Raw genomic sequence first — 144,179 nt, 5'->3', positions numbered from 1 at the left:
TGGACTATATACATTAAACGCTCAATAATGTTTTATTTACCAATACATAGTTGTAGATATTCTCTATGCAGTGATATATACGGACTACGCTACCAAAATAAGTACAAACATCCCCATCCACCCCAACCCCATCGTAGGACAAGGGTTAAGGAACAAAATTATACCAACGTCCTAGATCCTAACAATGATGCCATAGAGATTGCATTGCAACAGACAGAAATATACATTAATATGAAATTGTATTTTGTCACGTTCAGGCCACCAGAAGCACCGTACTGATGATTTCTTTTAATGCTCGATCTCAAATGTTAAGTATCATTAACCAAAGCGTCTAGAAAAACGAGTTGTGCCACTTCAGATATTTCCGCGCATAAACGAGTTGTGCCACTTTAGCCATTTCCGCGCATATTGACCTTGGTGTATACAGCGTAATAATTGATTGTTATGTTTACAGACAGTCTCAAGCACGTCAAGGGGAATGCGTGCCGAGGAGGCTTTGAGATGGAGAAACCTCGATTTGTTTATTATGATTTAATGTGAATCCCACCATATTTTCCTAAAGATGCTTACATTTAGCATGTTTAGTGGCGTAGCTAGAGGTTTTGGCGCCCAGGGCAAGGATGTTTTTGCCCAGAGCGCTCAAGAATCTACAAAATAGGGAGGGTGTCTGTAGAGCTACACACAATTTAAATAGATGGCGGTCAGTTAACCTCACACGACATCGCCGCCGACGCCACGTGCAATTGATACACTATACAATAACGACGATTTTTTTTTTCATGTTGAGTTCTATTTGTCGTCGACATTTTTTTCGGCGCCCACCCCTAAATGTGGCGCCCAGTGCATGTGCCCCCTTAATTTCCATTCTTTCTTTTACTCTCCAATCCTACTCGTTTTGATAACTCTGACATGCTTGGAACGCCGTAGATGATGTCTTTCAGATTCAAAGCCATTCCACCGCCTGATTACTTCTTTAACTTTTTAACTTTAGCACCTGAAAGAGTTCGCGGTCTCATTTATGTACTTAAATTTATTTCTAAAGCTGCAAAATAGACTTCACTTAATTTCCCCTGTGTAAATGATATAGACTGAGCAGTAATCAAAAGAATAAAGTATACCTGCTATGCCTTTGGGCTTTTTACCATCTGCATGTAAGTATAATGGAACAGGTTTTCCGTGGGAATATCACTTGTGGATTGAGGCTAAACATGGTGAATTCAATTTCCTGCAGTAAGCTATAAGATGCTGCTAATACTAGAGTATTGCCTTATGCCAACAGCTCTATTTGCCACTCTAATTCTACAGTATAAGCTTTTAAAGCAGTGTTTTTAGCTCGCCATATGGCCGTTTTCTATTCAAACTCTAAATCTAGGCTCAGTGCAATGTCTGAAATTGTATGTCAAGATTGCTGTATTAAAGGTACGTATGTGTAATCTTAATAAATCGGTCTGTATAGTTTGAAACAAATTATAGAAAAAGAGCAAACTTTATTGTTTTACCTCGGAGTTACAAAACAACAGCAGTAGCAGCCATGCAACAAACGACGAGAGCAACAACCAAATGGAATGATATGAGAAGACAAAAAAACCAAAAAAAACAAAACCAAAAAACATAAACAAAGACAAACAAAAGTACAGCCCTTTAGTCACGGAGAGTTACACAAATTAAACTAAACTAATTCAGTTGGTACAATAAAAACTTGCGCCCGGAAAGTGGAATACTTTGTCTAAAATAGTTCATATCCACCGGACATCATATATTGTTAAAACCGAGCTACAACCAAGAGCGGATTCAGAGGAGGGACAGGGTTTACAATTGACGGAATTTTCAGTGCATTATGGCCAATAGAGTCTCATTTGTCATAAATTTTCGCCCGACGGCAAATGCTATATAAGTGCCCCTGCGCTTTCAAAAACATGAAACCGCCCCTGAGCTAAACAATACGATTTTTTTCGTAGCATGGTCAATGTAATCTGGAAGGTTGCTCAATCTCAAAACAAATTGAGTTTGTACCTACCTTGACCGGTCAAATCTGTTACACTCCAAAAGACACTTCAACAAGTCAATCTGTCCGTACCGTCCATTCAATCATGCGACTCAACAAATGAGTGATAATCTTTCAGGGATAGTACTAGACAGCACACTGCATGCCTTTCTTGTTTTTTCATCAATTTCCGATCAATATTAACCTCTTTTGACAGAATCACAACATACGACGAACTCAACTTTTCCAGTTTTAAGTTTAATAATTAAAATAAACTGACAATATTTTAAGGATGTTGGTAACGTTTGCTTTCTTTCTAACACAGTTTCAAGTATGTACACCTAGAAAGCTATGTAACGGAAAACTTGGGGTTCAAATACCCTAGTATGGAAAAATCACAACTTACATGCAGGAAGGAACGCATCTCTGTCTTATACAATCAACTCCTATAAATCATTCCGGTAACTCAACCACAAACCCATAGCACCGTAAATCATTTCTTCCAGATTCAAAGACATCCCACTGCCTTGTTACTGCTTTCACATTTTCATCTTTAGCACCTAAAAGAGTTCGTGATCTCATTTATGTACATTATTTTCTCTGCAAAAACTGCAAAATAGGCATTGATTAATTTCTAATGTGTAAATGAAATAGATTGAGCAAGATTTAAAAGAATATAAAGTGCCAGGTGTGCCTTTGGGCTTTTTTACCATCTGCCTGTAAGTATAATGGAACAGGTTTTCCGTGGGAATAACACTTGTGGATTGAGGCTAAACACGGTGAATTCAATTTCCTGCAGTAAGCGATAAGATGCTGCTAATACTAGAGCATTGCCTTATGCCAACAGCTCTATTTGCCACTCGAATTTTACAGTATAAGCTTTTAAAGCAGTGTTTGTAGCTCGCCATATGGCCGTTTTCTATTCAAACTCTAAATCTAGGCTCAGTGCAATGTCTGAAATTGTATGTCAAGATAGCTGTATTAAAGGTACGTACGTGTAATCTTAATAAATCGGTATGTATATATAGTTTTAAACAAATTATAGAAAAAGAGCAAACTTTATTGTTTTACCTCGGAGTTACATAACAACAACAGTAGTAGCCATGCAACAAACGACGAGAGCAACAACCAAATGCAATGATATGAGAAGACAAAAAAACCAAAAAAAACAACCCCAAAACAAACAAAAGTACAGCCCTTTAGTCACGGAGATTTACACAAATTAAACTAAACTAATTTAGTTGGTACAATAAAAATTTGCGCACCGGAAAGTGGAATACTTTGTCTAAAAATAGTTCATATCCACCGGACATCATATATTGTTAAAACCGAGCTACAACCAAGAGCGGATTCAGAGGAGGGACAGGGTTTACAATTGACGGAATTTTCAGTGCATTATGGCCAATAGAGTCTCATTTGCCATAAAAAAAAAAACTCTGACATGCTTGGAACGCCGTAGATGATGTCTGTAAGTATAATGGAACAGGTTTTCCGTGGGAATAACACTTGTGGATTGAGGCTAAACACGGTGAATTCAATTTCCTGCAGTAAGCTATAAGATACTGCAAATACTAGTATTGCCTTGTGCCAACAGCTCTATTCGCCATTCAAATTCTATTGCAGAGGTTTCTAAGTGCGCTACGCACAGGCACAACGGCTATACGTTGATCCACAAGCCTCAGCACACTTTACAGGTTGTCGCTGACCACTACGGCCCACATCATTCCATAAACCATGAAAAAACAATTCATTCCACAATAACCTTCGCAACCAGCTCCCCGAGTTTCGTACTGGTTACAACGAGACAAATTAGCAATAAGTTCCTTGTCCAGGGGAATTTCAAATTAACTCAATTGTCCACGAGAGCGTATTATGCATCGCCCGGGTTCGAACTCGCAACCTCTCGAACCATTATGATAGTCGAACGCCTGAGTGTTTTTAGCTCGCATTTAATATATGTTTCTAAATTACTGTTTTCAATTCAAATTCTAAATCTAGGCTCAGTGCAATACATTTTGTAGTGTTTTGTTTTCTGTAAAGTTAAGTACTGTTTTGAATTATTTTCAACAGCGTTGTTCACAACTTCACCAAATATCAGCCAACATGTCGTATACATAGTTACAATAAGTATTTAAGCTCAAGATTCCCACCCCCTCACAAGAGTTTTTGAATGTTGCACAATATCACAACGATAAACACAATCACGAATGCACATTTTGGACAAGACATGTACAACCATGTCTACAACTTTATATTTACTTATTTTTTTATTTATTTTAATTTCATTTAGGTCATGTAGCACTTTATTTTCAAACCATTGATTTCCAATTAAGTAGGCTTATGCTATATATACAATTGTTATATATATAATTCATGTAAACTGTTCCCTCAAAAGGTCCCTTTAGAATCACTGGCGTTCTCTTCTCACCTTTGCCAGCTTAACAGGTGTGTTTTAGTGAACTTTTGAGAAATATCCATCAACGTGTTTTCATAAGAACAAAAGTAGTCCGTAGGAAAAAGGACACTCATGGATTTGACTGCTTACAGTCTCGGTGCAGAAAAACAGACATAGACAGGTTAACACATGATTTATGCCTGCATAAGACATTTGATATCATTGTTTTTACTTAAAAGCTATGAATAATAAAAATGTCAACAAAACGCACATTAAACGTTGTGTAACTCCTACAAATACCGTCACTTATCATTTTCAGACAAGATGATAAAATACAATATTCATCTTATTTCTTACAGCATTAGATTTGGATTTTAAAATATCTTTGAAAAGCTATAAGAATGATATGTACTTCATGTATTTCACATCAACTGCATAGAAATAATCTATAAGTGACATTACCGATTCATAGCTAGACAACGCTGTAATCCATGAATGAGCAAATTTCTTAAGATGGACTTGAGATTAAATTATGCAAGAGGATCTGTCATCAATATGCTCAAAATAAAATATAAATGTATAACTTCATATAAATATATGAATAATTTGTGACGGTGAAATTCCAGTTATAGAAGCATTATTCAATAACAATATGAACGAACCTTTACTTTTCCGGGTACAATATTAAAGATAATAGAGAGGTTGCGATTTTCCAAACGTAGACGTAGGACGTACGTTTTTACGTACGTTAACACGTACGTTTTTACGTAGCTATGTATTGCAGTGAGGCCACATACTTTACCAACGCTCGTGTTGTGGCGCTATGTCCTATAGTCAGTCATCTGGTGATTTGTTTTGCATGAAATCAACCCGGGGTAGGGATCTTAATCCTCTCTACGTCATACATAAATTCGCCCAGTCTCATTTCCTAATATTAAATTAGCAGTGGCGTAACCAGCGGGGGGCAGGGGGCTGGAGCCCCCCCATTTTGAACCCTTGCCCCCTGTTTGCCCCCCCCCCAAATGAAAAAGTTAAAGTAGGCCTACTTCTGAGAGTTATTAATTAACCTCATATCTGGTCATTTTAACCTTAAAAAACACAAATTTTTGCGCGCTTCGCGCGCATTTATTCCACTTTTTTACCATATGTCACCAGTTTAGCTTCGCGCGCATTTGTACCATACACTTCTTTTGTCGCCAAAAGGTGCTGGATTCCTGCCCCCTCATTTATTATGTTTGCCCCGCTTGCCCCCCCAAATGAAAATGTCTAGTTACGCCACTGTAAATTAGACCACATGACAGTTCGGTAGCCATATTGAATTTTAAACATATAGGCTATAGGCAACTCCAACATTGATCGGGTATAGACCACTTGACATGTGACGTCATTGCCCGGCAGTATGCGCGCGAATTATGACAATTTCCATTGTTCTTTGCCCTGCAGTGTGCGTACGCATCGTAGTTTGGTCAGGGCACGTGCATTTCAAATCGCCCACCATATTTCATATAGTACAAGAAAGCCATTGAACAGTGTAGCGGTTTGTTTGAGCATATCGACAGACGAGTCCCTCGCCTTTGTTGATAAACAATGATTTCATATTAGCATAATGACAGTGCTCATCAGTTAATAGCCACTTGGTGAATAGATGGGCATTATCAGCTATCAAAGAGATGTCTTATGCAGCTGCCAATCACGATAGAGGCTTGAAAACATTTTGTTATAAACCCAAAAGTGATATAAGGACAAAACTGTGCATGTTGGTACTTGATTGTTTGGATTCTTATATGTTGAAAATCCCTTGTAGTAATATTTTGTATGTGTAGTGTATATTGTTTATAAATTATACAGCTTTTCAATTTTGGGCATTAATGCTCTGTTGCACTGTTTTCATCAACCTATTTTATCGTAGTGCATTTCTTATGTGTGTGAGCCGAAATGTCGTGGTTGATTGCAATCATGCTTTTGTTGAACTGCACTCCGCCATAACTACGGTGAAGGACACAGGTTCAAATCCTTTGTTTGGAGCCCATCGATAAAAGAATGCAGGGCCTCTATAAGTTAAGAAGTGACGTAATAATCGCAATAGATGAATACAATGTTTGAATAGATCGCCCAACCATGCCAACACAAGCAGATTGCACTAATTACCTGTGTATGTCTGCAAACATAGATTGAATACAATACAGCTCTTTTCAAAAATACCAATCTTAATAGGTGCAAGTGAACATCCTTTCTTTGACATCTATGGTTCAATGAATAAATAAATAAATAAATAAATAAATAAATAAATAAATAAATAAATAAATAAATAAATAAATAAATAAATAAATAAATAAATAAATAAATAAATAAATAAATATATATATATAAATAAATAAATAAATTTCCTTGCCCTCCCCACCCAACTTTCGACCTGCAAAAAAATGCTTGCCCCCCCTTTTGACCTGCCAACCAATCTTTGCCCCCCACCCCTATAATACTTCACCACCTCGGGGATACACAAAGTTATTGCACCACCCTCAGCTGTACAAAAACACATGATATTTTGATTATAACATTCGTAGAAAACACTCGTTCTCTACGTTTCCTTTACCTAGACTCGAGGTAAAATCAGCCTATTTTCACGTGGAACCATGGTGGAACGTACGTTTTAATGCTACGTTGAGTCCAAAATGTCAAATCGCAAGCTATCTTTTTATACGCAAGGTATCACACACATTTCAATAGACAATCTCTGCGTATGAATATTGCGTTTGAATTTAGTCCATTTTTAACACATCGCTGTACCTTTATTATAATGATTTGTTACAAACAAAAGGATCATAATAATAATTAGACTTTCCTTCGTATGTTCATTATCTTTGACTGTCTTTAACATATTGTGAAATGGACAAATTTTATGCATTTTCAACGATGTATCTACGTCGATTTCGCACGTGGAATATCTTCAAAAATAGCTAAATACGTGACCTCGCTTCGATACAGGAGAGTGGTTTTGAATAGATCAACGTACGTCCGATGTCTACGTTTGGAAATCGCAAGCTCTCTAATACAAAAACAGATACCTGGCAGGTGTCTTCGTAAAAGTGAGCATTTTACGAATTGAACTCTGTTCCGCAGATTGAAAATACCAGTTTTGTTTTCGATAAAATTATATTGATATGTTAACTATGTGCATATTGTAATTGTGCACGTGTGCAATTATGTCTTTTGAGTTTAACATATGTTTGTTTGGGTTTTATTTGCACCACATGTCTGGTTTTCAATTCAAGAAACATTTATTTCACAACTTCAAAAAAACATATGAAATTTTTTTCATTGTGAAATAAAGGTAATAAACTAAAACAAAACTTTCCGTGTAGTAATAACTCAAAATGTCCTAATATGTAACGTCGTCCGTGATGTTTACACAATTGGTTTTACGTTGCAGGTATACATAACATACTTTAGATAACACCTTGTCCTCCAACAAATGTTCAGTGATGCTTCTCTGTTGTCCTTAAAATGCATTTGCAGGTTTACTCCATTTTACAAACCTGGATTTGCGCGTGATGTATAAACTATAGGGTTAAATCGATTTTCGGCTACGTTTACCACGAACAGATCTTTCAGCTTAATGTGAAAGGAAATGTCAGTAACAAGGTTAAAGTCCACGCCATAGAATGAATTCTCAAGACCAAAATAAAAATCAGATGGTGGGGTTTATCAAACCCGCTGACGGTCAACTTTGTTGGTCGGTCTTGCCTCCACTACCTAAAATGAACGTAAAAGGAAGGATCAACGATTAGCTAAAGTTATTTGGGTGTAATGTTGGTACATCCACTTCGTTGGATTATGCATGATAATGAACTTTCTATAACTTTCTCTTATGTCATAAAAATGGAAATAGTTGCTTTGCTGGTAAAGGTTATTGTTTAAAGTAGACAAGGAAAAAAGAATCTTAATGAAAGCTGGCTATAGCACGGTAGACTGTTCGTCGCTTCTTCTTAACTCGTTGGGATAAGATGTTAGTTTCATAAACAAAACGGGTTCAAAATTAAATTATCACCGTCACAGAATACTGATGATTCAAAACGCTCAAGTTAAGTAAATTCGTTACGCTAGATAGTTATAATGTATAATGTGCAGCTCCACATGATCATATCTTTATGTTGTATCACATCTTTAGTTTCTATATTTACAAATAATTTTGACCCAGTTTACTCACGAACAGAAAATTTATCTAAATTAAACCCGTAAGGCTTATATTTGCTCTCATTTCTTGTGCATTTGTATTGTCAGACATTCACCAGAGAGCTTTCATTCATTAATATGTGGAAATGCTTCCATCTGGTAAAAAAAACCTCACAGGGGGAAATATTTATCATTTATATTCCGTCACTTCTCAATAAAGAAGTGTAAATTCATTTTCTGCCGTTAGGGATTTGTCGCAGTTGAACAAAGCTTATCTAAACTGTTCGCTATAGGGAATACGTAAAGTGTGATTATTCGAAGATGCTCTAAATAATTGAAAACAGATTTGACAAACAAAGCAATATTACAAATAACTGGAGAGGAAACAAACGACAATAATGACGATTTTACACCAAGCAAAGATATCAACTACGACTTATTTGGTTTATAAACAATTGCACATTGAATATAATGACATGCAGTTTCTAATTTTTCTCATTGTTTGTTTATAGTCACATGAGTAGCATCACTAGCAATTTGATCATGTTGATATGATAAGAATAAATACTCTATGCTTCTATACTTTTGTTAATAATTTTTGTACTTTTTCTTTGTAAGATCTAAGAATATTACCAAGCTAGTATCAACACCGTTTATCTTCTGTTATTTCATCATTAAACAAGGTTATCTTGACAACAGTACATGGAGCGATGGCGCTTTGTTGTAATATTTTAGTTTGCATTTTGTCTTTCTCCATTACCGGAACCAATGTTTTTTTGGTATCCGTGCACCTCAAATTGTATGCGTGATGTGTCGTCCATTACTCTGGCCTTAAAATGCACCATCACAACTTAATTGTCTCAAATTACTCCTCTCGGCAAACGAAATAGGAAAATAATTTGTTTGAGAAATGTAACCTCAGAATCGGATGAAATCATGGGTCAAAGGTTATGCATGTACATGTTTCTATTTGAGTACATTAACTCTGAAGGTGGACATGACAATACAAATTGCACCACAGTTGTGAATTAAGTATATGTTTGAGATTTATTATGTTAAGGGGAGTAATTTGAGACCAATGTCGATGAAATCGGGCCATTTTAAAAATTTGACATCTGTGTATGAAATTTTAGATATACTTATGACCTACTCGACGTTATAACCTCTGAACTATAATGAAAGACAGAGATAAAAAGATCTTACCGCGTCTGATGTCACTGACAATTACGATTCTTTTTCACATTAACTTGTACCACGACGTATCATGACATTTATAAGATAAGAAGAGAGATGCATCATATTTTACTCTCCATAGAATTAACAAAATACGAATGGATTATTATATGGAATAGCCACACGAATGTCGTTTTGATAAGCCATTTGATTAACAATCCATGCTTCTTCTTAAAACATTGTCATGTTTGTATTATAATTGCCTTCAGATAATGGTAACATTGAAATCAAATAAATTGCAAAATATGCTATTGTATTAAGCCAAAAGGTATCAGTCTGGTCTTTCTGAAACCTTTGTCTTTGATGTTTATTCTAATAACGTTTGCCTGGATGAATAACATAGATATATATTACCTTTGATGCTATAAAACATTAATATTGCTATTCTGAATTCTTATTTATTCTAATAATGAATAATAAAAGGCACACATATAGAAGCAAATAACGTTCTAGGCGATACAGATATAATAATAATGCATCATAACACAAAGTCAAACAACAATATCAATCCTCCCAGAGTAAAAGCAATATAGATTAAACGAAATAGAGAAATGAATTATTTCTTAACCATCATCATTCTAAATTTAGAATTTCGAAACATAGACTTAATAAGCATTTTGAAAGTCTATCTTCTAAAAATATAGTGTTATAACTAATACCTTTTTGTGGCACACCCACTCACCTCAGGAGTATGGATTCTGAACATATTCTATAATCTGTTTTTGATGATATAATCTGGATCAAGCTCCATTGATACCATCGATACGCTCCTCATTATACACTCCTGACATATATAGATATAGGCCATTAATGTAAAAATAAATATGCAATATTTATCAAAAGTTTTGTTTTAATGGATTTTTTTTATTTAAATTTCTTCTACAAATAACATGTTGGAAATGTATCAGTTAGAACATCTGTATTAGAATAAAGAGCACCTGGTGAAGTTGCAATACTTCTGAACGTCCTCCGGGGAGTTAAACTGTTTTCCTCATGAATATCTTCTTGCTCAAATAAATTAAAGGGAACGAAACTTAGAGAAATGGGTTAAGCCGTTATATCTTATTTCTAATCAATATGATTGCTTACTTCACAAGGTAAAAGATAAAATAACTTATATGATATATAACTTTAATGGATCATTGTACTATATTTGAGGCTTTTGTGGAGTTCGTATTATGCATTACCACTCGGTATTTACAGTCTCTGAATATCTTCGTAATCACGCAGGTTAGATAGAAAGATAGATTTATTATTATCTTTTCACTCATTACATGATACAAGAATAATACATAAGAATATAATACATTATAAAGATATAAAGAATAATACATATGGTCAATTCCAGCCAAAGCGGGCCAAAATTCTCTCTGGGGGCCATTTTGAAAATGTTTTCCTTTTCAATTCTAGACTTATCAAATGAGACGATCATGTCTAGTGAATCATCAGGTGGAAGTGCCATCGGATTGAAAGATAACTTTTCTTGCTAGACCAAATAAAGTGTTAAATGCGCACATGCATGTTACCCACGAATTCAAGCATTTTTCACCTGTTGTATGCCATAAAATTTCACTTTCTTTAATATCTTTCAATATTTTATGTGTGACTCATATACACTAGAAATCGGTGAAGACTTTGAACGTAAAATAGAATTTTATTACATATATCTATACAGAAATATTTTGGTTATTACAAATTTTAAGAAAGAACCAGGTGTACAGTTAAGATTGTGTCAATTCTTCGAACTCTTTCCAAAGTGGCTGTCATTTAACATTACTGTATTATTTCGAAAGATTAGAATAAATGCTTCATATAAATATAAAGTTAGATTTTGTATCTCGTCGCAGGATGAGGATCTCGGATGGATTCGTGGGTAACAGCGTCTGGAAAATAGCAATTCCTATTAATTTTTTTAAATAAAAAAAATACTTTTCCGTATGTCAATAATTCAGGCTGCAATGGCACTAAAATGAATTTTGATCAAAATACAGACCACATGGAATATTTAGAATGGATCATTATGGCATTTTGGGTGTAAAAATTTTAAGAATAATGAAGTTGTCAAATTCAAATAGACAGAGCAAACAGTTTTATATTATTATTTTAGTAAAATCATTCCATATTTTCATGCAGCAATATTCTATTAACTCGTGTTTGACAGTTCCTATGAACTAAAACACTATCAATACATTGTTAACTATAATTTAAGTAGGGATTCGTGGGTAACCAAAATGTTCGTGGGTAACATATATTTGAAGGTATGTATTGGTAAGCGGCAAAATAGAAAATATTACAGAAGGTTGGAAACCACCATGCGGTTATTCCTCCATTGTGTTTCAATGATTCCCGTTTCTCTAACCAATTGCATTTACCCAAAAAATGGTAATTTAGGATAATCAATCAAAACTTCATGATGCAGCTTCAGTATACCTTCAAGAGGACGCTATTAAACAGGACTGTTTTGAAACCTATTTCGCATGTTTTCAAAATGTTAAGATGCATAAGAAACATATAATTTACGAGTAAATCCTTGGATTCGTGGGTAACGCCGAATTCGTGGGTAAAGCTATAAGTACTATAGTACCGTTTGGGGTTTGCGTTTCTTAGGTGTATAAACTGTAAGTACTGTCAAAATTATAGCATACCCATGGCTTGAATATGTGCTGATTTAAACTTAAAATAAACAATCTCCTTATTTTTCAAGGTTAGCATCTATTCGGGATTCGTGGGTAACACAAGTTTAAACCGTCGTAGATTATTTTTTAAAGCGGTGAACGTATTTTTACGATTTACAATTTTAAGCGCTTGTCAAACTAAATTCAGTGTCCAAAGTCATTAAATGTTAATTTAAGTTATGGCAATTATATTTGCTGGACTCGTGGGTAACAGTTGATACGTGGGTAACGTCAAATTTGATTTTATGGAATTTTATGGGTAAAACGTATTTGCATAAAATAATCACTTGGACCTCAGAATTATAGAACGAAACTTCGTTTCATGATATAGTCATTTATGGCATATTCACTTAACATTTTTCAGAACGATCATTTTATTTTTGATACGCGGGTAACAAAATTATTAGCCAAATTGACTTAATAGCCTCTAGAGTCCACAAACTTTGGTGGAATTCAATCGTTTTGCATATGATGAGAGATCATGCAAACGTCTTTCTAACGGTAATAATTTCATTTTGATTGAAGGACATTCAATGACATATATGGTGCTTTATCTTTGAATTCGTGGGTAACGCCAATTCATTTAAGCTATCATAACTTGTCCCCTGGTATGACTTGCTAGTAAAGGCCTATATGCACAAAGAGAGCACATTGGACGTGACATGATATGCTCCATCAATAACGTGATTTCCTTTATTAATGACATTTTAAAGTGGAAAGTTAACATAGAGAGAATTTTGTCCCGCTTTCGCTGGAATTGACCATATATAATAAACTATGGAAATGCATAATACAACGATGAGTGAAGGAATTACAGTTGAGGCCCAGAGGCCTGTAGCTCTGTAACCTCTTGATACAGGTATATGGCATTTATTTGACATGGCAGCAGGTTGGTAGACAACAAAAATGCTGAGTCCAACCAACCAGCTGTCATGTCCATCAATGACATATCATATGTTAACATTTGAGGAAAAAACAAAGAAAAAAAATGCACATATCAAAAATTAATTATTGAAAGTAATGGGTGTGAATGCAATGAAGCAAATAAGCCTGCAATCAATACGGCATTAATTTGCTAAGAATTGAAAAGGGCACCTGTCTCAGCAAATTACTCTAACATCTGTTTGCAAGTGACAGAGGTGTCATCGAAGTTGGATCAGATAAGAATTATGATAAACGTATTATTAAAAATTAAGTTTTTTTTAAGATGCTTATCATAATTAACGTATTCAATTAATAGTCACAAAAAGGTTTACATAACTAGTTTGTAACCTAATTATAATGAGGGATCGCCTATTGAACAATTTTAATTTTGGGATCTTCAAAGATCTGATGTGGAAAATCTACGAAGAAGTCTACACGTACTAATCAAGGGTTTACATGGCATGTATTATATCTCATTACAAGATAGAGTGAATTTCCGTGGCACTGGATCCATTTCTTTAAGATCTTCTGACTCGCCTACAATTATCCCAAATAAGTGCAATACCAATATTTTCAAGCAGACATTTTTTAATCGTGTATACAACTCCTGGAACAACCTCCCTGCTGACGTTAGGAACGTTCACATTTTCAAATATTTCAAATCCGAGCTCCTTAATCACTACATCTCAAATTAACCTGTCAGTATTCATAAATAACTTCATCGGGATTGTTCATAACTCACAATTTCCAAATGTTTCTTCTGTGCATGTCCAGGAATACTTCGGTATGGAGGTCTTAGGCGCATGCCTCAGTGGCGTTTCGTGCTGCACCGTGGTACTTTCTCAAATTGACGCCACCAATATCAAGTTCCGCCAGGAATCGGATGAGGAGTGTGAGAGTTGATCAGTCAATTTGATATGGTGCTACGGTGTGGTGCGGAGCGTCATTGGGGTGTGTAGGGGATCTTTGTGCCGATGTGTTCTTGGATTTGTACGGGGGAACATTTGCAAATTGCAAAATCAGTTTACCTACTTTGTGCAATTTCACTATTGATTATTGAATTATGCGATGTCTTTACCCTATACTTGGCAACTCAAATTTTAGTATTATATTGTATTTTTAATGTTTTTTATAGTGTTTTTTAAAAATGTGTTTATAATTATGTATGTAATTTTATTTCTATTATTTTGGTGTGTGTATAAGGGACCCCATACAGTGGGCCTGCGTGCCTGTTCGGGGATGCCCTTTTGCACCACACACCGCTTTTTGATATTTTGTGCAATAAAGATATTAAACTACTTACGGTTACCGTTTTAAATTTTCAATTGCGAGCGTTTGAGCAATGATATTATAAAAGCCATCCCGCCTACCCCTAACGACAAAAAATTCAAGCAATGTCATAATATATTTCAGTTAATGACATTACTTGCTATTTTCTTCCAATTAAAATATCTTCTTTCCTTTTAGAAAATGCTCTGCCGCAACTGTATAAATTACTACCGTACTTCTAACTCAAGAAGATTGAGACATTTTGTTGACACATCGTAATTGACCTTTTCGGTAAATCCCATAAGCCTTTGCGAGTACACCTTTCGTTATTTGACGTCACGCCGACTTGCAATGCGCAGTAACGATGTTCGATGAACGATGTGCGCATCGACGCAGATCCGTGTGACGTCAAATGACGACATCTCAGGTGTACTCGCAAAGGCTTATGGGATTTGCTGAAAAGGTCTATCAATGTAAATAGGACACTTCTGAGACAGTCCGTCATTGAAATATCTATGGTATAAAAACAAACATATTTATAATCTTTTAATGTAAACTTTTGACGGGAGCGTATTTTATGCGTACATCGCGTATTTACTGCGTTAAAACACACTTGTCTCAGACTGTTGCCGAGTTTCATTTTTTCTTTTAATTTACAAACATCTGTATAATATTTGTAAATTAAAATTTTAAAAAAATGAAAAAGTTCAACAAACTACCCTAAAAATTTGTTCTTGTCCGAGCAACTCGTTGATAGACACATCTTCTTCTTCTTGCGTATGTCAGGAAGAAACAAGATATAAAAGCCAAAACATAAATTTCATTAAATTTCAAGCCCAGTACGCATCAACCAGTCCCTGGTGGCTTCATCGACTTCAATCAGGCCGGAGATACCATTCGGTGGTCTATGGAGGTGACAGGATGAGATGATGTGGTCGGCTGTTTGTTCCTCACTACCGCACTCGCAAGCTGGGCTTTCCTTTAAGCCCCATTGGAACAGGTTGGCATTGAAGCGTCCAACTCCACTTCTCAGGCGGTTTAATTTTGTCCAAGCAGACCTGGGTAGATTGAAGCCTGGGATGGTGTCTGTTGGGTCTGTGACAAAGCGCTGGAGTGGTGAGGAAGACTGAAGCCATTGGTCTTTCCATGCCTTAGCTGTCCAGTCCTTGGCTGTCTGGTTAGGCTGTGTCGTCTTCATCAAGACTATTGCTTGCTGAGCAAACGGCTTCCTGGATACCAATCTCCTGCTTTCCCCTCACTGTTCCTAGCTCTTGACAGGGTGTCATGAAGGAGGTGTCCTGGTTCTTCAGATCGGAGTGCTATAGCTACGGAGGCTGCTTTCCTTCTGATGTCCGGCGGAGGGATTCCTGCTAAAACCGGAAGCTGTTCGGTTGGAGTTGGTCGCAGACATCCTGACACAGTGGGCATTGCTTCAATTAGAACAGTGTCTACCTGGTGGGTGTGGTGGCTCCTGCTCCATACTGGTGCACAGTATTCTGCTGGTGCGTATACCAAGGCCAGGGTTGATGTTCTGAGGGTCTTGGCGCTTGCTCCCCAGATAGACACATAATATATGCTTATTAACGAATTTTTACCGTAATTGACTGGCTCACAGGTACCTTTTTATTCTTCAAATACATCTATTGCATGATTGTCAGGGTAGTTTCAATTATTTGATATTCTCCAAAGAAGTTCGTCGAATATGTTTACCACTAATTATGTCTCTGCCAATAATTTAACAAATCATATCATTACGATACCTCAAAATGAATTGCAGAATACTAAGACGACCTTAAGAAAGGAATAAAGGACACCGAATGCGCTACGAGTTACTTAAATTCTGTGATTTCAGTGTGCACTTTTTAGTGTTCAAGTTTTTTCTGATATCATTTTAGTAATACTAATGAAAAGCGGTATTCTCAGATATAACTGAATAATTGCGCGTGATGAAAATATTTTTTAAGTTCCACCCACGTCAGAACATAGGCAAAATATGTTGTTACGAGTCGTACTGACTCAAGGCCAAAATCACCTTTTACCCAAATTCACATGAATGCACAACACAAATACACTGATTGATTAAGCTAACAAAATCTATGTCTTAAGTAAAATATGATTGATACAATATATGACAACAAATGATACAAATAATCAAATAATCACAATAATATTTTAACTACTCAGTACCGACCAGTAGTCTTCTTCTTGATGACTATCTTGTTCATTTACAATGTTCTTGACGGCTGATATATATCCTGTTGTTCACTTGTCCTGCGAAAATCAGCGAAATCAATTGTACACTTGCATTTATATATCCTTGCGTATAAAAGCCTCACGTGTTGCTTTCTCCAAACACTTATCTCCTTGCGATGCTTTCTCCTAACTTTTATCCCCTTTGCGTTGCGTTTTCCACAAATGGTGCTTCTTTCACCAATTACTCTTTCTCCAGGATACAGGCTTCTTTCGACACTGCTCCACTGAATTTGACAGATGTGGTGTTTTATATTAAACCAGACTCCAGCAATTCGACAGAAGAACTTTAATCCTTAGGAGTACTTTCGTGTACTCATAAATCTCCTTCGTTGCTGTATTAAAAATAGCACATTATTGGCTATGTAAACTGGTTAAAATGTATTTTTATAAGCACGAAGACGACCAACACAATCATGTAGAGTTTACAATCCCTCATGACATTCTGTAAAGTCCAAACTCAAGCTTCCAGCTTTTATACACAGAAAACCAAAAATCTATTAATAGACCATTCTGTCATACATTGCATTACAACACTTCCTTTGGGTGATTCCCAAATCTTATCCATTTCACAATCCAAGGGATTTTCCCAAGATTATTAATAAAGAGAATCTACTAGAGATGAAGAGGGGTTTTCCCCCAAACAGTCTAAAATTAGATATGATTCAATTTGTTTTGATCACTTGATGAATGAAAGGGAATTCCCCTAAAACATGCCATAACGCACAAACTCTTGCATGATTACTTCCAAGGTGTTTCCCCTTGTCTCATATTTCTCATGACATACTTTCAGCTTGTAAACAAAGTTGAATAATTAAATTAAATTACTCAGGGCACATCACAATATTAAATGAACTTGTAAAACAAAGTTGTACTAGCATAGTATTTTTCGGTTCTCTTAAATATCGAGCATACTGTCAAGCATCAAATACACTACCGCCTCGCAACTCACAATTTGAAGCATATTTCATGACTACACCGAGGTTAGATTAGAATTAAAAAATGTGGATGGTCTAACATTTTCACATATCTTAAAACTTAAAAATGATAATGATAACATGATCACCTATAAGCACTTTGGAACTTGTTTTAAAACACATTACTATAACAAGCATTATTTGAATGCTTATAAAAGCAAAAATAACAACCCGTGTTAGCAACAAACAAGCAAAATGTCACCGATGTTTGCATGAGACTATTCTTTCTATTTTTAATAAAGATTGTGTAAATGTCGCCGCCGGACAATATCACAACATTGCCGCAAACTTTAATTGGAAAAGTGTATGAGACTATGAGTTATTTATAGCATTACATATGTTTCGTTGTTTGTATATCTATCGACGAACAAGTCGTGTTACTAAACTGGAACATTAGAGAAAGCACCTATTCGCCCGAAGTGCCATCAATAATGGACATTAATTAAATTAAAGATCCATCGGGACTATTGAAACAACCTTTAGAGCGGCCCACCTTATGTAATTGTTGCTTGGTTAGACCTCTTGTTCTTACAATTATTGAATTATGCGAATTTTGAGGAATGAATCAACTAGATGTCTTTTCCACACTGTCTTTCTGTGAAGTCTATTATTTCTCAACACACGCTCTTGTGATTCCGCTCTGGAGATGTTATCTTGAAATGCTAGAACGGAACAACTTGTTCTGATTCCCATGCGAAAGTTCACTTGAAATGGGATTTTGGAACAACCTTTGGCGCTTACAAAAGCATAAGAACTTGTCAAAATGATGGATATTTAGTATGTTCTGAATGTGCACAACACTCTTTACTGTCACTCAGAAACCTATCACCTCGGCTTATAACATTCCTATATCATCCCAACCTTCAAGTGAAATGCTACACTCACATGTCACTTTTGATCAACTTTTGTACAATGAGGTCTCATGCTATGTTGTTGCTACAATCTGGAGAGCCAAAACGTGGGCAGTTACGTTTAGCATTCAATAGGCTCGTGTCATTTAACTTTTAAGTTGAATCTTTCAGACTGACATATCTGCTCGGGTAATGTTCAAATATGCGTACATGGGCATCCAGCTTGTCTAATTCATGACTATAAGTAGCTACAACATGTTATTTAATAAACGTTTATATGCAATAATATACATATCGCATACACATCACACACTGGCATGTAGTTTAACATTTGTTACAGTAACTTTAAAAACACCACTTAAAAGATCCATTATCTCTATATCCTGCGAGTATGAAACCTTGATCGGATGCTACCCACAAGGAATAAAAAACGTGCGGATGCAATCTGACAAGAATATTGAAACAATTGCAACTGAACTTATATTTGTCTATAGCTCAAAGTATGCATCTTCACGACGTAATAGGCCTACCATGCGGTAAAACGACAATAAATGGTACAGGAAACGGTTCATGAGGTCCAGGAAACGGTTGCACAATTATAGAGGGGAAAACTATTGCTAGAGTTCCGAATTCCCGTAACAAATCCAGGTACTCACAATTAATAGTGATGTTTCACAACCTTACTGGCTTTAAGGTTGTAACCTTACTGGTTGGTTGCTTCTCCTTGACTGAGCTGTATCCAGTACTAGCACTTGCTGTCTTAGCTGTAGCCACTCTAATATCGTTCAAACTAAATTATTTTTAAAATCTATTTTCTTTCTGTAATTTCAAGATCGTGTCCATTCTTTCAATTTTTGGGGAAAAATAGATTAAGGAGGTGCAAAACTGCGCGCACAGTATATCTTTTCAAAATCCAAGATGGCCGCCGTTGCCATAGCAATCAACATGTGCGAACCAATTTGCTGTGTTTTTCGGAAGTCGATTACCTAAGGTAGTATACTGACCAAATCTAAAAGCCTTGGGAAGTCGTATCTATGCAGATACGACTTTCTTGCACCATATATCATGAATTAACTAAATACAAGAAAGTCGTATCTGCGTAAATAAGATTTTATTGCAAAAAAGATGTATCTGCGCAGATACGACTTCCTTGCATTTAACGAGAAATCATATCCAGATTCGACCCCTAAATGTATTAATTTCACCTTAATTATATTGTTTTAAGAAATAAGTAAGCTTTGTAATGTGTATACAAATTAGCACTTTCATCCGGCATAGTTGGCTTTTTCATTAAAATTTCTGCTATTGAAAAAACGCCGTTCGAAACACAAACATGTCTCTTCTGCAAAATGATGAAAATGCAGATACGACCTTCTTCCATTCACATGAAGCATTATTCTAACCAACAAAGCGACTGAACATCAATCGATCTATCCAAATATGTTCCTTCACCTTATGCATTTGAATTTAGCAATGCACATAACTCTAATGGTCCCTGATGTTACTAAAAACTCGAGAGCATTACTAAAAGGTGGACTTTCCTGCACAAAGGGAAATCGTTTGCATCGTGACCACGCAACTATTCTTTTACCGCCACCTACTTAAGCCATCACAAATTACATGTTTCAGCACGCACTACGATTTAGATTCCTCTGATTTTTAACTTGGTAGAGCAGAGGTACATCAGAAAGTCTAATCTTATCATTTGGTATTCAAATAACGTTTCCAGCCCGCAAGCGATTCTGTATCTGATAAACATTCTGTCGATGTCTCCCTTTCTGTGTGAAACACCTGTCGAACAAATGGTGCAATCTTTTCCCTTTATGTAATACGCTGTACCTGCCCCATTCCATAGTGAGATATTCGCTTGTGCACCCTGAGTTAAAAACACATGGACAGGTGGACTTTAAGATTGTCAGTACTGATACAAAGGTCATATCATGAGCTTTCAAAAGATGTTTGTTTTAATTTGGGTAAAGCAACGGAAAGATAACCAATACCCTAACCCTCAATCTAATATAACACTAACCATCAAACATTACCAACCCTTATCCTATAAGCTGCGTACTGAGCATTAAAATGCTCTGAAAGGTATATCTGTACCAATTTCGTAAATCCCACATATCGCAAGCGTTATATTGTTCAATACTTTTAATCACTACCTGTTCGCCAAAATATCCACTCTCGTATCGCATCGTTGGCATCATGTTGTCAAAAACACAATTGTTCTTGAGTACGTCTTGAAGTCTATAATCATTTTTTTTATTCGCACCCGTATGTCTATTCTGTTACTAATTTTACATATGCATGTCATGTCACGATTACTAAATGACGGGCTTGTCTAACAGCAGTTATTGAAAAACTTTAACACCCACGTGTTGAAAGTAATAAATAAATCTATTGTTACAATCTATAAAGACCAAAATACATTGATCTACAATTCAAAACAAAAGAATAGTTATTTATTGAAAGATTAATTTAAAATGTAAAACACAAAATAATGATAATAATCACTACTTTTGATTTTAATTACTACAGTAGATAATTATTTTACTTATCCGGCAGTCTTCGTCTTGTTGCTGATCAGTATAATTAAGTTCAAGACAACTCTCTGAAGTATTATCCAAACCCATGTCCAATGAAGGCCACTGAAGACTTGGAAATAATGACAGCCTTTCTTCACTGAGAACAGTTTATTTCAGCATGTCGAGAGAAGAGCAATATAAATCCCATTTTAGGGAAAGATGTGCACTTTTGGCGTTATAATCTCCTACCAATAGTGTAAATTTTATGGTTCTTGAGTTCATGGAGTTATGGTGAGTCAAACAAAATAAGTTATATACATGACATTGAGATTGTTAAGCTGCAAGTTAGGTATTTGAATTTCCTTTGAACTACTAAAATTCGAAGAACAAGTGCAAACAAATGCCTTTACGATGCCTGTATAGTCTATGATTCTGAAAACAATGCCGGTTGTTTATATAAAGTTAAGGGCAAAATCTAACAAAATACACTTGACACAGTAAAAACAAATGTAGAATTTGTGGTTACTGCCAATGATCTGTCAAAGTAAACTTGCATGTATTACGAAACTAACTGATGAATTCATGAACTGTATTGATTTAGCAAAAAAGTAATATTCAATTAATAGAATATGCAAATAATTACACTTCTGGAAAAAAAACACGCGATCAGATTAGGACAATTTTAAAAGGTTGCCACCATGAAAAATTTAAACATGGCACAATTTTTAAGAACCGTACGAATACAGTCTCTGACTCACCCTGTATGTAAGAATCTCGACAGTGTTGCATATTTGGTACATTTACACTTCAAACGTAGCCATCTATCAATACATAGATGGACAAAACTTTGGCCTGAAGATGTTTTTATACAAAACCGTGATGATTGGATGTTTACATTGATTGAGCTTTGGATAACAATCTAGCAGACATAGAAACCTAAACTTTCAAAAACTGCCTTAGAGGATTTTGGTGATGATGAGTATTGTTAAAGATTTCTCACACAGATGAGGTCAACTGGGGGGACTGAAATTAAATCAGATCGAAGGGTTTGCATGGTAGTTTGTTTAAAATGTGACGTGACCATGGTGACATCGGTCTGGGTCGATGGTCCGCAAGGCAATATCTGGAGTGTTTGTTTCTTACGGGGAAGATTAATGGAAGGAGAGATAGAGGGCGCCAGAGGACAACATATCTTCAGGGTATCGCAGCCTGGACAGGTGTGGATAACATCAAGTTGTTGAGATTGGCAAAGAACAGGATGGATTGGCATTCCATGGTCGCCCACGTCACTGGATATGACACATATCCGCTGAGTGCACCAAATCCGCGTAACTTACTAGTTTAGTAGCTTACTTCTTTAGTAACTACTCCGCAACTGCCGCGTATCTTACTAAACTAGTATTTTTGGGACTGGCTCTGAAGCGCAACTGGTGAGTAACTACTTCTTTAGTATCTTCGTCAATAGAGCAGTAAATCCCAATCAGCACCTTTAATATCACGTTTTTAACCACGCGGTCAATTATTATTCAATTTTAACAATAGGCAGTGTTATGTCACTAAATACCCCGGTACAAACAAAATACACTATCACTCACGGTGTATTTAGCGTGCTTTGTACATGTAGTAGGCCTAATACTATAGGTTTATGATTGTGATATCTATTTTGTCCCACCATGACAGAAGGGGTAACCCGCCGGGGGTGGGGGACTCCGCCGTGTAGGTTTTGTAAAAATTATTTCGGGGTCAAAGTAGTTTACATGTTCAGTCGCGTATCAGGGTCATTTGTAGGAGGGGGAAAAGACAACAAAAAATGGTGGGCATCATTTTGGTCCTGTGTTATTGTGATAATTGCTAATTTCAATGTATTGTACACCATTTTAGCCCAAAATTGAGGTGATATTTTTTGTTTTCTATGCCAATATTTACTTATTTTTGCCCAAATAAGGGTAAAATTGTGTGTTTACCGGGCCATTCTAAATTTTACTCTGGAGGTCAGGGGTTGAAATTTTTAGGGGGTTGGTTTTAGGGTGTTGGCATTTTCTTTGTGAGATTGGTTTTAGGGGGTTGGAATTTTCTTGGAGGGGGGTAAGTCAGCATTCCCCCAAGAACACCTTGGTACTCAGTTCAAATGACCGTACGTCATAATAAGCCGCAAATATGGGTCTAATTTTGGGGCCTCTTGTATAATAATGGTCCCCATTTATGTTCAATTTTAGTATAAAGGTTTGTATTTTTCTAAAATGATAGTAACAATGTCGCAAAATTGTTTTCAATTTGGGCCAAATATCTGACAATCGTGGGCCTACTCTATTCAAACATTAACCGGATGGTGTGCCCCAGGGGTGGGATGGGGGTATATAGCGATGATCACCCCCTTCCAACATGCCTTGTTCTCCCTTCCAGAATAAATGACATCACCGGCATTTCGGGTGATAATAAGTTTTTTCGTAGTGCCAAATTAATGTTCTTATATATAGGCCTACAATTATGTTTTAGCAACTATGAGGTTTCCATAGTTTCAGGGTTAAGGCCAACCTTAACTTAAAATGTTCCGTCAGTAGGCCTACTCGTAAGGTTTGCGGTGCCGCATATGAGACGATCCACACGCATAAAGCGAAATATCTTATTTTTACTTTCAAAATCTCATCAATATCAATGATATTCTCCTCTATCTATGAATCGATTTGCTTACTCGCCAACTTACTCCTCCAACGATGAAGAGTACGTTGCCGAGTAAATAACAATAGCTGCGGCGTAACTTTACTAGTCTAGTGATTTACGCACATTTGGAAGTCACAAAATTCTGAGATACTCGCCAACTTACTCCGCAAAAGATGAAGAGTAAGTTGCCGAGTATGACAACAATTGAACTTACTAGTCTATTAACTTACGCCGATTTGGAAGTCTCAAAATGTGAGATACTCGCCAATTTACTAAACTAGTAGCTTACTCCGAAGTTACGCGGATTTGGTGCACTCAGCGGTATGAGAGATAGAATATGCAAATAATTACACTTCTGGAAAAAAAACACGCGATCAGATTAGGACAATTTTAAAAGTTGCCACCAACATGGCGCTAATTATGTGGTTTATAGGAACACGAATTCGTCATTGTCCACTTTATAAAACACTATGTTTAACCTCTGTGGATCAATTGAATCATAGCAGGTTCTTGGCATTGATTGACATCAGGTTATGCTGGTTTCATACTTTCTGCCGCTTGCACTTGTCTGCAAGCGGAACGGCACATCGCTGAGCGGCAGCGGCATGACTCTGAAAGCCACTCTTGCCGCTCATCACCGCTCCAAAATCGTATTTTGTTCTCAAGAGCAGCACCGCTCCGAGTTGATTTGAATTCAACCCCCAGCGGTGCTGCCGCGGCGGCAAAGCGGTTAGGTGATCGATATATCTGCTTGCCGCGGTCATCGCTAGCATTTGTCAAAAATCATCTTCAGAGCGGCAAGCGGCAGGAAAGTATGAAACCAGCATTATACTTACTCTTTCAAATCCTAGAAATTGCCTTAATGTGGCCCTTACCAACCCATATACTATGTCCATGATGTGACTCGAATAAAAGCTCACAAAGAGTTTCCGTGATACAATCAGGCCATTCACAATTAGGCAGAAGTATATCCCACTCCAATGCTGTAGGTAAGGAATTCTCGTCTCAATCATCAGCCAAAAAACGCTGCGAGGAAGCATAATCGTGACACGTGACGGAGCACGAACACATTTTATTTTTTCAATTCTAAGAAATCATGATCCTTTTAAACAAAAATCGACAAATGAAACATGACTAAATGCTTCACATACAGGGTGTCCCAGAAAAAATTACCGGGGGAATGAATTTGGACGTAAATCGAGAAATATACATAAGAATTCAAAAATCTAAAGATCAGCGTGTATCCCATCTATTCTCCATCATATACGTTAATTGTACAGGAATCAGTTAATTGATTGCGAAGAAATGAGCGATTACATAACGCATACGTCAATTCACTTCATTCCAAGTTTAAAAGAAAGATCATTCAACACAATGCGCACTATAGTGGTTAATTGTCAATGGGCTTCATGTTTTGTTCTGTGAAATCCTTTTCATTCTTTTTAAACAATCTGTTTCTTGCAAAACATTTAATAAAGTTTGTTCATATTTGAAAACCTGCACGACATTGAAAATGAAAGCTTGCATGTAAGATGATGCTCGGTACTTGTAAATATCTTTTTTGTTGCATGAAGAATTATTGCATAAAAGAATTCCAGCTGGTTTAAAAAAAATTCTCACACACATTAAAGTTTTTGGAATATTTCGTAGAAATTGTAATGTAAAGTTTAAATCTTTTAAAACTTCAAGAGTAATGTTGCATGGTATCAAAAATCACACGTAAACTGTAAGTCATTCTTGGCTCAAATGTTCTTTGGAAAGTTAAAATATAACATATTTGCACAACCTAAACAATTAAAGTTAGAAAGCTTCAAATTGCAGAAATCGAAGTTGTCTCGGACAAACTGTTATTCATCTTCAGTAAAAGCATGCATAACATAACAGTGTCGTATTATAAAATAGATAATGTGGACTAAATTGAATGAGATACACAAACTTTAGGAAGCGGTGAGCGAGTAAGAAAAAAGCGCCTGTGATCAAACTTGGAATGAACTGCATTGATGCGCGCATTATGTAATCGTTAATTTCTTCGCAACCAGACAACCGAATCAAATAAAATTGTCGTACGTGATGCACAATATAATAGGCTATGCGCTACATTTTAAATTGTTTGATTCTGATGTCTACTTCTCGATTTACGTTCAATTGGCTTTCTGTCAAAAAAGAGATAAAAACAAAACTTTCTCCAAGGAATAAACACACATTTATCATTCGTACTTATATCACGTGCTGTTGTTTAAGTATGCACTTATTGAGTTCATTGTAGTTCGCTCTATAAATTTTGTTTCTCGTGGTGTCACTGGAGAATCCCGAGATGTTAGCTTACAGATTTTGTTCGTCGCTATCTAGAGATACTACTTGAGACGGTTGATGCAAGCATAGCAACTCTTGAACGTGGTATTTAATTTTTTTTAATGATCTCAACAACTTTCCTCCGATGCAGTTTGGTTTTGTGATAAAAAAAAATCTATAACAGTCACCCCGTTAATGATAGGAGGAAAGGGCGCGAAATTAAGAGAGGAATACCGTTACCATAATTAAGCATACTCGCCATGTAATTCTAATACACAAATTAGGGAGGCTTTAATATAAAATGTGCACACATGTAAGACCAAACACACCCCCACACCACTATATACATACACCCCTACATCCCTGCCTTCACCAACATCCATACCCCTACACACGCCATTCACACACACCCCCACATCTACTTCTCTAGTTGCGTTAGGGTAAGGTTTGGGTTAATATGTTAGGTAAGAATAAGGGGTATAGGTATTAAAGATGTCAAAGGTGTTAAAGACTCCAATGCCTATACATTCAACATTCATCGCAATACCCGAATGCGACTGAAATTACCCAAGTATACATAATGTATCTTTCACGACTCAAATGAGTTTAGGTAATAAAATGTAGCTAATGCTTAAGCAAAAGCTATATTGACTATCAAATTAGTAATCTTTCAAGCCATTTCACAATTTCACTGTGAAGCCATTTCACAAAGTAATCTAATTGATAAATATACATCAGTAAAAAGATGTTTGATCATTTACCTTAACAAGTATAATTAAATCCCGTATTCCTTAATTTTATGCAAACCAGGTCGCGATGCCAATTCATGTTTAGTGTAATTTAATTATCCAACCCAAATTAGATTCTAAAAAGCCCACATTTTCAGACGTTGACAAAGATCATGGGGAAACATTCATGTCTACCTTGGTATGTCTAATAGCAACCTCAGGTTAAATTAACATCTTTAAAGAACATATCTTTGCTGCTGGATTCAGCATATTAAATTAACCATAACTTTGTCCTTCGCTAGGCAAATACTAAGTAAAGATAAAATACGATTATGGGGTCAAAACCGATAAAGCGGCACTACTTGGAATTGGAAAATCGGCAAAAATAAAGTATCTCTAAACTACTGTTCATACATACACGCTATATAGCAGCGCGCGTGATTGGTCGAGAGCCGCAAGCGGCCCCTCGGGCATAAACAACCGTTTAGTCATGAAAATATATGGATGAACCCCTAATTTTGCATGTGTTTTCTATGGGTAACTTACGTTACTAAGTGAAACATACGTTACCAATAGATTGAAAGGAGTACTGCAAGCTCTTTTGTTCACAATGCAAATTAAAGCTAATTGTTTTGGCAGAAACAATGCAATGTCATCTTTTAGTTCAAAAAGAAGGTTTTGTTAAAAGGAAATTGATTGCCTCAAAAAACAGTTGAATAAGAATTGAAAATTTAGATGAAACTTGCAATTAGGATACTTTTCATTGAGCCTATTTTCTGTAATGCCCCTTTCCTAAGTACTTATAATGCATGGTGGCGTTATAAGAAAACAATACACGGGTGCGGTTTTAGTAAATTTTAATAGTGATTTAAAATTAATGGTAACGTATGTTTCTGTCACGTATGTTATATACATTATAACTTCAAAATGCCCGACAAGTATGTTTGAAATGCGTTAATCATGTTAATGAAATGATACTAATAAAGTTCATCAAGTGCATGCACCTGCGGCTATCATTTGCTGAACAGTTTATAGTCACTTTTTTGTTTTAAATCTGTACTTTATGGTAACGTATGTTACATTTCTTAAAAATACGGTCTGAATTTTTGAATTTCCTAGGATTTCTGCAATTTCAATAATTTCTTCAGTACTTCTTCAACAGAAACTGAAATTGTATTCAGAGTTTCTCCCTGGTGTCTGGTCTCATGTTCTGGTATATTACTGGCATCCTCTTTAGTAAATACACTTGAAAAGAAAGAATTCAACTCTTCTGCTTTGTCTGAATCTGTATGCGCTGTGGACCCATCTACTCTAGTTATTCACCGATGCCGTGCTTCACCTTTGTCTTAGAACGAACATACTTCCAAAAATATTTTGGGTTTTCTTTAATGTCCTCCGCAATCTTTCTCTCATACTTTCTCTTAGCTTTTCGAACTTCTTTGGTGGCAGCATTTCTGATACTACAGTAAGCTTCATAGTCCCTGTACTGATGGGTGTTGGCGTATCTTTTCCATGCATGGTACTTTTTCTTAACTTTCTGTAATGCCTCCTTACACATCCCTCTCTTGTCTAAATTCTTGTCTTGGCTTAGATTTTGGTATGTGTCTTTCCATAGCTTCATTTAACTTGTTGGCAAAAAGATCCCATGATTTACTTGTATCCATATTCTTCACCCCCCCAATCTACATCAGCCATCTCATTTCTCAGTGCCGTGTAATCTCCCTTATCATAAAGAAATCTTTCAGGGGTATTATCGGCAGTTTCATCCATGTAGCAGAACATCTCTATAACAATCACAACATGGTCATTTTTACCAAATGGGTTCCTGCCTTCTATAGCGCCGACCATTCCTTCTTCATTTGTGATAACAAGACCTAGTAGACTGGGCTTCTGTCCTTCTCGGAATCGTGTGTTGAAGTCTACCATTTGGAAAAGAAAGTTGTCTTGCAAGTAGTCTAATAGTGTCCAGCTGGGGTTTCAATTTCAGGATAATTAAAATCACCAAGGATCATAAGATGGGAATTATTCCTGCTGCTGGCTTTGTTAATTAATTGACACAAATTAGCATTATTGTCCATAGTTGAGTTTGGGCTCCTGTATATACAGCCAACCAATAGCTTGTCATTCTCCTTCAATTTTATTTCACACCAGATACTTTCATGAAATGCGTCATTGGTCAGCTCATCAACTGGTGTCGCCTTCATGCATGCTCTTCTTGGTATAAATACAGCATCCTCGTCCACCATCTTTTAGGAAACAATCAAAACTTTCAATCTCGAGTTCGGGTTTCTGAACTTCAACATCACGGTTCTTGGGGAAAACTTCTGTGATGGCTATAACGTCAGGAATTAGTACATTCAATACTGGCCTCTAACTCATTACACTTGTTTAGTAATATGCTATCAGCATTTGTATACATCTGCAGTTTCACCTTATCATCAGAAGAACTGCTATCATCAGGAACTTCACTACTGGTTGACTTGTCAGAAGTCTCTCTCTTGTCCTCTCGACATGAATCACCGTCATCGTTGCTGCTTCTACTGGAGGATGACTTATTTCTCCCACCATTCTAAACTTCTGCACTACTTACTCCTGAAGACTTATGTTTCTCATTACTATTAACGTCCACTGTGCCTCCTGCACTACTTCTTACCGAAGACTTATTCCTCCCTTCCTTATCCATGGCATATGTGCCTCCTGCACAAACTCTCTTGGTGGATAACTTTCTCCTCCCTTCACATCTAACAACATCATCAACTTGTGCATCAACTTGGTTGGTGCCCTTTGCACCAGACTTATTCCTCCCCTCTTTCTCCACGTCGTGTGTGCCTCCTGCACAATCTCTCTTAGGTGACACCTTACTTCTTTCGTAACTAACATCACTATCTTCATCAGCTTTTCCCTTTATTTCTTATATCGTTACTTACTAATTTACTTACTGTGCTCCTTGCACATTGAGTACTTGAGGGTATAGCTTGCTCCTCAATCTTTCATTCTTCTTATTCTGTGCTGACTTGTCAACGATGGTGCTTTCCTGACCATTCTTGTCAACGTCGTCCTCAAAATTATCATCATCATCACCACACTGGTGTAACAGATCAGCTAAGGGGGTGAACTTATTGCTAAGTGGCAGTGCTGTGTCTGGTGCTGCGTATAGTTGGTGCAAATCCCCGTAGCCGACTATCATCTTGTTACATGTACTAACGAAAAGTCTGACTGGAGTGAGGGCTGGTGTCGGTGTCGCGTTCCTCAGGCTCAAGTGGAACTATCCTACCCCTTCTTATTACCAATCTTTCTTCTCCTTGTTCAGTTCTTTCTTTCAGTTTTTCTCTAAGTATCTTATTAGCTTCTCTTTCTTTTGGTGCAAGTCTGGTGTGATATACACTTGCTCCCATGACTGTGTTTTCTTGAGCTCCTTAGCATTGTAACGTAGCATGCCTCTTTTCGAGCCAACAGAGTCTACTACTACCTTAAGTAACCTCTTCTTCAGTCCTTCCTTCTTACCAAGTCTCACTGTTGTCTGTATTACCACTTCTTCAAGGCCTAGGCCTTCAGATAGCAACTCCTTGCAACTCTTGCATTCTATCTTTGGATTCTATACGGTCAGATTCAGGAAGATTGTGTATGATAACATTACATTTCCTACTTTCTCTTTCCCTGTACTCATCAATTGCTTCTTTAACTTTGGTGTCTATTGAGTCTTCCAACTTATCAACCTTTTTGTTGAGATGTTCTATTTTTGAATTACATGTAACTTGCTCATTCGTCATTCCTTGCAATGTTCTCCCAATATTCTTGATTGTAGGGAGTGCAGCAATGCATGGGTCACAAGTCCATAAGAAATTAGGTAACTCCTTTTCAAGCATCATGTCATACACTCTCTCAGGGAGTCCCGTGCAGTGGAGGCACATCCATGATGCACAAAACTCACATTTAATTGCCTTAATACCATCATTTACTATGCCATTACATTTACTACACGGTTGATTTTGTGCATTACTCTCTTCTGGATCATGGCCTGATACTTGTTGGTCAACAACACTTTCATCTGAGCTATCAGTAGTGGACTTATAATGAGGAAGTGGTTGGGAGCTGAATTTGGAAGACTTGTTCCTAACACTTCTAGTACTTTTCTCACCAGGAAGATCATCAATAGCAGAAAAACTCTTAGCTACTCTTCTACTTCTTTTCTGGGTTGGGTCTATACTACTACTATTGATTGTGGTATTACCTTTCTTGGTATCAGTCTTGGGTTTGGGCGCCATCTTGGTAAGCTTATGGACAGCTGAACATCCAGTCACAATGAAAATTTTATCTCCAAAAATCACCTCTATAGATACTACATCCAACTTGCTTACTTACAATGAGTGTCAAATAATAGTTACTAAGCACCATGCAGTGAATATTAGGAGTAAATATGAGTGATAAAGTGACAAGATAAATTGCACTTAACTTGAAATGTTTTGCTATACTACTCTTAAAAGTGATTGCGAAAATAACGGCTTGTGTCGTGTACTTTTAAGAATCTACATCTTTTAGTCACGAGCTCAATGTATGATAGACAGATCACGTTTTACTTCTTTAAAATATAATCTGCTGTTAAAATTCAGCCGCGTTCCATAATCGCTTTTATATAATATTCACACGATTTTACTCAGGGAAATTGATTAAATGAAAGTTTAATAATTCATCTCAGTAAGGACTTGCAAAAACAAACTATCATCAAATTTCAATAACAGGAATAAACATATAAACCAGTATGCAGTACATGGCGCTATTGGGAGATTTAGCATCTAGTTTTCCCACATTAAAGTGGAACCAATGTTTTTTGGCATCCTTAGACTTCAAAGGATAAAACTAGAATTGGTTCCATTTTTTTCTATACTCCCTATAAAGGTCAAAATTCGGCCAGAAGTTAATATCTGTTCTATAAAAAAAAGTATAATGCTGTAATATACCTCAAATTGTTCCTCTCATTGCTAGGAATAAAAAAAAAGTCATTTGTCATATTGCACAGTACGGTGCTTAGTTTAATAAGGAGTTATAAAGTAAATAAGGTCAAATGTCAATTATCTGATGCACAGAAGTCAAATTTTCAAAATTCACCGATTCAATCGAAATTTTGAGCCAGTCTTCCTTATTATGTACCCTAATAAGGGGGGTTGTGATACCAAAAAAAATTATTTAAAAATGATATTGGTACATATTGACACCAACAACTCACATGTACAATATGAGCGTGCACAGCGCCCTCGTTTGGCTGAAAAAAAAATCTTGAAATTTCAGCCTCTCTGAGCCTAGTTTACAAATGAAAAATTTTGGAGGGGCACTATATCTTGCGCCATCATCATCCCAACCTGCAGTTTGTATTTTTGAAGTACCAAATAAACATCACAAAAAACAAGAAGAAAAGTTGGGATCTTGATAGCGCATAAAAACAGCAAATCTAATGTTTTGATGAAAAGCGCCCTCATGCAAACTTCAAAGCATCATAACAAGCTGCGCCATCAAGATCCCAAGCCCCAACAAATTTGAAATTAAAGACCTCCATGGTAAGTTTCATTTTCTAACATTAACAAAAACTTTTTGTGATTTAGATTTTTTCAAAATGAACTTGTTTTTTATTTGGCCTTACGCTACACTGTAGAGGGTTACGTAAGTTACATGGAGGACCACTTATTGGCGCGGCAACAATGAAGAGTTGGATAGCAAAATTATTGATGGTGTAATTGTGCGTTCAAGAATTAGATGGGCAGAAAAAGGTGAAAAGAGCAATAAATATTTTTTGGGCCTAGAAAAGAGGAACTGTAGAAAGAAACAATGTAAGAAATTGATTCTTGATGATGGTACTGAAATTGTAAATCCAAATGTAATTTTGAAAAAACAGAGTGATTTTTACAAAGATTTGTATGATTCGAAGGTTGACGCTGATGTTTCAAGAAATAATGCATTTTTGCATGGTAACAATGTAACCACCCTAGACGAAGTCTAAATGTGAAGGAAGCTTACAAAGGTGGAATGTTTTAATGTGCTTAACAAAATGTCAAAAACAAAAAAGCCCAGGTAATGATGCGTTGTCATGTGAGTGGTATCTTCAGTTCTGGAACAAAATTGGTTCATACCTAGTGGATGTTTTGAACAGAGGTTTAAATAAAGGTGAAATGTCATCCTCCCAAAGGCAGGCTGTTATTACATTGATTGAAAAAGAGGGTAAAGATAGATGTCAATTAAAAAACTGGAGACCCATATCTTTACTTAACGTGGATTATAAAATAGCATCTAAAGTCCTTGCAATGAGGGTGGAAAGTGTCATGCCTAAGTTAGTGCACATCGACCAAAGCGGTTTTGTTAAAGGGAGAAATATAAGCGAATCTTTTCGTACTATACAAGATATTATGGATTATACTATGTATAAAAATGCTCCTGGATTATAGCTATTTTTAGATTTTGAAAAAGCCTATGATTCACTTGAGTGGAATTTTTTATTTGAAGCCTTAAAAAGTAGGAACTTTGGTCCAGATTTTGTAAAGTATGTGAAAACATTGTACACAAATATTAGTAGTTGTATTTTAAATAATGGGCTTACATCGCAATACTTCTCTGTAAAAAGAGGTGTTCGTCAAGGGGACCCTTTGAGTTCTTACTTATTTATTTTGGCTCTGGAATTGCTATCATGCATATTCGGGAAAATCCGTCTATATCTGGTATTTTTTGTTAATGATATAGAACTCAAATTGGTTCAATATGCTGATGACACAACATGTATTTTAGATGGGGAGCAATCTGCAAAAAATGTTTTGAAAGTTCTGGCTTCTTTTTCTGAAGTGTCTGGTTTAAAGCTAAATGTTAATAAATCTCGGGGTCTATGGATTGGTGCAAAAAGACATTGTAATGAAAAGCCTTTTAATATAGACTGGCCAACAGATCCAATTAAAGCTTTAGGTGTATACTTCTCATATGATGAGAGTGCTGCTGAGAATATGAACTTTACCTTAAAGATTAAGCAGATCAAAATTCTCCTAAATATTTGGAAGTCAAGAAGACTTACATTGTCTGGTAAAATTCTTTAATAAAAACTTTTGCTTTGTCTAAGTTCATTTTTTTAGCATCGGTAATTCATATTCCGGACTATGTTATTAATCAGATTGATAAAGTCATTTATAATTTCCTTTGGAATGGTGGTAAAGGTTTTATTAAGAAAACTTCTATTATTGGTGACATTGATGAAGGAGGATTGAAGATGGTGGATGTTAAATCAATTTTTCGAGCACAAAAAATCAAGTGGGCAAATAAATATAACACTTCCCTATCAGGTTGGAAGATTCTTTTTGATGATTTTATCTCTCCTTTTGGTAGAAATTTGATTTTCTATTGTAATATTACTCCAAAACAAATTCAAAGTTGGAAAAAAGTGCCCATCTTCTATAAAGACATGCTAAAATCATACTTTAACTTTATTAATCCAGATAATGTAAATCCCTTTCATCAATGTATTTGGAATAATCAGCACATCAGTATTAATAAAAGGCCATGTTATTATAAACATTTCTTTAACAGTGGTTTAAAATTAGTTAGTGATTTATTTTATACCAATGGAAATATTGTCCCTTTTGATATTTGGTGTGAGAGAGGGATTCCGCGCAAGTTTTTTATGCAGTGGAGGAGTTTGGTTGATGCAGTTCCACTTCCTTGGAAAAGAATTTTGAAGCAGGGTTTCGAAAGAGAAATGTGTAATGAATAATGGTGTTGAAACTCCTATGAAGAACATGACATCTAAAATTATTTACCGTATTTTGATTCAAAGGATTCAAAAAAAACCAACATCGCAGAAAAGGTTCAGGGATGAATTAGATGTCAATGACGATGAATGGAGGGACATATACCTCATGCCTTTTAAGTCATCATACGACATTACGTTTGGGTTTTGGAAAGAACCTTCTGTTAAATCATGCATGACTCAATTACAAATCTCTAAATCCCTTTCGTCTTATCTATTGATATTTTGAATAGTGTTTATCTTTCCCTAATAGATTATGATACTAAATGAACAATCAGCTTGGACAGTTCGCACTAGGCCCTACATCTCATAGGACAATAAAGCAAGCGCCCTGATCGATTCTTCCTGCATATCAATATGCTTCATTTACATTACATTACAGAGATCTGACACTAATCCCAACCATAACAAACCATGTAAACAATGATCACATATATTACAGGTGATATTACAGGTCTATATAATACAGGATTAGATTAGTAAACTATGATCTATTTGCAAGTATTATTTTGATTGAGCAGGAAAGATGTGATACTATTTTTTTTTTTATAGTAGTCTAGTTGCCGGCGTCAGTTATACATAGAATGGGGTTTTTTTATGATGATGACATGGACGCACTGATCATTATGCATGATACAAAAAGGTGTTGTGCGTTTGGCAATTTGGGAGGGTGGGGGTTCAAAATGACCCCATAGGATTATAAAATCAAAATTTCGAATTGTTCAAATACCTCTTTCAAATATATCAAATTATTTACATCAATAAACAAAAATAAATAAATGAATAAATAAATAAATAAATAAATAAATAAATAAATAAATAAATAAATAAATAAATAAACGAAAAAAATAGAACAAATTTTAGCGTAGCATTAAAATCATAAATATAACCATTGCTGGCAGGAGGACTCGAACCAACGATATTGATATCAGCAGTCTGATGCTCTACCAATGAGCTATGACAGCATCCAGTGATGAGGGTCGAGTTTTTAGCTTATACAGTGTTTGTCTGTGATAATGCCGCCTCGTGAAAGAAATAAATATAAAATCTCAATTTGTAATTTAAATTTATTTGATAATTTTCTAACCTATATTTTCTTTAGAGCAGGGACAAATATTTCCCCTTTTATCTAATTTGACCGCTATATAAGAATCTACTTCTTTTATTACTGATTTAATTCCGCGATTTGTTCCATTAAGCAATATCAAAGATTAATGTCACACATCTCACAACAGATATTTAGTTGGCTTAGTGGTTTTGCACAGTGCTGTTTAACCGGGAGGTACCGAGATCGATTCCCACCTCTGCCTGCAATTTTTTTTAAAGACTGAGAAATAATAACCTGACATTCGCCGCTGACATTCGTACTGCAGAAGCGGAGTTATAACTTGTTAAACTTTGCTCCTTCCGTAAAAGGGTACATTATTTTGGCACTACATTATTTCTTTTTTTTCACATTGCTGGTATTAAATATCAAATGGTCATAATAGAGAGTTCCCGTGTTTTGGGTTACCCGCCATCTTGGAGGGAAACCTAAACTCCGTTACAATTTTCAGAATACCAACACTCGCGCAATAATTAGCAAATGTTATTTTGTAGAATGTAGCACCAATAGGGTCATTGACCAAATCAAAGGAATGAGGAATACGGCGGTGCGAATCACGTTATAAACACTATTGTAGTCCGTTCCGCTTGAAAACACGGGAACTCTCTATTGGCGGTCACTTCAAATCATCTCCAACTGAACGAGGTTCAGGAATGTCCTCTCATTGTTAATTGTTGGTTAACCCACCACTTGAGAATAAAGGACTATGAATAGGTGCAACAGGATTACCTACTGGATTATCTCAAGGATATAATTCTGTTCTCCTTCCTTTTCTTAGCTCTTCTCTGATATGTGCTAGTGTCAATGGTTATTGTTAAAAGGCAATAAGGTGTGTAATTGCAATATTTCCTCTGAATAGGAAAGACTCTCTACATCGAATTATGTATGCTGGTGGTTCGCAATACTGTTATTTAAGAAAAGGTATCTTCCAAATCCAAATCGAAATGATGTGAGAACAAGAATGTTTCAGTATAAAATCAATTTAAACTGTTTGATGACAAATAGTAGATTGTTTAAGATGAATATTGTGGATAGTGAAATTTGTACACATTGTAAAAAATTTCCTGAGACTTATAGGCATCTTTTCTGGAATTGTAACCATGCTGTAAAGATGTGGGATGATTTTAAAGTATGGTATGGGGTAAATTTTCAAAATAATGTTGAAAATTTGGATTATAGCTAAATTCTGTTTGGTGTTGGTCTTAAAGAGCCTGACAGGTTGATTAATTTATGTCTTATTTTGATGAAAAAAGTTATCTATGACAGCAGATTCAGGAACCAAACTCCTTCTATAATCTCCTTTAAGAACTTGATAAAATTTCATTATAATTTAGAAAAGCAGATTGCTAGGAGTAAAAATAACATGTCAAACTTTATAAACAAGTGGGGTGTCTTGGAAACCTTTTGTACCGAATAGTACATAGTATATGTTAACATGTATAATGTAAACTATACCTTTTTGTATGTCATCAATATATTTACTTGATCAATGTAATGTAAAACAATTTCATGTGATGTATGGTTTTGTCTTTGTTGTATTATATGTATGTTTTTTTTCCTCTTTGAGCACAGGGAAATAAAAGCCCCGTTTGGGGCATGAAAGATAAAAAAAACAAAAAACAATGAAGCCAGCATATCACATGTCTGTAACATATTGAGGAAATAGTATAAAACAGGTCTTCATCCTGCACGTGCAGTTGCTATTGTTTCCGCTATTAGCTTTGAATGACAACCATCCACGCCATACATAAATTCTCCCAGTCACATTTCCCCAATATGAAATGTAAAAAAGGTTAACGTTTAGCAAAGGCGGGGTTCGAACTCACGGCGCACCACGCCGCTTTGGATATGCTCTATGAGCCTAGCGCCTTAGACCACTCGACCACTTGGAATCCATTTGAAACTTATTTGAAGATATAATCGCAACTTCAATATAGGCCTACCACGTGACAAGCAAAAGCAGAAAACGTACCATATTTTGGAATTTTATTTGCCTAAAAACATTAATGTGTATTAATAGCGCTCAATTGTTGTTAATCCGACAATAAACATGATAAATGCCCGTCTATATGGACAATACATTACATCGATTTTGACACGTGCTCGCACGGTGTCAGTACATTTCCATGGTCAGTAAAATACTATAGAGGAACCTACCATTTTCCTTGTATACACGTTCGATGTTTTTATCAATTACATAAAAAATCCATTTAAGACCCCAAATGTTTTTTCGGGAAATAAAGATTAGATTACCATAAAAACAAAACAGTAATCTTTTGCCGGGTCTAATGTTATTTATACATAGATTTTTCAACGTTTTTTCTATCCTTATTCTAGAAAAAATAAAAAATATTTTGGCGTATATAAAATTGAAATAAAATTCTCTGTCTCATAAACGACATCAAATGTGCCACAATTGGGTATCACGAATCGTTATATATGATGTGCAATTAATATTCATATTTTCTTTTATACAGAGGATGCTTCAGTTTTGACAGGAAAAATATTTTCTTGAAAACCCTCTCACTCGGTTATTTCAAAACGGTAACCACGCTTTCCTAGAATGTGCAATAATTTAGCATTAAAATTTTTCTTATTCTAACAGCAAGCGTTTCTAGAATGCAGTATGGCGAAATGTGGTGTAAATGACAACGTTGCTTATATCGCTCTCGTTTGTAGCTCTATTACGAGTGTTTTGTAAACTTAAATCTAAACACATTAATCATGATGTTAATCCGGACATTTGTGGCTTTACTCGCACCAATAATGATTTATCTTGTGGTATTTTTATGATATTTTGTTCTTAGCATTAGAAAGGCAATGATTATACATCAAATTATGGAGCAGAAAGCTTTTGTACGATGTTGGCCCGATAATACGGTCCATGACCATAAATTATGGTATATACAGGAGCATATTTGAATTTATAGATATTTCAATTGAAGTACATGCTCCAGGAGCATGTTTGACTACCTATAAATATTTTCAATTCAAGTACATGCTACAGGAGCATGTTTGACTTAGTTTGCTCCAGGAGCATGTTCCTGGAGCATGTTTCTAATTCAAACATGCTACTGGAGCATGTACTTAAATTGAAAATATTCATAAGTCAAACATGCTCCTGGAGCATGTACTTAAATTGAAAATATTTATAAGTCAAACATGCTCCTGTACCATATGGTGAAGGGCCATATGAGCTCATATGGTCATTATGGTCCTGTCCAGGACCATATGGTCCTGACCCATATTATCGTGCCAAAATTGCACAAAAGCGAGCAGAAAGTCCTTGTCCCAAAATAGTGTGGTTGAACTGTTGAGTCGGCATTGATATTTGTTTTGCTTGTCATAGCTCATTTTGGTTACGTACGTAAGATGATGAGGCATTATGGACAGGAAATGTCATATTTTGTTTTGGTTTAATTTGTGTTTAGTTGATACAAGCACAGTGTACGTTGTTAATATATTTGATTACTGTAAGAAAAACAAGCATCATGTAAATTGAGAGTATATGACTGTTAAGAATAAGTCGACATTTTGATATTATAATACCTACGATTGAAACAATTTTAGTATTTCCATTGAATGTATATTGATAGTATATAGAAAAAGAAACACGCACAGCACAAGTATATAATGTAATGCTGTGAAGGAACTTTAATACACATATTTTTTAGCTATACTCATCATCAGGTCATGACAGTTATGTACACTGTAAGGTAAAACCCCTTAGAATACATCAAAATGTCCAAGGAAATAGCTGAAAATAAATAAGGTGCCGTAGATTTTGTTTTAATTGCGATGTTCCATACGTCCTGCGTGGACCGTGCGTTTATACGGCTTCCAGTTGTTGCGTCATGATGCAGTCATGTCTACAGTCGAATTCACCTCGACCTTTGCAGGACTTAAACCCCATTAAAAGCTATTAAACCAAGATAACATTCATTGAAAACAGCTCAACTGATTAAATCACATCTTCTCTGGTTAAATACACACAACATATGTTTCTGCTTTACACGTACAATGGAGCAATGAACTGGGATTATAGTTTCAGTTGGGTGAACGATTATAAAGCGAGCGCTAGAGAACAATTCTGTGCGGTCTTTGTTTACGAAATGAGACAATACGTGCTAATTGTTAACCAGCGTTCTTGAAAATGAGAAGCATGGTGGTTTGCAGAAACACGGTTTGGAAATAATTTCTTCATATTTTTGGTGTTATCTGTCGTTTACATATCCTTCCTAAAACACCAAAGTACGCATATTTCCAAACATCTAAATTAGCTAAAAATTTAGGACATGTTAAAAACTATATTTTCTAGAATTTTAGAAGAGTACTTTTAATATTGGCCGGTTATTTTTCACACAGCGACGTTAACTAGGCAATGTACTATTACCTATAACATACACTAAAACACCAAAGTACGCATATTTCCAAACATCTAAATTAGCTAAAAATTTAGGACATGTTACAAAACTATATTTTCTAGAACTTTAGAAGAGTACTTTTAATATTGGCCGGTTATTTTTTTTTTTTGTTAACTAGGCAAATCCCCATACTTTTAACGTAGGCTATTTGTAGAGGTCACGCGTCAATGGTAAGAGCACTGTATATTGTGTATAGGAAAACGGACAGTAACTGCAGTATGTATATTATCGCTAGTCTCGGTTCCAAGCTGGATTGTGCTCCTCAGTCACGAATGAGCACATGGCGACTGGAACTGAGACCAACATCTGATCTAGTCACTAGAGGGTAACACATTTAAAATTTAGTGGTCTCCGGGACTACTTCAATACAGCATGCTTTTGATTATGACCAAGGTCCCGGGCCAAGGTCCTGGTTCTAGATGAGTGGACTTCTGACGTCATTGTAGGTATCCCATACTTAATAATAACATGTCAAAATGAAAACCAGTTACGTTATGATTATGTTTGCTATTGTAAGTTATGATCCACATCATTTGGAACACTTAGATTTAGGGGTGAAGTAAAGATCCAAGAGTACACCCGATGGAGAAGATGTGTAGAGTACACCAAGGAAACACTGTGTCATGCAATAAAGCAAGCGAATAAATAAGATGTATGGGCTTATACTTTAGTTCTTATAACCACATGGACCTCCGATTATCATGCTTAAAGGGGCATTTCGTGATCCACAGCCTCATCCCCCACTTTTCCCAAAAAAGTTGAGATTTTTACACCACTGGATACCTCTGGCTACATAATGTTTATGTACCAAATATTTTTGCAGATTAATTCGTTTAGCAAAAATATCGTTAAATTTGAATTTCGTTCTGGTGCACCAGAACGAAATTACAACACATTGTCTATGGAGCAGTGTAATACACATAATCATGCATAACTCGCAAACGCAAAATCGGAATCAACTGAAATTTTAGAAATAAGCTTTTTTCGTGGATATCTACTGAAAAATGTCATAAAAAGAGGATGCTGGGATCACGAAATCCTCCTTTAATACTCGGGGAGCTAGGACCACTTTCTGTGCACCCCCCACAGGACTAAACCAAACCAATTTTTTTAGGTTCCTAAGATGACCCTAAAACATAATCAGGATGTTCCCGAAAATATAAACTGGCCCCAAGGGGGGTAAAAGGTCATCGAACTTTGCATAGGGTCAAAATTTTAAAAATTAGGTGCACAGCAAAATAGGTCAAGGTCAATAGGCCTCAATGGTAGGGCCTACTTGACCTATTTTGCTGTGTTACCTAGGTAACGAAGCATCCAAGATATTACAATCCTATCCTTAATTATTTGATTTGTTTAACCCAAACGAACAATTTGACACCTCTTTTGGCAAAATTGGAGCACTTTGTTGTTTTCGACCCCTATAGAGGCAAAAACGTGACCGTTGACCTTTTTAGTTATAACTCAAGAACAATACGTCCTAAATAGGTCAAACTATCCTTGTTACTAGGGGAATACATTGGAATGGGTTTTAACACAATTTGAGCAAGTTTAAAATTTTGACCCTATGCAAAGTTCGATTACCTTTTACCCCCGTTGGGGCCAGTTTATATTTTTGGGAACATCCTGATTATGTTTTGAGGTCATCTAAGGAACCTAAAAAGGTTGGTTTGGTTTGGTCCTGTGGGGGTGCACAGAAAGTGGTCCTAGCTCCCCGAGTAACAGTATGGGCAACATAATCTCTCATTTGGTTTTTGAAGCCTTCTTTTAGATAAATCGATCATCATACCAAATTCAATACATGGTGACAGTGACTGTTTAGTCTTGGAAAAATAATGGTCGTTAACGTTGTCTGAAACAACATCTGCCGTGTTCTTGCTATCTATACAATACAAATCCTAGTTAACTTGAGGCACAACATTATAACAACTTTCGCGAAATTCAGAAGTCTACACCAACCAATATTTTTGTAATCGTTAGAAACTATTTGTCATGTAGATTCCAAATAAAGATTTTACTTCGTTTACAGGCGAAAAAAATTTAGTTTTAAAACACGTCGATCGTGGCTTGGCTAGAATTTCAGGAAACAATTCGATCTATAGAAAGCTTCACTATTTGATAAATCATAGCTTGTTTCCGTCACTCGAAAGGATGTGTGTAGAATGCGTGCCACAGGTAAACAACACGCACATACAGGGTGTCCCAGAAAAAAATAAAATTGAACGTAAGTCGAGAAATAGACATTCGAATCAAACATCTTAAAATGTAGCACATAGCCTATTTTATTGTGCATCACATACGAAAAATGTATTTGATTCGGTTGACTGGTTGTGAAGAAATTAACGATTACATAATGTGCGCATCAATGCAGTTCATTTCAAGTTTGGCAAAAAATATCATGGATATTCCCAAAATTCGCTAATGGTTGCTATGCAAATCATGGGAGGCATTTGTTAGGTGCGTCATCGCATCAGTGACATGGTGAGTATAATTATGGAGATTGTTAAAAACCCCAAGCATAACCCTATTACCCTAACACGTACCCTAGTCCTGACCCGGGGCCTAACTCCATCCCATTAACATTTTGCTTGTAAACCAATTGTTTTTCGTTCATAACTAAGGAATCTTTTTGATATAACATTCAAATCGGCTTTACAATCAACCAAACATATTTTCAAAACATGTTCAAAACAGCTGATGACATGATTTTGGCAACAAACAAAATCTCTAAAACGCAAATTCTGGGTTGATCGGGCCGTTTTTCATCTTTCATCGCCTTAGCTACAACTACCCATACATAAGGCCAAAAAAGAAGGTATAATGTTTGGTCTCACTTGGTTTGGAAAAAAGGTCGGTATTACCTTCTTGTGTTTGTTTTTTTGTATACTATAATAAAGTCAAATCTCTAACTGATTAAATATGCCTCCACTAAAACGCGTTTATATTAATTATTCTAGGAGGCGTTGCATACGATTAACACTATAACACGTTTATAGAAGGATTTATTGATGATTAGTAACACTTTAACATATTTATATTGGTGATATCAACGTGTGGGAGTGTTTATATTTTTAACGTGTTTATCGTGTAGAATATAAAAATAAACGTGTTTTAATATATATTAAGGGGAATATATCGTTGAATATGTATACAAATGACAAAATGAGCTTTTTTGATTTAAAACAATCCTTAAATTGTAATATTCTTTTGCTTTAAAGTTGATTCAAATCGGAATTTCCTTAAAAAAGTAACTTTCTTATGTATTTCCTATATAATTTTGAATTCTTTTGTATTGTTTGTTTGTTTTATCTTATGTATTGCGCCAATTTTATTTGTTTCAATTTTTGCAATTAAAATTCACATTTTCCCATCAAAACAACAATATTTACATTGTACCTATGTGTATTCATCCGTTTGCAATCAGCTTAAATGTAAAAAGTGCTATTAGTTAATGCTAATTAACATACTTATTTTTACTAATTAAACATAAATGGCGATACCTCGGAAACACAGTTTTGACCATGTGACACCGCTGCAACGTCCTATCTGGACAAATATATGGGCTACCACCTTTAGATTTGGCCCAGATGTGATATCACTGATAGCTATACAATGAACTAAAAGAATTAAGTTCCACCCATGAACTTTATTCTAGTTCATTGCATTATATGGGGTTGATAAATTTTGTTTAAAAACATGCATCTTTATAGGCTAGAGTAGCAAAAAAAGGGTTTCCGGATTTTCAGAAATTAGGGTCAGTATTCGTTTGTACTGTAAAAACGTTTTTTCCCATTTTTCAAAATTGGGATCAGTCGATTGAGGCCAAACATACACTTTTTTATTACCTAATTATGCGCCCAAAATTCGGCCTCGCGTCGCGTAACGTAAAGTCCTTATTTACTGACCATTGCTAAATATTGCTGAATAACTTTCCCTTTATTTGCATACATGCCAAATTACCAGTGCAATCTACTACTATTCACACGGAAATATATGTAGGTGTATTATTGTATACGATGTCAAGGGTCAGTGATTATTTTGTGTATTACTCAAATAGAAAGTTTGTATTGGTATACACAGTGACTCTCTACTGACGTGATTTATGTACGTAATACAATATATATCTACTTCTATACCATGACTTAGCGATATAGTTGTACTCGGAAGTAAGTTGAATAATGATGTTTCTACGGTCCAACTTCACTGGTTGCTGTAAATAAAATTGTGTTAACTACATTTATGCGACAGACTGGCTAATAATAGTGATAATTAATAGCCAGAGTGAACTGAGAAAATGAATTTTCTTCCAGGTAAGCTTAACGATGTAATGATATGTACATTGTACATAGGCGTATGGTTTATAGACTGGTAGCGAGTGTAGATATGTCCGAATGAATGGTAATTCAAATGATGTTAGTGACCTGAGAGCACGTCACCAAACTGCATTCCGAATACGAGGAATGTCCTTCTAAGTTCTAGTGATATTATATAAAATAATTTAAATTGTTTAGAATTCATATAAAATACAAATGACATTTTTGACAACAGTCCTTGAAGTAAATTCTATAAGCTTAAATATAATGTACTTAAAGTGTTTAGCTAGGATGAAAAGCCAAGTGCCATCATATCAAAATATTGACCTTTCGTATTGAAGATATGAATTTTTTCCCAAAACAAGGTCTTTAAAAAAATTGTGATAATAATATTTGACATTTAACAGTCCTCGAAGTAAACTCTATAGGCTTAAATCTATTAATGATATGTACTCAAAGTGTGTAGCTGGAATGAAAAGCCGAGTGTCCATCATTATGAAACTTGTGATCTTTCGTATTTAAGATAATACCGGTACATTTTCCCAAAAAAACAAGGTTTTTTTATCCAACAATCAAAATAATTTGATATCAGAAGGACATTCCCCATAATCAGAATGCAATTTGATGTGTCTGATGTATTATCAGGTCCCACAAAAATACTGTGCAAAGGTAACCGATCCCTTAAGCTTATATTTTATCAAACATCATAAACAGTTTGAAGCGGCAATGTCAACATAATAGAACATTATTATTATAAAAGTAGCGCATCATGCACAGAACCAATACACCTTCAAGCGGTTTTAATCGTATAGGCCTATGTAAGACCTCTTGATAAAAAATATCAGATCCAATATTTTTTACAAAATGCGCTTTGTCAAAATAAAGATGTTTTTGCATCTTTGATTTTGATGATTCATGTTAAACAAGCATATACCACATCATGAAATAAATATTAAAGGACATTTCGGTCAACTATACCAACACAATCTGTGAATGTGCTAAAAAGACGTTATTTAAGAGTCCCGTAAAAAGAGAAGGATATTTTTCTCTGCTCCTGATGCCTGTGGCACTGGCTAAAATAACAACATTTGACATGGTTCACGACCGAACCGTCATGAAACAAGCACGTAAACCCGCATGTAGGAACTCATTCCTGACCCAATGATCTCTAGTACTAGGCTCACTATGTACTCTAAACATTAATCTATATGGTGAATATAAAATAATGGTAACCATAATAAATGAATAAATGTACCATAAAACATTTAACACGACATTCAAAATAATAAACTGAGTGCTATGCATTATATAGTCCCGGGGGGGGCGGACTTCAATTTGAAATGGATATAGGTGAAGGGCTGGCACTTTTGCACTAAGGGGCATTCGGTGAGAGCAAAATGTAAAAAAATATGGGGTCATTGGGTGAGAGCATTATTTTTGGCATTCGGTGAGAGCAAAATGTAAAAAATATGGGGTCATTGGGTGAGAACATGACCTTTTTTTTAATGGAATCTTTGGGTGAGAACCGAAACAGCGCCACAGAAACCTCGAAAATCGAATTTCTAGTTCTAAATGGCTTCAAATTTCTTTGGTTTTTTTTTCATTATATGTAACAAAATCAGTGATAAATGAAAGTTGCTGTTCAAATTGAACTTGTATAGGGTCTTTGGGTGACAGATCAAATGGAAAAATAGGGGTCTTCGGGTGACAGAGCATGTGTTCGTAAAAAATATGGGGTCTTTGGGTGACAGCGATGCTGAAAAGGGGGTCTTAACAGCCCTACATACGCGTCACCTCCAAAGTTGGAGTGCCTCCCCCCCTGGGTATAATAGTCAAGATATTCATGCGCCGTAGATTTATTGCATTTAGGGGCTCAGAACCTTGTTACATATTGTCCCGGGACATAGGTCAAGTGCCCACGGGGCTCAAGACCTAAACCCCATGTCAAGTCTTTGCGATTATCTTGACGAACTTCATTATACTTCTGAGTGCATAAGTGCATAAAACATCATCATCAGTCGGCTGCGGAGCAGGCGACTACAAGCTTTCTCCAACTAATGCGATCTTGGGCAAGCGAAACAATTTTGTTTGGCTGCAGCATCCTTCGGTATCTCCCAGGAGGTGCTGGACATACTGTAAGTACAGTGTGCGCGGCCGTCCCGGTTTCCTCTTCCCATGTGGTGGAATATAAAGCGCATATTCTTTCACAGGCTCGCCATCTTCAAGACGCAGTATATGGCCGAGAAATTTGAGTTGATGAATCTTGACTCTGGCAACCAGTGGAGTGGTGTTGGTCAGGTTGTAGATGGTTTCATTTGGAATCCGATCCACACGCTTGATGTTTAACATGACTCTGTAGCAAGATGTTGCAAATGCATTGATCTTGTTTTCCATGTCCTTGGTAATTACCCATGACTCGCACTCGTACAGAAAGACAGTAACACACGTCGTCTGAAACAGCTTGATTTTTGTTTCGATTGGCAGAGACGGGCTTCTCCAAAGGCGTTCCAGTTTCCAGAAAGCTGCCCAGGCTAGTGCTTTTCTTCTTTTTAGGTCTCCAACACTAGAGCCCATCTTGGAACCCAAATACTTGAAGTCTGTGACATGGTTGATGGTACTACCATAGACTTCAAGTGCTGGTTGGGCGTTGCGGTTTGCAGTCATATATTCTGTCTTAGGTGCATAGAACAATAGTATTGTTGCATTGATTATTCCAGTTTGAACATGTAGGACAAATACATGAAGGCCGAAAAAATTAATGTTTAGGTTCTCGTCTACTCCCTCTTCAATTTCTGGGATTTGTCAGATTGATTTCTTTTTAGATTTTTTCCAAAATATTTAGACTTTGGATTACTTTAGGAAACCTTCATAAAATAATCAATTTATATTTAGAGAACAAAGATCACTTGTGGTACTCTATGGGCTTTATCCCCCGGGGGGGGGGGGTGGCACTCATTTGAAATGGATATAGGTGTAGGGCTGGCACTTTCGCACTAAGGGTGAGAGCATGATTTTTGGCATTCGGTGAGAGCAAAATGTAAAAAATATGGGGTCATTGGGTGAGAACATGACCTTTTTTTAAATGGAATCTTTGGGTGAGAACCGAAACAGCGCCACAGTAACCTCGAAAATCGAATTTCGAGTTCTAAATGGCTTCAAATTTCTTTGGGTTGTTTTTTTCAAAATAAGTAACAAAATAAATGATAAATGAAAATTGCTGTTCAATTTGAACTTGTAAGGGTCTTTGGGTGACAGATCAATGGACAAATAGGGGGTCTTCGGGTGACAGAGCATGTGTGCCGTAAAAATATATGGGGTCTTTGGGTGACAGCGATGCTGAAAAGGGGGGTCTTAACAGCCCTACGCGTCACCTCCAAAGTTGGAGTGCCCCCGGGCTTTATCCTTTACAATCTCACAGTCCTGCAATCACTACACCTAAGTTAAGTTTTGTCATTTAATTTCTGCTTCAAAATATAAGTATGATGTTGGAACATTGTGTGTGTTTATGTACAGTATACATGGTATATTTGAAAATTTGTAAAATGATGAAAATTTTGTAATGATGTCCTGGGATTTGCAAATATTGTCACCCCATGTCTATACTAGCAATATCCTGAACTTTTTAAACCGACATGCACATGCTCTGTCACCCAAAGACCCCTTATTTTTCCTTTCGATCTGTCACCCAAAGACCCTTATTTTTCTATTTGAAAAGTCATGTCAAGTTTGTACCGCGTTATAAACTCTCATGCTTATCGTCAAACATTTTTTCTTCTTTGCTTCCCTTTCCAATAATTAACGTTAGTAATGAATAATACATTGTGTATATTCTCAGTCATCCAGGTTTATAAAATATCAAATTGAAAATTAATATTATGTTCAACTGGACTTACTATTTTAACCAGCGACGTTTCACATCCTATTAAAATAGCGATTCAAATACCCATTATTTAACCCTAGAAGTACGAGGGGGGTGGTATCACCCCCCCTCCAAAGATTTTTTATCAGTCACAAAAAAAACCGCACGCGCACGCGCTTACGCCCAACGACCTAAGCTAATCGTAGATCCATCCTTTGCGATCCTTTTACTGATACATTTTTACCCCAGCATTGGTTTCTACAGTAAAATCAATGATTTTCATTTCGTTCTTGTAAAATTATTAACAGACTTTTTACTTGTTAGTTAGGTTGAAATAGTCATTTTCTTTTTATTTATATTAAGGAGAAACTTCGGTTAAAATCGCATTTTTGTAGAATTTTTAGCCGAAAATCAATTTTGTCTATACTTTTGTACATAGCCAGAATTTCCCAAAATTGTGTGGGCGCCCTCACATTATGACGTCATAGTGACATTATGTGAGGAATGTTTGTACTTATTTTGGTATCACTGCATAGAGGAGACCCATTGCTATATATTAGTACCAATAATAACGGTATGACGGTGATAATTGTAAATTAGGGGCCCCTTCGTAGTCCGTATTACAAAATATGGCTCAGTAGTGCTAGTCACCAGATGGTTCATGAGTCAACTCAATTTAGTCACTTTTGCTACACAAACACAAAAAAGTGGCCCAAGGTTTTTAGGGCTACTTTACACAATCTTGCAGATTGTTTAGAAGCAAAGATTATGTATAGTAGCTTTTACCTTGACGACAAAGTACAAATCATTACAATCAATAAGTGACTTGTTTGCCTATTTTAAATAATATATCCAAAACTGTACATGTATGTTTGTTTGTTTTGGGTTACAACCTGTACAACGCCCGGGGGGCACTCAACTTAAATTTTGGTAGGGGTGTGCGGCGCGAAGCGCCGAACTTTGGGAACTAAGAACTGATTTTCGGGCTAAATAGGGGCTTGAAGAACTGAAATTAGGGCCAAATTATGGGCTGTTGAGCTAAAAATTTCTAAATTATTTCCAAATTTGAGCTTAAAGAGCTACAATTGTCAGTATTTGAGGCTCAAAGAACTGGAGCAGATCCAAATGTGGGGCTTAAGGAACTGCCAGAGAGCCTGAAACAGGGACCCTTGACCGCCGCACATACCCGTACCATCTTAACATGTGAGTGCCCCCCCCCCCGGGTACAACGACTTCAACGAATACTAATAAATGAAACTTTCAAAACGCTACACACTGCCCTCTTAATGGTTGCTACAAAATGTCATTTATATCCAAAAAAGTACTGTGGGTGGCGCTAACACACATACCAAAATGGACTGATCGTGGGATTTAGATTATCATATTCACCGAGTCATTTCCTAGTTCATTGAGGTTGTAGATTGGTGGGTCTTGTTGGTAATAGGCCTGATGTGAATAGGTAAAGACCGGGGGAAAAGAATTACATTTCTATTGAGAATATAAAATCGCAAGTAACGAAGTTATGATGATATTTGCACTTCTTTTTTTGTTCTTAGATCCGTACAAAGGTGACGACACCGTTAATTTTGAAATCCATTTTGAGGGCAACAAAGGAGGTATGTATAATGGGCATATTCAAATGTTTGATTTTGGTTTTGCTTTAAGGTTACAATATCGTTAACATCGTAATAGGCACACTTCATCTTGAGAATTTTCTACTCTAGTGATTCATGACTTTGTAGGCGTTAAAAGCATGCAAACAATTGACAGAAATTTTATCAGCTACCTTCGACTATATTTATAAATACGTATTTGTAAATACGCAATTGACAATGGCACGTGCAAAGACCAGCAAGCGTGACCAATTTCTCATGCCATTGAAAAGGATAGGAACTATTTAGATAAATATCATCAAGCAGAATGTCAATTCGAGACTCACTCTCTACAAGCTGACATGGCACCGTGGAGGTGGTCACGTGCGTATTTATAAATACGTATTTATAAATATAGTCAAAGCATAATGATTATGTTATGACACTAGCTTCGTAAAACAGATAAATACAGCTCCTGCAAAACATAATAATTATGAACTTACGATGGTCTTGGAACTACCACCGTTTGTTTCGTTCGAAGCCTATTTGTACATAATTGGCACAAATTAAGCGAAAATATTCTTATTTAGATAGAGGAATTTTATCAAATTTGCATAATTATGAAGTAAAGGGTAATGTAGTAAACTTTACATTCAAATAATGTGCCGTAGGCAGTACAAACTCTTAGCAAATTAACTTTATTTTGTTGGACTGGCGAGAATTACATAACGATGTACATTTTGGCAGATAAGACTATTTTCAGGAGTTAGTAGTGGTCTTTCTATCATGAAGTTGAATTGCGCATCTCCTCAATTATTTGTTTACATTTCTTTTATTATCATATAGAACAAAATCGGAACTCTGAAGAGGATGGCAATTCCACGATATATGTTGCAGCAATAGGTGTTTTCATCATAGCATTATTCCTATTCTTTTTCTGCGTGTGTATCAAACAATACTGTGATCGAAGACGTCAATTGAGAATTCCACGACAAATCACCATTAATGCAAGAGGAGGAGTCGTTGCAATAGCACCGGGGACACCGCCACCTCACTATGATGAACTGGAGTTCACTAGCAGACCTCAAATATCTATAACAATCAATAATATCGATGGTAGTACTCATGTTGGTGATGGGGGCTCAAGTCCACCAGTGCATTCACCACCACCTTCCTACGATGCACTGTTTGAAAGCATTAATATACAGGAACGTGGTTCTAGGGAAGAACCCAATGAGGGGCATACTATAGAATCAACTTCAAATGGTGATGAACATGTTGTGTTAAGTACAGGTGGTCACGACAACAATGGTGATGAACAAAGGTCCGTTGAGGACGAACAACATAATGACGTTGATGCGGGCGTTGATAACATAAGCATTAGTGCGGGAGAACAGTCCGTATCTGATGGAAATGAAACAGAGAGGCCAGATCATGCGAACAACGTTTAAGAGAGTAAAGAACTAAACTGCTCATTTGAGCTATCTGGGCACACATACACACGAACAGCACTTGACAGGGAACAATTATTACTATTACACTATGTGCCAGCACAGGTTTTACTGAAGAAGATTGTAGTTCAGAGACATCTTTAAATAACCGTCCAAACTATATAGGCGTAAAATCGCAGGGAATGGAGGACGTATCCCCCTTTATTGACGATGAAGGATATAGTCAGTGTTACCCCACTGTTGCACATATATGCGTTTACAAATAGGTGCGGTGTTCCTTTCAGTCATTATTTTGTGTGAAAAATTTTGTCAAATATGTCCTCCTCACAGTGCATGTGTTAGCAAAGACGTTCAAGCCTGATACGCCGTAAGACGCTCGCTTCACATCACGTATTGTACACCAATGTCAGAAACAAATCTACACTACTGACGCAAACATTGATACTGAAAATCGCAATACCTAAATGGTAGTGTAGCAAATCCAAGATGCTCCATTTGAACACACTTACGACCAAAATCATAAAGTTGAAGCAATCCTGGCACGCACCACTTATCAGTCAGGTGTTGTAGAGAGACGCCACTGCCTCAGAAAATGTAAATTTAAAATCAAACGAAAATTATTATTTAGAAATTCCAGCCCATCAATAATTTTGGTGGCTATGGTAAAGTACCATTGGGTCCCAATAATTTGGGCCAGACACCACTGCCCCCACCAATATTTAATATATTCCGAAGCCTCTGAAAAATTCTGCCGACGAAGTTTATTATGCAAACACAAAAATGTGGTAATAATAAATATTTTTATAGATAAATTAAGTGACAATAATAATGAATGTGTCAATAATGCCAAAGAATAATCAAAATCATGATAAGTACAAAATCGTTATGTTTCCTTTTCTTTTGTTCTTTTCGTGGTTTTTTTTTGGGGGGGTTGGGTTTTTCTTTTTTGCTACCCCTTCTGAACCTCACTTTTCGTCGCTGGACAGGGACAACTTACATTAATTTTGGCCTTTAAAGTCAAACTCTCGTATGTGATGTATTTAGTAAAAAATGTCCAATGACGAAAATCTCATATGCAACGATTTTGTCATTTTAAGTGAGACACAGAAAACGATTAATAGAATATGGCGTTGATTATTTACAGATATTTCCCTAAAAAAAACAAGGTTGTCTCCAGTAGCTCTTGCGCATTGCTTTCTGGCGGCCGTTTTTTGCGCGTTACTTTTTTATATATAAATATTTGTGTTCACAAAATTATTAACACCAGAAAAACTGAAAGAAAAGAATAAAGCTTGAAATAATTTACGACCAGCAGTTCAACCAAATGTACGTCTTTAATAAATTACTGGCGTAAACAAGTCTGACAGTAACAAACAAACGAATTGGGATAGTTCCCGGTAGTGGTTACACTACCACAGGAGCGCAATTTATGACAATGAATTTATAAACCAACGGCATATGGGGAATTCAAAATCACGTGTGTACAACTTGTTAACATTTTGTGGATGAGGCTTTTACGACGGGTGCTCATAACTATTCGTAAGTTTTCATCTGGTTCACCGTCGGGTAAATTTGGAACTGAAGCTTTCAAGTGTCGTTCTGACTTCCTCAGGTCAAATTACCTAAGAACGGCACATATAGGCTGCCCCTTGCCTTCCGATGGCCCTGAAAAGAGCCGTTTACTCACGACTGCCCCTTGTCAACAGAAAACAAGCAGGCCTCGCCTATCTGCTAATGTAAATGTTTTGATGGCCCCGAAAAGAAACGACCCCTTGTCAACGGAGAACAAGCAGACCTCGCCTGTAGAGGTTGTGTGTGAAATTATTGATTGGCCTCCAAACAAGGATTTGAACCGGTTTCCTTCACCGTCCCCGCGTAATCATGGCGCAGTGCAGTCCATTCAATCAAATGTTGTCATCAATCTATTTGATTGTGGTGCATTTGTTATGTGTGTGAGATGAACTGTCGTGGTAGATTGCAATCATGCTTTTGTGGAGGGACCGACACCCTCCCCCCCCCCCCAACCCACCCACCGGCTACGCCACGGTGCAACAGCAAACAACGCTCAGAACGTCGAATTATATAAACTGATTTTTCTTTTTCTTTGGTCATGAATGTGTAGGCTGCATTAGAGTCCCATCCCCGTGCTCGCCAGCTAAAACCGGAAGGAAAAACAGCTAGCATTAGGAAATATCCGATCAGTACAAATTAAGAAATAAAATCAGGCAATCTTTTATAAAATACAGTTAATAATAATGCACAATTAGAGTACCGAAGTGTAACGTCGTAAAATTTTCTTTTTTTTGCATTTCAGCATTTTCATGACCATATTTCAGTAGAACATGATGAAAAACATTCACAGTAAATTTGGTGGGAATCGGATCACGAAATGCCGAGATATGGCGGCATGAATACCTGATTTCCCCACTGAAATCAGTGTAAATTGGCCTGGTTCATGCGGTTTCTCGGAACCATGATCCGATTCACCAAATTTGACTGTGGATGTTTTTCATCATGTTCTACTGAAATATGGTCATGAAAATGGATGTTTTCATCATGCTCCACCGATACATGGTATTCAAAACGCTGAAATGCAAAAAAAGTTTTCTGTGACGTCATCACTTCTGTACTCTATACAGACATAGTACCAACAGAAGACTGTTACTTCAACCATGCATCCCTATATCATGGGGTGTCAATTCCTATGATATATTCCGTCTCAAGCCTAACGTACGTGCGCACGCTAATACATACACCAACTTTCATATTAATGATTAGGTTGCACTGAAACCTGTTTGCGTACTTTTGGTCCGTCAACAGTTTTTTCTCAACGTAGTATTTGGCCTAATATGTTTCTTTTATGCATAAATTATAGCAGGTTTTCTCTTGGCCAAAGATATATGGGACAAGTAAGGTTAGGGCCAAACTAAAGGGGGACAAACTATTGGACGAAAGTCCGAGGAGCATTTTTTTTTAAAGAAGTGTTGTTTTCTCCTATTATTGAGTCTGTCTTGCTGATTTTGGTGACAAAAAATCACATGCTTTGCGGGCACGGCTGGTACCGAACAGCTCCGAACCGTTAGGAACACAACGATTTTTGCGGATCTTTAGTGGCCCGAGGGCCCGCCTTATTTAGAGCACTGCAGAGACCATGTTAATACGAGCAAAGGATACTGCGTCCAATTACACCAATAACACTCAGACCAAATTGAACCAATCATACAAGCTCCTATACCTGTTTGTGTAAAGTTTTGACAAAAACTTGCGTCCATTCAAAATGTTCGGATTCTCCCCATTTTCTCCATTTAAAACATAACATCGCCCTCATGGTTTAAAGACAACAATTTGGACCCCTCCCCCCTTAAAATTGGATTCTAAAAATAAAGCCACTGGGACAACTTCAATAATACTTAAATTTGTCATCATACAGAAATACCAGAAGATCTTTTTTGGTCCGTTGTTTAAATGTGTACAGATGCAGTCCAAAAAAACCCAAAATGAGTCATACAGATAATACGTTGCCAATGTTGCAATTTTCCCACTATATTGTTTATTGATTTCCAACGAACAATTTCAATGTATGACGTTATTAAACAAGACTAAGGGAGTGTTCAGAAATAAATGTCTTGGGGTGTCAAAGAGCAGGGGGTCAAAACGATTTGTTTTTGCAGGGGGGTGTTTCTACTTCGCAGGAAATTGTACACCGTATACCGCTTATGGTGTGTAAAAATCTCCTTTAAATTATATGTGATACAATACCTACCCGCGCTTTGCGATGAAAAACCCCTCCTACGGGCAACCCCAAACCGTGCCACTACAACCGTGTCAGTGACAAAACTCATTTTGGGTGTAGCAAAAAAGTAATATTTTCGAGTTTTATCAATTTTTAATTGCAATTAAGAATGAGCCGTAGAATGAGCCGAACAATGGTCAAAAGTTCACCATTTTGTCTCTAAAATTGACCAGAAATGGCCTCAGCAGAGCGCACCTAAAATTACAAATTCACTGTGAGGATAGTGATTTGAGCAGAACCCCCCTGACTAGATGTCCTGGCTACGGGATGGGTAAGACATGACGCCTGGGAAGAGGATCTGGCTCGGTGGCTCCCCTCCCCACCAAAGTTTTTCTAAACACTCCCTAAGGAACTTTGTCAACATTGCAACAGATACTGAACTTTAAATAATAGAACAATTAAGTTGATATGATTTGTTTGGAATTTGTACTTCAAGATAATACTTCGTTAAGCATTTTACATTATTATGACAGTTTAAAAGTTTCTAACAGTTGAAAGACTTCTTCCAGACACTGTTCGTGGTGTGATTCTACAGACTATGGACTAACTTTTATTTATTGCACCCAAGCCAAGGTAGGATATTTTTTGTAATTTTGAAAACAAAGTACAAAATGTGGTTCAAATATGCATCAGTTACGTAATCACCCTAATTATTTCTGATTATTCCCTTTAAATTGTCATATTATCATTTGTTAATCTTGTGCAAAGATTGGTGAATAAATATGTTGAAGGTTAGCAACTATTTTAAACTGTTGTGATTTGGTAGTTCACAGCATCTTGCGAATGGTAGTGAGCTTTGGCAAAAATTGCATTGATCGTTTCATAGCTATTGTGTAGAAGAATTTAAATATCACAGATATACTTTTGTAGGTCCTGTGGTTCTTGAGTTAAGTTGTAAAGAGGGCTGAAACAACAACACTTTTGTAAAAAGTACATAACTTATTAACAACAATAAGGGTCGGTTCATAGTGCATATTCGAAGACGAATATTCGGCTTCGAATACTTTTTGTGATGTCAAAATATATACGGCAACGAATAAAATATGAGTTGAACCGGATTAAATATCGCGCAACTGATAGCGAGATACTATTGATTTATATGAAAGGCTCGAGGTCACCTGAATATCGTTCGACGAACGATGATTTCAAAAATCCCCAATGAAAATTAAAGGATCTGGAATGAGCGTTTTGAGCGTTTCGACAGTATTTTTGTGGGACATGAGAGCACATCAGACATATCGAATTACATTATGAATACGAAGAATGTCTTTCTGATATCAAATAATTTTCATTTTTTGAAATTCACGATATAATACAAATTTTATGACAAATTATTAGAATGTGATATTTTTCACATATTGATATATAACAGTCCTCGAAGTAAATATCACTGTTTTTGACATGCTCTCAGTCTCAAGACTGCAAACCCGATTCTGCCATTTTTTAATTCGCGGACCTATTTTCTCAATAATTATAAAAATGCTACTTTTTTGGTGACTCAAATTTATGTATAGGCTTTCCACTTTTATTTAAGCTATAATTCGCCACTCTTTTTGATTAATAAGTCTAAAGACCAGCCCAAAATACCTCAAATAGTTTCTGTATTTTACCGGAACTCATTAGGGTTACACAAATGGCGCATTGATTTAGTGGTGTGCCCCCCTTATTAGTGCGGTATAAGAGTACCCATTTTTATATGATTAGTAATGTTTTATGCAAATAATATGATATTTAGGCTTACAAACATAACCTAAATGTACAAGTGAATGTTTCCATATTAACGTAGCTCTATTTAAATCGACTGATGCAGAAAAAAGTCTAACTCCAAATTCAGATTTATGCCTCCACCCCGGTTTTACATAAATAATGTTTGGCCCCAGTTCTAGGTCCCCATATGCATCTGCCCCTGGCAGAGGGACGTGTGAGGTCCGGGGTGGTAAATCATTGGTTATTGATATAAAATGCGTTTGCCATGGAAGTTCACCCATTTTTGTTATTTTGGGCCGAATAAAGATGTAATGCGTTGTTATCAGTCAAATTCATAATTATAATTAATAATTAAGAGGGCAAAATAAGTACTATGTAGGAATGGATATGTAGCGCTTTGCAATGAATCTCTTCATAAACTATGCAGAACAACCAAAACCACGAGGGTTGGTACCCTATCATTGCGTGTTCTTTTAAAATAAGTTCTTGTTTATTTCTATAATTTGTGAATCAGGCATTAAAACACACTTAGGCCCTAGCAATGTAGGCCTACACAAGTTCGGAACGAGACTTTTTATCTTTTGACGCGTATTTCGGTCGAATGCCAAAATTGATTGCTCAATGAATCATGAAATGAGAGCAATACTACTTTGATGATACCGATCTCAAGTGGATATCAGCCAATGAAAAAAGTATTCACCGGAAATATATTTGTGGGAGTTGAATTTTGTTGAACTCGACAGATATATATTTGGTGGGTCACCGTGGGTGGTCTCATATATAACACTTGTGAGGGCTGTCATATTTGTCGTCGCTTCAATCATATCTTATGATATTTATTTATTTATTTATTTATTTATTATTATTACATTTTTTAATTATTTATTTATTGACTTATTTATTGACTTATTTATTTATTTTTTATTTATTTATTTATTTATTTATTTTATTTATTTATTTATCTATCATTTCTTGATTTGCTTTGCAGTTGAAACCTACAAGAAGGTATGGGTCAACCTCCGCGCCTGTTACAGGCAGGTCGTAAATGCCCCGAAAAGCAAATCTTTTTGACTCCTATTCAGGTCAGGGGCGTAACCAGACCTGACCTTCCGGGGGGGGCAAGATTGAAAAATTTCCCAATTTCTGATCAAAAGTTTTAGTATTTATATTCGAGAAAACGCTCGCTTGCCACGAAGCGTTAAACGGGTGGAGTCGGTGGGGTCCAGGGGCAAAGCCCAGGCGGGGGTCAAGGGGGCTGAGCGCCATGAAGCTCCTGGTTTTTTGCATATTAGAAAATATCAGTGTTTCAGAGTACCAAATTTCACAATGAAAGTAGTAGGCCTATAGATCTGCTTCTCTCTTTCTTTCCCTTTTCTCTTCTCCCTTGAGTCCCTTCCCCTTTTCTCTTCCCCCTTTTCTCTTCCCCCTTTTCTTCCCTCTTTTTTCTTTTCTTCTTTCCCCTTTCTCTTCCCTCTTTTTTCTTCCCTCTTTTTTTTTTTTTTTCTCTCTTCCCAATTTTTGACTCTTCTTCCAGGTTTTTGTGTCCGGGGCAGCTTGCACCCGGCCCCCACTGGTTACGCCACTGCTCCTATTTAAACCCATTTATCATGTTTATACAGACATTAAATCATGACAATAGTTCAATGGAGTTTACCTATTATGATTTTATTAACTTCGTTAAAGAAATTCTCTAAATTTTGCTTACCTTGGTCAACGGGCAATACTTGTTAACAGTCGGGCAACGCTATGAACTGTAGAAATATATCTTTCTCCGGTTCATAGTTTTATATTCGAAGCCGCATATATTTTGACGCCCAAAACGTATTCGAAGCCGAATATTCGCCTTCGAATATTCACTTTGAACCAGCCTTAAATCAAGCAAGTTTTCAAAGTATATGATTTGAAGAATGAACTTTTTCAAAACATCAAAGTGTTATTTTTCAATAATGTATTGATTTAGAAAATGAAAATCGATTTTATTTGTTGGCTGCTTCGACCAACTTGATGCAAAAATATAATGTTATTAAGTACATGATCACAAAATATTTGGCAAAACTTGTTTTGAAATGTTGTTGAAGTGTTTTTCATATAAAACGTTTTAAAATTAAATTCATTGCCTTTATATAACCCGTCATTTAAATGTTATTAAAACGTTATGACTAAACCCAAAACGTGTTTAAAACATGTTTATAACGTTTTAAAAACGTGTTTGTGTTTGCTGGGTTAGCAGAGTAACGCCATTTTCATTATTGACTTGGGGTCAAAGGTCATTACTGGGTGTTTTCCCGTCCGAGATCAAATACATGCAAACTGTATCATCTGCCACAAATAACATGGCAAAGTGACGCAACGTATAAAGTGCCCATGTGCATTGACAGTAACCAGTGGCTATGGGGTCAAATGTCACAGAAGGGTCACCACTTGCACCTGTAATGTAATGTCTACCTTCTTTATTTCTGCAGAATGTGACGACCAAAGACGCGATAAAACAGAACATTCAATTGGAATTGGTTGGAATCTAGCTACTGCAAGCTTTTTTACATATTATATTGGACTTATGTGACCATTATCATTATGGATATGATAACGGAAGTGATAAAATGGGCATTGTCCGAAGAGGAAGAGACTGTAGTGCAAATCTTGGACGAAGTGATGCCGATGATTGCTCTTTTGATAACTGTAGCATCAATGGTGATATTGATACTGATGATAACATGGATACTCACAGGATCGACGACGATCTTGGGAATAGCAAGAATATTGTGGAATTGTGTACTGTATCTGCTGTACCTGACAATACTAATATTATCGTTTATGGCGGAAGTTGTACTGGATATTACTATAAAACCATTTTGTGGAAAAATTCTACAAATCCTAAAGAAACTATTCGGTCATGGTGAAGACTCTGAACATTAAGAAACGTTAATTTGCACAAACTAAAAGAAGGAACAATAATTATTAATTAACGTTTTTACATGCAGCGGCAACAAACGTCTATGCAATAGAAATGATAAAGTTTCCACTGTGAATGACAGAATTGTCAACAATCATTAGTGTATTGCAATTTGATTGTTTTTATCTGAGATTAAAACAAGGTAATATTAACCATTATCCTACAAGAGGAGTAAAGTGTGCTGAAGCTTGTGGATCAACATCTAGGCATTGTGCCTGTGCGTAGCGCACTATAAATCACTGCGTGGTGGTTTTTTTATTTTGTTTTGGGTTTTTGGTTGCCGGTGTGTTGTACTGTATTTTTCTATATTAAACGTCATTTCTTATCAATGTATAGTAATGGTTCTACTTAATCCAGTGATAGGCCTACCAAAAAAATACAAACTTTCCCCAATTAATGCCAATAATCATATTGAATGAAATATCAGTATACCCATAGGTCAATGTGATCGTTGTTGAAGAGCTTTACGGAGCAAAGACAAACAGGTAGAAAGCGCCGAAATGATATTGCACAAAAAGCGCTTATAGGAGCAGTAAACTGTAAATCATTAGGCGGAGGCGCCCTATTTAACGTTAGTTTTGGACATTATTTTTTTTTCCTTTATACCAATGCAATCTACAATTCACTCGGAAATACATGTAGTGGTATATGCGCTGGCTACCATAGCAATAGGTGAAAACAGTTTTTGAATATAGACGAATCCAATTTCAAGCATTCCTACACCTCAATAGCCGCCATAGATGGGTCCCCCCTTTGGTCTATTCCACCTAAAATGTGAAATGGTGTGGCCTTGACGGTGATATTAAACTGCATTCTATCACCAGTGTTACACGTAGACAAAAGAATGATGAAATGTCAATAAGTGATCAAATACCCAATTTGGCAGCAACAACACCAGTTTTGTGCAGACGGGACACAGTAATGGCCGACTAAATTCTGACCATCACTTGGCTCGTTGGATTCGTCTATACCGCGCTGCACTGATACGTTCACGCGGTACCTCTGCATTCAATTCAATAGAGGTTGTACATATGACGTATCATACCGTAAATATGGCGGACTACTCAAATGCATTCAATAAAAGCATGATTGCATTACGATCAAAAAGGTTGATGACAACATTTGATTGAATGGACTGCACTGCGCCAGACAGGGTCTAATTCTGCATAAAACCGGGCAACGTTATTTCTATAGATCTGCTGCGCATTCAAATTGCATTGTATTGCATCGTAATTTCATTTGTGTCTATGCTAATTATGTTTACACAACATGAACTCACGTGTTTTCAAGCAAATTCGCCGATAATAGGTGATCAAAAGCGATCGGAATGTTACAAAAGTACAGATCGCATTCATCTTACTTCATATGAGATGATCTTTGGAAAAATACGGCATAATTTGTCTTGGTGTTTGCGGAATGCCATGAAATAAAATATTAATACGTTGCGGCAATTCATGATTGACAACTAACAATCGGCGTGTCCTTCGTATCCTCCACTGTCAATTTCTTATCCACTCACTAATCCTCACAAAAGCTTTGTGTTGATTACGTAATGTGTGGAGGCAAATTGCAATAAGTACAATGAAATAATGAGTAGGGCGGGCTCGAAGGTGGGTTTCTTCTTCATCTTACGTAACAGTATTGTTCTCCAAAAAAACCCGGAAGCTTGTCGTTTGGAGCTCTAGCTGAAATACAGCAAGATAATGTAAGATAGTAAATGTAAACCTGTATTTTAGCTAGAGTATCTCGAGCTACACTGCGCCATGATTACGATGAAGGACACTGGTTCAAATCCTTTGTTCGGAGCCAATCAATAATTTCACGCACATTCAATATATTCAATTGTATTCATACCAGCATCAATCAATATGCATAGAACCATATCATGCTGATCACTCGCACCTGTAAGATTAGGTTCTTTGAAAAGAACGGTATTGTATTCAATCTATGATTTCAGACATGCACAGGTGACTGAGTGCAACCTGCTTGTAGTGCAGCGCGATATATTCAAAATTGTTTTCACCTATTGCTATGGTAGTTAATCTGATTTATTACGTCACTTCGCCAGCGTATTGTATATGATGTCAAAGGTCAGTGATTTGCATATTACTCAAATAGAAAGTGACTTCACACTCACGTGATTTATGTACATAATGCAATATAGGCCTATATCGTAATACTACCTTGACTTTAAACGATATAGATATACTCTGTAGTATATTGAATATGTTTCTACTCTCTTATTTCACTGTTAGCTGTAAATAGAACTGTGTTAACTACATTTATGCGATAGACTGGCTAATTAATAGCCAGAGTGAACTGAGACAATGAATTTTCTTCCAGGTAAGCTTGCGATGTAATGATATGTACATACTATAGATAACATTAGTATAGTGTATAGACTGGTAGCGAGTCTAGATTTGTCCGAATGAATGATAATTCAAATGATGTTGATTAGTTGTCAGTTGCATTTGTGTGTGCCTGAGATAACGTCAGACACACCAAATTGCATTCCGAATACGAGGAATGTCCTACTAGTGATATCACATGTATATCAAAATATCAAATAATTTAAATTTTCTGAAATTCGCAATATATTAAATACAAATTTTATGACATTTTTGACAATTAACAGTCCTCGAAGTAAATTCTATATTCTTAATGTACTTAAAGTGTGTAGCTAGGATGATATATTAAACTTTCGTATTGAAGATAATTATAGATTTGTTTCCCAAAAAGAGCAGGGTATTTTTTTATGTTCCTGATGCCTGTGGCACTGGCTAAAAATAACTACATTTGACCTTCAGGACTGCACCGTCATGAAACAAGAACAGGAAACCCGCATGTAGAAACTCATTCTTGAACTAATGATCTTTTGTACTAGTTGCATTCTAAACATTAATCTATTTCAGTATTTGGGGAATATAAATGATGACCATAACAAATGAATTAATGTTCTAGGGGGTTATCTCTCAGAATCTCAAGAGCCCGCAGGGCTCAAGACCAAAATACAATAACCCTATGTCAAGTCAGGTGCGATTATCTTGACGACTGTATTTGCACGAACTTCATTATCCATCATAATACTTCTGAGTGCATAAGTCATAATAAAACAATTAAACTGATTAATTCTGCATTAAGGCCGAAATTAATTGTTTAGGTTCTCGTCCCCACCCACCATTTCTGAGATTTGTCTTTTTTGTGGTACTCTGTAGGGTTTATCCCTTAGAATCTCACGTTTAAAAAAAAGAAAGAAAAGTGGGATGCAATCACTGCATCGAAGTTAAGTTCTGTAATTTAATTCTTACCTTAAAATCGACTTGTATTACATGACACAACAGTGGGTGGACTCTTAAATAATAAGCATGATGCTCTGTGCCAACATTGTTTATGTGTTTATGTATATTAATTTTCTTTGTAAAATTATGTATATTTTGTGATGATGTCCTGTGATTTGTAAATATGGTTACCCCATGTCTATCCTAGCAATATTTTGGACTTTTTAACTGGCGTTTCCCATCCTATGTCCCATTATTTAGAACTACCCATCTTAAGGGGGGTACTACACCCCTGCCCAATTTTGTGCCTATTTTTTTTTTTTTCTCAAAAATTATAGAGCATTGGTGACAAGTAAGATATGTATATTATAGGGGCAAGGACTACAACTGCTACACTGGAAATGTTATTTCAGCACAGACAACAGTTGTGGAGTTACAGTCAAAAATGAGGGAAAACCAATATTTGATCAATAAATCAATAACTACTTGCCTTGAGTTGCTGAATTTTCAGTGCAGTAGTTGTAGTCCTTGCCCTATAATATACATATCTTACTTGTCACCAATGCGCTATAATTTTTTGAGAAAAACGCAAAAATAAGCAAAAAATTGGCTAGGGGTGTAGTACCCCCTTAAGAGCACCGATTCATGATTCAACTCATTTCTGTCACTTTTGCTACACAAACACAAAAAAGTGGCCAAGCTTTCAAGGCTACTTTACACAATCTTCGCTTGTAGACCACAGATTGTTTTGAAACAAAGGTTTATGTATGTACAATCAATAAGTGACTTGTTTGCCTAATAATATTTCCAAAACTGTATAATATTTTTTTAAACCTTTACATTGACTTCAACGGATAAACTTTATCTTAGAAGTTTGAAACTGTCAAAACGCTACGCACTGCCCTCCTAATGATGTAAGTACAAATAATGCCATTTACATCCAAAGATAGTACTGCGGTGGCGCTAACACACATACCAAAATGGACAGATCATGTTATTGTGACTGTGATTACATGAGGAATTCCCATCTCTCGTGAAATAAGGAAATGGTCAGATTAAATTACTCAATCTACACCATAAAGAAGAAATTAATGGTCTTATGAATATCTGTGACCGTTCACCACAAACCAGCCGTAAAGTCCGAGTCGGCTCCGGTCAATTTTGTTTTTATTTCGTGTTTAGAAAATATATATCATAAGCTTTAAAATGGTATATCATTTGACTTCAAACGATATCCAGAAGCGGAGTTATGGTTTGTTGAACTTTGTTCTTTCAACAAAATGGTAACTTATTTCGGTTCTACATGTGTCTCTTTTTCCACATTGCTGGTAATATCAAACAGTCATAATTGGCGGCCATTTCAAATCATCCCCAAGTCAACGAGATTCAGGAATGTCCTCTCATTGTTAATTCTTGGTTATACATACCTAGACAAAATACAATGCTTTGTAACCCACCACTTACACAGGATTTAGCCAAAGCAAACAAAAACTAGAGCTATTTAAGAATTTTATAGACATAGGTAGAAGCTTATTATCCTCTTTAACAATAGGATTATTGATTGGTTTAAATGTTTTTGACTGGCAATAGCCAACTTGAGGTACCTATGAATACGACCTTCATGCACATTTTACACTGTAACCATGGTAACTCTGAATACTATTTGCCGACTTTACGGCTCATTCATGGTGTACGGTCACATTTTGTACAACAATATGGGTCAGAAACAACGGGGTTAAAGGACGATTTTCCCGCTAGTATCACCACATGAGGGCCTAAACATGCTAAAGGACTACCTAAAAGATTAGGATTTAGCAAAACAGGTTAACAATCTTTTAATCAAAAAAAGTTCTGTATTTTTCTGGAATAGGAAGTAGGTTATCCTGTAGCACCGGGCGTGCGGTGTGGCTTTTGTCGGAAGATAATAATATTGAGAATATAAAACCACGTAGTTATGATGATTATTTGCGCTATCTTTTATGTTCTTAGATCCATACAAAGGTGACTGTTTATCAGATTGCCATGACGACACCGTTAATTTTGAAATCCATTTTGAGGCCAACAAAACAGGTAGGTATAATAGGCAGGTTTAAATGTTTGATTTTGGTTTGCTTTATTTTGAATACAATTTCATTAATAATTCGTAATAGGAACACTTCATCTTGAGTATTTTCTACTCTAGTCATTTATGACTTTGTAGGAGTCAAAAGCATGAAAACAATTCGGTCGAATCACAATGCGCCTCCTGCGTTTGCTGGGGGAGAGGACAAAATACGTAGTGCCGGCGTAATACAAATAAAACACAGGAACATAATGTCATTGTATGTTTAAATGTCAATATACTGATGTTGCAACCGTAGCCCAGTAACAGTAATTTACAATTATAGTAGATCCGTTTTCCTTCGTGGAGCTGTGTCCAACATTATTATTATCACACTCGCGTGAAAATCCAATGGTGGCTAGAACGGCGATGTTGACCTTGGAGGTCAGAAATTGGACTAGCAAGAGCAACCGCTGGCGGCGCATCGTATTGTGAATCGTCAGAATTGACAGAGATATTATGAAACACAGAAAAATACTGATCTTGCAAACCATGCAATATGTACTTACTATATGATCTTGGAACTACCACCATTTGTTTCTTTGGAAGGCTATTACTACAAAATTGGCACAAGCTTAGTAAAATGCTTAATATTCTTTTTTAGATAGAGGAATTGCATCAAATTTGCATAATTAGGAAGTAAAGGGTAATGTAGTATACTTTACACTCAAATAATGTGCCAGAGGCAGTAAAAACTCTTAGCAAATGAACTTTATATAATATATATTTTTTTTTGGACTGGCGAGAATTACATAAAGATGTATAGGCCAGTCAAAGTATGAAATCACCCACCACTAATTGCAACAGAATCCATTTAATCACCATTCATTTCAGAAAAGAAATACTTAATAACTCATCAAAAGTCCCCGAACATCCCCGGAGTTGAAGAGTGCTAATTTGCATACATCAAAATGGCCGCTTATGCAGCGGGTGAAATTTCAAAGTTGGTCAAGTCTAAATAAAAACCATACCAATGTATTTTCTCTCGTCATACGGATTCAGTATAGTATAGTTTGACCTAACTCCAATGTACAGTTCTTGAGTTATAAGGGGAAAGGTCAAATGTCAAAATTTGGATTCCACAAAGACTAAAATGGAAAAAATTCTCTGATTTTGATTTTGATTTAAAATATGGTCCTAGATTACTCCAATTGCAAGAACATTAAAAAAAATTGCTTGCCATATCTCAGATGATTTGTTACCTTGGTAACACAGCAAAAAAGATCAAAATCCATTGAGCCATTGAGCCTGTTGACCTTAAACCTATTTTGTGAAATCCAAATTAATGCAACCTTTCTCAATTTGATTAATTTTTTGTCAAAGGAACAATTTGAGACCAGTTGAATTAGAATTGGAGCATTTTTCACTGTAGACGGCGCCATGGACCCCCCCCCCAAATTTGATCTTTGATTTTTTGTCTATAACTAGAGAATTGTATGTCGGAGACACGTTAAACTATACTTTTTCTGAATCCTTATAATAAGAGCAATACATTGGTATGTTTTTTTTAAGATTTGACCAACTTTAAAATTTCACCCCCCTTCATAAGCGGCAATTTTGTATACGCAAAATAAGCACTGTTACACTTTTTGGATTTTCGGTGACGTTTGATGTGTTATTAAATATGCTTTTCTGAAATGAACGGTGATTTATAGGTTCTGTTGCAATTAGTGGTGGGTTAACCGCTCATTTTTCTTAATTTGACTAGCCTAGTACCTCATATTGCAGATAAGGTTATTTTCATGTATAAATAGTAGTGGCCTTTTTATCATGAATTATTTGTTTACACTTCTTTTATTTTATTTCCTCTATACCATATAGAACAAAATCGGAACGCTCAAGAGGATGACACTTCAACGATATATATTTCACCTATAGGGTTTTTTTTCATCATAGCATTATTCCTATTCTTTTTCTGCGTGTGTATCAAACAATACTGTAATAGACATAATGGAAGAGGCCAATCGAGAATTCCACGACAAATCTCCATTAATGAAAGAGTAGAAGTCGTTGATATAGAACCGGGGACACTGCCACCTCACTATGATGAACTGGAGTTGACTAACATACCTCAGACTAACAGACTAACAGATGGTAGTACTCATGTTGGTGATGGGGGCTCAAGTCCACCAGTGCATTCACCACCACCTACCTACGATGCACTGTTTGAAAGCATTTATGAACAGGAAAGTGATTCCAGGGGAGAAACTAATGACGGGCATAATATAGAATCAACTTCAAATAGTGATGAACATGTTGTGTTAAGTACAGGTGTTCGTGAGAACAACGGTGACGAACAAAGGCCCGTTGAGGACGAACAACAGAATGACGTTGATGACATAAACATTAGTGCGGAAGAGCAGTCCTTATCTGATGAAAATCAAACAGTGCCTGACAGAGAGAGGCCAGACCATGCGAACAACGTTTAATAAAGGTAAAGAACTAAACTGCTCATTTGAGCGATCTGGGCACACACGACCAGCACTTGACAGTGAACAGTTATTACAAATAGTGTGCCAGCACAGGTTTTTACCGAAGAAGACTGTAGTTCAGAGACATCTTTAAATAACCGTCCAAACTATATAGGGGTAAAATCGTGGGGAATGAGAGATGTATCCCCCTATATTGATGAGGAAGGATAACCAGTGTATCCCCCCTCCCCCACTTTTGTACATTATGCCTATGCAAAGACGTGTGTTGTTTTTCTCAGTCAAACATTCTTTTGTGTGAAAATTCTGTCAAATATATCCTCACAGCGCCATTGCCAATGGTAGCAAAGACGTTCTAAGGGCGGTAAGCCTTATACGCCGTAAGACGCAACGCTTTACTGCAAACATTAATGCTGAAAATCCCTACAGTACATCCCCACAATAAAATGGAAACCCTGAAGCAAATCCAAGTTGCACCATTGTTTGAAACGACCAAAAAGTACAGAGACTCCCACTGAACAGAAACTGTAAACTCAAAATCAAAAGAAAATTATTATTTGGAAAATCCAGTCACTTCCGACGGTTAAAGATATTCTGCCAATGAAGTGTATTATGCAAAAACAAAATGTGGTAATAATAAATAAATATGTTATATACTAATGATTGCGTGATAATGCCAACGAATAATCAAAATCATGACAAGTACAAACAATGTTATGTGTCCGTTTCTTTTGTTCTTCTTTTCCACCCCACTTCTGAGACTCGCGTTTCGTCGCTGGGCAGGATCATTGTGGCCTGAAGTCAAAACCTTCTATGTGATTTATGAAGTGAATTATGTACAAAAACTCATTATAAGTGTGACACAAAAAATGGTTAATAGAAAATGGCGTTAGTTATTTACAGATACATATACAGTTAACAGTTAAAGTAGCTACCTTCTACTATATTTCAGAATGGTCGACTGCAGATCCGTCGGATAACGCTTTTTCAATGGGAAATGAACTTTGCTGCTTGGATGATGTCACGATGAGGTTAGCATTTATTCCGTATTGAAAAGCGTGTTCCGACGGATCTGCACTCGACCGGCCTCATTTATAAATACGTGTTCATACGCACGTGACCCGTGGACACGACATACCAAAAACACCAGGCGCAACCAATTATCAAATTTAAATATTAATTGAAAAGCAAAATTATTATACATTAGGGGATTCCGAATTTGTAGCGTTATCAAAAACAACAATTTGAAAATATTTACCGACGGAAAATATTAATCGACGGAAACGTTTACAATATGCTGCACAATAGTGTATTTTTGTTTACCGCCTTTGCATTCATATGTACGTGAAGACCCCGCCCGCTATGTAGAAGGTCACTTCAAGACTTACCGTCTACAAGCTGTTATGGCAGCGCGGAGGTGGTTACGTGCGTATTTATAAATACATATTTATAAATATAGTCGAAGCATACTGTAAAAGGGAAGTATCAGGAGATATGTTTCACATTATGAGATTTTGCATTTGAAAGGTGTTTGACGCCCATCGACGTTTTACTTTGACTTAAATAATTATAATCTATATGCTTCCACGAGGCAGTAGCGTCAGTACTTTGTCGCAGTTACTTCGCTCGTGTACAGTTGCACCGCTGTTGATCGCGTCAAGAGACGCGGCTACTTTAGGGATTCGATGATTCATGACTCCTCAAGATAGTCAAATGACCCCTCCCCGAGAAGGTATTATAGACAAGCTTACACGTTTTAGGTGAAGATAGTTCAGGTAAAATTACCGCACAACCAATGCTATTAGCCTTTTCGAAGCATGGCGTACACAATAGGAGGGCAGTATTCAAATGGGTAAAACCCGCCAAATACAAAAGCCTTTACCCATTTCGTGCAGCGCCATCCTATTGTATCCGCCATACCTCTAAAAGGCTATTTATATACCATGCACTAAACATTTGATAATCGTTATACAAAACTGGTCTTTATACCTCTACCTGATTTCCTGACTCAGGTCCGATGCACATTCAACCGAATGACAAAATGGAACACATGAAATCGCCGTAGAAGTGATGTTGTAACAGGATTAATTACCATAGCAATAGGTTAAAACCATTTTCATGACTTTCTTTGAAAGTGGATATATTTTCAAATAAGTAACAAAAACTGGGTATCTAAGTTAATTGGACAGCCAGTAGCGCAAATCTTGGACGAAGCAATGCCGACGATTGCTCTCCTATTAACTGTAGCTGTATAACTATAACAGTGGTGATATTGATACTGATGTTGACATGGATGCTCATAGAATCGACGACGATCTTGGGAGTAGCAACCATTATTGTGGAATTGTGTACTGAATCTGCTGTACCTGAAAATACAAATATTATCATTAATGGCGGAAGTTGTACTGAGTATTACTACATGTATAAACCCATTTTGTGGGAAAATGCTACAAATCCTATTAAGAAACTATTCGGTCATGGTGAAGACTGAATAGTAAGAAACGTTAATTTGCACAAACTAAAAGCAAGGAACAATAACTATTATTAACGTTATCTACATGCAGCGGCAACAAATGTTCATGCAATAGAAATTATAAAGTTTCCACAATGAATGATAGAATAGTCAACAATTATGAGTGTATTTTGGTAGCCCAAATAAGGCAAAATTCTAATTAATTTGCATGGCTAATGTTAAAAGTACTATTCTGTGGTGTCAAATTACATTAAGGTTACTGTTGATCAATATTACATTAAGGTTATTCTTGCTTTGTTGCCCTTCGGGCCATTATTTTGGGGTCCCACTTGGAGTGTTTAGTCGTCGTATGGGAGTTGCCGGCCTCGGGCCTGCTGGCACTGCGGCCTTGATGTTTTAGTATCAATAACATTTTGACACCAACAGAATATATATTCTAAATTTAATCAGGGAAGTGCATTAATATTTTAATCGAATAGGCAGGAGAGGTGCCCTTTGCACGCTTGCAAGCAGCTTTGTCTTCACATTTTATAGTGCTTATAAGCGTAACGAATGTAAGACAACGGTCTGTTTATTCTCTAATCGGTGTATATAAGAATCAGAGAAGGGAGGATGGTATCGAATATGTGTAAAAAAATACTTGAACTAAGTGGGTATCCATATCTACCTCTTTCCAGTTTTGATAATTATTTAAGTATTTATTATTCAATAATAATCTTTGTCCAATCTGATTTCTATGGATGACTGGTCAGATGGCCTAAATCATGAACAAAACTTTAAAACCAGCGTCATTGGGATTACCATTTAAATTCACCTTTTTTGGCTGTCATAGAGATCTCACAAAAAGTAAGTAAACTAAAAGTTATAAATACGCCCATAACTCCATCAGAATATTTTATTTTATTCACGATTTTTTAACATAGAAAGAAAGATTGGTTTATTTATGCGCAATTGAAAATTTAAAAAAAATAACATATTATCCTGTTTTTGTCAAATGATACACAGCTAAATCATATCCTTCAGTTAGCTCTAACTGGAAACGAAATTCAAAATAAAATTTGTTGGTAAATTTTTAGAAATAAGGCCCAAAAATGTGCGTTTTTAGGACGTTTTTCGTATGCTGTGATAATCAAGCCCAAATACTTGTGCAAAGACTACAGTTATACATTCTAATTTTTTAACACATTTTTTAAATCTTTTTCACAACCATTTATCGAAAATTACACAAAATATTCAATATAGGAAGATTTTTCTATTTTTTGCCATTGAAAAAGGATTGCAGTCGACAGAAAAAATATATAACTCTGTTATTCCTTTAGATATTGTAAGAAAGAGCACAATTAAAGTACATGTAACAACAAAATCATGTACATTATATTATACTGTTAAAACATACACTTTTGAACTTGTAAACTGTACGCATATTATATTTGTATTGTATATTGTATTGTATTAAAATATTAACACAGGCTGTCAATTTGGATAGGGTTCACTGATTTCTGTATAACGAAAGTTACTGGACATTTGCAAGCAGTGCATTGATATCTTTCTAATGCGTACAACTTCAATGGCGTGACATGTACATGGCACTTCATGTTTATTTTATTACGAATTCAGTATCTTAGTAGTAGTTAAAACACTACTGGTGACGGATTAAGTTGGCTGTAATTAAAGTCACCGTGAACTTGTACCATGAGATGATGAATGATGGCGTTCCTTCAAGGTAAGCTTATTATAGACATCCGATATTCACAGCAATGGTAGGTATAATTATACATACTGAGAGGGAAAAAGGCTATAGTTTCACCTTCATACCTTCATCGGAATCAGATATAAACCATTGTAAACTCAATCCTAATTCACAGCCGTAATCCTGAGTTACTCCAATAATGGTATATCTCAATCGTTTGTAGTCCATTTATGCAAACATTTATTTTATATGTTCAATGGCGTAGCTACATTTTCTCTATACAATTTAGTTTCCAAGACCGACAAGAAATATAGGTCGTTGGTCCAAATGCTAAATGTTTCCTTGGGGATGTGGTGCATCCCGGCACCCATATAAACACTGCTGATTTGATTAGCATACATTTGCACACATTAGTAATGTTGATTAACATACATTTGCAATGTTGAGCAATATTCACATAAAGTACGAATCAAAAATTGTTCATTTGAACAGTTTAAGAAACTCCTGAAGAGCTACATAAACATCTCAAAATAAGTTACTAACCCCTGAAATAATGGCCATTATTGCAAAACGGGCGATTGTATTACAAATCTGTAAAATGCGCGTTGGAAGCAAAATAAATTTCTGCACATTTTGACACCTCATTTGATACGATAGCCCAGAAAATGATAAAACACCGGTCAATTTAATGTCTTGAGGTCCAGATTTGAAAGTTGCACTTACAACAATACAAACACACTCAGATATCATTACAGAGATTTCCGTCCATTATACTGAATACAAATCAATAGAATTTACTGCAACTTTCAAATCTTGGGTTACATTGATTTAAATGTACGCTGTGACGTCAATATTTAGTCAATCGCTACAAATGAGGTGTCAAAATGTGCAGAAATAAATTCTGCTTCCAACGCATTTTACAGATTTGTAATACAATTGCCCGTTTTTTAATAATGACCATTATTTAAAGGGGGTTAGTTACTTTTTTGAGATGTTTATTTCAGGATGCTTATCAGCAGTAGTTTCAGAGCTAATGAGCGTCGTTGAATATTATGAAATGAATTTGACGCAATGACATAAACGTAACTGATTGATTGATTGATTAATTGACTAATTGATTGATCGATTGATCGATTGATTGATTGATTGATTGATCGATTGATTGATTGATTGATTGATTGATTGATTGATTGATTGATTGATTTAATCAATTTAATGATTTTAACCAATTGAAATTGGTTGATTGATTTTAATGGCACATCAGGTAATACTGAATTGTTCATTGCCCGAAGCAGCTACCACAATACCTACGCTGTCCCCAACCATAAATCATAACCCTAGCGGTAATGCCTTGATTCTAACGACAAATCTAACATTTTCCTGATCCTAAAAATTATCATAACCCTAAAACCAACCCGTAATTGCGGTAAACCTAAACCATCCCCATATCTCGGTCACATTTTCAGAATAAGCAATATTGTTGTTTAATCAACTTGTGCTGAAATCACATTTTATGCATGAACTTATAAACAATTAAAGAATTTATATAAAATACCCTCACACAGTCTGTGCATAACCACTCTATATTCATGGTATTGTTGTCTTTACAATTATCCGATCTTTGAAGATGGCTAAAAGCGAGTTCCATGAAACTGCATTTTCACTTCTTATACTATTAACTTGTTGGTACGATATTTGTTGATATCAAGTGCAGTGAGCTGTGGCTATTTCAAGGTTAAATAAATAACAATGCATTTGAACTTATGAATAATTATAAACATGTGTTTTTCTGCTGAATAAAGTTAGTGACAAGGTATTAAATTGACGTTCACTTTTGCTGCAATACTTTATGCAATAAAAGCCATTATTCTGAAAAATAATGTAATGATAATTATATCAACGCAGTACAGTGTGTCTACTAATATTTTAAATACTGTACAATATGTATTAAATAGCTTTAAGTTAAAGCTAATATTAAGCATTTTAGTGCAGTCCAATATTTACTACATAAATTCTCTCATTCTACAAACTGTGACTGTAATCTAAATCTGTGACTGTGACTAAACCATAGTTTACCATTGATGGGGGTGAATACCTACCCAGTTATCCCCATACATGTACCTCATTGGCGACCTAGACTTGCCTAATCAATGCTAAATGCCCATCAGTGATTTGCTCATCCAGAAGATCGTAAAAATCATCACAATTTCGATTTTGGTGCTTTACGGTCATTGTTATAGATGTGCTAACATAGCCAGCAAGTAGTTCTGCTAAAAGCCGTTTATTTAAGGGCTGGGGTATGAACGTTTGGACAGTATTTATTGTGGGACATTAGAGCACATCAGACATATCGAATTGCATTCTGAATACGAAGAATGTCATTCTGATATCAAATAATTTAGATTTTTGAAATTCGCAATTTAATACCCATTTTATGGCAAATCATTAAAATTGACATTTTTGATATTTAACAGTACTTGAAGTAAACTTTATAAATCTGATGATTTATACTTAAAGTGTATGTAGGTGGGATAAAAAGCCGACGATCAATTGAAAATTCTGACCTTTCGTATTGAAGATATGGATTTTTTTTCCCAAAACGCAAAAAAAATTAGGTCTTTTGGGGAAAAAATCCATATCTTCAATATGAAAGGTCAAAATTTTCAATTGACCGTCGGCTTTTCCTCCCTGCTACATACACTTTAAGAATATGTCATTAGATTTATATAATTTACTTCAAGGACTGTTATATATCAAAATTTTGAAAAATATCAAATTTTTATAAATTGTCATAAAATTTGTATTATATTGTGATTTTCAAAAAATGAAAATTATTTGATATCAAAAAGACATGCTTCGTATTCAGAATGCAATTCGATAGGTCTGAGGTGCTCTCATGTCCCACAAAAAATACTGTCGAAACACAATAAACGCTCATTTTAGATCCCTTAAATGGGGCTTCAACTTTGTCAATACTGTTGTTTACTTCGTTTTTTGGCCAAATTTTCCATTTCAAAAATGCAATTTTAATACAATCCTTCACTTTTAAGCAACTTAAACAATTTTGTTTGTTTTTTACACTTTCGCTGGGATATCACTGAATGAGATTTTAATAACAGTTATAATAAATGACCTCCGCAATCAACTACACGAGTAGACACTAAATTGTTCATTATTAGCACTCTGCGACATTAGGCAGACTATGTTGGAGCGGTCCTCAAACTACAGAAATACTTTCTTGCTAACTTCAAAATCCGACTAACTGCGTGGACAAGAAATCAGAGTAAAAATGCGGCTGAATATGATATGCTCAAATAAGTTATCACTTTAATTATGAAAAGTGACTCTGACTTGTTATCTCTAACATAATAATCATAAAATAATAATAATTATTATATATTTTGTGCCGGTGTTATTTGGATAACATATTTAAATCTATTCTATTTTAGCCCAAAATGAAGATTTGGTATATTCTAGTATTTGAGCGTAGCCTTATTGCACTCTCTCCCAATACTTTCCAATACTGACCCAATACTTTCCTAAATCTATATTGTTTATCTAGATTCTATATTGTTTGGCGTGCTTGTTTCAGATATTACTTTTAAGGCTATTCATAAAATATGATGCACGGGAGATGAATACATAACGATGAATAAAAATGGGCACTAGAAGTACATTGTTCATTAATTAGTTGTTCCTTTTAAAACTAAAACAAAAAGGTTCAATCAATGGTCTTTGACCTATTTTTCCCTGTAACCTTAAAAAACAATCAAACTATATGTGAAAGTTGGCCTTTTCGTTTTCATCATATACCGTAATGTTATAATTCCATATAGCAGTCATGACATTACTTATTGTAGCATTAGCGAAATACGTTTAAAGACAACACCCTTTTCATGGCGTCTCGAAAATCTTTATTTCTCCACGCATAAATGAACGGGTTCCAAGATGAATTTGATACGATCAAAACATCAGCGAGTAAGTGTACTTCTATGGGGAATATGATGATAATTCTGGTCCATAAATGTTAGCAGAACGAACGGCGTTATACAAAAGCAAAACAACCCAAAAATGAAGAACAGATCTTTTGCTAGTTTTTGGTCGGCCTTTCTACGCTCAGCTCGTCGGTCCGCATTGGTAATATGCTGGGCCACACGAACATTCGAATTCCGTACTGTTATATATATTTTAAGGTAACATATGAAAATTATAATGAGATGGAATCCGAGTACAACACATGATAGATACATGTCGTAATGGAAACTTGACAATCTCTTGTCCAAATCACAAAACCCCTTTTCCGCATTGTATCCAAATCCTCCCCAACCAAGGAATGCAGGAAGAAGATTGGCGCTTCCCCAAATCCAACTGGACGCAATCATCAGTGGGATGGAGCGCATGTTGAAGACATTTCTGTAGACAGCTGAACCGTGTACAATGAGAAGGTAACGATTAAATGAAATCCATGCTAGCGAAACAATAGAAACGATACATATACCGGTGTTCAATGCTATAATTCCAAAACAGAGTTTGGTATAGTCGATCACAATCTGTCGACACCCATATGCCCAGATAAACACGGGTCCGTATATGACGCTTACAAAAGTATCAGCTATGCTTAGATTAAATATAAAACAGTTTGTGTACGTATGTAGTTTTTTGGTTGTTAAGATACAAATAATCACCAATCCATTGCCGAACACACCTATAACTGAAGTGAAACCATAACAAGTCATGAAAAGGTACAGAACTATCGAAGAAATTGGTAAAGCAATAATAATACTGTCCACACTGCTGCAATTTAAATCCATCTTTAATATTCCTGCACGAATGCTGACCGCAATGAGAATTAGCTTCAAGTGTAACTTACATTTAGCTTGCTATGACCAAAAATGCCCATGATTGACTTGTGCAAATAGGTAATGGAATTAATGGGGTAGCGTGAGTGTTTGAGGCGACTCAGCCTGAATTTCGATTTCTCTTCTATTGCTGTATGTGCGTACATATGCTATTCCGTTTGAATTCCACACTCCCGTGTGGAAGGCTTGGCTAACGTCTTCCATAGATGGACTATGGGTTTCGTATACACCCACAAAGCAAATACACAATTAGGAACTTCCATTTGAAGTGCTCACCCCGGGTACTCACTCCAGTTGTGGAAGATATAGGTAAAGCTATACAGGGGCAGATTTCAAATGAACGGATTCAGTTCGCAAAAAACGAGAGTTGAATATTTTAATATTCAACTCTCGTTTTTTGCAAATATTGAGCTTATTAAAATAAGCTCAATATTTGTGACCAACACTGCAAACCTCCGTATGATTTATACCGGTATTCAGCATGCCACGGCGAGTTTCAGATACATGAATAGACTTCTCCGTAGTCCACTTGCCCATTTTGCATACTCTGGCTATTACATTAAGCATAAGACGCTGATATATTAATTTGTGTGCAATTGGTAGATTTTCACATCTGATCTTTTCAATCACCGTACTCCCTCTGGCTTTCACGATCAATAAACTGGTAGATTCCAAAATCAGAATTGTTCAGTATTGAAGTGAGCAATTATAAGTATGCAAGATACGTTGCATTAAATAACTTTTATTGTCACTAATCATCTAATTATATAAACTCTTTATGACCATTTCACTATTGAACACTTTAATTTTAATAAACATCAGTATAATATTGAGTTCAACGGAATGCGTTCATCATTTGAAGATAGCTCACATCATGTCTACTGACTGTCTCTCATATCTGATGGCATTACTGTTGCTATCTACTGAAGATATATGACATCTCACATCTAATAGTATAAATGCTGCTACGTCTTACCGACTAAGCAAAGAAACGATGAGAGTAGTGGTATTTCACCGGCAGCCAGAGACTCCATATTGGTCAACAAAAGTCCAGATAGCTGACACCTAAGAAGATAATTCAATTAAATCTGGTTCAGAGTTTGGTCACTTTGTCCGCAAAAGTCTATAAGAGTCCGCAAAAGTCCACAAAATCCTAGAGCTTGTGATAGAGCTGTAAACATGAAGACTGTGTTGTTCAAACCAGAATTCTTACCCACTACCGTATCTAAACATCTCAAAAAAGTAATTAACCCACTTAAACATGTTAAATAATGACCATTATTCAAAAACGGGTGATTATGTTACAAATCTGTAAATTGCGTTGGAAGCAGAATTTATTTTTGCACATTTTGACACCTCATTTGTAGCTAAATATTGACGTCACAGCCTACATTTAAATCAATGTAGCCCAAGATTTGAAAGTTGCAGTAAATTCTATTGATTTTGCATTCAGTGTAATTGAAAGAACTCTGTGTAATGATATCTAAGTATTTTTGTATTGTAAAAATTTGCATGTAAGTACAACTTTCAAATCTGGACCTTACTACATTAAATTGACCGGTGTTTTATTGTTTTCTGGGCTACCGTATCAAATGAGGTGTCAAAATGCGCAGAAATAAATTCTGCGTCCAACGCATTTTACAGATTTGTAATACAATAGCCCCTTTTTGAATAATGGCCATTATTTAAGGGGGGCTAGTTACTTTTTTGAGATGTTTATTTAAATTAATTCTGGCTCTGTTGGCTGTGAGTAATAAAGTGTTAATCAACTAAATTCGGTAAATCAAAAGGTTTCGAATTGACTCACTAAATTGTTCTTGTTGTGCCAAAAGAAAATATTTTTGATTCAAGAATTTAATAAATGGTAAATTTAAAATGGGTGAACGTTCTTACAATTATGTTCACAGATCCGTACAATGGTGACTGTAAAACAGACTGCTACGACGATGACACAATTAATTTTGAAATCTATTTTGATGCCAGTACAGGATTTCAAGGAGGTATTTACAATATTTTTTGTTGTTTACCCGGCAAACACAAAACATTTTTTTCGGGGGGATAACATCAGATATCGCGTTATTAAAAATGTTTGAAAATATGTTAAAATTTTATAGCAAACAATTGTTTTGCAGACTTTTAAAAATATATAAAAATGTGTTTAAAAGGGTTTGAAACGTTTTAGTATCTTTATGTAACCCGACATTTAAAGGTTTCTGACAAGTCTCTAATCTTTTCGCGATTTCTTAAAACCATTTTGTGTTTGCTGGGTATTCTTCGTAGCTGCATGAGCAACTCTAGCAGTACTATTGTCTTTCTGGTAGTTCGTTTGACTGTACGTCCATCGTGTGCTTGTTCGTTCGTGTTAAACGCTTGGTAAAACATCGAACATAATGTGAGTTGCGTATTGGGGCAGATGCACGTTTTCGGTTCACGAACTATCACGGGGTAATTTTGAGCTGCAGAAACGAGCTGGGATGAAAAGCCGACCATCATTTGTAAACTTTGACCTTTTATATTGAATATATACATTCTTTAGGTCTTTTGGGGAAAAATGTATAGCTCCAATAGGAAAGATCAATTTTTCAAATAATGGTCGGCTTTTCCTCCCAGATACATAGCCTACACTTAAAGAACATATCATTAGATTTTTTAAGTTTACTTCGAGGACTGTTAAATGTCAAAAATATCAATTTTTAATAATTTGGCATAAGATATGTAAAATATCTCGAATTTGATATCAGAAGGACAGTCCTCGTATTCAGAATGCAATTTGGTTTGTCTGAGGTGCTTTCAGGTCCCCAAAATACTGTAAAAACGTCGCTATCCGACTCTATTAAATGCCATGGCAAAGTTAAATTTAGTGAGCTTCAGTGAGCTTCACAGTGTGAGATATGCAAACTCCACCACTGTCATTCCTAATTAACAAATGCGGTACCAACATGCCGATTGAAATAATGTCAATCTTTTAACGATTGATGATAGGAATCAATCTAAATAGATTGAAAATAGATTGAAATGGGGTTTTTTGTCACTCTGACTCTCTTTGTAGATCGATTTCACTATCTAATCAAGTGCTACTCCTAATATACTGCCAAATGACATGTGTTATGTTTGGAATGAGATTTCAAACTGGTTTAGAGTGAACATTTTCAATTGTTTTCAACTGGAAAGGACTTGTCCCTAATTTTGGACGGCAAAAGATTGAAAAACAATGAAAATCAATCCTTTCTACTAAAAATTCAATCGAAAAAGATATGCCCCTAACTTTAATCAGTAAAAGATTGTAAAAGATTGAGAATCACTCCTTTTGATTGAAAAAAAAGTTTGAAAAATTCAAATCACCCACTGAATATACAGTCGAAAATGATTAAATATTCAATCGGGCAATTTAAGAGAGTATTGGACAGCTTAACTTTTTGTGTGCTTCATGGATTGAAGTTTATATCAAGTGTCTTTGGAGTATGGTGAATGATGTAATATAATTTATTTGTATCTCTGTACAGATATATTTTGTGTATTCCGATAGGTAAGCTTAGCATTGCATCAATTTGATCCTTGTAAAATTACACTCTCTAAAAAGGTGCACATGTTCGGTGAAGTAGCCAAATTCATCAGAGTTGTTTTCTTTTTTTGTTTCCACACTTAATGTGCTTGGACGGGTGGTGGTGGTTAGGTGGGTTGGGTGGGGTGGGGTGGTGGATGTGAGATGTGTGATTGTGATTTTTGTTTGGGAAGGGTTTTGTGTATGTTGTTTAGTCATTTTTGTTCATTTATTCATTTTTGTTCATTCTTATTTTCAGATCATAACGCCGAAGACCAAAATATCGATACATCGATTATTGCTGGTGCGGTTTCCGTTTTCGCCGTCGCACTTTTCATATGTTGCATAGGATGTGTATGCATTAGACAATACTTTAATTAACGGCGTCACCGACAGACTCCACAACAAATCACAATAAATGCAACGGGAATATTTGGCATGTCTGCACCACCTCATTACGATGAACTGGACTTTAATAGCGGACCTTATATATCTATAACGATCAATAATTCTAATGGCGCTGCTACATCCGGTGAGGATCGGGAATCTGTGGAAGACATTCCACCACCACCGTCTTATGATTCCTTGTTTGATAATACCGACAGTAATGTAGAGGAACGTGATTTGAGAGCAGAATATCGTGGAGGGAATAATATAGAACCCACTTCAAATGGTAATGAAAACGTTGTATTTAGCGTAGGTGATGAGGATGAATCCGTTGATGACGAACAGCGGCAGATTAGGTACCAACAGATTCCAGTTCAGAATGACATTGGTAACGTTAATAGTTCAGATGGGCAGTTGCTTAACGAGAACCATGTACTAGATACTTCAGGTACACCTTTGGACGAGCGACCGATCGTTAATACTAGAAGTCCCCAGTTGGGCACATCGCCCAATGGTGACCAAATACCTGCAAACGGCTTTGAAAACACTCATGGCGAAGATCAGACATCAGAAACAACCTTTGGTATGGAACTAAACAACAGTACAGAAGCGTCGGCTGTCTCTCAGACTGTAAGCGCAAGATCTGAAAACACCGATTCTTCTGTAAACCCTGCCAACTCAGTAAATAGAGGCTACTTTTCCGATGTAATATTTTACGTATGAATATAAATGTTCAGGGTGATCCTAAAAGAACTGCATAGTCGGAACTTTATTTTTTTGGGGGTATTTTAACGCCGAAACCAAACATAACTAAGTAACTGCTGCGGTTGAACAATAAATCAAACTTGTCCACGGATTCAAATATTAATCAATAATCTGTATTTAGGAGTACCAATCACTGCGCACGAGGCGTCTATTCTGTTGTCATTGATTGGTATTTGAATCCATGGAACGGATTGAAAATGAGGTATATAGTTTCGTAAAATTCTTCAGGTTGTATTTCAAGAACGGAGCGGTCAATTGTCAACTTCAAAAAGTATTGGATAGCCTAACCACGTCAACTATTTAGTTCTAGTTGGTTCCGGCACTAACATTTCAACGATATAGTTCTTTCAGGGACACCCTGTATAACATAATTATGTGTTGCTTATTCCAAAGTTTATAAAGAGGCTTTCTCATCATACATTTCCTTCTCTCCATTCTTTTTCTCTTTCTTAGTCTCTCTCTTCATCTTTTATTTTGCCGTTTTCCTCCATATCATATTCTCACTGCCTCAATGTTTGTTTAAGCGGCAAGATTGCTGGATGCAATTAATGCAACATCGGATGCGCTGCGATTTTGAAAAGACTTCTGTGATAATATTGAGCTATTCTTGCAATCCACATATGCAAAATGTACGCAAACGTGGGAATACAGGACTATCATTATTTAAATTGAAACTGGGGCGGGGCTATTGACACCAAAGTCGCCATTCCTGACCATGTCAAACAGTCTTGGTGTGCCTAGCAGTTGATATGTGATATGATCAAGTACAATCAGTCAGAAATATTGATTTTGATATATAGCCGAAAAAAGGAAATATTTCCTTTTATTTCCTATTGTTTTGGAAACTCTTTCACTGCTCACAACTGTTGAACTGGTTGTCCAAATTCAATGGTGTTTTCTGCAAAATGTAGTTTTGCAAATGCTGTTTACAATCTCATAAGAAACTGAAAACTGAATATGTCCGACTTCGGACTGATTTTGATTGATCACACCTCAAAAATTCCTGAATGTATCATGGTAGAAGACGCAAAGCAAAATATATCAGATTTTCATCTGATTTAGGGCCAGTTTATGTGATAATATGATTTAGATGGAAACTTCTTATTATTGTAACCTGATAAATGGGTAAAGTAAGGATAAAAAAAAATATGAGACAGCACCAAGACTATGGTACAGTCTAGTACGCACATAACCACTTCGGGCAAATTTCCTAAGTAGGAAATGTCATTTGAATGCCACATATCTGGTCACATTTCCTAATCAGGGATACTTGAAAATATCTGTAGAATTAACGTTTGTGTAAACAACTACTTGACCTGATTGCTTTCGACCAATCAATGCAACCTCGGATGCGCTGCGAATTGAAAAGACTTCTATAGTAGATAAAGGGCGGAAGGCGAGACCCCGAAGGGGTCGAGGTTTCCGAGCGACTAACATGCGAACCATACCTCAACAAGACACCGATTATTTATGGTAATGGTCTGTTTTGAACCGTTTATCTTACATATACGGCGAGCCAAAATAAACGAATTTGTTGTAGTTTCCAAAAGACAAAATGGAAAAGCTAATGTATTATCTTGTAAAAGTTTAGGGTTTTTCCCAAAATAAAAATACCCCAAGACAGTGTAATATTCTTCCCATATGTCCTGCGTTCGAGTCTATGATTCTTATCTAGTGACAAATGCAGAATTGATTCAATTGATTTTACGGGAGATTCTATTCAATTCACTTGTGGTCCTATCCCACTCGAGAGCCTTATTAATTCCTTATTATTTATTTCATAATATTAATAATGAATATGTAAATAGTTCAAAGGCCAAATCACCAAAGTGGGTGGGTTTACCTAGACATATAAAAGGTAACTCTTTTAACACCATAGAATATATATTTATCTTTAATACACTTATAGAATAAATGTCCTGGACCAAACTTCCTGAAAAACGTATATTCGACCTATTTTGGTTGGGGTTAGGCCGCAGATTGTTGTAGGTTTCATACATCTAGTCTTGTGGCCTGTAATGAACTGCATTTCAGGAGCACAAAATATCCTAGCCTTGATCAAGGCTTCCTCCTTACTTTTTCTCTATTCATGCTCCTCATAGGACCCATGCATAATCAGTGGTAGAAGTAGGCCTATCATATACTGGACTCTCTAAAATTTTTAGTCAGGTCAGATTTTTTGTGTAGGACGAAAGCCTTGACGGGTTTGTAATTGGATTAAATCTGGCCCTACACAAATGAATGGGAGAGCAAATAATCTGCAACACAGATCAGAAGAAACCAATCACAGGCTTCCCCTGTTTAAGTCACTGCTATTTGGGAATCATAACTTTAAAAAAGGACCAACTTTGAATTTCACTAAAAAAAAATTAATGCTTTTGTTATGAAATGTTCAACTAGGAAGAACTAAATCCCATTCTTTGGAAATCAAGCTTAACCATCACAAATGAAGTGACATTATTTGTATAAATATTATATATTTCTTTTTACATTTTGTGGATAATTTGCAGTACAAACCTACTAAAATAAATGGACTTTCCCATATTTTGAAAAATAACTGAAAGCCTCCCATGGTGTATTATGTAATCAATTACCTACTCTACAAGTCCTTGGTGCTGGCAACATGAACTAGGGAGGAAGTGTGCCTTGTGGGGTGGGCGTGGTGGCATTTTACTCAAACACTACCCCTGCAGTGCACAGTATGCCTGGAGTCAAGTAAGAAAGTCCACTATCTGGCCTCAACAATTCAAATGTCAAATCAATTTTTACAAAGTTATGATGCTAAATAATTATTTCAAAAGAATAACTTTTGAAACAGAAATTTGTGGAAAATGTGGCAAATTTTACATTCATTAACTATGGATGCCAAAGGAACATGAACTAGGGAGGAAGTGTGCCTTGTGGGGTGGGCGTGGTGGCATTTTACTCAAACACTACCCTGCAGTGCACAGTATGCCTGAGTCAAGTAAGAAAGTCCACTATCTGGCCTCAACAATTCAAATGTCAAATCAATTTTTACAAAGTTATGATGTTAAATAATTATTTCAAAAGAATAACTTTTGAAACAGAAATTTGTGGAAAATGTGGCAAATTTTACATTCATTAACTATGGATGCCAAAGGACTGATGAACTAGGGAGGAAGTGTGCCTTGTGGGGTGGGCGTGGTGGCATTTTACTCAAACACTACCCCTGCAGTGCACAGTATGCCTGGAGTCAAGTAAGAAAGTCCACTATCTGGCCTCAACAATTCAAATGTCAAATCAATTTTTACAAAGTTATGATGCTAAATAATTATTTCAAAAGAATAACTTTTGAAACAGAAATTTGTGGAAAATGTGGCAAATTTTACATTCATTAACTATGGATGCCAAAGGAACATGAACTAGGGAGGAAGTGTGCCTTGTGGGGTGGGCGTGGTGGCATTTTACTCAAACACTACCCCTGCAGTGCACAGTATGCCTGGAGTCAAGTAAGAAAGTCCACTATCTGGCCTCAACAATTCAAATGTCAAATCAATTTTTACAAAGTTATGATGCTAAATAATTATTTCAAAAGAATAACTTTTGAAACAGAAATTTGTGGAAAATGTGGCAAATTTTACATTCATTAACTATGGATGCCAAAGGACTTGAAACAAGTCTAAAAATGTCCTTGGTTGAACTGGTGTAAGACCGCATGGCCATGGATCAATAAATCAGGATGCGGCACTAGCTCATTTGCATGTGTCCCTATTCTTATGTAAATAGCGTATTGTTATTAAAATGACATTGTGACCTTGTTTGAGGGCGTTGATATTTCGGACAGGCAGAGCTTGACTCGGGAGTATGATGAGGTCTCGTATCTTTCAATAATAATCTATGTTGGGGTAAATGAGTCGAATAATCAACTTTTTGTAGTGTATTTCATTTCCTTATAAAATAAATGTATTTTTTCACTATTTATTGAATTATAATCTTTGAAGTTTACGTGACTTTATACCTTCTAGAAAGTGCAAAGCTGAAGTGAAAGCTAAACTGCGGGAGACCCTGACTGCGGGAGAGAATTTTAGTCAGATATTATTGAATTACTATAGATAGGGTGGTTGCAAACACTGTCTATCTGCATTGAAAACATATTTTAATTAATACAATTTAATAATCGAGTATACCCAACGCCTATGATTACACTCAATTCTGTAAAACGAGCCGTGAATGTTATAATGTTGAAAAACTTAATTTCACGCAATTTCACGAACACGTGTTGATAATTAAAGTTTGATTAAGGGATCCAAAATGAGCGTTTATTGCGTTTCGACAGTATTTTTTGTGGGACATGAGAGCACCTCAGACCTATCGAATTGCATTCTGAATACGAAGCATGTCTTTCTGATATCAAATAATTTTCTTTTTTTTAAATCACAATATAATACAAATTTTATGACAAATTATAAAAATTGATATTTTTCAAATTTTTGATATATAACAGTCCTCGAAGTAAATTATATAAATCTAATGATATATTCTTAAAGTGTATGTAGCAGGGAGGAAAGCCGACGGTCAATTGAAAATTTTGACCTTTCATATTGAAGATATGGATTTTTTCCCAAAAAGACCAAATTTGTTTTGGTGTTTTGGGAAAAAAATCCATATCTTCAATACGAAAGGTCAAAATTTTCAATTGATCGTCGGCTTTTCATCCCACCTACATACACTTTAAGTATAAATCATCAGATTTATAAAGTTTACTTCAAGTACTGTTAAATATCAAAAATATCAATTTTAATGATTTGCCATAAAATGTGTATCAAATTGCGAATTTCAAAAAATCAAAATTATTTGATATCAGAATGACATTCTTCGTATTCAGAATGCAATTCGATATGTCTGATGTGCTCTAATGTCCCAAAATAAATACTGTCCAAACGTTCATACCCCAGCCCTTAAGGGACACAGTAGTTTCTTTTTGTATCGGCTACTATACATAGGCCCTAATTATTATGCACATCACGGAAATAATGTTGACCAGAAGTTATGCTAGACAGGGTAGGCCACGTACCTTATTTTTAAGTATTTTTGCATAATATTATATAGTATTTTTTAAAGCCACTATATACATAGGCCTATATATATACACCGGCAAATCTTTTGCATGACATGTTAATTCTGTTAGTGCCGGTGAAGGTAAAGTGACCATCACCAGTCATTTACATGTAATAAAAAGATCTATCATGGAATTGTCATGATTTAACTTTCTTGTGTAATAGGCCTATTATATATATGTGACCGTACAGCACGAATGAGCCGTAAATGTCCTCAATTGTATTCCGAGTTACAGTGTAAAATGGGCATGAAGGTCGTATTTATTGGTACCTCAATTTGGTGCTACGTGTACCTCATTTAATGAGATACACGTAGCACCAAATTGAAATACCTATGAATATGACCTTCATGCCCATTTTACACTGTAACTCGGAATACAATTGAGGACATTTACGGCTCATTCGTGCTGTACGGTCACATATGTTGTATGCAATTCTTCATGTCCACCTACATCAGACCATGGAAGAAAGAGATGAGAAGGAAACACAACGACTTCGATCGGCCAAGTTTTAATCCGCTTATCTATTGATGCATGAAAAGAAAAGCTATCAATGGTACTTCCTTTCATGTATGATCCATTTACCGCGATCGATGCTTGGCGAAATCATTACTGGAAAAATTTATAACAAACCCATCCACGAACAAACAAACGCTACCCAGAAGTAAGATTATGGAATTTCACTGATGCTCTGAACATGTATAGTAGCTTTGTTTTGGGATCTACAGTCAAACTGTTTTCTTGATCGTGTTGTGTAGAAAATGTCCTATAAAACATCGAAAAGGTATTCAAAATCGGCCGTTTTTTTGCTGAGTTTCATCTTTAGCAAATAAGGTAAGATTTGTGGTGACTTTTTCGATGAAAAATAGATGTAAAATGTTCTTAAATAATGCACAATGTTCCGGTTGAGTCCGGTACATAAAACCTGTTTAATTTAATAGTTTATATGTGTATAATCGTAACTAGCTAACTCGTTTCAGTGCCAAAGACTGCCAACTCTGAGAAAAAAATCATCAAAGTTCGGAAAATTTGGGCAAAATGGAAGAAAAAGATGTAGGCCATCAATGACCGATGATCACGTCACCAGAGAAAATCCTATAAGGTGCTTGCACGGAAGGTCATTAGTTCAAATCATCCTTCACACACGCTCCAGAAGACATGCAAATACATGGATAACAATACCAATCACCTATTTAACGCGGGGTATTGATCAAAGTAAATCCTCATGAATAACAATGTCAACTAAATGTCGGTAAAGGGAGTGGACAAAGTGAATGCGTTCGTTGTGGTTCCTTCTTATCTCTTTCTTCCATGATCAGACTGGGTCTAATTCTGCATAAAACCGGGCTGCGCATTCAAATTGCATTGTATTGCATCGTAATTTCATTTGTGTCTATGCTAATTATGTTTACACAACATGAACTCACGTGTTATCAAGCAAATTCGCCGATAATAGGTGATCAAAAGCGATCGGAATGTTACAAAAGTACAGATCGCATTCAGCTTACTTCATATGAGATGATCTTTGGAAAAATACGGCATAATTTGTCTTGGTGCTTGCGGAATGACATGCAGTAAAATATTAAAACGTTGCGGCAATTCATGATTGACAACTAGCAATCGGCGTATCCTTCGTATCCTCCGCTGTCAATTTCTTATCCACTCACTAATTCTCACAAAAGCTTTGTGTTGATTACGTAATGTGTGGAGGCAAATTGCAATAAGTACAATGAAATAATGAGTAGGGCGGGCTCCGAGGCGGGTTTCTTCTTCATCTTACGTAACAGTATTGTTCTCCAAAAAACCCGGAAGCTTGTCGTTTGGAGCTCTAGCTGAAATACAGCAAGATAATGTAAGATGGTAAATGTAAACCTGTATTTTAGCTAGAGTATCTCGAGCTAACCTACATAAGCCTAAAAAACACGATTTTAACTTTCGTTATACTATTAACTATAGTAACAACATAGGCTACACGGAATCCAAAATGTATTTATTATTATTTATTAATATTCATTAGGGAATCGTACACAGTCTAAAATGGCATAAAATCAAGGGTGCTAAAATAGGGGTTGTGCATATGACGTATCATACCGTAAATATGGCGGACTTCTCAAATGCATTCAATAAAGGATTGCAATCTACCACGACAGTTCGTCTCACACACATAAAAAAATGCACTACTATCAAATAGGTTGATGACAACATTTGATTGAATGGACTGCACTGCGCCAGTGATTACGGCGAAGGATATCGGCAGAGAGTTGATATTACTATACCTCATAAATATTTATTAGGTAATCCAGACATCTTATTGGTTAATAACGCCAGCGTCCGAGTACGGTATTTTGACTACTTCCCCGCGCCTGTGCAATTACGCGCACGCGGGGAAGTAGTAAAAACTTCCGCACCCTACTACCACACGGTGTCTCGACCCCTCGCGTCACCGTTCCTTCAGAAGTAGCATTATGCTACACAACGGCGATTCTGCAGATGCGTTTATCGTGAAAATGGCGTCTGCTGCAGTTATTTTGCCGAGATTACCGATGGATAATAACACGCAAATTTGACGTTTTATGAAACAAACTGTTATTTACGGAACGTTAAAAAGAAAATTCGAATAACATAGGTCAAACTGTATAGATTGATTGAACAGAAATACTCCAATAAAATCAGGTAAGCAAAATATTAAGCTTATTTACCATGCCGGCCGGCACGTTTACGTGTACCATTGTGTACTGTGTTTTTTGACTTTTGTTTACGATTTAATACCGTGATAGTGAAAATATTTATGAGGTATAGTAAAAAAATACAACATGTTTTATTTCGGAAAGTAGTCAAAACTACTGGTCCCTCGGTGTTGATGATTTGATTACTTCCCTCCGCTGACGCGTAGGGAAGTAGTCAAATCATCCAACACCGAGGGACCAGTAGTTTTGACTACTTTCCCTCAAAACATGTTGTATTTGTATATTCTTGAGAGGGCACTCTATTCACGTGGTTTCTTTTCCAACGCTAAAAGATCACGAATTTTGGTGGTTTGCAAATGAAAAGTGTCCGCACTATCGATTGATTACGTAACTGTTATGAATAATTTATTAGGTTTTTCAATGCAATCGCCTCGACCCATTAATACATATTATCTGTATTATCAAAGTACTTGGAATAGCAATCCGGTGAGTTCACTGAACTACGCCCTAATACTGATGGCGTTTTAATGGCGTTTAATGGCGCTAATCCTCTCCATACACAGATGAACAAATACAATAGATGAAGGTCAACACGTATGACCTCCTATGTGACATGTTATATGTGATGTACAAAAACCTGAATATCATAAAGATCAGTATTCGTTTGTGCATATGAACTGCACATTTACGTTGCTAGATATTACTCATTATATAAAATGACAAATATTGGTATTATGACAATACGGTATATACATTGTATATAAAACGACTAATAGATCCTACTATCATGGCGTCAGGTCAATGTTCATCATACCCCGTATGTTTCTTAAGTTCATTCATATTTGAGACAAATTGCTGTGCCAATTTTATTGGTGCACAAGTAGATCCGTGTTTTTTTAATTTTCATTTCCTTTTAATGAAAGAATTAAGGTTTTCCACTGCACGGGGGCCACAAGGGTGATACTAATTTTAATGCTATATTTTCAAAACGAATACGTGCTCCCGGTTGGCTCTAGTAGCAATTTCACAGAAAAGGTATTTCTAGTGCAATGCAGCGTCGGACTCTAGCTGAGAGCGTAGCCTAAGTCATTCCGGACTCCAAAAAGGGCTCTCCATACACAAATGAACAAACACAAAGGAGGGTAGTCTCCTCCGTGACCAGCTTGATTTCGATGGAGCGGAACCAAATTGGCTGCGGAGGAGACGGGTCATTTTTCCATGCAAATTTTTCAGTGTCAGCCGCCTGATATCGGTTCAAATCCTTTGTTTGGAGCCAATCGATAAAAGCATAATACTGAGAGCGCACACACGTGCAGTCGCTAAACGGCTTGACGGCCGAGTGTGCCTATTATCATGATCCTTTTCTGGGGTCTATGGTTGAATAGGCTGGTTTCACATTATCGATGTCATGAAATTCCTATTGTTCCTACGTAAGAAAATGAGCCAATGGACGTGATGAATAAAGATCATATTTTTAAATCATTGTGGCTGTATAGAAATGTCAGTAGTATGGTGCTTTTATATACATACTTTAAAAACAATAATCATGTTGGCAGGCTATCGCCAATAAGTCTAGATTAGTGTAGATTGATATAATCATTTACACAAGAGAACACAAGTACGAACAATCACACAAAATGGCGCCACGATACAACGTCAGGTCAGGTGTCAAGGATTTTATTTCCAAATACAGCTTGTAATCCCAGCTAGCCAAATAACGTTTTTGGAACGTTAAAAAAACGTTTCACTTTGGTACAGAAAACGTTTCAATATTACGTTTTAAAAACGCAAATGTGTGGAGTTTTGAAAACGTTTTCGTAACGTTTCATTGTAACGTTTTTAAAACGTCATTATAACGTTAAAATAACAAATAACAAATCGGTTTGTTCTTATGTAACGTTTTAAAAACGTTTAAAAACCGTTACCAACACGTTATTATAACGTTAAAACAACAATACATGAAATTGGTTTGGTCTTATATGAACGTTAAAAAAACGTTACCAACACGTTATTATAACGTTAAAACAACAATGTATTAAATTGACTTTGTCTTGAATGACGTTTTAAAAACGTTCAGAAAACGTTACTGACCCGTTGCAATGCGAGGGTTTGGATAACGTTATGAACCACACTGTAGTTATCTAAAGTTTACCTATATACACACACATTACTCAGACACATTACAAAAATACTTAAAAACAGTTGAATTATGTTATTGACTCATCCTTCGTTTTATTGGTACTGTGTTGTTCCTCTTTTCGTGCTATATACTTATACAGACTTGACATTATTCAAAGTATGGATTTTTTCACGAAATGTCAAGACTAGTAGGGTTTTGCATTACTGTACTGGCTCAAAAATTAATTGGGGTGTGTCGGGAGATGGTCTCAAAATAATTTTTAGATAGAAAATGTGCTTTCCATGAGTATAGGCCTACATATGCCACATAATATATCATGGAAATTCATTATCTTTTTCCAATATTTGACATCATTTCCCGACACACATATTTAGCCGGTGTGGTTTATTATTAGACCTATACTAGGTCTTCAGTTCTTCAGGTCTTCAGGTGCAGCGCGGTCTGCCGCATCATACTCATCCTCATCATCATCATCATCAGGATCTTGCTCGGTGCGCTCATGCTCTGACGACGACTCTTCTTGCTCAGTTTTCTGTAACGAGTAATGAAATGCGATGGAACATTTAAAGGAGTATTTTATGATCTTACCATCTTCTTTTTATGACATTTTCAGTAGCTAATTCCCACAATTTCAGTTGATTCCGCTTTTGCATTTGCATGATTAGGTGTATATTACACTAATCCATCATGTCCATGGGCCACTGTGTTGTAATTTCGTTCTACGTAATTCAAATTTGACGATTGCCAAACGAATTAGTCTACAAGAATTTCTTTTCTACATAGCCAGAGGTTTCCAGTGGTATAAATATCTCAACCTTTTTTAGAGAAAAGAGGATGAGGCTATGGATCACGTTCAACATGCTCAAAGCATTCCTTAAACACTATTAATGAATGAACCATACTGATTTAAGAAAAAGTTCCCTATTCCGAAACGGAAGTTCTTTATTTCGAAAGTTCGCTATAATTACAAAATTAAAACCTTCACTACCACCATGTTCCAAAGATATTGAGGTATACCCTTTTCCCAATTGTTTAAGAGTTAGTGAAGGGGTGTGTTGGGGTGTGGGATGTACGTGCGTGAGTGTTGTCTATAAAATGTTGATATACTGTAAAACGTGCATTCGTATCTAACTTTATGCATAAAATACAATCTCCAAAATTTTAGTTTAGCCTATAGGCCTACCTTGCCGTAAATTTGTCCTCCCTTTTAAAAGGGGTCGCCTTCAAGAAGCCGGCCATCGCCTGTTCTATCATCTTCTCGTTCTCTTTTGAGTTTTTCATGGTGGCTTCTGGATAAGGAAAGATCGAAAAGATATAAAGCAAAATCAATATTAGTTAAACATAATTTTAACATGTTGAATAATTATTCATGCAGCAGTGCAAGAAACGTACTTACTATGACGTATTTGCGTAACTGTTTCACATAGTGACGTATTTGCGCGAAGTATTTGTCATTTAAACGGCAAAATTGTCATTTGGTCGCATGTCACAAGTTCGTACCCTAAAAAGGTGGAGGTGTTATAATTTTCAGAATGTAGGCGAATGAAAAATGTCATATTGAACCAACCCCTGCAATGTACTATTACCTATAACATACACTAAAACACCAAAGTGCGAATATTTCCGAACATCTAAATTAGCTAAAAATTTAGGACATGTTACATAACTATATTTTCTAGAATTTTAGAAGAGTATTTTAATATTGGCCGGTTATTTTTCACACAGCGACGTTAACTAGGCAATTACCCATACTTCTAACATACACTATTTGTAGAGGTTACGCGTCAATGGTAAGAGCACTGTGTATTGTGTATATGAAAACGGACAGTAACTGCAGTATGATACTTTTACTTACTCATTATTACTTTGAAGACTGTTGTGGCCTTAAAACTCCTCTTCCCCCCTCTTCCAACCATATTATACTGGGACCATACATTATTGGTTCCAACCTTCCTCATCATCCGTCGCACCGTTTCGCCAGTGTCTCCACCTCCTACCATAGTCAGGTACTTCATCTATCAGAAAATAAGCCAGATCATTAACATAGAATCTGTAACTCATGGAGAGTAACAAGACTAGAGTAAAAATATAGTGCAACCCGGACTGATTGTCCCGGGTGATTGTCTCCAAAACGTATACCGCAGCATGACACGGTGTAGGACAAACTCATGAGTTGAACGTGGGTAGAACGCATAAGCATTTTCAACAAGTTGCATCACGGTACACATACATGGCAATTCATGGTATGCATGATGTTGATGACTTAAGGGATGGGGTATGAACGTTTGGACAGTATTTATTGTGCGACATTAGAGCACATCAGACATATCGAATTGAATTCTGAATACGAAGAATGTCCTTCTGATATCAAATAATTTTGATTTTTGAAATTAAAAATTGATATTTTTGATATTTAACAGTACAGTCAGTACTCGAAGTAAATTTTATAAATCTAATGATATATTCTTAAAGTGTAGGCCCTATGTAGGTGGGATGAAAAGCCGACAATCAATTGAAAATTTTGACCTTTCGTATTGAAGATATGGATTTTTCCCAAAACACCAACAAAAATTAGGTCTTTTGGGGAAAAATCCATATCTTCAATATGAAAGGTCAAATTTTCAATTGATCGTCGGCTTTTCCTCCCAGCTACATACACTTTAAGAATATATCATTAGATTTATAAAATTTACTTCGAGGACTGTTATATATCAAAAATGTGAAAATATCAAATGTCGATATATATCGATATGTCTGATGTGCTCTCATGTCACACAAAAATACTGTCGAAACGCTCAAAAAGCTCATTCCAGATCCCTTAAAATATGATCTAAATACTCCGAAATAGATAATAAATTATATGAATATGTATTAGATAAAGCCACATCAGATTTTTGGACGCTTGTATGCTTGCGCAAATTCGCACCGACATCATTGACTGGACCAAATACGTAAAGTATAATAAAAACATTCTTCTTAAAAGTATCGTAGTGTGAGCCCGGAGTGTAAGGTAGCCAGACCGTCAGCTAGACAAGATAAAACAAATCCCGGACCTCTTTTGGAGTAGCGACATATAAGGAAATAAAATTAATTTATATGGTTCAACATGTTAATAACAGGGAAGTTTTAACAATTTTCTGCTTACCGTTGTTTTTTTAAACTGGTCATCATTCCGTAGTTTAGCATCCATCTGCATCAATTCTTCTATCGAATCCGCAGGGTTCTCCATTTCATCTACATCCCCAGATGTACATGATGTACTGGTGCCGGTGGTGTGAATCTTCTTAAGCATTTGCTTAATTTCCAACTGATTTTCTTCAATTTGGTTAAGTTTAAGAAGAATCCTAACAGGGACGCTGTCTGCAAAACAAACAAAAACAATAACAAAACTTTCACGTAACAGCCTATACATGATGTAGCTACAATAGGTTTATTGAAATTATTGAAGGGCCAAACATTTCCCCCCTGCTTTTTTCATGGGCTCCAGTAAACTAAAGACCAATTATAAACGAAATTTGTGTTAATTCTTTTGTGATATTTAATGTCTTTCTTTTTCTATGTTTACACCCGGGTGTTTACAACGCGTACATTGACTCACTTTACATTCAGCACGTTCAGTTAATGATTTCCGTGGACTACGAAAATCACAAATATAATGTAGACCTAATTAAAAAAATATATCAGTTAGCCATGTTAGCTCGTGAAAAGAGCGTTAAGTGCTATCGTGTGTTCCACTTGATTTTATAATATAGGCCTACTACGTGCAAACTTACTCTCGGCGTTTCTTCTTTCTGGATTGACCATCGGGGAAGAGTGGCTGGATCTGGATGTTGAAGGGCTTGTTGACTTCACTGATGAGGCAACAGGCTGTGGTGAGCGTTTTGATGCATCTGTAGGTCTAACTGAGCGTGGTGTCTTCAGTAGACTATGTCCCGCGGCCGCAGGTGTGAATTTAGGCGAGACAGGTAGGCCGGGCTTATTTCCCAATGCAGCTTTCATTCCCGATTTTTTTCTAGGACTGGTGCGGCGTGGTACCTTCTTCGGCGACGACAGCAGACTTTCACTGTCTGAAACAATGCAAAAACAAATTCTATAACGATATATCTATATCGATAATTCATGAACCTATAGACACTTTCTTTGCATGGACAGACACACATTATTGTGGAAAGCAAATGTACATAACGCATTATCAACAATAAGTCAAGCAAGTTTTCAAAGTGTAGCCTATGATTTGTAGAATAAACTTTTGCATAACATCAAGATATTAGTTTTCAATAATATATTGATATAGATAATGAAAATCGATTTTTCTTTTTGGCCGCCTCGACCAACAGTACCCCTTGAAATAATTACCTTCAGATTCTATATCGGCGTCATCACCATATGTGTCGTCAATAAGTCGGGTAGGTGCCTGCCGTTGCCTCTTCCTCAGCGGTTCATCCCCGATGCCGCCTTCATCTTCCGGATGGGAAGTATCCACAGCATTATCCCGCAATCTCTTTGCTTTCTCAAAGTCATCTGTATAAATGAAAATAGTCGGGAGTGAATGCATTTAGTGCAGTTTATTCGTATGATCTCCGGTCCAGTTCATTACCAAGCACACATTCAGACCTTTTGACCCACAAAGACTCCATGCAACACATGGGCAAGCACACACCCGAAAAGTTTAAAAATCCCATTGAACCAGTCTGTGCCCCCTCCCTTAATCTGGCTCAGTGCCCAATCAAGCCCCCCCCCCCACACACACACACAATTCATGGTTGAGTCCGGGGGTCGAGTTGGCGATATGGCATAACGTATCTAGGCATATCGTTTAAAGAGCCGCGCAGAGTATTGAATGAATACACTCTATAGATAAAAATATTGAAAATTACTAACTATTGAGTAAAATTAGGGAAAAGAGTAACAAATTTAGTCAAATGGAACTCAATATTGATTAAATTTTTACTCATGTTGAGTACAGCTTATTAATTAATATTGACTTCCATTTACTCATCGTGTTGCTCTGCTCCTTTTTTTAAATTGATTATGTATTTGCAGTGCAAGTAAAAATGTCAACGATAAACTTACCCACCAACCAAACCCGTCTTATTTTGTATCTTTTCCACAGCTCTTTGTCTGGCCTCTGGTGTTTTCTTGCTTTGTTGAATTGGTTGTGTGGAGGCCAAAAGCAGTATGTCTTACCCTATTTAGAAAGGAAATACAATAGAATATTGAATTCAAGCAAAATACACCATATTTGTCGGAAAGTACCATAACATTAGGCCAAATAAAAATAATCAATTTGTTTTGAGTCCGCCACCACAAATACCTCCTCAGTTTTGGATCAGTTTTCACTTGTAAACGCAAATCAACTTATTGCAAATGTTCTAACCCCTCATAATCTTATATAAAAAGGACCTTATCGTTTTCCTGGCATATGCTGACTGTTATAGCAATGTCAATTTTAGCCTATAGTAGGGGAGCAAGCGAAAATCCGTGCATTTTCGATGATTAGAAGATGCCACCTATCTAGATATGTTCTACACATGTCTAGGAACAGGAAAATCTTTGTTGCCAATTTTGGAGATGCTGCAGAGGGCGGCCATCTTGGATTTCAAAATGGCCGCCATTTTCACTATATTTTGCCCTATATCTCAGCTTGTGAGCAACATACAAGGTTAAAAATGGTGGCAATACCCATGTTTGTGATACCAAGGATTCCATAAAAGCCATTAACTTAGTTGTAAGTAGTTTAGTTTGGCGGCCATCTTGAATTTCAAAATGGCCGACATGTTAAACATACTTTCACCTATATCTCGGCTTGTGAGTAACATAGAAGGCTAAAAATGGTGGCAATACCCATGTTTATGATATCAAGGATTCCATAAAAGCCATTAACTTAGTTGTAAGTAGTTTAGTTTGGCGGTGGCCATCTTGTGTTTCAAAATGGCCGAAGTGTTAAACATATATTCACCTATATCTCGGCTTGTGAGCTACATAGAAGGCTAAAAATGGTGGCAATACCCATGTTTATGATACCAAGGATTCCATAAAAGCCATTAACTTAGATGTAAGTAGTTTAGTTTGGAGGCGGCCATCTTGTGTTTCAAATGGCCGAAGTGTTAAACATATTCACCTATATCTCGACTTGTGAGTAACATAGAAGGCAATAATGGTGGCAATACCCATGTTTGTGATACCAAGGAGTCCATAAAAGCCATTAACTTAGATGTAAGTAGTTTAGTTTGGTGGCGGCCATCTAGAGTTTCAAAATGTTTGTGAGCAACATAGAAGGCTAAAATGGTGGCAATACCCATGTTTATGATATTGGGGGGGGGTTCAAAATCACCATCCCATAAGCTGTAACAATGGTCCTTTCGCTGCCACCGTGAATTTTTAAATGTAGCCCGGGTGATAGTCATTTCAAATACCAGTTGTTCAATGTCCTACACATCTATGAATAACATACAGAGTTGTAATTTAGTTGATGGCATCTAGATTATATGGATTTACATAGAGTTGTTGCAAGTTGCTACCTCTGCTAGGCTTGTTACATCATCACCACTGCCTTCTTCATTGTCACAGTCACTTAATGTATGAGAATGAGCATTGTCACATAGTTATTTCTCTTCACAGCATGTACAGTCTATGCAAAACAGTCCATTCATTTTACACTTGCATAGGTCACTGGTACACCTGTATTTGACAGCATCTGGAGCTGCAGGCAAATGTGTCATCACTGGTTGCTTCAGAAACAGTATCTGTCACACCAAGACAATGTAATAATGATGTCGTGGTTGGCATCCAAAGTATCTAAGACCTTACTGACTTTGTCGGCAAACATTCCAGTAATGTCGGCTCCAGACAATTAAGGCAAGCAACACAGGAAGACTTGCTGCATTTGATGATCCGAAGCATTGTATCTTGGTCCTAGTTTTATGTTTCTATGGCTCACTCCCGTGTCTGTTGCAAGGTTTGGATAGCGCCTTACAGCCAGGACTAAGACGTCTGTGTCTGATCTTCAATGAGGTAGCACCATTGTTGGTGGCCTCAATGCCATGCAGCATGCCCGGGGCAGCATGAGATCTGCCTTCCCCTGTAAACTCCGGGTGTAAACTACTTAGGTTAAATATCCTGTGTGAGTGTTCTTCTTTATTGTGCCACGTAACTACATCATGCTTTCCGTTAATAGCAGCATGTTGCAGAATCTAATTCTCTGCTAAAGCTGTCAACTCATATTTCGTCTTAACATGTGAAAGTACCTTTCGCATACCTTATGTTAATTGCAATTGATGTTATGTGATAAGCCACAGCTTTGTTTCCTGCCAGCGGCCGTACACTTGTTGAAACTTTTAGGGAAATGTCACCAAAGTCATAGCGATCAAAGACCATACTAGGTGCACCGTGCACGTCATCGTAACTTCGTAAGTATTGTATTTCTTCAATAAAGTGACAGGTCAATATTCTGAACATGTTTTCACCCACTCTGGTTTGTCCAGTGCCTGTAGATCAGCCATACCAATTACCATCGACTAGTGTTACATGTTGGCAACTGTCAGGTATAACAGCTGCAGGACTGGTATTCCTAACTTCATCCAAGTTATTTACATATGAACAGTAGAAGATGTGTCATTACTGGGTCCCCAGGCAAGGAAGGAACAGGAAAAGTATTAGATGATCTATCCATAGCCTCCATCCTAGATAGAGGTGTCTGAAGGTAGTGATTCCAGGAGGGGCATCAAGTCAATCTTGGAGAAAGTGATGAAAAGTGATCCATCTGGTGCAAAGAGAGCTCTGGGTACTACAGATAACTCATCTCTCGAGCTTTGGATATCACTAAAAGCCGTGCAAATAGTGCGCTGTCTTCTCTCAGCTCTATCAAATTACTTCCATCCTTGCCTTTCACTGCAATAGCACTTGATGACCACGTGTGGAGTTTCACTATCATCATGGGTATACTCGCAAATTAAACTTGTTGCTTGTTATCGTTTCAGACACAAAATGTAGCGAACTTTGTTCTTGTCCTTTTTCGTTTCTGGGAAAACTATAACACTTACAATGAAGTGCGCCTAGTCTTTGATCGCTATGACTCCAGACTTCTTGATCCAGACACGGACGTCTTATAACTGGCTGTAAGACGCTATCCAAATCTTGTGCAGCTGACACAAGTGTGATAACTCTGAGTGAGCCATAGAAACATAAAATTAGGACCAATATGTTTTAGGGCTATCAAAAGCAGCAGATCTTCCTGGGTTTGTCTGGAGCCGAAATTACTAGGAAGTTTACCGTCAAAGGCAATAAAACATGCTGGAAGGTCTTCGATAATTTGGATGCCAACCATGAGATCATTATAGCGTTTTCCCAACTTGGTGTGACAGACACTATTTCTGAAGCCACCAGTGACACCACATTTGCCTCTAACTCCAGATGCCGTCAAATGCAGATATGGTCAGACTCGGTGTACCAGTGAACTATGACGGTCGTGACGATGAAGAGGACAGAGATGATGATGTTTAACAACCCTAGCAGGACTTGCAACAACTTTATGTAAATCCATATAATCTAGATTCCACCAGTTTAAAAATTACTACTCTGTATGTTATTCATAGATGTGTATGACACTGGTGTTTGAAATGGCTCTCACCAGCACGGTCATTTTAAAATTCATGGTGGCAGCGAATGGACCATTGTTACATATTATGGGATGGTGATTTTGCAACCGCCATTATCATTATCATAAACATGGGTATTGCCACCATTTTTAGCCTTCTATGTTGCTCACAAGCCGAGATATAGGTGCAAGTATGTGTAACATGTCGGCCATTTTGAACTTGAAGATGGCCGCCGCCAAACTTAACTACTTACAGCTAAGTTAATGGCTTTTATGGAATCCTTGGTATCATAAACATGGGTATTTCCACCATTTTTAGCCTTCTATGTTGCTCACAAGCCGAGATATAGGTGAATATATGTTTAACACTTCGGCCATTTTGAAACACAAGATGGCCGCCGCCGCAAACTAAACTACTTACATCTAAGTTAATGGCTTTTATGGAATCCTTGGTATCACAAACATGGGTATTGCCACCATTTTAGCCTTCTATGTTACTCACAAGCCGAGATATAGGTGAAAGTAGGTTTAACATGTCGGCCATTTTGAAATTCAAGATGGCCGCCAAACTAAACTACTTACAACTAAGTTAATGGCTTTTATGGAATCCTTGGTATCACAAACATGGGTGTTGCCACCATTTTTAACCTTGTATGTTGCTCACAAGCTGAGCTATAGGGCAAAATATAGTGAAAATGGCGGCCATTTTGAAATCCAAGATGGCCGCCCTCTGCAGCATTTCCAAAATTGGCAACAAAGATTTTCTTGTTCCTAGACATGTGTAGAACATATCCAGATAGGTGGCATCTTCTAATCATCAAAAATGCACGGACTCCTAGTTCAGGACCCTTTGCCACCGGACTACTATGTCAATTAAGAAAAAATGACACCCTCCCTCCTCACTTTTCCAAAACGGTGTGAACGTGAAACAAATTTTTAAAAGTGTTGAAATATAGACACTAATTCAAGATTTGGTAACGATTTATGAAATGTTATGGGCCTATAACATAATTTTATTTGCTTACTTTTATTTCTTCAAGCCATGATGCTGAAATAATTTCCACAGTTTCTTCATCGTCTTCGTCCGTCTCGAAAATAACCACTGCATACTTATCTGGCATCTGTACAAAAGATAACGAAATAATTAGAATATCATAAAAATCATCTTATAATAATAAGCATAAAATAATTATAACCACGCTGCATTTTGAATCATTAGTATCCATTGGGCGGTGAATTTAGCGTCTTGCACTCAATTCAAAAATACGAATAGTTATAGTTTTGTGCTCAGCCGATTGAAATGATCATGGGCGATATCGATACAGCGAAAGCTTTTTTTTTTTTTTTTTTTGCATATTGAAACATTAAATGTTGTCTTTGTAAATTCTATAGCTCTCTTTTCGTGTATTTTTATTTGTTTGTTTTGTGTTTTGTGTTTTTTTTATATTTTTTTTTAATGTTATTTATTTATTTTTTGTTAGGGCGTTTGTTAATTGATTAATTAGTATTTGTTTTTCATTATACTCACTGACGTACCTAAATACGATGTAGCAACGCCATGAAAACAGCACTATCCCTATCAATATCAATCTTCATGGCTTTTCTTGTCAGGCTCCTGCTTGGTAATAGCCTCATGAACGTGTTTCGCTTGCGGACTTTATGCACGTTGATAATTCGCGAGTCGCAGGGTGTGGAAAATGCATGTTCACTTTGTGGGTATACTCTGCACAGGAACAGTATGTTGCCATTTAGATCCCTTTGGTTGGTTTTTTCCCGCACCTCACAACAAGATGTGTCGCTAAGGAGGTAACAGTTGTTGGGTTCATTGCATGAAATATGGAAAACTTCTGATGGCAAATTCATGGTACCTACATTTTGTTCACTTAGTCTCTTAGCAATTTGGACAAGTGGCCGCTTTCCAGATCGTACAAGTTTCTTTAGATGCTGTAAATAATTCTCAAATGGAAACGCGGAACAACTATCCAGATCTCCGAATTCTTCGGCCACTTCTGCCATGTGCAACATGGTGTGCACATTATACACAAGGAATTCTTCACCATACAAAACACGCCCCTGTTCGACAAAATAAACCAGTAATTGGCTGGCATATTCATTGAACTCCCGTGCCAGATTTGGGCTTATAAGGATGCATGTAGCTATACTAAGAGCCATGAAATGGTCGTACAAACAGGAGGGTGAAAGTGCATATAGGAACAGCGCCACCAACTACGTCACGCTATTGTTCGAGTTAAACTACATCATTCGCCATTTTGTAAATATTAACGCATGATCGTTGTCTGGAGTTAAACTACATCATTCGGTGTGTTACGTAATAGCTACGATGCCTATCCCTTTATATCCCTGGTACAAATCACGTCTCAGTATCCCATCTAGAGCAACTTTCCCCGTATACAGGAGAAATTGCCGGAACTCGGTCGCCTTCCATCGGTCAACCTCCAGCAAACTTCTCGGTTTGCGCTGAAAATCTTCTGTAATTGATCCGCTTAACCCAACCAAGTTGTCGCTTACACTCTTTATTTGAAGGGCAGACATTCGCGATCCCAATAATCTACCCTTTCCCTCATCCAGATTAGTATCAGTTTTCTCATTACCCCTAAGCAAGATGCATGCATGTAGTCTACCGGGAAAGACTTGATCATGTTGATGGGTAGCTGAAGAAAAGGTGTTTCACCATGGTGATGCTCTTCATATGTTTGGTTGCGGAAAGATTCGTCAGTCCTTTTTTCTAGTCCCAGTACTTGCTGGTATGTCATTCTTCGCTGTAGATAATCACCTCGCTGGCAACATTGATCGCACCCGTGGTATCCTGAATACAGCTTAGTGCATTTGACAAATGCTCTAGCAGGTGCATCGCATACTATGCATTTAACGTGTACCGGAATGATGTTATCGTCAACAGTTAGTCCGAGGGCAAGGAGCCTCTCCAGGTCTCTGATGGTGTCCAACAAAAAATCCAAATTATTAGGCTTTGAAGAACCATATGTTAATGCCACTGTGAAAACATGAACTGGTGATACATTTATAGGCCAAAGGCAACTACTGGAAGCCTTGAAAAGCGGAATGCCGTCTACATTGAAGGCAAGGTCGAGGGAATCAACGTCATCGCCAATATTTGGTTTACAAAACCTGTACGCTTTGATCACTTGATCAACCAGGTTAAAGTATACATAGTCCATGCCTGAAATTTGCCTTGTCTGAACATGTCGTAATGTACGAAGTAATGTTCGCGCAGAAGCAGGTAATTCAGGGTGACCGTTTCTTTGCAGAAGTTTCAAAAGTCCATCAGCAGCGTTATGCTTAATCTGGTAGTTATTAACCCAAATTGCAAGTTGATCTCTAAATGAAGCCGGAGGGTCCTCTGCATCATCGTCAGAATCTGAATCAATTCCTGATTCGTCAGGGGTGACGGAATGTCAGAATCAATATCTCCCCAATCATCATCATCATCATCATCAATATCATTTTGATCATCAACTCCTATGTCATTTTGATCTTCATCAACTTCAATGTCATTTCGATCTTCATCGTGATCTGCAATGTCATTATGATCCTCATCATCATCGTCTTCACCATCATTTCGATATTCATCTTCATCATCTTCATCATGACTACCAGGATCTGCTGCTAAATCGTCATCTTCTTGCACAGGGAGAATAGGAATTTCCTCGTCAGTGTCGTCGGAAGATTCATCTGCGCCATTCATTCTTCTGATGGCACGAGAAGCATCCATAGCCTATTGTAGCTTTTCTGACCTCGTGATGCCATTCTGTATAATAGAGGAAACAAATTAACCTGAAATAATAAAGTCGAATAAACTTTAGGAAAAACTTACGGTGAACTAAAACGGTGAACTATGTTGCAGACTTAATTTCTTCTTTGATTGTGTCTTCTTGGTGAGGGACCTGGATATAAAACAAGATCCATCGCATGTATAAATCACTCTGTTAGCCGATATACAATAATCATAAAAATTTTAAAACAATTAAACTGAACAACTAAATAAAATATGCAATTGCATCGTCCGTGTAGCTATATTTCTTTTCTTTTCTCACGTCCCCCTTTTCCCCCGCCTTTTGCTTTTCCGCCCTGTTTTCTGTTTCTCTTTTCGCCCCCTGTATCACTGTAAATCCATGTGTTTAGGGTTTCTGTAACACTTTTTAAACACAAGGTGTTTAACTTTTTCATTTGCACAGTAAAGGTATAGGACACCTAAACACCAAAGTAAACACAAAGTAAACACAAACAGTAAACACATGAGAGTATTTAGATTCTAAATATTTCAACATGTTTACTTTATATTGTTTAGAAAGTAAATGCACATGCGTTTACTTTGTAAACATTTGGTGTTACTTTCTAAACAATATGAAAGTAAACATGAAATTGAAAATTTTTAGAATCTAAATACCCCCATGTGTTTACTTTGTGTAGGCCTATATGTGTTTACTTTGTGTTTACTTTGGTGTTTAGGTGTTTAGGTGTCCTATACCTTTACTGTGTAAATGAAAAAGTTACACACTTTGCAGTGTTTAAAAAGTGTTACAGAAACCCTAAACACATGGATTTACAGTGATACAGGGGCGAAAAGAGAAACAGAAAACAGGGCGGAAAAGCAAAAGGCGGGGGAAAAGGGGGACATGAGAAAAGAAAAGAAATATAGCTACACGTACGATGCAATTGCATATTTTATTTAGTTGTTCAGTTTAATTGTCCACCCAAATTCACCCGAATATGTGCCAGAATAGTGTAAATACAAAACATTGTCACAATAAAAGCATTTTCATCCCCATCATGGGCGAAAATAGTGTAAAATACGCGCACACAACGTCCCAATATAGCCTTTTTGGAAGCTCAAATACATGAAATACTCAAATACAGTCTCTAAAAAACAAAACCGGTATATGTATTTGCAACTGCAATTTTTTGTCAACTGTGCCCCAAAATTTTATTTTGCCCCCACCCAAGTTCCAGTAAAACCAGAACAAAATATAGCCCTACTCGTCCCCGACCTCTAAATTTCAATGCTTCCATTGCCACTGATTCCAATCATAAATGGACGTTTTTTTAATACTGAGTTGCATAAAACATACTTATGAGCTACTTTACAAAATGATAAAACATTTGCACAATTTCACATATTTTATATCAATGACATGGACGTACAATTTCATTGCACATCAATACAAATTTTAGTATCATTAATATATTTCCTCTGTCCTTTGATGTAGAATGGTACATTAAAATGAGGGGGGGGGGGTCAAAGTAGTTTTGAACCTAATATGGGGGGGGGGCAAAAAAGTTTTAGGTCCATTAAGAGGGGGGTCAGAAACGTTTTGGGTTCACGAAGAGGGGGGTTAAAAAAGTTCGACATGAAAATTTTTTTTTCCAGCCCCCCCCCACCAAAGTATTTATGAACACTCCCTTATACGTGATCTACCCAAATTTACTTCACATTAGAATTTAACATTTCTCGCGCTTTGCGTACGTGCATGCGAACACAGGTAAAGTAAAGCACATCTATCCTAGATCTGTGAGTAAGTATCTGTGAGTGGGTCAGCGGGACGGCTTGGGAATTTTAGAAGACTCCATTAAAAAAAAAGTGTCGAAAACTCTAAGCCGTGCACCCTCCGCCTATAGTAAAAGCTGGATACGACATTTTTAAGCTGCCAAAGACAGCAAGCATACGTCAGGAGATAAACGAAACATGGTTCAACTTGCTATCATTATTTTGTAACTGATCAAAGCAAAGCAATTTAAAGGCCTGCAATGTTAAAAATATACTTAGCAAAGAAGTTGTTTTGCAGTAATCACGGTAATTGTTTGGCCTTAAAAACGCATGGGGTGTTTTACTAACTAGTTCCGTCACAAAGGAAATTCCAAACGGGTTTTTTGTTTGTTTGTTTGTTAATCAAAGATAAAATTGAAAAACACCGCACAGGTAATGTAGTTAATTTTAAAATGTTTAATAGCAAGTTCAAGTTTTGCTTGGCTTGCAAATGATGAGAGGCATACCATTCTAGGTCAGGCTACAAGACTGGCCATGGCAATGGCCTGATTATTGAAGTACCTTATAAAATATAAAAAGTTTGATTTACAGTGACAACTGATAACCTGTGCGATAAAATATTCTCATCTCAAATGGCACAGTTCATGATCCCCTCCCCCGATTCAATTATATCACAATTTGACTCCCAAGTTGTGGAGTATATTTTGTACCCAACACATTCAAAGATCGATCTACGAAGTTAGACATGGACCGGGGGTTAAGAATTTTGTGCAGGCAGAGCATGTTTGAGATCTTATAGCGCAATAAATCAGTCATTTCAATTAACTTCTGAACCTGACCTTACCAAGAATGGGTGAACTTGCACCCGAACTTGTGCATTGTACATAGGCCTTGGCTAAGAGAAATGGTCTGTGGGAAAATTAATGTATAGGCCTATATTATATAGGTCTACATTAATTTTAATAATTTAAAATAATAATAAAATAATAAATACTCTCACATCCCTGCACCTACTAGTAGGCCTATATAGTACTGTCGTTATATGCATGCAAGTAAACATAACTATAATATGAGTTGAAATGATTACAAAATAAGACGTATATAATACATCAGAGCAATTTTTTTTCGATTTGAGTTACACTTACAGGTAAATTACTAGTTTCTACTCATATGATTGTCTCACGTCTCACAGCATTTTCTAATAGTAAAAAAAAAACCACTCTTTCGCCCTAATGTGCAGTGTAGGCCTACATCCTGCGTTGGACATCCTTAAAAAAGGCCTAAATTATCACGCATGTGTATTTACATTTAGATATACACATCACGTACACCGTGTTCAGCGCGCAAAAGACAATTGATTAATTTGATCATAATACTTTATGACATTTACAATGTCAGTTATCAGCATGTTTAACCATCCGCAGGAACACAATTATGCTATTTCAAAAATTTTCATTTTGCAGATTCTTGTTCAGTCTAACAAGTTCAAAGTTTACAAAGAAACGTATGTATAGGCCTACCACATACAATTCGACTTGTTTCAACCGACGGTTAAGTTTCGCAGTATTTTGTATATTAACCAACTTCTTGCAGTGAATCAAATGATAAACTATAAGCGTTTACCGTTAGCATAATTTTATATTTTACTAAATATCAAATTTAAGTTCATATTTAACTTACCTTTTAGTAGTTTCCTGAAAATATATATATCCAATACGATCCGAGTTACAATCACATAAAATGTTTAAGCAGCTTCAGCCAGAGAAATATCAACGTCAAACCCTCGATACGAACCGCGAAATGAAATGATCCTATAGGGTTGCTAAAATTTGGCAGCCTAAATCGCGGGTCAAATAATAAAAGTCGCCCAATTTTGAATTTAATCGTTGGTTTCTATGGGACGGAAAAACAGACGTTGCTGTAGCCAAGGTTGAAAAGTCGCCAATTTTGTGCTCTTAACTATTGCTTTATATGGGATAAGTAATGATCAACAGTCAAGGGAAAAATCTTCAAAAGTCACCCAATTGGGCTACCAAATCGCGGGTTGAAGATTCCGACTTGGTGACCGTTACATATTTCGTCACGTGACATGTTGATGATGACTTCACCTCAATATTGCAATGATGGGGTAAAAAATAACTTTCAATGTACTTTGACGATGATGATGATGATGATGATGATGATGATGATGATGATGATAAGTCAATATGACGACAGTGAAGACGGCAATGACACTACGTACGATATTATGCCAAAAAAGGAAAATAATCGGTTGTAGTAAAACGTTATATGAACGTTATGATTTCGTTCTAGTATGCTCGTTTGTCAGTATTTTGCATACGTTGATAAATCGTTATTATAACGTTTTGGTCAAACTACCTGCGATCAAGAAACCAACTGCGATAAGATCACGTTTTAAAAACGTTTTTGAAACGTTTTACAAAAACAAAACCAATAAAAAACCAATTCAAAACGTTTTGGAAACGTTTTGTGTTTGCTGGGATTGCATACATGTCATGCCTGTCACTTATTTCCTTCGTATTATTGATATGAGATCCTAATTTCGACATTATTATAGGAAAAAGTCATTCCCTTATCAAATTAGAAGACTTTCTTGGAAGAACCAATCACTGCTGCCTGATGGGATCATAGTAGTTGACCCCATTTCCGTTCATTGTGACCTCGAAAGAGGGCGTTTTTACTCTCTTCAACAGGTACGATTCGCTAAACTTAAGACACCTTTACAGTGTGGTGACCTCAATCACATGGGTCGAATAAGAGTTGGTGTGAATTATTCATAACCGATCGATAACTTTGCCTCAATTTGTTGACAGGAAGCCAACTAAATTTGCCATATGTTTGCGTGGCTAAAACAAAAACCGTGAATTTAGTGCCACCCCCTGGCATGGCTCTTGTTTTGTAACCTAATTTGTCGGAATCTGCGTTTAGTTGGGAGAGGGGGGTCAAAGGTAGATCGTCCTAATTATGCAGGCTTAAGTTAAGAGACATAATACAAACTAATTTGCATTATTCAATAGAGGTGTTCTTGATGTCATTCAATATACAAAAATATTGTTTACCATCTTCATTTAAATATATAATATGCATAAACTTGCATAATAATTTATGCTGATCGTGTAAAATATATAAATTCAAAATTAGAGCCCCTCTATAGTTTGATCACTTCATAATGTACTTTGATGCAATTTAAGTTTGTTGAAATGTCCAAAAAGTCAAATAATGTGGCCAGTGTTTCTAAATGCGAACATGTACTTGTCTTGTTTAACATTTATTGACCTGACCAAGATTATCTTGACCTGACCAGGATTATCTTGACCTAACTAAGATTATCTTGACCTGACCAAGATTATCTTGACCTGTCCACATTACTTGATATAATCGACAGTTGACCAGACTTTTAACAAAAGAAATACAATAGATAATGGAACAAAAGAAGAGGACTAGACGTATATGTGATAATATTAAGCTATTCCTGCAATCCACAAATGGAAAGTGTACGCAAACGTGATAATACAGGACTGCCATTATTTAAATTGAAATTGGGGCGGGGCTGTCATAATTGACAAAGTCAAACAGTCTTGGTGTGCCTAGCAGTTGATATATCTGGAGTGAAAGAGCGGACATTAAAAGCACATCATTATAATAAAATGTTTGGAATTTCGTAACTAAAATGAAGAGCTTTGTTTCAAAACCCCTTACATCCACTTGCCAATGTTGAGAATACATCAAATAATCATAAAAAATATCACTGATATAAAGGGGTTTTTAACCAAAGCAGTTTTTGGCGGGATGCTTGGGTAGAATGAGCACCCCGCCAAAAACTGCTTTTGTTGCAAACTCCCATATATCAGTGATTTTTTTGATGATTTTTTGATGTGTTCTCAAAATTGGGCAAGTGGATGTAAGGGGTTTTGAAACAAAGCTCTTCAAATACTAAATGCATTCTGGAAAATGCAGTTTAATTTGTACATCAAATGAAACCTAAAATTATCCCTGCTGCTGAAATGGAATCGCCCTCGTGATGCCACGCGATGTTTCCATGGGAAGCCAATTGGGTGCCTTGTTTGGTACCAGGCGGGCCAATCACGGGCAGCCTTGCTCGAAGCCGTCGGTGGCCATTTTGTTGGCTAAGGCCATTCTCTGTCAGTTTTTCAGCAAGAACGGATGCAGAAATTTTTTATCCCACCCACCACTCCCCATATGTCATAATGATATCTGTTTAAAATTGATTTCAAGAGTTTGATAGTGTGTCATAAAATTTGAGTCTCGCAGTAGTGAGACAAGTACATATAAAGTGTCGGTCTTCAAATTAAAAGGTAATGAGGAATGAGATGAAAAACGAAAGAGAAAGGAAAATATATTCGATTGAGAGTTCTTTGAATTTGAATAATATTCTAATTACATTGAGGTTTTTGAGTTACATAGTAGTATGACTATTGTATACGGGTGTGAGAGTGTGCGTGGGTAGATCACTTTAGGTTCAATTTCTATCTCAGCAACACATTCTATTCTGTTGCGCAGTTGTATTTTCTTAAATTCTATTTGTATAGGTGTGTTCACTCTAGTGTGTCTTCAGAAGCATTAACAAAATCGATACAATTGGTACCACTTTCAGTCTTAGGTGGTAATGCCCTTCAGTCTTAGGTCGAGTAATTTTATTTATAGCAGGAAGGAAGGAATTAACACCAGGTTGGCATGGGATAGCTAGACAGGGGCCAAGTACTATGCCCTCAGATTTTTCTTGTTCATCAAAGTATAAATAAAAATGAAATATTGGGTTCAAGTTTTTATGAGGTTGCGCAGCCGGCTGGTTATCGCGTTAATTTCTGTTAAAGGCTGCCTTTTGTATTAGACATGATATCCTAGTTATGTATTCGAATTCATAAATGTGCAGAGCATGGCACTGTGTTTGCTTGGCGTTGGCAGCGAAAAATAATGGGTTTTGCGATTAACTCCTTCAACATGTTCAAACAAACAAAATCGGGTTAATGGTCCACTGTGGTGAAGAGGCCTCGACCGTAAAATTCAGAGGCTCTTCAAATAATCACAAGCGTGGATCTTGCGGTATTTATTATGTATGTATGTATTATTCACTGAGCGTGTTTGTAGAGAGCCAGCTTATCAGTTGTTAGGCGCTTATCACCGTAGAAGTACTTCAAGATCATTTGCCATTGCAGTGTGGTATTTCCGTGATAAACTACTACAAGCACGCTCGTAATATCATTATGCATTTAAAGTGTATTTTGGTCAATCATACATAGTAATGTTATTCTAATTTAATTATATTGATTTAATTGTTACTGCCTAAATGTATTGAGATTTATTTATATACCAATGACTCTTGTTTACATTTAATTTTATTACTTTGTTGAGCTATTAGTATCACTTGTATATTGATGTTGATGATTGATGAAAATGAAATATGAATGAATGAATTTACTAGCAAAGGAAATGAGGGGATCAGAAATAGCTTATTCCCTGGCACAGGGTACGGATGTTAACAAGTAGTCCTTGTGGCAGTTTTTGGATCATTTTTCTAAAATGATCGATTTAATGTACAGAATTATACATGTACTACATTAATAAATTCTATTTAGTACTTCCAATATCCGTAGGCATCTACCTACTGGGTATTTGGCATGGGTATATTTACCGATGTCCACTATGTAATCTGAATATGAATATAATAGGAAAATGAGAAAGGTATCAGCCATTTAATTTCTTTTGACGCGCTAGATGACTGCCTAGCGAATTCATGTAAGTCCGCGGCATTTTATATTCTCTCCATTGGTATTATGGAGCTTTTTATTTCCTCCTCCGAGGAGATGATCGTGTAGAGGATTGCCTAGCGAAATATTTGTCCATTGGTATATGGAGCTTTTCCTTCTCGATAAGGAGTTGATCGCTAGATGAGTGCCTAGCGAAATAGTTCCCAGTGTGTTAAGGGGAACTCTTGGGTTATAGGCGCAACTAGCTTCCCAGTAATTGTTGGGATGCTCGGTCGGGTATTTACTTAGGGCGAAAAAGTTGTCCAGAAATCATTATTATTTGGCTGATTCCAAGGAAGCGTCTAAAAACATTGTTTGAATAAATTATGCGTTCTTTCTGAATGGCTGACCAGAGGCCCAAATTTTGGTGTAAGTGCTTTCGTCATTTCAGTGTCTGGGGATAATGCATTCTGACCAATATATTCAACTTTTTTTGTTTCGTTTATTTGTTTAGCTAGGTATATTTATTTATTTGATTATTTATCCATGATTGTTTATCACTTGAACACTTGATTGATTGCTTGATTGATAGCCGTTTTTGCTAGTTTCTCTATTAAACTTCTATTGAAATAGAATCATGCATTAGATACATTGACAGTATTGATTTATTCTATTAAAGCAACAATGTGTGATTTGCATAAAGAATAGATACCTATTTAAATGTTTGTTTTCACTGATCACATTATCCCCTTTTAATTTCGAGCCAAACAAATGAGGTATAACGAAGAAAATTGCGATTTCATTCCAGCGCCTACAATGCGTGTACTATACGCTCATAAGCATGTAATACTGCACAGAGCATCGCGCTCGACGTGTGTACACATAAGCTGACATCCACGGGACATGTTAGCAAGCACTCGATCGGTAAACTCAATCAAAATATAATCAAGTGTTGGTGCATACATGGTATTATGAATTTTATATTTTGATTATCTATGCATGGTTTTGCGTTTTTAAAGGTTTTTTATGATGAGGGTGATTATTATTTTTATTACATTATTATTATTATTATTATTATTATTATTATTATTATTATTATTATTATTATATTATTATTATTATTATTATTATTATTATTATTATTATTATTATTATTATTAGACGTTATCATTGGCAAATAATCATTGATGAATATGGAAAGGAAATACTTTAAAATTTCATACCTGCTGAGTGCAGACGCCCTCATAATAGATTCGGCTGACCTCGCTCAGTAGCTCTTGGCTATGCAACACTACTACGCAATATGGCTGCCAAGCTTGTTTGTACAATGCTAGAATTATGTTGAACCTGTGCGTAAAATGATTATATTTTAAAGAATTGCAAAATATATTGACATTGCAATATAGATGCAATGTTGCATTAGTGTGCAGTTTGGTACCAAGCAAAGTGATAATTATGAATTTGCAATTGTTGATCTGTTTGGGTAAAAATGATCGTTTGTTTACATTTTCGAGTGGCAATCTGCACTATATGATTGTGTGTTTGCATTTATACAACTAGCAACTGGAGCGGCCGTGTATATTATGGATGATTGTATGTTTGTATTAATACAACTGGAGCTGCCGTGTATATTATGGAGTATTACTGTAAATCATTCTCTAAATTCTCGTATTTCTTCGCTTCAATAATGAAGTGCAATATGATACCTGCTCTAGTTAGTGTGTTAATTGGTGGTTCACCTTGGTTAGTGGCGGAATCACATTCAATAGGTAAATATAGTCAGTATACGTTTTAAGGTTATTACACAGCCGTGACGTTAGTCACGGCTGTGTCTTTTTTCTTACAGGTTCTTTCTTTCTTTCTTTAAGTTAGGCGTGCAGCCTAACTTATTTCTTTCTTGCCATTTCTTTCTTCTTTCTTCTTTCCTCTTTCTTTCTCACAATTTGCTACTTCTTCCACATCCTTGATCGGATTTCGACCAAACTCAGTCACAAGCAGTATTGGGTAGCTGGCTACAAAACTTATGGATTTGTTTAATGTCAGAGGTCATTCAGGGGTCACAGGGGTCACAAAAGGTCATTTTAACCGAAAATGCTGCGATTGGGCTGAAATTTAAATGCAATGATCCTTATGACATTCTAAACATGTTTAAAACATTTTAAAATGTATTTAAGGTCATTAAGGGGTCATAAAGGGGTCAAAGGTCAAATTTTTCAAAATGGTCCAATTGAGCTGAAATTTAAATGCAATGATCCTTATGACATTCTAAACATTTGACAAATATTTAAAAATTCATTTAAGGTCATAAAGGGGTCAAAGGTCAATTTTTTTAAATGCTCTGATTGAGCTGAAATTTGTATACAATGATCCTTATGACATTCTAAACATTTTAAAAACATTGTAAGATTCATTTAAGGTCATTAAGGGGTCATAAAGGGGTCATAGGTCAAGTTTCCAAAATGTTCCAATTGAACTGAAATTCAAATGCAATGATCCTTTATGACATTTTAAACATTTTGAAAATATTTTAAAATTCATTTAAGGTCATTAAGGGGGTCATAAAGGAGTCAAAGGTCAAGTGTTTCAAATTGCTCTAATTTAGCTGAAATTTAAATGCAATGATTCTTATGACATTCTTAACATGTTTTAAATATTTTAAAAGTTTTCAAAATGCCAGCTTTCTACGATCAAGGTATATTAAAACGGCAATTAACGAAACAGTCTTATTAAAATTAATACAATCCAGCACATTGGCTGCTGGATCAGATCGTCACAGTCATCCGCCTAACTTACCTCGTGCCCTTGCCAAGGGCACAGTTGCTCTAGTTCTTCTTTCTTTCTTCTGTCGACCTTTACATTTGCTCTAGCACTTACATGCGTACACCGATTTTAACCTAACTTGGTCACAATCATCAATGACCAAGCCCCTGCATGTCACATGAAATTCGTGGGGTCAAATGTCAAGTAGGGGTCACAGGGGTCAAAAACGTGATTTCAACTCAAAATGCTACTTCTCCCACAAATTAAGTAGAACAGTAACGCCACTTGCACACATGCATTGCTATTACCCAGTGTCTATAAATCATACACAGATTTGAGGTCAAAGGTCATTAAGGGGTCACTTCCGGTATAAAACCAAATTCCTTCAAAAATTTTTATTAGCTAAGAAAAACACAGGAGAGTTACGGTATGTGCACACATGAATTATGTCAACCTAATGTATATGTGGTATTTTTTTATTTGGGGTCAAAGGTCATTAAGGGGTCACTTCCGGTATAAAACGAAATACCTTCAAAATGCTACTTCTCCCACAAATTACGTAGGACGGTGATGCAACTTGCGCACATGCATTGCTATTACACAGTGTCTATGAATCATACACAGATTTGAGGTCAAAGGTCATTAAGGGGTCACTTCCGGTATAAAACCAAATTCCTTCAAAAAATTTATAAGCTAAGAAAAACATAGGAGAGTGACGGTATGTGCACACATGAATTATGTTTACCTTATGTATATGTGGTATTTTTTTTGTTTGAGGTCAAAGGTCATTAAGGGGTCACTTCCGGTATAAAACAAAAAACCTAAGAAAAACATAGGACAGTAACGGTATGTTCACACATGAATTGTGGTTACCCAATTCATATGTGGTATTTTTTATTTGGGGTCAAATGTCATTTAGGGGTCACTTCCGGTCTGAGACGAAAAACCTTCAAAATGCCCCTTCTGCCACAAGTAACATAGCAAAGTGGTGCCACGTGCACCCATGCATTGACATTAGCCAATGTTTGTGGGCGTTTTTATATATTTTGGGGTCAAAGGTCATTAGGGGTCACAACACGGCTGTGTTCGTGGGTTAGACCACAGCTAAGTCTAGTTAATTATTTTAAACTGTTGTGATTTGGTAGTTCACAGCATCTTACGAATGGTAGTGAGCTTTGGCAAAATTGCATTGTTCAATTCATAGCGAGCGTGTAGAAGAATTAAAATATCACAGATATACTTTTGTAGGTGCTGCAGTTCTTGAGTTACGTTTTGAAGAGGGCTGAAACAACAACACTTTTGTAAAACGTACATAACTAATTAACAACAATAAATTAAGCAAGTTTGCAGAGTATACGATTTGTAGAATGGACTTTTGCAAAACATCAAGGTGTTAATTTTCAATAATATATTGATCTAGATAATGATAATCGATTTTTAGGTTGCTTCGACCAACGATACCTCGTCTACCCTAAATAGCACCCACACCCCTTCTCCCCCACACACACACGCTACATTAAAAATGTAGACGTAGGCTACGTCACTACTTTTGATAATGCTAATAAAAATAATACGCAACAAAAATGATAATTTGTATGTGCATGAGTGAGGGTGCTGTAGAGGTGGGGGCATGGGGAGGGTATTTGTGTTGGGCTGGGGTATGTTTGTACACAACATCTAGGGAGCTATCGTTTTCTTCGGAAGGGGGTCCCAAATTTACAAAAAAAATTGGCGTCAATAAAATTGCCCCCCTATTTCGGCAACAAAAAATATGCCCCCCCACCACCACCACCGATACACCTTACCCCCTAAACAGGCTAAAATTGTATTGAAATCAGTCTTTTTGAATAAAATAAACACACTATCTGTTATAATCTTGTGACTCCCTACATTTTAGTCATCAAAAATTGTATGACCCCCCCCCTGTTTTTCTTTCCAAAAATGTATGACCCCCAGTATATTTGGGACCCCCTTCCGAAGAAAATGATAGCCCCCTGATACATTTAATGTGTGTGTTGGGCAATTTCCCATATCCCTGGGATTTATTTGTCAATTACATACGTCACCAGACATAAATGACAAAAACACTTCAGGTTTATATATATAACATACACGCATTCCATTGGGTGCAGTCAATAAGGTGTTCGAATACATATGCTACGAGAGGTTGCAGGTTCGAACCTATGCTCTCGTGTTAAAAATTATGTTTGCTTAAAATTCCCCTGGACAAGGAACTAAATGTCTCGTCGAAACCTGGCTGCGAATGCCAATTGTGGAATGTCTAGGGTGTGCGCTCTTTAGCTGCAAATCCATGTGTTGTTGTTTGATAGTGTATGAAATGATATAGAGCTGTATAGTGACAGCGAAAATATGTCAAGTGTGCTGAGGTTTGAAGATTGATGACGTATAGGCGTTGTGCCTGTGCGTATAGCGCAATAAATCACTATGCTTTTGTTGTCAACATTATGCTTTTGTTGGCTACCAACATACCAACATGTATACATGTCTATTTATCTCGTACAGGTGTAGAAGTTGTTGGAGGCTATGGTTATTCTGGGTTAGTAGTAATTACCTTTCGAAATGCATCAAAAGTAACTCATAAAGGCTACCTCTGTGATGACGAATCGTGGAATATCAGAACAGGGGAGGTGCTATGCAAACATTCAGGAAACATTGGTGTTCAGGAGGTACTACATAATGCTGAAAATAAGTAAGTGTACAGGTGTATAGCTAATTATACTGATTGCTGAATCCTGGAAATTTACTCGCGGCTGGGTACGCCAAATCAGCCTAACATACTACTGTCCATTCAATAAACTAATAGGTGTTTTATCCAATATTTGACAAAGTAGCAATAAAATGAAATATCAAGAATCAAATGTTGCTAAATAGTATAAACCCAACAAATTTTCAACTTCACAAATGCCGGCTGACATTTGTACGTGGGTTTCCGTATGCAGCTGTGCTATTTGTAGGGTGTCTTAATTAAATTTTTGATCTTGAGGTGGGATGGTCTTAGAGGTGATATGCACCTGTTCATCCCAATCCTCTACACTGGTATCTCTCCTACATGTGCTGGATCCGTGGTGCGTTTTATTCACATATATATATATATATGTCTTTTATACTTTTACTTTGTGCAATATATTTATCCATCTTTTATCTTTGTTATTTGATATTGTAACCAGTGTATGAAGCCAAATAAATAAAATAAATAATAAAATAATTCACAAATCCATTGATATATTCTTTTACAAATTTGGTCTTTTCCCGTGATATTTTTGCTTCAAAAACGAACTTTATGCTTCTATGAACAGCATATCGAACAAAACACGATTAACAATTGATGAGAATTTGACGTGGAAATCACAAATGTGAAATCTACAAGGTGTGTTCCAGAAATATAGGTATCTTAAATAAAGTTAAGCACTTCTTGTCAAAACAATCATTGCATCAATTGTACTGCTCCATAATTCTGCCTTATGACATGTATATGGAATATTATTATGGGGTAATGCCAGCAAAGAGTACCGTACGAAAATTTTTAAACTTCAATAAAGGGCTTTAAGAATCATCTCTAATAGCTCTTATCTATGTCATACAAAGCCTTTGTTTGAAAACTATAATACCTTAAATATTTTTGAATTGTATAACAAAGAACTGGGTATATTCATGTATAAGTTTAAAACTGGTCTGCTTCCACAATCATTTGATAATTTATTCACCGAATTGGAAAGTATGCCCAGTAGTAATAGACAGTTCGGGGGCTGCCATTTTTATTCTGAAGGGAGGGGGGTTTAATATATTTCAGAATCATAGATTTTGTATATCAAGAAAAGAGAGTACACATTTCTTTACATTATCAATGCTTCTGACTATGATATTTTGTTTTCACTTTTTATTTAATTAGGTATGGGATACGCCAGAGTGACTCATATTTGCATGGGTTGTCATGCGAAGGAGATGAGGAGTCTCTAACAGAGTGTAGCTATCAGTCATGGAGTAAGCAACGATGTGCTGCTCTAGCTGGAGTACTGTGCAATACTGATAAATATCGTAAGCAGAGGTTTTTTATATATAAAAATTAAAATTCGGAATTGAGAAACGAAGAATGGAATGCGTATATCGCCGTCTGACAAAAATACACCCTGTTTCCCTGTATCCGATTAATGTTACAAGCTTGTAATCGTAGACATACACTGTGCACAAATTATAAGTTCCCCCTAATACTTTTTTAAATAAGTCGAAAAATATTTTACGAAATGTAAAAATGTAAAAAGATATTTCACTATAGCCCTATTTGTTTTACTCCTATTGGCCAATTTATAGCGTCACACCTCATTGCGCTCCGTCACAATGGCTAATTATGTAAGAAAAGAGGCCGTTTTAACAGTAAACACATGAATAGGCATGGCCTGCATGCTGTATTGTTTGAGAGTTGACACAGATGCAACTTTTAACACGGTTTAAAACGGTCTACATAATGAACCATTTTGACTGAACGCAAAGACATGTGACGATATAATTTGTTTCATGGGTGTAGAACAAACAGGGCTACAAGTTTGCATTTCGATTTATTTAAAAAAGTATTTAGGGGAAGTTGTGCACCCTGCATACGATTATTTCAAATCTTGCATAATTATAAAATATAAATAGATATGAATTTCTTTATATTTCCGTACAGATCAATCATCTGGTTTCTATGGGTCCTTCTTTGCTCGTATTTTCATGAGCACGATGTTTGTTCCTGTATGTACGTTACTGTGTGTCTTATGCCGATGTTGTCATAGACATTACAACGAAAGAAGACGACTAAATTTGCACGCCAGTCGCTTCTCGCAATATGCAAGTCGCGAGAGAACTCGCGAGATTGAACTTGGTTCATTTCCAACGATGATGGCGTCGTCAGATAATTCAGCCGATTTGCCAAGTTACGATCAAATTATAAAAGACAAGTTTAATACTTTTAAGAAAGTTAGTAGTGCCAGCAGAAATGACGATGAGGAAATTGAAGAGCCTCCTCCTGCATATGAGACAGTGATTGGTACATGGACAGATCAGAATGAAGCCAGCGTGACCTGAACACCGACGTTCGACGTCTGGTGATCGCTTGTATTTCTTGTACATCTTTCAAGTGATGTCCGTCACACGTGCCACCAAGTGAGGATGACAAAGCAGGCAAATGGATATAAACAGGGTTGCTCCTCTACAGGCCACAAAGCTTTGCTTTACTCTATTGGCTTCTTTGCCGACAATCGGTGAAGCCACCGTGACCGTTGGTTCAGCTGTAGCAGGTACAAGGCACAGTGTCAACACCCTGTATTATAAATATTTTTTCCATACAGCTCAATACTCCGTTGAAATCAATATTCTATTATTGACACTGACACAGATAAAGAAAGTTTACATATGCATTGTGTAATTCTCAAAATCAAATATATCACAATTTTTACTTTGGATTTCAAAATCTTTACTTATAAAATGCAGTAAAAGATATCCACAGCAAGCTGCAAGGTCCCGCTAATTAGTGTATTGCTTTTCGAGTGCGTGTACTGGAAACAAAACCCTGGTTTTACTTGAAAACAAATCGATTTTTCTTGTAATAGAAACATCATATGGGGTACTAGAGCATGCACAAATCGTAATAATGTGTAGAATATAGAAACTCTGTGGTATCTCATTATGATAGTCATGGTATGCTTAGCCTGAGTCGCTCGGCCTATCTCGAACAAAATCGCGATGCGTAGCTTTTGAAAAACGAGAGGATTCGCTGTACTATCACGGCAATTTCTGACACGAAGATATAGGGATGATGACGATGTGCAAGGCCTAATCAGAAGCAGTGGAAAGTATAAAACAGTTTGATTTCACTTCAACGAGGTAAATAAATATCGGCACCTGAGCTGCATGTGGCTGTTTAGGTGACTAAGGTTCCAAGAGGTTTATTTTACTTTCTACTTCAATAATGAGAACAACTACAAGGTAGTGTCTTTGTGGTAGTGCAACTATTGTAATTTTGTTCGTCTTCTTTAACTTCTATGAAATACAAAGAGGCTTATATTACATATCATCTTCATTATGCTGCTACTGCTGTTGTTTTATCGGAACAACACTTTAAACCTGTGTACGCTACCCAGAAGTATTCCAAGTCATCCATCAGGATCATAGTAGCTCATAGTCGGTCTCCAGCAGCAACTGAATGATACCCTTCTTCTTCTTAGAGTCATAGCTTTTGTGTACATGAACATTGTTTTCAGTTAAGGTACCCATGCGATAAAATAAACTTTGCTCTGCATACTCTTGATTAATAATCATTAAATCCATATAATGTTTTGATCTGATTGAACTTAATGAATTGTTTTCTCTTTGGTTCTATATTAAAAGACGGCATACCCAGCAAATACAAAAATGTTTTAACACGTTTTAAATATTTTATATTTTGGGTTTTGGTTTAGATAAAAACGTTTTGATAATATTAAATGTCGGGTTATATAAAGGTCATGGAAACGTTTTAAAACGTTTTGTTTGAAAACACAGTACAACAATATTTGAAAAATGTTTTCAAAATGTTATTTGTAAAATATTTTTTGCAAACATTTTTTGCTAAATATTTTGGTAACACTTAAATAACATTGTGTTAGAAAATTTGCAGTAGGTTATCGACAAATGTTTTTGAATGAGCTATGAAAACGTATAAAATACATATTTTATGGCAAATCATTAAAAATTTGTATTCTTGAAATTTAACAGTCCTCGAAGTAAATTGTATAAATCTAATGATGTGGGAGGGCGAGTTAGCGCAGCGGTAGTTCCCTCGCTTTGCACCACTGAGGTCCCGGGTTCAAGCCCCGCCGGCCCAAGGACTCATGTGCACTTGGTTTATCCCGATTCCATGCTCGCTCTCGCAGGTTTTCTCCGGGATCTCCGGTTTCCTTCACCCAATGGAATTTGGGGAGCTGCACAGATAATTGGTGGATGTTACAATCTAAATGCGGATTGGTGTGCGCCGTTCGGCAGCAACTGGCCTAGTTGATGCGATCTGATTGTGATGATTCACCATTGCAGCGAATTACAGCGCTTTGAGTCCTCTAAGATCTGGAGAAAGGCGCTTTATAAATCCAAAATTTATTTATTTTATTTATTTATTATGTACTTAAAGTGTATGTAGCTGTGATGAAAAGCCGTCCATCATATGAAAATTTTGACCTTTCGTATTGAAAATATAAATTTTTTTCCTCAAAATATCAAAAAAATGTAGGTCTTTTGGGGGAAAATGTACATCATCAATATGAAGGGTCAATATTTTCAATTGATGTTCGGTTTTTCATCTCCCAACTACATGTACATACACTTTTATAAGTACATATCATTAGATTTATAAAGTTTACATCGAGGACTGTTACATATCAAAAATATAAACAAATGTCAAATTTGAATAATTTACCAGAAAATTTGCAAAAACAAATAAAAATAATTTAACATTCCTGGTATTCAGAATGCAATTCGATGTGTCTGAGATGCTCTCGGGTCCCATAAAAATAATGTGCAAACGTTGCTCTCCGATTCCTTAAGTAATGGCGTGAATAGTGATTTGCTACAGTGACCCTTGGCCAAATTTAGAGTAAGACTATTAAAATGGTATTAAAAGGGTATGAATTCGTAACATGTGAATGGTATTGGAAGCATAAGTGTACCATTTTGACCCAAACCCAAGAATTTCATAAAGGTTTTGATACCCGGATTTCGCCATCCCATACTCCCCAAATTAAGGAATAGCTCGGCAAAACTCAACTCGGGTAGCGATTCTAGGGTTTTGCATTCCTTTCCTACAGAATGAACAGAAATACCATGGTATAGCCTCCGAATCAAAACTCAGATCCGAGCAGCGATTCTAGGGTTTTGAAGCATAACCCGCAAAACCAGGGTATAGCCCCCGAATCTTAGGTTTAGCTTGAAACTCAAATCGGGGAGCTATTCTTGAGTTTTAAAACCCATTTCCAGTTCCAAGGCCCAAAGACTGAGAAGTACTAAACCTGTAGAAACAACGTGAATCAATGGGAATACAAAAGTGCACTAGAACAAGTGATGAAAATCACTGTGCACATACACATTATGTGATGCGATCTAGCAAAATCAGTCAGAACTCGGAAATCTTGATTTTGAGATATAGCCAAACAAAGGCAATATTACCCTTTGTTTCCTCTTGTTTTGGATTGTTCAATTTCAATACAGTTTTTTGCAAAATGCAGCTTTGTAAATACTATATACTATCCTATAAGAAACTGAAAATTTAATATTTCCGAGTTCCGACTGATTTTGCTTGATCGCACCACATATACCATAAATCAAGCAACCTATGTAGGCACAAAAAAACAGGGAAAGTTCGTGTCAGGAAAACAGTACAAAAGTACACTGGAAAATAGTTCAGCGGCCAACAAAAAGTAATTGTGTATTAGTAGGCCCTGTACGATAAACAAGATTTTCTTTCTGAATTGGCCGTATTTTTACGACTGTCAAGGTAAAATGAATTTATTATAAATTATATTACTTCATGTGCAGAACATTATGAACAAACGAATACTGATCTTTATGATACCGGTATTAAGCTTAAGCTTTTTGTACAACTCATTGGCCTTCTCGTATTGTGTTTGTTCATCTGTGCATGGAGAGCTGAAACTCCATCGGTATTGGGGCGTAGTTCATTGAACTCACCGGACTGCTAAGTAATTCCATAATATGCACTAATGGATGAGGCGATTGCATTGAAATACATATAAATTATTCACTGATCAGTAATCAGTCTCTACTCCGGCCGCGTTCAGCTGACCAGTCAATTTTCATTCAGCTGTACTGCCGTGCATTATGGAATATAACTGTGAACCATTCTCTAAATTCTCGTATATCTTTGCTTCAATAATGAAATACAATTTGATACCTGCTCTACTTAGTGTGTTAGTTGGAGGTTCTCCTTGGTTAGTGGCAGAATCACTCTCAATAGGTGAGTAGTACGTTTTAATTACACACTCACACCCCCCTCCCCACACCCACCCACACATCCCCACACACACCCCCACCCCATATCGACTGCTCAGTGCCAGAAGTAGGTAAGTGCAACAGCTACCCTGTGAACATTTGGCAATTTACACACATGTTGTACTCATCACTTGACAGCTATTGCACTTACCCACTTCTGACACTGAGTAGTCGGTATATGGAAGCGAAACAAAACAAAACAATCCGAAACGTCGTGTTTTTATTAAACCATTAGCCCTAGGTGTGTTTCTTATTGCCAATTTGCACTGTTCTTACTTATTGCATACGATTCTACAATTACAATACAGAACAATGTAGAATTACAAAGGTTTTTCAAACCTGATTTATTGTCATATGTAATGCGATCAAGCAAAATCAGTCAGAATATGAAATTTCCAGTTTCTTATAGGATAATAAAAAGCATTTATAAAGCTGCATTTTGCAGAAAACCCCATTGAAATTGAACAACCAGCTCCAAAGATTTGAGCAATTAAAGAGTTTCCAAAACAAGAGGAAACAAACGGAAATGTCTCCTTTGTTTGGCTATATCTCAAAATCAATATTTCTGAGTTCCGACTGATTATGATTGTTCGCATCACATTATATGCAATGTTTACACTTTATAACCCAATTTATATACCAAAATGAAATCAACCACATTTGTTGTGTTGCGCAGGTCAAATTTTGACATGATGTCATAATTCGGCAATAATATTTCAGCATTTTGAGTAAGGGGCTGTGCAATAATCATGAGCCCTGGGGAAGGTAAAATGGGGGAGCAAAGATATTTGGTAGGCCAAAGGGGGAGGCAAGCAATATTTGGCAGGCCGAGAGGTGTAGGCAGGACATTTTTCACACAATTACAGGGCACCTTTTAAATAACACGCTCTAAAACAGTACAAAAAGGTTAAAATATGCCAACTTTCCTGCACGCTACGCTCGTGACATATATCCCATTTCAGGTTTGCAAATTGGGAACCCAAATATTTTCCATGTGCAAAGGTAATAGGGTACTAAAGACTGGTGGTACAGATTTTATAGCAGAACGAGCGGGAGGAAAGCATATTTTAACAGACTGAAAAAGAAGGAAGCAATAATTGTATTCATTGCACAACCCCTATAAGAAAAACAAAATTTATGGGTTTGAGCGACAATTACCAGGCAACGTGACATAGTGACTCGTGCAAAGGAAAGCTTGAAATCATCCGTGTAAACATTGCTGAAGGACGATTATTATGTCCTTGTAAGAAAAACAATTGTTATGTTAATAGCTTCAGTAAAGCAGTATTCAGACTTTTTATTGTACGTAAAATATTGTATGCAACATATCTACGTTGTTTAAACTATTGCCATTCTATTTCCAGTAATGTTTAAGTTCTAACGAATGTTTGATGACGTAAAATCGATAATATATTTCTACTAGATATTATATGTAACATATTATCGATTTTTCGTCATCAAACATTCGTTAGAACTTAAACATTACTGGAAATAGAATGGCAATAGATTAAATAACGTAGATATGTTGCATGCAATATTGTACGTGCAATACTCGGAGTCTGTGGAGCGCTTTACATCCCGTGCCTGGTTAATATGTGACTTTAATATGCTATATGGCTATTGTATATACAAGGTTCACTCAGCCATTTAAAATATCAGATTAGGTACTTGTTTCACGTTACAACATACTTTCTCTACCAAACGTCAAGCAATAATTTATATTTTTTCAGTAAATACCAGCAGAAAACCACAAAGCTTGATACTGTATTTTTTTAAATCCTGGTATTGAACTACACACTTAACGGTATGCGCAGGTCAGATATTCGAAAAATTACTTCAAAATTTCATCAAAGGTATGTAAAATTAATACCCACCTTATTGTGCTTGCTAATTTAAGACTCGGTTGAAACAAAATTAAGGATCGAATGCATTTTAATGTCCAAAAAGGCAAAATTGTCGTCAAAGTTCTGCCGAATTCTCCACCCTTGCGAAGGGTGCAGAATTGGAATCGGGAATAAAAATATCCGATCTTTGCGATCAAAAACACAAAATTACAACTTTGGACGTACTATTGGCAAAAGACATTATTACCAAACAATATAGAATAGAACATTTTATGTCAACTTGTCAAAATATTGAAGAAATGTGCTCCCTAAACTTGTGGCGACTAGGCAAAATAATTCCCATTCAAACGCATGTGAAACTGAAAGTGCATAACACAGGCTAATTTAAACAGGCCTTAACTTCGCCTGTGAGATCTTTTTGGTGTCAACGTTTTAGCTTTTAAAAGTAATATAGTTCGCCAATGAAAGATTTTTCTCAATTCTAATGCACATCATACCAGGCTACTAGGCCTTGGCCTATATATACAGTGCACAACTTATAAGTTCCCCCTAATGCTTTTTGTAATAAATCGAAAATTATTTAACGAAATGTAAAATTGTAAAAAATTATGAGTAACCTTATTTGTTTTACAAATCTGGGCCAATTTGTAGTGTCACACATCATTGCGTTTGGCCATAATGGTTCATTATGTAAAAAAAGAGGGAGTTTTAAAAGTTGCACCTGAGTCCATAGGAGTCAATTGTCAAACAATACAGTATGTTAGGCCTGTCCATGTGTTTGTAATGGAAATAAAACTTAAAGTCTAGATGTTTAGTAGGGGACGTGTCCTCCTGTACTGTTGACAAGTGCATTGCAACGTCGCCGCATGCTGTTTATTAAATTCCGGACCCGTTGCTGGTCCATGTTGTTCCATACATGTTGGATTGCTCGGGTTAGCTCTTGCAGTGTTGTGTTTTCATTGATAAGGTGCTCTCGGCTGATTTTTCACCTCTCCTGTCAACTGAAATTTTGTTCTCAATTTTCGAATTGCATTAGGCGCAACTCCCATACGACGAACAATTTCTTTCACCGGTACATTTTCATCCAGCAAACCTATTGCTCTACCGCGAAGAAGTCGGGCAAACGCGGCATTATTAAAATGTGACTTTTCACATGTGATGAACTACTGGCCATGTGGTCTATTCTCACTGCAGTACATATCCCTTCCATCTCAGACATTTATCATTAAAAAGAAAAGAATAAAACACCTGCTTTGCTTTTCAAGAAGAAGAAGAATAATACCAAAGATTGAGTTTTCTTTTACAAACACATGAATACTCCTGGCCTACTGTATTGTTTGAGAATTGAGTCCTATGGACTCAGATGCAACTTTTAACACTGTTTAAAACAGTCTCCTTTTTTTACATAATGAACCATTGTGACTGAACGCAATGACGTGTGACGCTAAAATTTGGTCCACATGTGTAAAACAAATAAGGCTACCCATATCATTTTACATGTTTGCATTTTGTCAAATAGTTTTCGATTTATTAAAAAAAATATGTAGGGGGGAACTTATAAGTTGTGCACCCTATAGTTATGACTTCCAGCACAACTATGCATAACAATAGAAGGTGGTCAGTAGCGCTTGAAAGAGAAAAGCTTGAAATCATCAGTCTGAAGGACGGATTTGTAAGAAAAACCCAACCAGCCGTGTAAAAATAAATAGTAAATAGTGTGTGTACAGGCAGAACTCTGGTCAACCGATTTCTATTATTGTACAAGGCTCACTCAGTCATTTAATGAGGCAATACACACGATCGAATTTGGTGTTGAAATGAGCAAAATTTTGAGCTGCACCTTTTCAATGTAATATTAATTTTCTGTAATGCTTGATACTATATTTCTTTTCAAATCCTAGTGTCAAACTTAGGCGTGAAATTCAGTCAAAATTTTCGATTTTGATAGGCTTCAACTTTTTTGTTTGGATCAACCTTTTAGCTTTTCAAAGTAACATAGTTCGCTAATGAAGCAGTTTTCCCAACTTTCTAACGCACATCACCGTGAGCTATATCATAGTTTTGTTAGAATTTCGATTATGATTGCACCATTTTTCAATTCTGACAACCAATTTCGTCAAAATCAACTCGCGAATATACCATGGATGGATGATTTTGCAAGCCACAAATTATAGAAATATCGATTAGTTCTGCTGGTTATTAGAAATGAAGTACTGACTTGGACATTTTGGCAGTCGCAAGTGAAAAAAGGTGAAATCAAAACAGATATTCTGACAAAGCTATAATATATAGACCTACACGATGTGCCTTAAAGATGTGGGAAATATGTTTCTTTAGCAAACTATATTAGTTTGAAACGCTAAAAAATGAATTCTGAAAAAAAAAACTTGCAGGCGAAGTTAAGGTCTATAAAAATCAAAAATCTTACACTAAAAGACACAATATCATGCCTAGTTTTAACACCAGGATTTTTTTTAATGTATATCCAAGCACTATGTTTTTAACTGACATTTATGAAGGAAAAACAAATATTGCTTTATATTTGACCGAGAAAATTAATTCATAGTAAAAAGAGGTATCTCTGAATTGTACTGATTTCAGCATGTATCGATCGACTTTTAGCGCGACTATGCATAATAAAAGAAGCTGGTGACTAAAGTTCTGTCCAATAAATTCCCGTTAAGTTGAACGTGTCGATCAAGTGTAATGTCGAACAAATTGAGGACTACCAACATACCAGCATGTACATCTATTTATGTCATATTTACAGATGTAGAAGTTGTTGGAGAGTATGGTTATTCTGGGTTAGTCGTAATTACTTTTCAAAATGCATCAAAAGTAACTCATAAAGGCTACCTCTGTGACGACGAGTCGTGGAATATCAATACAGGGGAAGTGTTATGCAAACATTCAGGACACATAGGTGTTGAGGAGATACTATACAATGCTGAAAAGAAGTAAGTATAAACAACAACGATTTCAAACAAATTTAATTCATAGCTAATTATACTGATTCCTGAATCCTAGCAATCTCCGAATTTAATCGACTGAGGCTGGTTTCATCAAATCCGCGTAGTAGGCCTATCTATCCTGCCCCACCATGACAGAAGGGAATATTCAGCTGGGGGATATTCAGTACGTCGTGATGGGTCTCCACAGTTTTAGTGTAAAAATTCCAAATTTCACCGAAATGGAGAAAAAAAATTTAAGAAGATTTTGTAACAATGTTGCGAAATTGCTTTAAATTTCTTTCGGTTTTTTTTTAAATATCCGAATAACGTGTGTATACAATTCAAGTACTTTCCCCACCCTTCTATGCCTCTGTGGGGCATTGGTGCGAATTGTAAGCTGTAATCACATAGCAACCAGGGGAATTGGAACCTGGAAGAAACAACAGGATAGTTGGGTACAATCCCCGCACCATTTCCCAATCCGACTGGTGAATGGGCCAGTCGGACCGGGAGATGGTGCGGCCTTATTTGCCTACTGAAATTGTGTACGGCCCTTTTTGCCACTGAAATTGTGAAATACTTGATCCTGACTTTTTCGCCAGTATATAGAAAATCTGACCAGCGGAGGGATTTGGAGAAGAAAAACTAAAAACAAAAAAAAATGTTAACATTATACAAAAGATTGAACGTTAAATACAATACATTTATGACAATAATTAATAGTGTACATTTATTATGGACGGTATAAAGTCCATAATTCTAAACCACAATCTCATACTTAATCAAAGCACTGGCCGTGCCACAAGGAAAGAGGATTTTGTTATCCAATTCTATCATCTAATAAAAAAAAAACATTGTTTAGTGTTTTGAGGACAACCTTGACCCAGTTTAAAGTGCTAGAGATTTTTAAGATCAGCTAGGAGGACATTCTAAGAATTGATAATACGATTAAAAAGGGATTGTATGAATATGACAGTTTTGCATTTATTAGGCACTTTTTGGTATTGGAATTTTACACGTTTAACTTCACTGCGTGAAGGCCTTGGGGTCATTCTGCAGAGCATGTTGGTCAGTATTAAAACGGTTGAGATAGCCCTATGTTGCATTTTGCATCATCAGCAAATGTTGCAATGTGGGTATCAGACGAAACACAAGATGGCGTATCATTAATAATAACAACGAAGAGCATTACGGCCCTGATTTGGTAAAATGATCTAACTTGAAATTAAAATCGCTGTTTCGAGAAAAAGAGCTTTAAAGTTTGAACACTTGACGTTTTTCTTTTTGAATAAAATAAATTATTAAACAGATCTAATGTCTTAGAAAACATAAAAATCTCATTATTTGGTGGCATGGTGGTGATTTTAGGATGTCACCAATGGAAAGAGTACCCTCACATTACCCATGATATGGATTTATCTCAAAATGTCCAAATTTCAAGTTAGATCGTTTTACCAAATCAGGGCCGATTGGCCCGAAGATGAACCCCTGAGGGACACCAAAAGTGACTGGCAAATAATCATACTCAACTTATACTTAGTAGCTTTTTACCGGGAGTTACGCGACTTGTAAAAGCAAACATTATGTAGAACATCGAGAGATTCAACCGGTCTGATTAAAGATTTTGATATCACCTCGAGGTTAATATCAAATACTTTTTTTGTTGTCATAGACATTACAACATGTGAAAGTGGAGGTGGGGTGAGGTGAGGGGAGGTGAGGAGAGAATTCAGACTTTCGTCACATTGATATCTACTACACAACTGCTTAAATATCTGTGGCAAAATTTTAAAAGTATAGAATAAACAACAAGCCATTCGTTGTAAAAATAACACGTATAACAACACGAACATAATGAAGTATGCATAAGAAATCCACGCTCAAGTTAAGTTCTCATTCAATCATACCAATAATTTTTTTTCATTTAATAGGTACGGAATGCGCCAGAGCGACTCATACTTATACTTACGTGGGTTATCATGCGAAGGAGATGAGGAGTCTTTAACGGAGTGTAGCTATAAGTCGTGGAGTAAGCAAGGATGTGCTGCTCTAGCTGGAGTACTGTGCAATCCTAAATATCGTCGTAAGTGTTTTTTCATACAGTTTGTTTGTTATGCAATTGTGGACTCGGAATTAAAAAAAAGGAAAAAGAAGAATGGAATGTGCAATACGATGTGCAATACGCTGGGAGGGCGAGTTAGCGCAGCGGTAGTTCCCTCGCTTTGCACCACTGAGGTTCCGGGTTCAAGCCCCGGCGCGGCCCAAAGACTCATGTGCCCTTGGTTTATCTCGCAGGTTTTCTCCGGGATCTCCGGTGATTAATTGTTTGGTTATCAAAAACTTCCTTCACCCAATGGAATTTGGGGAGCTGCACAGATAAATGGTGGATGTTACAATCTAAGTGCGGATAGGTTTGCGCTATTCTGGCTGCAAAATGCCTAGTTGATGCGATCTGATTGTGATGATTCACCATGGCAGCGAAATTACAGCGCTTTGAACACTCCGTGATCTGTGGTAAGGCGCTATATAAATACCGAAATTTATAATTTTTTTAAGGTGGTATTTTGCAATCATGTAATCGTAAACATAAATAATGTATACGATTAATTCAAATATTGTATAATTATAATAGACGTACCTTTCTTGAACTCCTATTTAAAATTAAGTAGCTTACACTGTAGATTTTAAGAGTTAACATAGCATTAACATAGCATTCTTTGGTCTAAATTTCCTTGCAGATCACAGTTTCTTCGGGTCCTTCCTTGGTCGTATTGTCGTGAGCATGACGTTTGTTCCAGTATGTATGTTACTGTGTGTCTTATGCCGATATTGTCATAGAAGACGATCCAATACGGACGCCAGTAACTTGACGCGACATGCAAGTAGCGAGATTGGACTTGATTCATTTGCAACGACGGTTTCAGCCGATTTGCCAAGTTACGATCATATTATAAAAGACAAGACTTTTAAGAAAGTGAGTATTGCCAGCGGCAATAGCAATGAGGGTATGATAGAGCCTCCTCCTGCTTATCAGGCACCGGTACGCAAAATAAGTACTTGTGTACCGTTGATATAGTTACTCAAAGAGAGGATTATTTAAATCATGCACCGTAATCATGAACAATCGACGCACTTCTTTTTTTTAAATCACCACATTCATCCCTACAAGCAAACCCACTCCCACAAAACTACCCCACGCCCACATGCAAACACACCCCCTACACATTCTACGACCCCACATAACCACCACTCGCAATCATATAAAACATACAACATTATAGCATGCATTCATTTCTGGCATTAACCAAAAATATAGATATAATTGTATTTTATTTGCGTAGTAACCCAGCAAACACAAAAACGTTTTAAAAACGTTTTAAAACGTTTTAAATAAGTTATATTTTGGCTTTTGGTTTAGGTAAAAACGTTTTAATAACATTAAAATGTCGGGTTATATAAAGGTCATGATAACGTTTTAAAACGTTTTGTTTGAAAACACACTACAACAATATTTTTAAATGTTTTCAAAAAATGTTATTGTAAACTATTTTTGCAAACATTTTTGCCAAATATTGTGTTAATACTTAAATAACATTATGTTAAAATATTTGAACCCAGCAAACACAGAAATGTTCTTAAAATGGTTTTTCAAAACCTTTTAATAACATTTAAATGTCGGGTTATATAAAGGTCATGAAAACGTTTTTAACACGTTATTGAAAATATTTTGGGCAAACGTTTTTCGCAAAATATGTTTTCGACCCCAAAATAACATTCTGTTTTGAATGTTTTGTATCAAGTTTTCAAGAATGTTTTTGGAATGTTATTAAAAACATTTTTATACCCTTTATTTAACCCGACATTTAAACGTTTTCTGTAAAACATTTTTGTTTGCTGAGCAGTAGATTATCAAAAATGTTTTTTAAGGTTATGAAAACGTTTTATACTCTTAATATGCCCTTTATATAACCCGACATTTAAACGTTTTCTGACAACCTCAATCAATCAATCAATCTTTATTTCATTCAAAATACAACAATACAATAACAGCAAAACAACACATTTGAATGAGGAGATGCTCAGAAGGCCAAAAAGGCCTGAACAAGCACCCCCTTAACCTTAGCCTAAGTTTCTTAAGTTGTCTAATAAAATACAAGTACATACATACAAACACCCCCCACCCTCTTTCATACATTCATGTAGAACGAACTAAGCAGGAAAAAAATGATGAATAAAGAACATGCAGAATATAAATTAGGATTTCATAACATTTGCTCACGTACGTATATCGCACAAGAAAGCTGACATTTTGTGAATATAGTATAAATGCTAAGAGATCAGTTAATTTTAATCGATTTTTTGTTTTAAAAGGGAGAAAAATAAAAATAAATAAATCCAAACTAAGAGGTATTAAGTGTATATTTCTATAAGGTTTGTTTTAATTTGGGATCTAAAGAGTTTTACTGATGTAGCCGTTTTGGCGCATCTGTCAATCGAATGCCATTTTCTTGGCCCGGCGGTTCTTATTGTTTTGTTAGCAAACTCTGTTTTTGTAAGACAGATCTTGTAATCTTCAGCGTTTCTTGTGTGATACCTGAGGTGATTCCTCTGCTCAACAAAATAACTATTGAAGGCCTTTGGTAACTGATTGGTATTATACTTGTACATAAAAGTGCTTAGTTCGAGATCATAACTATCATAAACATTAAGCAAATTGTAATTCTTGAAAATAGGGGCTGAGTGAATTAAAAAGTGACTATTCGATATCATTCTAAGGGCTTTTTTTTTGAAGTTTGAAAATCTTTTCCAAATATTTTTGACAAGTATTTCCCCATGCTAAGATACCATAGTTTATGTAAGGAAGTATTAAAGTACAATATAGTGAATACATTATTCGCTCGGGGACAAAATGTTTCAGTTGGTTTATTACACCAACACCTCTAGATATATTCTTTGAGATGTTGGTAATATGAAATTTAGTTAAATTCTCATCAATTGTCACTCCAAGAAATTTGGTCTTATTCAACCTTTCCAGGATTACATTATCTAATATAATATTTTTAGTAACATTGTACAATACGTGTGATGTTTTGTGATTTGTACCAAGCACCATATAATTAGTCTTGCTTGCATTCACTGATAGCTTATTAGCCTTAAACCAATTATTTACTTCTTTTAATTCATTGTTGATAAGATCGTATTTGGACACAATGTCCTTATGTGAATAAGTTATAGTAGTATCATCGGCAAACAAGACAAATTTTAGAATGGTGGAAGTATTTATGATATCATTAACATACAAAATGAACAATAATGGGCCTAGGATGGAGCCTTGAGGTACTCCACATATTATATCTTTATGTTCAGATTTACAAAATTGTAATACACATACTGTTTTCTATTATGTAAGTAATCTTTAAACCATTTTAAAACGTTTCCTCTAAAACCATAATGTTCCAGTTTATGTAATAAAATACTATGGTCGATAGTGTCAAAGGCTTTTGACAAATCTAAGAAAATCCCAACAGTTGTCTCATTGTTTTCGACAGCATTACTAATTTTGTCAATAAATTCCAAGATAGCCATATAGGTAGAATGTGTTTAGATCTAAAGCCAAATTGCTTATCATTTAGAATTTCATATTTATCAATGTAATGTATGCATCTGTTGAACACAAGCCTTTCAAGTATTTTTGAAAAGCATGGCAGAACAGAAACTGGACGATAGTTTGAGAAAACTTCTGGATTTTCTTTCTTATAAATGGGAATTACCTTTGCGATCTTTAACTCATTTGGTACTACACCAGCAGTAATAGACAGGTTGAATATAATAGTTAATGGAATCGATATTTCCTTTGCAATCCTTTTTACCACGTAATTACCAATAGTATCGTGACCAGCACTCTTGTTTTGATTAAATTTATGTATTATTTTTATAACGTCTTCATCAACAATTGGTTTCATGTACATGCTACTGCTTAATGGGCTCTTTAAATAATCATAGTACTTCTTGCCATTTGTTGTAATCTTGGAAGCTAATTTAGGTCCGATGTTAACAAAATATTTATTAAATTCATTTGAAATTTTCTGGGGATCTGACACCGTTTCGCCTTCATCATTTTTGAATTTAGCTTGCATATTTCTTTTGTTGTTACGTCCAATAATACTATTTATTGTTTTCCATGTTTTTGTAGATTGTGTTTAACAGATTCAAATTTCTTTTATAATACTCTCTTTTTGATTTTCGTATTAACGTGTTTAACTTATTTCTATATGTTTTGAATGACTCAAGCGTTTCATCACATGGCTTTTGTATATACCTCTTATACATCTTATTCTTAGTTTTTATACTTTTGAGAAGACCTCTACTTATCCAAGGAAATTTTGGTTCTTTTTATTATTACTCTTGTGTTTTGTCAAAGGCACACATTCATCATATACATTATTGAAAATACGTATAAACTTATTGTAACTATCATTTACATCTTCATTATCCAGTTCAGCATGCCAATTCACATTGGAAAGTTTTTGCTTCAAATTATTTATATTACAAGTATTATGATTCCTCTTATAAAAATAATTTCTTTCATCAGGCGATGTTTTTCTTACTGCCCGATTTTTGAGTACTATAGTTAATAGATGATCACTGACATCAGTAACTATTATTTCTGAGTTTACATCGTTGTGATTATTTTTATAACCTTTTGCGAATGATGTCGAAAACGTTTTGTGTTTGCTGGGAACTTCTGAATCAAAGAAAAGCCGACGATCTTAGGTCTTTTAAAGACAAAATATATATCTTTAATACGAAAGGTAAAATTCTCAAATGATCGTCGGCTTTTCCTCCCAGCTACATACACTTTAAGTAAATATCTTTACATTTATACATTTTACTTCGAGGACTGTTAAATGTCAAAAATATCAATAATAAATCAATTGTCAAATTTTAATAATTTCGCATGAAATTTTAATAAATCAAAACTATTTGATATCAGAAGGACATTTTGTCGTATTTAGAATGTAATTCGATATGTCTGATGTGCTCTCATGTCACACAAAAAATACTATGTAAAAGTCATTTATACGTCAATTTGAAAATATCAGTTACTGATTTGAATTCCTTTATAAAGAGACGTGTCTTTCATTTTCATTTTGAATCATTAGTTCTCAAATGCCACGATAAGGGGGCTCTGGAGGTCAAGGGGTATCTTCCAAATGTATTTATATCATTTTCACCATGTTAACCAGTGTTTGTAAAAGCTTTTATAACAAATATTGTAATTATATATTTGTATGGTATAATTTGATGAAATAAAACTGAACTGAACTGATTTAGAATAAGCGGGTGTGATAGTGGGGGATTGGTGTCATGGTGGGTCAAGGGGTGTCATGGAGATCAAGGGGTGTCATGGTAGGTCAATCTAGACTTCAGTAGTCAAAGCCTAATATGGTCGGTAAAGGGGGTTTCATGGAGGGTCAGTGGTGCCTAGTATGACCCCCAGGATGGTGTCAAGTAAATGAGAAAAACATTAGGAATGTAATTAAATATAAAACAAAAACCTGGGGCCGTACATCTAGTTTTATATAGTTATAGGAAAAATCATAAAATTTGTGTTACCCATTTCTCCCATGCTTAATATGTCACTTATGCGTCAATTTGAAAATATCAGTCAATAACTTATTGATAAAATTCCATTAAAAGGTCGAAAGGGGGGTATGTTTGTCATTTTGATTTGGATCATTGGTTCCAAAGTGCCACGAATCCACTATAAGGGGATCAATATGATAAAACATTAATACAGTAAACATGGTGTAAAAATAAGTCTATAGTAAATCGGTTATACCAAAGTAGGCCTAACTGATTAGGCATAATATGCAGGGATATTAACCATCTTCCTGAATAGTCAGACTATAGTACAGGTCACTGGCGTATTTTTTTTAGTTTTTTTTTTTTTGCTTCCACAAATGACTACGGTGGTACATGGAATATCATCTCTTCTCGAACTGTGACCTGTGTCCCGACATTTAACTATGTGCAGTATCATCCTCCTGATGGCTATGATCACCGTGAGCAAGTACCTTATTTTCACATGCTTTTCATGATCACTAGTGCGTGCAAAGAAGACGCGGATGAATTAAAAGCAACAATTAAATACTATAAAAGATTTATATGGCTGTTTGTATACAATGTCATTATACAGGGTGTCCCCCAAAAAAGAGGCCCCTCATTGCGCCCTATTTTTCTCCTATTTCCGAAAAGTTGATGAAATATATGTTGGTATGTAAAAAAACCTTCAATCGTTAGCTTTAATAAACCAAAACAATTACTTCAATCAGCTTAAAACTTTTGAAGATATGCTCTTTTAAAGAAATGTACCCGTTTTTCACTTTGTCCACGGAGGAGGTTTGGCTACTTCAAGATTAAAAGGACTACCCGTACCATGCATGAATATCAAACATTCCTCAATGATAACTTTATAAAATAACTTTATTTAGGATATGTGCTTTACCGGTGGGTTTATGGGCTGTAGATCTTGAGAGTGTTATTAATTTGTGGGTAAAATGGATGCGGAATGGGACTTCTTTTGCTTTACTTGCAATTACTTATTTTTTTCTTGGTTATTTTTGCCTTTTTGTTTTATTATGTTTCTTCCTTTCTTACTTTGTTGTTTCTTGCTTTATTTATTTAGAACATAAGTCATTTCTCTTTTTAGAATAAAAGGTAGCCCTGAAAAGGCCTTGTTTGGTTTATCCTTGATTCTTCTGAAGTGAGTTTACTGTGCTGCTCTCCCCACACCTGGCCGCCTCCTTGGCGAATACATGTTTCAGCCCTGGTCCTCATTGCATCACTTGCGTTGCGTACCATCCTTGTGCGCCGGGTACTTGCGAATGCAGCAGTAATACGTTTGTGAAGATCTTGGATTTTGCCTCAAAGGAAGAAATCAAGTGGTGTGAGGTCTGTTTGATCTTGCAGGCCACTCCACAGCATGACCCATCCCAACAACTCTGTTTGCTATCCGTGGACAGAGTGAAAAACGGGTACTTTTCTTTAAAAGGGCATATCTTCAAAAGTTATGAGCCGATTGAAATAATCGCTTCGGTTTATTAAAGCTAACGGGTAAAGGCAGTGGCGTAGATTTCTTTTCGCCATTGGGGGGATGGGGTTAGAAAAAATATCTTAAAGTCAGCACCTTTTGGTGACAAAATAAGGTTATTGTACAAATGCGCGCGAAGCGTGCGAAAAATTTTGCAATATTAAAGCTAAACTGGTGAAATATTGTACAAAAGTTTAAAAATTTCGAGCGGAGCGCGAAAAATTTAGCACTTTTTAGGTTGAAATGGCCAAATATGGGGTTAATTTGATTGGAAACCCATATACAGGCGTCAACATTGGGGGGATGGTTGTATGGATCATCCCCCTGGCAAAATATTGGGGGGATAAATACCCCCATCCCCCCGATCTACGCCTATGGGTAAAGGCTTCTTTACATACCAACATATACTTAAACAACTTTTCTGAAATAGGGCGCAATGAGGGCCTCTTTTTATTGGGACACCCTGTAGGAGTTGATCCCTTAAAATAAAAGTGAATTCTTTTCTGGCTAATTCACATTAATGTTATGATCCCTTAAATCTAGTTGCAGATATGTGCACTGGTATAAGATAACTCTTTTTGAATCATTTATATATTACCATCCTTGTTGTGTTGCGTGACATTATTCTGTGAAAGTTGTTCACATTATTTGCTGCGTGGCTTTTGCTTAACGTCGGTTGGGATTTCATGTTAGGAAATAACAAATAATTTGCATTAAGATTCGAAGACTTCCATTCAAAGATTTTCCGTTTCATTCTTGGTTGGTGTTGTTACTGTTGAATATTTCATTCGTACATACTGCAGTTACTGTCCGTTTTCCTATACACAATACACAGTGCTCTTTCCCATTGACGCGTGACCTCTACAAATAGCCCTACGTTAAAAGTATGGGGATATGACTAGTTAACGTCGCTGTGTGAAAAATAACCGGCCAATATTAAAAGTACTCTTCTAAAGTTGTAGAAAAAATAGTTTTTTAACATGTCCTAACTTTTTAGCTAATTTAGATTTTTGGAAATATTCGTACTTTGGTGTTTTAGTTAATGTTATAGATAATAGTACATTGCCTAGTTAACGTCGCTGTGTGAAAAATAACCGGCCAATATTAAAAGTACTCTTCTAAAATTCTAGACAATATAGTTTTGTAACATGTCCTAAATTTTTAGCTAATTTAGGTGTTTGGAGAGGGTCGTACTTTTGTGTTTTAGGAAGGACATGTAAACGACAGATAACACCAAAAATATGAAGAAATTATTTCCAAACCGTGTTAAGTCAACAATCATTATGTTGCTCATTTTCAAGAATGCTGGTTTACAAAAAGCACGCCATTGTCTGATTTCGTGAACAAAGCCACACATACCATTGTTTCCTTTCGTTTCCTTTATAATCGGTTACCCAACTGAAGCTATGAATACCAGCTTTATTGCGATATCGCACATGAAAATAGACACTTGTGCACAACCAGAGAAGATCCGATTTAATCAGTTGAGCTGTTTCAATGAGTGTTATCTTGGTTTAATAGCTTTTAATGGGGTTAAGTCCTGCAAAGGTCGAGATGAATTCTACTGTAGACATGACTGCATCATGAGTAGTGTGTAGTGGCTTGAAATGACGACATCAAAATACAAGTTGGCGTGCGCCATCTTTCCGCATTGCATATCCAGCAAGTAATGCAGCACCCTTTCCGTCGCCTATAGAGGAGGATGTTGCAGGGTTATAAACTTATGATGAATTTAGGAAGATACCATTCATTACCGGCAAGTGGACTAAGGCTTATGAATTCATTAATTGATATGATCGAGTAATGATGAGCCTGGGGTATACATTGGTATAACATGACTCTGTGATTGAAGTTTAGTTTGGATGAATAACCAAGAGTTTTGATAATTTTACTAGAGTATAGGCTTAACTCAAAAGTATGGCAAATACGGTGTGAATTGATAATGCAATATGAAGCCCAATTTTGACGCTATGACACTATTACAAAATTCTACACATTTTAAGAGTAATTATTGTGACTTATGTGACCAAAAATATAATGAACTATCTCGCAAAACATATTTTGTATTCTAGTTTATAACCAATTGTAAAAATTAACATAAAATAGTAAGAGTAAGGGTAATATCTTAGCATATACTCAAGATTTCCAGTGTATTGTTTTCTTATGACGCCCGCATTCATTATAAGTACTTAGGAAAGAGCCATTACAGAAAAAGGCTCATTGAAAAGTATCCTAATTGTAACGTAAGTTTCATCTACATTTTCAATTCTTTTTCAACTCTTTTTGAGGCAATTCTTTTTGAACTTAAAGGCGACATTGCATTGGTTATACCAAAACAATTAGTTTATGCATTGTCAAAAAAAAGAGCTTGCAGTACTCCTTTCAATCTAATGGTAACGTATGTTTTGTGAGACTTACTTTCTTTGAAGTTCGTTAGAATTTTGCATATTAAATAAAAGCATAAAGAATTGACGAATGAGTGATTTTGAAAATGTGACATGTATCTTACAATATGACAGCAAGAATTGTCTTACATTTGAATTACATTAAAATTGTTTACTGTTTATAAACAGTAACCTGTTAAATTACCCTTAGTAACGTAAGTTACCCATACAAAAAACATGGGTATTATTGAAATTGATGCAAAAAATAATAAAAGTTCACAAGATTTGATCTTCATATTTTCCAGAATGAAGCTTAGAAGGACTGCTATTGATTTATGAATAAAAATCAGTAGTTTAGAGATTTTTGCCGATTTTTAAATTCCAAGTACTGCCGATTTATCGGTTTTGACTCTAACTCAGAGAAGATATTTAGACTTCCCATTGTTTCCATTTCAATTTTCTGTACTGATTTGCTATCTACCCAGCAAACACAAAACGTTTTAAAAATGTTTTAAACAGGTTATATTTTAAGATTTTAGTTTTGGTAAAAACATTTAATTGTCGGATTGTATAATGGTCATGAAAACGTTTTAAAACGCTTTGTATGAAAACACACAACAATAATATTTTTAAAATGTTTTTCAAATAGTATTGTCAAACTTTTTTCGCCAAATATTTTGTCAACACTTAGATAATATTATGTTAGAATATTTGCAGTAAGGTATCAAAAAATGTTTTTGAATGTTATGAAAATGTTTTATACCCTTTATATACCCTTTATATAACCCAACATAGTAATCTTTACTAATCTTTTGCGAATTATGTCCAATATGGTCTGTTTTTGCTGGGTAGTACAACATGGGTCGATAGTGACAAAATGTACCTCAATGAACAGTGCACATCTAGATCTTTCAAAATATGTTGACTATCGACCAATGTTTAGCCAGTCTATTCTCAAAATTAAAACAAAGGGACCCTGTCAATGTAGTGGGAGTGTCATTTGATGAAAGGAGGGGATGTATCATGTTGCAAAGGATTCTGGGAAAGATAAGATATCTTCACTGGGTAAATTTACATTACTCAGTGTTCCCTATATAAAAACTACTGCATGCATGACTAATCTCATTATGACTATAAAAGCATCATGCACCATGGCAACAGACATTATTGCCCAATAACACGAAACTTATCCGGTTAGATGATGAAAATTATCTCCAAGCTGTTTCCGTTCACCTGCTGTTTGTTCAGTTCCATTGAACATAAAACAAAACACATCCTGAGTATACCAATATGTACATATACGTACAGGTACGTGACTCTGACTTTGACATATACAGAAATAGCTAGTAAATTTACTCTTCTTTTTCAGTTTTTTCACTTTTTTTCCCATCAGAATTTTATTCGCAGTAGTGGTTTTAAAATAATGGTTCCAAATACCAACTGCAAAATACGAGTTGACTTGCGCCCTCTTTCAAGATTGCATATCTAACGAATAATGTAGTACCTTTTCCGTCGCCTATAGAGGAGGATGTTGCCTGGTTAAAAACATAATGAAAGATATTATGCATTACCGGCATGTATATTGTCTAAGAGGACTAAGGCTTATAAATTATATGACTAAATTTATGATTGGGTAATGAAGAGCCTCGGGTATAACATGAGCATCAAACATGAGAAATGTTGCCATGGCAGCAGACATTAATGCCCAATTACACGAAACTTATCCGGTTAGATGAAGAAAACGATCTCCAGGTTATTCCCGTTCACCTGCTGTATGTTCAATACCATTGAACTTACATACATCCTATAGGCATAGATCGTAACTTTTTGGTAAAGCATAAAACTTCTTCCTGATTTGCGCATACACCAATTGTGCCTCGCACTGTTTTACGCCCTTTTACTTCAGATATCAAGTAGTCAATTGATATCTGAAGTAAAAGGGCGTTAAACAGTCAATCACGATTTTGTTAGTTTAACCGAGGTATCGTACAAGTTCTCGACCGGTAATGGAGTGACCGGGGTCCACTCCCCCAGTCCCCGAGTTTTGACTTCCCCAATTTATTATGTCAGGTTGCCAGAGCGTCATAAAGTCATTGAAATAATACTTTTTGGGCTTGCATCCTTTGTTTCCGATCCTCTTATCCCGGCCTCTAAACTGTGTCTCACATTGTCTTACGCCTTACTATGGTGAAGGATAATAAGCCTCCTTTAAAAGCTGAATTTATACTCCATCGCTAGCAGAAAAGCGATTCTCGTGTATGCTCGGTGTGTACTTCCGTTTCCAGAGCGTCAAGACAATCAATCAAGGGGGAAAATGACGTCGCTTTTGCAAGTTAAAGAAATCTCAACTTCTGAGCGATATCGCTTGACACGTGACCCAATCATTTCCAACCAACTGAATCTTTTATTGTGCGAATTAATTTACCTTTCTCGATTATTAACTTTCGATGATGAATTAATTCAAATAATTATTGACATTAAATGATGTCCAAAATTGTATTTGAAACTGCGGCCAATGAAATACTCACTGACGTCACTGCCACATCAGGCTGAAAAGTGGCAGAGTTGCTGAGAACTGTCAAATTAATCATTGGTGATATTGAAAGTTTTAAACTTCACTAACAATGAAAGGAACAAACATGATTAGTGTTCCACCCATTTCATTCTAAGAAAACATCGCCGAATTAAAGAGCATGCAAGAAATACGTAATTCGTTGTCATGGGGAAAGCCTACACAGCAAAAAATAAGGAGTAAAGTGCTACCGACTAAAGTATGTTGATTAAAAAATAGACCAATTATTTACTCATCAACGAGTAAAAGACGATATTTGACACAACCCTTTGCCAGAGTAAAAAATGGTCAATGGAAAGAAGTAAAATATTTTAATCGCCACATTGTATTTTACTCAAATCGCGTAGTAAATTCAACACGCGGAGTAAGTTTAATTCGACGACGTATTAAAATTCATGTCATCATGGCGTATAAAAGCGGAGCCGGGATGCGGAGGTGCAGTGTCTGCTGGTGGAATGGAGTTTGTCAGCAGTACAACCAATATTTGAAGGTACTAATTTCATTACTATTATTCATAACTTTATGTCCATATACCTGTCACACAATTTAGAAATCTTATTGTATGATTTGAACCGGATATAGACAGGTTTGTAAGTTAGTTAAGCTTATCAGTATGGGCATCGGCTCACCATGTCATGTGTACTTGTATATTTGCGATCGTAACTAATGTACTAGTCTGAGCAACCTCGTAGTACATACGCTGATGTGGACCAGGCCCGGGGACCAGGGGCGAAGCAAGCGGATAGGGTGGACAAAGTCCATGAGCCCCGAGCAAAAGCGAAAATGAAGTGGATAGGGATAGGGCCGATAAAGGAGATGTTTAGAAGGCCTCACACTACTCCTTGTCCATATACCCCAAAGCTCTTGCTACGTCCCTGATCCTGATGTTGACTCGTGCCACATAACTTTTTTTTTTTTTTTTTTTAGTAGGAGAGTGAAACCATTGCAAAATATCACTTGAAATTTTTTTTCCACAGGCAGTTTTCTTTTTCAGTGCATTTATAATATTGATCTATATTTTACTTACAGATCAGATGTGACTTTGGGATTTTTGTGCTGCCCTACCTCTTTCCAGGAAAGGTGTTGAAGAAAGATGCACGAACGTCAGTCAACAGGTAAATTTCTATCAATAATGTTGCATTTAACTTGCCAATTTTTTTGTGCATTTCAGAATACATGTAGTTCATTGAATGTGTAGTTCATGAAACCTCAAATGCCAAGGGGAAAACCCCTTGTAGAACTTTGAATAATCAAGCGCGAATCTTATAATTATCTTGTTTACCATGTCTGTAAATTCTTGTCTCCTAAAGTTTGTGTCCCCTTGAAAATACCATTGCCCGCTATCACAGGAATAATAATATAATAATTATAAAGATATTTTAAATATTTGCAAAATCGCATGAAAGTAGAAATGCCAATGCAATGGGTGATTACAATGTAAATTACATGTAAATATGTCATATTTGCTTTAATATTTCAAGAATTTCAGCAAGAGTTTTCATTTTTGGTTATATATCATCTGACCAATTATAGACAGTTTAAAAATAAGACATCCATAAATTTGGTTATTTATATTTTAAACCTTACATCTGCTTCATCACTTTCGAGTACCAAACAAATTTTGATTTATGGTTGATACAATGAAAAGGTGGTGGATTTTCTATTTTAAGGCAGCTATATTTCACTTGAATAGTCCCAATCCATGAAATTAATGTCCTTTATTACATTTTCTTATATTTTACATGTTTCAGGAAGGCACAGCTTTGGACTGGTTCCTCGCCAACTTTACTGGACGCACGCTGCAATTTATATACTTGTGATGCAAGTTGAATCCAGAACAGTGTTTTTATAATGGATAGGCAAGCTTTTTCAATGCGCAACAGTGATGAAAGTTGTAGAACTTGTGCACAAGATATACCAAATCCTTCACATGCAATGACTTAGCATATCCAGTACAGGCTGATCACTGCTATTTGGCAGTTCCTGGACACTATATCAGCTACAAAAGAACCTGGTAACATTAGACAATTCTTGAGTGTTAAAACATAATGAAGTGAAGACTTAATTCCTGTCCCATTTAAAACACTCAGCATCTATAACATTAATTTTCAAATGACTTTTTTTTTTCAAAAGTTTTGGGAGAGGTGACCGGCTTCTATTTTATTCTATTTTGCTCACATTGGGTAATGAGACAATAGACATGCTAATATTGTGATTTATTTGATACCTATTTTGAAAATAAAACCGGAAAAATGCAGAATATTATATTTAATTTTGTATTCTTTTCATTCTTTTAGTTTAAAATACTGCTTTGTTCCAGCTACAGATGGAGCCACAATACAACTCGAAAGTGTTTT

The 144,179-nt window shown here is 36.1% G+C and overlaps 6 protein-coding genes and 1 long non-coding RNA gene across 7 annotated transcripts; 6 read left to right on the top strand and 1 right to left on the bottom strand.

The window, feature by feature from the left end:
• Positions 1-44,316: 44,316 nt before the first annotated feature.
• On the top strand, positions 44,317-52,362 carry LOC140135954 (uncharacterized). Its single transcript, XM_072157651.1, has 3 exons — positions 44,317-44,550; positions 49,969-50,028; positions 50,851-52,362. The coding sequence occupies exons 1-3, from the start codon at positions 44,535-44,537 to the stop codon at positions 51,453-51,455; spliced, it is 681 nt and encodes a 226-aa protein (XP_072013752.1). The 5' UTR covers positions 44,317-44,534; the 3' UTR covers positions 51,456-52,362.
• A 9,540-nt stretch (positions 52,363-61,902) lies between these two features.
• Positions 61,903-67,941, top strand: LOC140135951 (uncharacterized). Its single transcript, XM_072157649.1, has 3 exons — positions 61,903-62,251; positions 65,176-65,256; positions 67,109-67,941. The coding sequence occupies exons 1-3, from the start codon at positions 62,236-62,238 to the stop codon at positions 67,714-67,716; spliced, it is 705 nt and encodes a 234-aa protein (XP_072013750.1). The 5' UTR covers positions 61,903-62,235; the 3' UTR covers positions 67,717-67,941.
• Positions 67,942-71,660: 3,719 nt separating this feature from the next.
• On the top strand, positions 71,661-81,406 carry LOC140135953 (uncharacterized). The gene is made up of 3 exons (XM_072157650.1): positions 71,661-71,912; positions 78,646-78,738; positions 80,539-81,406. The coding sequence occupies exon 3, from the start codon at positions 80,718-80,720 to the stop codon at positions 81,387-81,389; it is 672 nt and encodes a 223-aa protein (XP_072013751.1). The 5' UTR covers positions 71,661-71,912; positions 78,646-78,738; positions 80,539-80,717; the 3' UTR covers positions 81,390-81,406.
• Positions 81,407-91,744: 10,338 nt separating this feature from the next.
• LOC140172622 (uncharacterized) lies at positions 91,745-99,268 on the bottom strand. Its single transcript, XM_072195759.1, has 8 exons — positions 99,158-99,268; positions 96,409-96,523; positions 95,692-95,856; positions 95,109-95,402; positions 94,481-94,695; positions 93,191-93,350; positions 92,524-92,624; positions 91,745-91,867 (listed from the first exon to the last, which is right to left on the bottom strand). The coding sequence occupies exons 1-8, from the start codon at positions 99,266-99,268 to the stop codon at positions 91,745-91,747; spliced, it is 1,284 nt and encodes a 427-aa protein (XP_072051860.1).
• A 13,482-nt stretch (positions 99,269-112,750) lies between these two features.
• On the top strand, positions 112,751-119,325 carry LOC140135950 (uncharacterized). Its single transcript, XM_072157648.1, has 4 exons — positions 112,751-112,953; positions 116,468-116,654; positions 117,855-118,000; positions 118,629-119,325. The coding sequence occupies exons 1-4, from the start codon at positions 112,818-112,820 to the stop codon at positions 119,024-119,026; spliced, it is 867 nt and encodes a 288-aa protein (XP_072013749.1). The 5' UTR covers positions 112,751-112,817; the 3' UTR covers positions 119,027-119,325.
• Positions 119,326-120,237: 912 nt separating this feature from the next.
• On the top strand, positions 120,238-130,898 carry LOC140135949 (uncharacterized). The gene is made up of 4 exons (XM_072157647.1): positions 120,238-122,942; positions 127,592-127,778; positions 129,704-129,855; positions 130,511-130,898. Exons 1-4 carry the CDS (start codon positions 122,807-122,809, stop codon positions 130,846-130,848), a joined length of 813 nt encoding a protein of 270 aa, XP_072013748.1. The 5' UTR covers positions 120,238-122,806; the 3' UTR covers positions 130,849-130,898.
• An 11,090-nt stretch (positions 130,899-141,988) lies between these two features.
• Positions 141,989-143,625, top strand: LOC140136588 (uncharacterized). The gene is made up of 3 exons (XR_011856699.1): positions 141,989-142,312; positions 142,852-142,937; positions 143,574-143,625. It is a non-coding gene; the product is annotated as an uncharacterized lncRNA (long non-coding RNA).
• The last annotated feature ends 554 nt before the right edge of the window (positions 143,626-144,179 follow it).

This window comes from Amphiura filiformis, chromosome 16 (assembly GCF_039555335.1).
Source record: "Amphiura filiformis chromosome 16, Afil_fr2py, whole genome shotgun sequence".
NCBI lineage: Eukaryota > Metazoa > Echinodermata > Ophiuroidea > Amphilepidida > Amphiuridae > Amphiura > Amphiura filiformis.
This window is presented reverse-complemented; position numbering and strand designations above follow the sequence as displayed.

Bases quoted from the DNA above. Each gene is read 5' to 3' on its own strand.
- LOC140135954 (XM_072157651.1), top strand. The intron at 50,029-50,850 runs GTATGTATAATG...ATTATCATATAG, and splicing joins TTTTGAGGGCAACAAAGGAG to AACAAAATCGGAACTCTGAA.
- LOC140135951 (XM_072157649.1), top strand. The intron at 65,257-67,108 runs GTAGGTATAATA...TATACCATATAG, and splicing joins TTTTGAGGCCAACAAAACAG to AACAAAATCGGAACGCTCAA.
- LOC140135953 (XM_072157650.1), top strand. From the start codon at position 80,718: ATGTCTGCACCACCTCATTACGATGAACTGGACTTTAATAGCGGACCT.
- LOC140172622 (XM_072195759.1), bottom strand. From the start codon at position 99,268: ATGATAGTGAAACTCCACACGTGGTCATCAAGTGCTATTGCAGTGAAA. The intron at 95,403-95,691 runs GTAATTATTTCA...GCATTGTTTCAG, and splicing joins CGCCGATATAGAATCTGAAG to ACAGTGAAAGTCTGCTGTCG. The intron at 94,696-95,108 runs GTAAGTTTGCAC...TTTGTTTTGCAG, and splicing joins AGAAAGAAGAAACGCCGAGA to ACAGCGTCCCTGTTAGGATT.
- LOC140135950 (XM_072157648.1), top strand. From the start codon at position 112,818: ATGGAGTATTACTGTAAATCATTCTCTAAATTCTCGTATTTCTTCGCT. The intron at 116,655-117,854 runs GTAAGTGTACAG...TTATTTAATTAG, and splicing joins CTACATAATGCTGAAAATAA to GTATGGGATACGCCAGAGTG. The intron at 118,001-118,628 runs GTAAGCAGAGGT...ATTTCCGTACAG, and splicing joins GTGCAATACTGATAAATATC to ATCAATCATCTGGTTTCTAT.
- LOC140135949 (XM_072157647.1), top strand. From the start codon at position 122,807: ATGGAATATAACTGTGAACCATTCTCTAAATTCTCGTATATCTTTGCT. The intron at 122,943-127,591 runs GTGAGTAGTACG...TCATATTTACAG, and splicing joins GGCAGAATCACTCTCAATAG to ATGTAGAAGTTGTTGGAGAG. The intron at 129,856-130,510 runs GTAAGTGTTTTT...ATTTCCTTGCAG, and splicing joins GTGCAATCCTAAATATCGTC to ATCACAGTTTCTTCGGGTCC.